The 143530-nt window shown below is 45.5% G+C and overlaps 3 protein-coding genes across 5 annotated transcripts; 2 read left to right on the forward strand and 1 right to left on the reverse strand.

Moving 5' to 3' along the window:
- Nucleotides 1-41962: 41962 nt before the first annotated feature.
- HEPH (hephaestin) lies at nucleotides 41963-81038 on the reverse strand. The gene is made up of 21 exons (XM_019487872.2): nucleotides 78776-81038; nucleotides 75641-75850; nucleotides 72116-72360; nucleotides 70752-70964; nucleotides 69670-69849; nucleotides 68999-69253; nucleotides 68216-68384; nucleotides 66588-66727; nucleotides 65275-65406; nucleotides 64447-64658; nucleotides 62920-63070; nucleotides 62363-62575; nucleotides 59499-59712; nucleotides 58694-58833; nucleotides 53827-53958; nucleotides 52762-52868; nucleotides 50980-51199; nucleotides 47208-47347; nucleotides 45426-45588; nucleotides 44302-44334; nucleotides 41963-43356 (listed from the first exon to the last, which is right to left on the reverse strand). Exons 2-21 carry the CDS (start codon nucleotides 75808-75810, stop codon nucleotides 43115-43117), a joined length of 3471 nt encoding a protein of 1156 aa, XP_019343417.2. The 5' UTR covers nucleotides 75811-75850; nucleotides 78776-81038; the 3' UTR covers nucleotides 41963-43114.
- LOC102576424 (heat shock factor protein 3) lies at nucleotides 81008-103923 on the forward strand. 2 transcript variants are annotated; one of them, XM_006258238.4, is made up of 13 exons: nucleotides 81008-81156; nucleotides 84206-84314; nucleotides 86354-86481; nucleotides 88190-88314; nucleotides 89190-89265; nucleotides 91171-91232; nucleotides 92685-92766; nucleotides 93491-93624; nucleotides 94727-94975; nucleotides 96268-96373; nucleotides 97260-97325; nucleotides 99663-99729; nucleotides 101338-103923. In XM_006258238.4, the coding sequence occupies exons 1-13, from the start codon at nucleotides 81040-81042 to the stop codon at nucleotides 101667-101669; spliced, it is 1653 nt and encodes a 550-aa protein (XP_006258300.1). In that variant the 5' UTR covers nucleotides 81008-81039; the 3' UTR covers nucleotides 101670-103923. The 2 variants fall into 2 exon arrangements, with proteins under 2 accessions (XP_006258300.1, XP_014462741.1); XM_014607255.3 differs by having other exon boundaries at nucleotides 81009-81156; nucleotides 93488-93624.
- Nucleotides 103924-115824: 11901 nt separating this feature from the next.
- On the forward strand, nucleotides 115825-134651 carry LOC102576183 (V-set and immunoglobulin domain-containing protein 4). Of its 2 annotated transcripts, none has more exons than XM_059732774.1 (11): nucleotides 115825-116024; nucleotides 117972-118328; nucleotides 119049-119330; nucleotides 119765-119842; nucleotides 122388-122471; nucleotides 123305-123388; nucleotides 123740-123841; nucleotides 124864-124947; nucleotides 128992-129060; nucleotides 132885-132998; nucleotides 134317-134404. In XM_059732774.1, exons 1-10 carry the CDS (start codon nucleotides 115970-115972, stop codon nucleotides 132995-132997), a joined length of 1308 nt encoding a protein of 435 aa, XP_059588757.1. In that variant the 5' UTR covers nucleotides 115825-115969; the 3' UTR covers nucleotide 132998; nucleotides 134317-134404. The 2 variants fall into 2 exon arrangements, with proteins under 2 accessions (XP_059588757.1, XP_059588755.1); XM_059732772.1 differs by having other exon boundaries at nucleotides 115827-116024; nucleotides 132885-132993; nucleotides 134317-134651.
- The last annotated feature ends 8879 nt before the right edge of the window (nucleotides 134652-143530 follow it).

Below are 143530 nucleotides of genomic sequence, written 5' to 3' on the forward strand. Positions count from 1 at the left end.
AAAATAGTTGTGGCTCTGGAACTGGCTTTTCCTGGCTCTGAGGCAGTAGTGAAACCTGTTTTAGTATTGGCTATTGGATTAACATAATACATCTAACAATAAAGCTTTTCTGTCTCTTACGAAGCAAACATCTGCCATGAAAGAACATTAGAAGCTTGGTCAGTGCTCAAATATGAAGAGCTGTTTAATATTTCCTTCTCCTTTCATTGCTCAATATCTGGCTATGAAGCCTTATTTATGGCATAGTATTGAAATCCTGCTCTGAAGACTTAATCATTTCTTCAGGCTTTTTTTTTAAGGTTCTTATCAGTATTAGACTATAGTGCTTCATGAACAGTAATTAATATACTTTCACAATACCTGTTTGGGGTAGGAATATTGGTGTGGTCCCTATTTTCTTGATGGGACACTGAGGCCCAGAAAAATGAAGGTAAAACGTTTCTGCAAATTTTGGATGCCCAGTCTGAGATAATTAGAACTTAAATTTTCCAAGGGCTTAGTTAGCACTTCCTCTTTTCAAAGCATTGACTTCTTCTTGTATGTAATGTACAAGGAAGCATGTAGAATGCTTCTACAAATCCGATACACAGCTCTTAAAATGGGTCCTAAAAAACCTTGAGCCTATCGCTGCCTATCCTGTCCGCTCCCTGCCTCCTGTCCACTCCTCTTCTCTGTGACCATTAGAAGCAGAACTAGGAACAATCACCTCAACCTTCAGCAAGGACAACTTAGATTGGAGAGTAAGAGGAACTTTCTGACTATGTGGATGTTCAAGCAGTGATACAGGCTACTTAGGGAAATCGTAGCATCTCCATCCTTGGAAGTTTTCAAGAGCAGGTTAAACAGGCACTTGGCTGGGATGATTTAGTCAGGGTTGATCCTGCCATGAGCAGCGGGCTGGACAAGACCAGCCCCTTCCAGCCCTATTTTCCTATGGTCATTCCTGTCAAGTTTCTGTTCCTCAACTCACAGATGGGGTATATTCACTTCTTCTATTGGGGTGGTACATGAGCAGTGTGAGTTGTGAGGAGGCCTAAATATGGTCAGTGAGGATGGAGAATTTTAGCGAAGAACTCTAAATTTCTTCAAAGGCTTGTAACTTGGCCAAATCTGTGTAGATTTTCACAAGGACTGCAAAAAAGCCCATCCCTAACAGTGAGAACCATTTCACCATCAGCAAATTTCTTGTCTTTGTTCTAATGAAGGGGGCCAGTAGAATGTGTTTTTAAAGGTCACATGGGCAAAACAGCGAATTCTTCCCATTCCTCATCCCTCATTTTTGGAAGTGACAGAATCATTTTTCAAAACTTAAAAGAAAGATGTCAGCCCGACGTCTGAGACACTTAACAGGGAAAATGTCATTCCACATGGTTAATTTGGCAAAGTTATTATAAATTGAAAATGCAGCCTAATAATGGGAAGTCTCAGACAACTATGTCTAATATCTTTGATGAAAGGAAGGAAGATAGCAAAAACACTACTTAACTATTACACTATTTAAGACCTTCCTAAGTGGTCTATGAACTGAATTATTTCTTCTTAGGAAAATTTGCAGTTATGGGGTATGTTCTTATTTGCAATTATGGGATATGTTCTTGCTTTCTCAATGTCACAAGAGTCCTTGAGGGAATTACCCTTTCCTACTTACTCTGAGACCCTCTATTATCCAATATATAACTCTGCTTGATAAACATGCTGATCAGGGAGGAGTTCACAGTTTATTAATTCAGAATGGAGTGGAGGTAGTTCGGTCTGCTCTGTACAACACCCTTGATTTCTGCCTGCTTTTCCGTTTATGTAATTGTCAGACTAGCTAAAGGACCCCCACCCCCTTACCCCCAAGCAGAAGCCTGCAAGGCAATGTAATTCCATAATGAACCTGTAGGGAAAATTTATAGCCAGATTCTGACACGCATCCTGTCACTGTGCTGTGCCTTAATTCATGATAAGGCACAACATGAGTTGTCGTCACGACTCATGGAGTCATGAATTACTGCATGGGTTGTCCTAATAAAGTTCATGCAGTGTGACTCAGGGTATCGGCATCCTCCTCCTCTGACTATAATATAGCCACAAGGGGCACATCCACACATGCAGGCACGTGCGCTTGCAGCAGCTCAAATAGAAATGGTGCAAATTTGAGCCGGGGCCTCTTGCCTCAGCACACGTGCCCGGACATGCACTTTGATGTGGGGCAAATTGTGCCGGATGGGGCAAAATAACCCTGCCTGGCTCCTCCTGGATCTGTGTTGGCCCCAGCAGTATAAAAAGCTGCCTTGGCAAGTAGCTCAGGGCTACTCACTCTCAGGAGCTTCTGGGCCCCAGCCAATTGGTACCTGGGAACACTACCCCTTGTACCAGGTGGACTGCTGAAGCAACCATGAGGGTTGCACCCTTTACCCACTGCAGCAGTCTGGCAGTGGGGGCTGCTGCCTGGCTGTGACCTGCTGCCATCTGTGACAGCATGTGGCTCTAAGGCTGCATGCCTGCCAGACCCAGATGGGGACAGCATGGCCTTTAGAGGCATCTGCACCTCTGGGCCAGCTGCCAGTGGGCTGTGGCTGCAAAGTTGGACTTTGTGTGGCACTACTGCTGTGTGTGCCACCACCCAGCCATCTGAGGAGATGTTCCCATGTGGTGGCCTGCTTTGAACTATCAAAGCATGTCCACCTGGCCCCAAGTTTATCAGGAGGTCAGCTACCTTCAGTTGGCTCCTGGGTGCCACCTCTGAGCAGGTTCCTCTGCCTGGGTCCTGCCACTTGCCTCCCTAACAAGAATTCTGGTGTTCCCTATTTAAAAACTGCAAAATCCCTGATTTAAAAAAAAATCCCAAATTCACCCTTTAAAATACCCCCAAATCCATGCTCTTTCACATGTAAAACAAAAGACCGATAGATATACATAGAGAGAAAGATATCAAATCAGTTGGGTGATGTTTTATTGATATATTTATAATTTTAAAGCAATTTGGAAGCCTACCAGTGCCTCTATCATCATAATAAAATTAATTCTAAATATCTATACAGGTTGGCATTGACTTTTGGCTTTTTTTGTCATAGAAAAATCTGAGCTGCCTCTACCACCTTTGCTCACCCGGATGTGCAGCGCTGAGAAACACTAATATGCCAGTGCCCTTCCCCTGCCCTTGCCCCTCACTCTCAACTCACTGCCTGGCCCCCACCCCAGTCCCCTCATTTCTGACCTACAGGGCCAGGTATGTAGGTGAGGGTTTGTGGGGGTGGCTTAGAAGTGTGGGGTTTGTGGGTGGATTGTAGGGAGACTGTAGGTGTGGGGAAGGGCATAAAGGGGGAGCTGCTCAGGGGTGGGCGTATAGGGGGAGCTGCTCATGAGGACAGCTCATGGACTGCCTCCCTCCCCCCCCCAACCACAGGGCTACAGCCTGGTCTCAGCCCCCAACCTCTGCCCTGCCCAGCCCCAGCATCCTGGCACTCAAAAAACCCCCAAAACCCCGCACTCACCAGCTGTAGTAGCAGCCACTGGGGCCACCGGGGCCTCATGGCAGTGCACAGCAGGGGGCAGCAGGGATCAGTCCCAGTCTTCTGGCACCCACGCTGCAGCTACCGCATTGTGTGGGTGCTGCGTGGCTTGGCAGGGCGTTGCATGATGCCACACACTGTCTGGGAGCTCGGGGCCACTGGGGCTGAGTGATACCAGGCTCTGGGTGACAGCTAGAGCTGCCCCAAGCTCCCAGACAGCTTGCAGAGCCGCGCAGCACCTGCATGATGTGACAGCGGCAGCGCAGGGTCCAGGCAGCTGGGGCCGCCCCTGCTGGGGCTGGGTGGGGCAGCGGTCGGGGGCTGGGACCGGGTGAGGGAATGATTGGAAAGGCTGGGGGTACAAGTGGGGAATGGGGCCAGGCGGGGTAGTGATTGGGGGGCTGGGGGAGTGAGCAGGGACTGGGGCTGGGCGTGGGTACCCCCATGGTCCCCTCCCCTCTCCTCAAACCCCCATCCCCTGCTTACCCCACCCAGAGCCCAGGTCCAGGTCCCTGCAGCTGGCACACTGCTTGCCCTGCATGGGCAGAGAGCATGCTTCAGCACTGGGGGAAGGGCCAGCCATAGAGACACTCTGGCTAGTTACCAGAGCATCTCTGTGGAGGACCCTAGCATTGGGTTGCCGCAGGGCATGGTCAGGACTGTGCCTTGCCCCGCTGTTTCATGGCACCCTTTTGTTTTTTTTGTTTTTTTTTTTGACCCCTGGATATCCAGGGATCTAATTTGGCCCCCGAGCTGCAAATTTGCAGCACAGGGAACATTTTTTTTTGTTCCCTCCCATGCATCTTGCAGTGTCTCAAAGGGGTTTGAGATGCTGCAAGAGGCATGTGCATACTTGTGTGGACCTGCCAAAGAAGTGCATGTCAGGAAACCACTGATCTCTTATACTATCCCTTTATGCTATGATCTCTTATGCCCTCCATGCCCCAAGATAGAAGAGCCCCGGGAAGGTGTTTTGGCATAGTATTTTCCTGAATATTTTTGCTGGTAGGATTTTAAGTGATGTTAAACTTCATCCTGTTCTTGAACAGGTGACACTTATTCTCAGACAACTGCAAATTATACCTGTCTGGAAACTGATGGAATGAGCCAATAGAGAAGATAATCAAGGAAATTATTTTCCTTAAGAAATCAGTTTAATAAAGTCTAAGTAATGTATGATCATTTAAGCATGCATACATGACCCCTGAAATCCTTGGCTTTGGAGTCAGCCTTGTCCTGTCAATTTGGATAAGGAGCCTGAACTTTCCAAAGGCATTCATTCCCCATGTGATACTTATACTGTACTCTTTTGTTCCTGACCCAGAAAAAAATCCTTTGCCCTCTTCTTTTATGCATTTTTTGTGCACAACACATAGTCGCACAGAATTGTGTGTCATCAAAAAAGAATGCTAAAAGGCAGGCTATTAGGTAAATATCAATTCCCACATGATGTTGATTTACAGGCATTTGTAGGAGCCTGTGCCAAAATTAAGAATCCTGTGCTTTTTTCTTTTGCGAGTTAGTAAACTTCAGTCTATATAAAACACCAATTTTATTTTGTTGCCCTAAAACCTAAAGATCCAGCTGAATGTGTTGTCCTATTGCCTCTTGTCATAAGCTGTAGCATAGTTTTCCTGGGCACTGTTAAATAATTTTAAAACGGCTGCTACAGTTTCCCACCTGAACAAATCACCCAGTCTTATTTCAAAATAGAATCTTCTGCTCAATTCATTTGGCTATAACATTCCTTCAAATATGCATCCTATGTACTTAAGTGAAAGGTGTATATTCAACTAAAATATGCCCCCATTGGATTTTAGCCCTTGGGTTATTTTATTTTTTTTTGGTTTAATAAAATGGGAAAGGACCACTCTATGGTTGGTTACCCTCTGTATAAGAGAAAAGATTGTATAGTTACAGTTATGTTGACAAGGACCAGGAAAACTAAACAAACTGCAAGCCCTGGGCATCTATGTAATACGTGTTAGGACACATCCTTTGCAATGACAGCCTAATTAAGCAGCAACACTATTAGAGCAACTACAGACAATGTGAGATGAGTAGATGGGACAAGAGTTTGGAAGCAGTTTCCATTTGTCTGAGCTAGTAAGAGATATTTTGACAGAAAAGGCATAACTTGTGACTTGTCACACAATTCTCAGTAGGAAATTATTTGTGACATGGTCATTTGCAAAGTCACATTTGGCTGAGATGACTGAGAAGAAGCTGCAGCCTCCTGGTTTTCTCTGGGTACTTGTAAATCACACTGTTTCCATGGATGATGGAATTCATATAAAGAAAATGACAGATTACATGGGTATGACTGGAGGGCAAGGACAAGATTTCTTAATATGATTAGAAAGCAACAAGCATATTGGTTTCCTGCATGGCAGAACAAGGCATTGAATTGTGGCCTCAGGGTAAATCCTAAGGTTACAACTTGAACTGATTTTTCAATATAAGAGATGCATTCAAATAGGAGATTCTACTGTAGTTATAAATACTGAACTAGCAACTGAGTTTCATTAACTCACAATGAAATGCTATTGTACTTCTCTAGAAATCTGCAGAGTTACATTAGGGACACATTTTTACTCAGAGAGCTGGAATAGATCTATTAACTCCTGTCCATAAATAAAAATATTCCTTATTTCTAGAGAGTATTTGGTGAAGTCCCATCCTAAGAACTTCAAGTTCTGTGGTTGCCACCACTTCCCTTGAGGCATCTGTTCCATAGGCTGATACATCTCACTGTCTGAAACATTTTCCTGACATCCAGCTTCTATTCTTCCTGTGTGCTCTGTTTTTTGTTTAGTTATGATATTCCTCTTCCCCACAAGGACTCATTAGCAAGCTGTAATGCCCAGTCATCCCCGAGTAAAGGAAGAAGGTGGCAGTTGGCAAAGAGAAAGCTAATGTAGTGGGGACTCTGAAAGACAATGAACAGATGTGTGGGGTTAAGCATGCAGGCCATTTGAAGCCTTTCCTATCCAAGGAATTATCAATGTTATATAAAACCTAGAGTATTGTTCCTGTTGTTCTTTATCAAGTAGGGCATTCAATTTCCCCTATTTTGCTCCAACCCCAGGCCCTCTGCCTGCACTTCCAGCATATTTTCAGATTATGCGGATTTAGGGTCTCTTCCATTAGATTATTTCTATCTGCGATAACCGTTTGATTCCCTAAGGGCTTCAGTGGGACTGAACTGTTGCATAGGCTTTGTGCTGGCACTCAGAATGGGGCTGAATTTCATCCATCAGCATTGTTAATATAGACTGGTCTGAACCATTATCTGAAATGTGAATGATGCATGCACCCGAAGGCTGGGGGGGCACAGTGACCTACCACAGGTGATTCATAGATGTTAGGGTCGGAAAGGACCTCAATAGATCATCGAGTCCGACCTCCTGCATAGGCAGGAAAGAGTGCTGGGTTTAGATGACTCCAGCTAGATGCATATCTAACCTCCTCTTGAAGACCCCCAGGGTAGGGGAGAGCACCACCTCCCTTGGGAGCCCGTTCCAGACCTTGGCCACTCGAACTGTGAAGAAGTTCTTCCTAATGTCCAGTCTAAATCTGCTCTCTGCTAGCTTGTGGCCATTATTTCTTGTAACCCCCGGGGGCACCTTGGTGAATAAAACCTCACCAATTCCCTTCTGTGCCCCCGTAATGAACTTATAGGCAGCCACAAGGTCACCTCTCAACCTTCTCTTGTGGAGGCTAAAAAGGTCCAGGTTCTCTAGTCTCTCCTCGTAGGGCTTGGCCTGCAAGCCCTTAACCATATGAGTGGCCCTTCTCTGGACCCTCTCTAGGTTATCCACATCTCTCTTGAAGTGTTGCGCCCAAAATTGCACGCAGTACTCCAACTGCGGTCTGACCAGCGCCCAATAGAGGGGAAGTATCACCTCCTTGGATCTATTCGTCATGCATCTGCTGATGCACGATAAAGTGCCATTGGCTTTTCTGATGGCTTCGTCACACTGCTGACTCATGTTCATCTTGGAGTCCACTAGGACTCCAAAATCCCTTTCCACTTCTGTGCCACCCAGCAGGTCATTTCCTAGGCAGTAGGTGTGCTGGACATTTTTCCTCCCTAGGTGCAGCACTTTGCATTTCTCCTTGTTGAATTGCATTCTGTTGTTTTCTGCCCACTTGTCCAACCTATCCAGGTCTGCTTGCAGTGGTTCCCTGCCCTCCGGCATGTCCACTTCTCCCCACAGTTTTGTATCATCCGCAAACTTGGACAGAGTACACTTCAATCCCTCGTCCAAGTCACTGATGAAGACATTGAAGAGTATCGGTCCAAGGACCGACCCTGCGGGACCCCACTGCCCACACCCTTCCAGGTCGATACCGACCCATCCACTGCAACTCTCTGAGTGCGACCCTCTAGCCAATTCGCCACCCACCGGACTGTGCAGTCATCCAAGTCACAGCCTCTTAACTTGTTCACCAGTATGGGGTGGGATACCGTATCGAAGGCCTTCCTGAAGTTTAAGTATATGACATCCACCCCTACTCCTGCGTCCAGGCGTTTTGTAACCTGGTCATAAAATGAGACTAGATTAGTCAGGCGTGATCTGCCTGCCACGAACCCGTGCTGGTTTCCCCTCAGCATAATTTGTCCTGCCGGGCTCTTGCAAATGTGGGCCTTGATAATTTTTTCAAAGACTTTGCCTAGGATGGAGGTGAGACTGACTGGCCTATAGTTGCCCGGGTCCTCCTTCCTCCCCTTCTTGAAAATGGGGACCACATTGGCCCTTTTCCAGTCCTCCGGGACTTGGCCCTTGCGCCACGAGTGTTCAAATATTCCTGCCAGTGGCTATGCAATGATGTCGGCCAGTGCCTTCAGCACCCTCGGATGGAGCTCATCCGGGCCTGCCGACTTAAAGGCATCCAGTTCTTCCAAGTGACTCTGCACCATCTCAGGGTCTACGCGTGGTAGTCTGGCGCCTTGCTGCTGCCTCTCTACAACCCCAGTGAGAGACTTGTCATGCCCCTCACTTAGGAACACCGAGGCAAAGAACTTGTTGAGGAGTTCAGCCTTGTCCCCCCTGTCTGTCACCAATTGCTTCTGCCCATTTAGTAGGGGTCCTATTCTTCCCTGGGCCTTCCTTTTACTCCCTATATATCTAAAAAACAATTTTTTGTTATCCTAACAATTTGTGGTGGTGGTGGTGGTTGTGGTGGCAGTGGAGGAGGTGGGGGGCAGTGAGCACCAACCAGTGGTTGGCGAGCACCTGCAGACACTGTCAGCAGTGGCAGAAGCAGTCAGAAGCGATCAGGGACCACCCGCAGACGCCGCCGGCAGCGTCAGCCGTTGAGGGGAGAGGGGGTGGCAAGTGGCAACTGATCATAGATGCCACTGGCAGCGCTTTTTACAAGGGGTATGCTGCTAATCTCAGGAGGTGCACATGCACCTGCTTGCACCCCCTACATGTCACCAATGATCTGAAATCTCTAAACTTTGGGTGTTCACATGAAATAGAGTTCAGGTCTAAAACTTTCCTTGTCCTGGTTTGACCAAATTAAACCTGAACAAGTCAAGAACCTTTCCAGATCTCGCCTGTATTTATTCCCTACTGCAAACTGTAGTACAATACTGTTCACTTTCCTCCTCCTCCTCAACTCATTTTCAGCATTGCAATCGTTCCTACATATCCCAGCCAGTTCTTTCTATTCAAATATAATGCCCTATGACATCCCCATTAACCCTTTTATATATGACTACTCTCTATTGCTCTATTTAAATGCCTTTCTGAAACCCTTATTCTTCAAGCCAACAGCTGTTCTATTACCTCTTTCCTTGCACTCCCTACCACAATGTGTCAAACAGGCTGCATCTGCTATGAACCCCTGCTCACTATGGCTAAGGACAGAAGTTACACATAAACTGGTTTAAGTGATCAGAAACTAATTAAAACCTATAACAGAACATAAGTTCAGTGCACATAAATGAGTTTCAAAATTGCCAAAACTGGCTTAAAATAAACCTGGTTGAATGTAGTATCAGACTTAACTGATCTGGGTCAAACAAGTTTATGCAACTTCTGTCCCAGACCCCTTCCTGGTTTAAGTTAAATTAGAGTCCCCCAGTATCCCAGGATGCTTTGTAGCCCTGGGCTGGGCTGTGCTGTCTGCTTCAGAGAGCAGGGCTGGCCCCACCCCTCTGCTCTCTAGCCAGATCAACACCAGGGATGTGGCCAGATGCTGGCTCAGCATGGCCCCCTGAAGAAAAGTGGGCAGGGAGGGGGCTTAGTCCTCCCTTCTTCCCCTTTCCTCCAGGATCCAGCCAGGGTCTGCCTGGCCAGTTCACAGCAGCCCATGTCAAGGCACCCTCCCCCACACTGCACCAGTGGCAGGAGGGGGGCATGGCCAGATGCCAACTGGAATGTGAAGGGGAGGGGGGCTGTTATTTCCCCCCTGCTGGCCCCTACCATTCTTTAACAAATTAATGTAAAACCACTGCCTGTGAAGCAAAGGTAACTAACACCTTGCTAAAATGTTAATCCAAGAGCCATCTAGACTGCAGTATGGGGCTAATAGCTTTGATTGTTTCTCAGATATTGACCCACCTACCTAGGAAATTGTGTTTTCCTAGCCAAAGACTTATTAAAGGAAGGGACAAGATAGGACCCTTCTTAAGAAGAAGACTCCACCCCCTCCCACCTCTGGCAGACTAAAGTATGCAGCTGATAAGGAGAGGGGGAGGGGGTGTGATTCCACTTGGGTCCCCCAGGCCATGGGGGAGGGGGAAGAGGCTGGGGAACTGGGGCTGGAGGGACTTGTCCCCTGCCACCTGTGAGCACAGACCCAAGCCCTGCAGGACCAGACTGAGCGGTGGGAAGTGTTGACAAAGACCTGGCACAATCATCACGTGTATGTGCTAGAGATGGAGCTAAGGGAACAGAATAGGGTCCCAGACTGCTTGAGCTAGTGTGACAAAAGAAAGCAGAAAACTACACTTATATTATAAAGCAGAAGCTGTAAAAGGCAGGAGACTGGAAGGCCTAAGCAAAGACTTGTCTTTTTGATTTATTACAGTCCAGTTAAATTAGATTAAGTTGTGTGCACTCTCACTGTGTTTTACTGGGCTGTATTTTAGCTTAGATGATGGGATTTGATTGTTCTGTTTTGTGCTTGAGGTTGCAAAGTGCTGTGGTCAATACACGCTCACTTCAGAGAACGGACTATTCTTGTTCAAGCTCTTATAAATTCAATGCCACTACCTTTCCCCAGTCCCCTTCAGTCTGGCAGCGGCTGCTCCCCCCACTTTTCCTCGAGTGGTAGGGGGGATGGGCAGAAGCCTGGCAGGCACTGCCCTCCCCCTTCCCTGCCGCAGACCTGGGCTGGAGTCCCAGGTGAGCCAAAGAGAGGATTTAAACTCTCACCCATCAGTATGGAAGCCCCAGGCTAGAGCCTGGCCATGCCCTCTCCGCTCCAGCAGGGATGGGGAAAAAGTCTCCCTTCCCTACCCTTTGGCAGTGGCTGGCAGGGGTGCTCTAGCGCCTGCCTCCTCCCACCCCAGCTTCTGGCTTGAGCCAGTACAGACATGTGGCTGCATTTCCTGCATCAAAATGAATGTCAGCCCATTTATTAATCAGTTCAAGCTATACAGCTTAGACTAACCTTCAAAGACTGCATCTATTCAGCCTTGGGCTTTTGGGCTGTCTTTACCTAGCTTATATGATCTGATCCCATTTGTGTTTAGATAATTTATGGTCTCAAAGTTAACTGACTCATTTTTACCTAGGTCACTGAAAATTATAGTATGCTTGTTTTAAAAAGGAATTGCTTTGACAAGAACCACATTACAGTGGACTATTGAATAAATAATGGTACCAGAGGAAAATATGGCTCAACCCAATTATTTATGAGATGCCTATTCTAAACTGGCTTTCTTCAGCCAATATCTAACAGAAAGAGCTTAAAGTAATCAGAATCAGGTGATAAAACATCAATGAGGTGGGTAACTGTTGTCTGCTCCCATTAGCCATGATAGACATTATACTTCAAAACCCGATATTGTATTACAACCTGTAACATGATACACAGGTTAAATTTCATTTAGGGGCCCAATCATTGAGGGTTAAATTTCATTTAGGGGCCCAATCATTGAGCAACAGCTAAAGCTCGATGGACATAGTGTAGTTGAAAAAGGTTCTGCAACTGGGTTTGTAATGTCCATCATGCAAATGTGATTTAGGGTCTGTCTGCATGAAGTGTTATGTAGTTTTACCACCAGATATAGCTTCACAGCCTGTAATTTCATAGTTTCATAGTTGGTAGGGTTGGAAGGGACCTGAGCAGATCATCAAGTCTGACCCCCTGCCATGGCAGGAAAGAGTACTGGGGTCAAACGACTCCGGCAAGGTGTTCATCCAGCCTCCTTTTAAAGACCCCCAATAATTTCTTATCTTCATGCTTCCTTGTGGGTGGGTATGAGTGAGGTTAAATACATAAAGCAAGTTTTGTTGCTGGAAGTGCAAGGTACTCAATTATCACTTTGGTATATACCAACTTGAAAATGCAAGTAGTTGCTTGAGCAGGGAGGTTTTAGCACTGGGATCCTGGACTGTCCTGCAGTTATAATGGCTCAAATATTGATGTGAGAGGGCACTGAGACCCGGTATGCTTGGTGCAGGGCACAGACATGGGTGTGAGACAAAGCTGAGACTGGGCACGCTTGGTGCAGGGTTCAGACTCGGGTATGAGATGGAGCTGAGACCAGGTACACACAGTGCAGGGCACAGACATGGGCGTGAGAAGGCTCTGAGACTGGGCATGCTTGGTGCAGGGCACAGACATGGGTGTGAGATGAAGCTGGTATTTGCCAACACTGAAAGTAGCCACCTGACATACACAATAGTGAGTTGGGCAATACATTGTTCTAGGAGCTTTCCTTATTCTCCCAGCAATTACCCTTGGGGTGGGGCTGGGGGTTGGTATGCTTAAAGGCCAAGCTTAAGCTGGAGTGTGACATGTCCCAAAACTGCTAGTTCTCTGCCAGGAATCATGGCAAGTTCTGCAAACTCGGATCCTTCAAACAAAGATGTTTCTGTTGCTACTGACTGTGCAGCACTGAAAATTCAAGTATGAGTACAGATATAATTCAAAACTGTCATGGTCTCAGCAAGCGGAGGGGTAAAACTTCCATTTATAATACAAATAAAAAAGTCAGACTCCACGTTAGGTGCAGTGAAGGAAGCGTTAAGGTAAGAAAAAGAAAAAGCTCTTGGAATTAATATTTTGAAAGGAAGAAAAGTATGCAGACTGTCTGTATAATTTATCTCTATTTCTTTCTAGTCCAACTCAATGAATACAGGAGATCAGTGACATGCACTCCAGGGGCGTGTCCAGATGAGTCTACACATGCCTCTTGCCACATCTCAAAGCAGTTTTAGATTGGCAAGAAGTACACTGGGAACAAAAAAACCCAATATCCAGGTATCCCCAAAAAAAAGCCCCCAGAAAAAAACCGGGGCAGGGCACTGTGCCCTGAGGTAACCAGAGGTTCAGGTCCTGCAAAGAGATGCTCCGGTAGCCTGCCAGAGCGTCTCTATGGCTGCCCTTCACCGTGGTGCTGAAGTATGCTGCCTCCACGTGCAGGGCAGCCTAGAGTGGAGTAGCCTGCATGGATCCCAGCTCCATCCGAGGTAAGTAAGGGACTCGGGGTGGGGGAGGACTGGAGCAGAGGGGCAGTGGGGGTGCAGGGAATTGGGGGGGGGCTTCTTGGGAGGGGTGGGTCCCCTGCCTGCTTCCCACACTGCCAACAGCCTCCCCTCCCCGCCCCCCAGCAGCAGCCCATTGGGGCACTTGGGGCCCTTCTTGCAAAACCCACCCACAACGCAGAGCAGCATGGCTTGGCCCTGGCTGCCTGGCACCTTGTGCTGCCTGTGCCAAACCACATGGGTCCAGCCCGGCTCAGAGCAGGGCTGTGTACCTTTGAGCAGCTCCAGCCCACTTGGGCTGTTACCCAGGGTCCCATGCTGCTCGTGGTGACTGCATGTCATGCCAGGCTAGGTCCTGTGTGCATGGAACTGGCCCAGCCTGATGGTGTGCAGGACCTGGCCCAGCATGACATGCAGTCCCTGCAAGCAGCATGGGGCCCTGTGTGAGAGCCCAAGTGGCCCTTAGCTGCCTGAAGGCACACAGCCCTATGCCGAGTTGGGCCAGGCCCATGCAATTTGGCACAAGCAGTGCTGTGTGCTAGGAGGCCAGGGCTGAGCTGTGCTGCCCCATGCCATGGGAGGGCCTTAAGCACTTTGATGGGCTGCTGCTGCGGGGAGGGGGGCATATGGGCCCTGTGGGGGACTATGAGGACTGTGCGAAAGTGCATGTGGGCCCTGCGGGGACACAGTCCATGTGCTGTGTGGGTGGGCTGAGCCCTGTTGGGGGGAAGCAACCCACCCCTACTGAACAGCTTCCCCACCCACATTCCCCCTACACCTACAGTCTTCCCACAATCCACCCACACCCCGCCACACATCCCCACATACACACTCACCCAAATCCCCCTGCACTCCTTCCCACCTCCCTCCTACAAACCCCACATCCCCCCCCCATCAGACACACAGTATGCCCAGCTTCCAGACAGATTGAGACCTGCTGGCAGGAGCTGTGGTTGCAGGGGCAACTGTCCCCACATCCTAGTTAGTGAAAGGGTCGGGGGAGTTCTAATTGTTTTATGATAAGGAAACCAAAAGCAAACATCAAAACATACAGATTTTTAGAATGTATTTTATTATGATAATAAACACTGGTAGGCGTCGAAATTGCTTTAAAATTGTAAATATATCAATAAAACATTGCCCAACAGATCTCTCTCTTGCACATTATATATATTTTAGTGGTCTTTTGTTTTAATTGTGGAAGAACATGGATTTTGAATTATTTTAAAGAGTTAATTTGGGCTTTTTTTATCAGAGATGTTGCAATTTAATAGGGAACACCATCATTCCTGCTAGTGAGGCAAGTGACAGGACCCAGGAAGAGAAGCCTGCTCAGGGTTGGCATCTAGGACCCAGCTGGAGGTGGCTGATTTCCTAGTAAACTTGGGGCCAGAAGGACATGCTTTGACAGTTCAAAGCAGGCAACCACACTAAGAACATCTTCAAATGGTAGGGTGGTGGCACACGTGGCAGTAGTGCTGCACAAAGGCCAACTATGCAGCCAGAGCCCACTGGCAGTTTACCCAGAGGTAGAGGTGCCTCTGCTGCTGCTGTACAGTCCTCATCTGGGTCTGGCAGGTATGCAGCATTGGAGCCACATGCTGTCACAGTTGGCAGCAGGTAATAGCCAGGCAGCACCCCTCACTGCAAGACTGCTGCAGTGGGTAGAGGTTGCAGGTAACTCTCAGTTACAGCTGCTTCAACAGTCCAGCTGGCACAAGGGGTAGTATCCCCAGATACCAGTTGGCTGGGCCCTAGAAGCTCCTGTCTATTCACTTAACATGGGCTCTAAGGCCCACCCAGCAAACTAGTAGCCCCTTTACATGGGGACTAATGGATGAATAGGACAGCCTAAATTCTTGGGACAATGAAGGTAAAAACAGGATACGAGTTTTCTGTGGGTCAAAGGTTCAAAACATGAAAGTAAGTGTGCCAGAGGAAGACACCGAGCAGAGCTCGGTGCTCTGCCTAGAAAACGTGTATGGACGAGTGAGGGGAAAGCGGCCCCGCAGTCTCTGGGCACCTTCCTGGCAAGAGCCTCCTTCCTGGTCATGTACAGGGCCAGGCCCAGGAGGAGGTTGACCAGGAGGTCCCAGGACTTGATGGGGCCATGGATGGGGTGCCCAAAATAAAAAGGTAGGGGAGTGAAGTTCAGGTAGATGGTATGGCGGGGGCCTCATGTGCCTCAGCACCTGGTGTGGGGCCCGCCAGCCCAAGCAGTGCCCTCCCATAAGTGTAGAGAGTGTCTACAAAGCTGCAGGCCCACCTATAAATCCAGGCATTACAGCTCCTGGGCCCCTTACCTTCCCCAGCCAGTGCCCACACAGTGACAAGGGCGCTGTTAAAATCTCTGCAGTGGTCTAAGGTGAGCTGCTTCTTGCTGGCAGACTGCCAGGTGTACTCACAGTCAAGAAAAGCAAGTAGCCCCTGGGGACCGCTGGGACTGAGAAGTCTACAGGCTCCATGGAGCCTGCTGGATCTTGGGCATTTGCCTCCTGGTCTTGGGGTTCAGTGGACTCCTTTGGCAGTGGCACTCAACAATCAGGGGACCCCACCTTGACCTTGTCTGGAGTGGGATGATGGGGCAGGCTGGTAGTGAGGTCTTTCTGGGAGGGACAGGAACCCATCAGGCACTGGGGTGGCATTGGTGTTTGCCTCGGGGTCCGGGGAGAGGAGATCTCCCTCCTCAGGGCTCACTGGGGTAAGTCCCAGGGACCTTGTCTCCCCCAGATGGTCAGAGCGGGAGGGTGCCACTGCTGGACCTTTCATTGGGTGAGCTGAGGCCTAAGTCTAAGCCTCAGCATCCGTGGTCTCAGGGGCTAGGCCCTGGCCAGCAGATTGAGGGGCTTCTCCCATGGGCTCCTGTTTGGGACTGTCTGGCAGCCCTGAAGCCTCCTCCACTGGAATTGCCCATTTGCAACATTAAAAAACCATGGTCCCCCAGAGGAGGTTGGTGGGACTTTGCCTCTGGGGTGCGGGCTGCAGAGACATGCATCCTTTCGGGGGCTTGGCTGGGATCTGCCCCCATAGTAGGGGTTGCAGGAAGTTCTGTTGGGACATCTGCCCCCCCCTCCCCAAAGGTTCCTGCCCTGCCATTGCTTCACATGAGGGAGGGGAAAACAATAAGGAAAACCAAAATATACAATGTGTCCAGTGAACCTAATAGGGGCAGGGAGTTGAAGCTCACTGAGCTACAGCCCCCCAGGAAAAAAAAAATGGGAGGGCTATGCTTGGGGAATGTGGGGGAGGGGGAAAACACAAACACAAGGGCTGGGAAGACTGGAGCTGGCTTACTCAGCCACACAATAAACACCAGAGCAGGGGGAGTAGACCACAGGACTTACTACACAAGGGCAAAAAAAACCACACAGGGAAGGCTGCCAAGGCAGATGTAAAAGATGGCTGGAGCAGTGGAGGGGCTTTGTTTGCTTGCAGATCAGTCCAGAAGCCCCTCAGGCCTCCAGCCAGGCACTCAGCAGCAGAGCAGTAGGCAGGAAAACAAAACAGGATCAGATGCAGTGAGGCAGCTGTGGGAGAGGGCAGGAGCAATCAATCAGTTAGGGAGTAATCCAGTGCAGATGTGGTGTTGAGTGGTGCAAGGTGGTGCAGCAGGGAACCTCCCTCTCTCCTGAGAAGGGGCAGCAGCAGAACAGACAACAGCAGCAGTGTTGGTAGCAGCTATCCAGTTCAGCCACTCAGGGTGTGCCTCAGATGAAAGTATTGGCAAAGGCGGGGGGTGGCCTGCCAAGGCAGCTGGGGCAGCCAAGGACCTTTAGGCTCCAGCAGTGATGGTGGGGGAGGAGCCCACAGGCAGTCCAGGCTCCCTCCCCCGGCTGTCCCCCGACTGCTGTTTAGCAGCAGGCTGGAACAGGGGTGTAGAAGCTGGGGTGCATTGGTAGGGTGTGGTGGCCCCCACCCAAAGGGAGGGCAGTGGTGTGCAACAGAGGACCACCCATGGGGGGGAGGCAGCAACAGCAGCAGTCCAAGGCAGGAAGGGGTGCAGCCAACTTGCCCCCAAAAGCTCTGAGAATAAGCTAGCAATAGCCAGAGGCAGGAAGTGTCTGGCCATTTTTTCCCCTGAAGCTCCTGAGACCAAACTTGCAGTAGTCTGGGACAGGAAGGGGTGTGGCTAACTTCCTCCCAGGGGCTCCTTCCCCAGAAGCTCCTGAGAGTAAGTAGCCCTGAGCTGCTTGCCAGAGCAGCTTTTTATACTGCTGGGGCCAGCGTAGGTTCTTGTTCCCCCTGACTGCAGATCCAGGAGGAGCTGGGCAGGGTTATTTTACCCCAAGTGGCACAACTTGCCCCATACCAAAGTGCATGTCCGGGCACATGTGCTGAAGCAAAAATCCCTGGCTGAAATTTGGGCCCAGCTATTTGAGCTGCTGCTAGTGCACACGCCTGCATATGTGGATGTGCCCCAGAACTGCAAGATACAAGGGATTTCAAAGCATTTTGTAGATAGAATTAAGCCTCAAAATGAGCTTCTGAGTAACATTGAGCTTTACTCAGCACAGCTATATTTGAGGAATGTGATGGCTGAGGTGTGTGACTAACAGCCAGGGCACGAGCCGGACACCAAGTTGCCGTGGACCTGTGAGGCAGTGTGGGTGTTGGAGCCTGGGAGGGCAGCTGTGGGCTGGGAGCTCACACTGGAACCCTGGGAGCCCCCAGCCTTGCTTGGGCCCTTCAGTCCTCGCCCCCTCCCTGCAACCTTCAGTGCAACCCCCTGAGACTCTGAAGTAGTTTTCAGCTAAGCTACAGTGAGGAGGTGGCTGGGATTGTATAGTCCTATGCATTATGCCATGTTAAATTTCCCCTGCAAGAATTTTACCCTTATAATAACTAGAAATACAGGCTTCTGTAGCCAAAATAAGAATGCCCACACAGCATTTAAGTTTCATAAGCAAATGGATAGAAACCAGAAGGCTAGCAAGTAGGAGCAATTAGCAAGCAATCAACTTGAGAATTGCTATCATTGTGAAGTCAAGTAGTCCTTTGATCCCAACCAATGGTGGGATGGCCATCTTTCCCCTCCCCCTACCCAAAGAAGAAACCAAGCTCAGAATAGCAAGTGAATAAATTTTATTCTTTACAGAGAAAAAAGCTTTAATTTACTTTTATATACACTTATACATACATAATGTACATAATTAATTACAGCTAAATTAAAGCTAAGTTATTAAAGCTAATTTTTAAAATCTTAAATATTTAAACATTTAACATTCATTTATTTATTTAAGGTTAAATATTTGAGCTTTCGGATTATTTAAATTAAATCTAAGAAATTAAAGCTAAATTAAAATCAGATAGATATATTTTCTGTCTAGAACAGCGCGACCCAAGGCATAAGTTGAAGCGTATGAATCTACTCTGTAAAAAAAAAACACGTCATGGCATGTAAGCACTATCCAGTGGTGGTATGAGATACATCACTTAAAACACATGATCGAATGAACCTATATCACCCTCATCTATGTCAGCATGCATCTAAATTGGATGCAGTGTAATCCACATGTAGGTAAATTACTTGGATGTGTATCAAGATCTATTATGTTTAGCATTCATCTGCCTGATAAGCCATCAACATATATGCAGGCATTCCCAAAATGCAGGGAGGTCTGTTATATGCCATGAGTGCTTTTTAGGCCATGAAGGACTAAAAGAGATGTGAATGAATACACAGGCCACTCATTCAGGCCTCTGTTTGCACAGACTACTGTGGCTTTCAGGTTGCCAACTGGAATCTCTTGGATGCTATTACCTTGATCAGCTGTACATCATATAGTCACCTCAGCTATCTGCTTTGCCCCTCAGCAGTGGGCTGGGTTTGGCTTCTGGCTCCAAGGGACAGCTCTAATGTACTTATCACAGGTGGACATTAGCCCCATTTGCTTTGAAGCACCTGCAGCCACTTGCAGTGAGCCATTTGTTCTGATGCTAAGCACTGAAATAAAAGCTTCTCAAGTGGATGGATGAGTCTTTTCCTTGATCATCAAATCCCCATTATGGTTCCTGTACTTTCTGTTATCATTTCAAAGCTCTTGAGATGATGTACATAGTGTCAGTAAAAGATACTTCATTACTTTTCTTGACATGCATTTTCTTCCTTCCTTTCCTCCCCCCAGGTACCAGACCTGGGTCCCTTAGCAAAATAAACAAAATCAAGTGTGAGTTTAATGAAATATTCTGTGTTGTTTCCTTCCCTATCTAAATACCACTAGCCCAATGAGGCAAGATGTGTACTAAGTGACTGAGAAGTTAACAGGGCTGGGAGATAGGGAAGTCAACATTTACTTCTGGTTTTTATAGACCAAGTAGAAATTGAGGCCTGGAGGTTAACTGACCCAAAGTTAAAACAGTAAGTCAGACCTTATGTGATGAGACCTTCCTGGCTTCCTTTCTCTCACTTGTTTTCCAGTGAAATATTAGGGCCTGGAGAGAACTAGGTACCCAAGCCCCATTAGATGTCTAATGATTTTAAATTGCTTGTCCTAGTTTTAGAGGTTGACACCACTTAAAATGCCTAAGTGAAAGCAAATTCTGTAGACTATTATTATACATTTAATGGCAAGGAATTGAAAACACCTAACAATTCACACAAGTACTAATGGATATTTCAGAGCATACAAGAAAGATTAACCAATGTCATATTTACAAAATAATTTGCTTTTATGACAGCTGAATAATAAATTAAGGGTTTGGGCCTGAATGGATTTTCTATCCCCTTCTATTCAGATTTGCACATAGTTGAGGTGATAGAGAGAAGCTACATAAAGATGTGCAAACACAAAAACCAATCAGTCAAATTGTATCAGTCAGGGATGTGCTATATTTATGTAGCATTAGATCCTGTTCTATTGATAAATATTTACATTTATCCAGTCTGAAAGTTGTAAACAGCATGCAAACACAGGGTAAAATTGGGAAACTTTCTTAAGGGCCAATCATCAGCAACATTTTTCTTAGGGCTGCATCTTATTCACTTGATTGTTACATCTCTTGGTTCTATCTCATTCCAGTCATCTGCAATAAACTGAATAATTGTGGTATATACCTGGAATATATATGATATACCTGTAATAACTCCATTAAATTCAGGAGAATTGCTCTGTATTCACACTGATACAAGAGTGGAAAGAATCTGGTCCATAATCAAGGAAGCAGGGACATCTAATAAGCCAAGTGAAGATATTCTTGCTGTGAGAATAAATCAGACTTCAAAGTCAATGTAAATCCCTTGACATGACTTAATAACTGCTAAAGACTTAATTCACAACTTACTGGAATGATGCTTATAAACAATTTTCACTTTGAATAACAGAATTTCACCAAGAAAGACAGACAGACCTCAATGATAGGTTTTATATTCTTAATTTGAGTGTGTGATATACGAAGATACATGTTAGATCATCTTCCAAGTCATCATTATACAGACTACTGGGTACAGCTTATTCATATAAGATCTGCCAGAATCTATAGACCAATGTGAAGATGAACATGTTGCGTGGTGTATTTCCAAAGGTCTTATGATATACACATTTATCTCATTGGCTAGAGCTCCATCCCTGGTCTCTACTCATTCTCCAATGTGATTCTGAAATCAGATGGGCTTTTGAGACCCTAATACTTTACAATATAGGGCAATAATGAAATGATGTCCACCAATGGTTTCTAAAACACAAAACGTGTGTGGTTCCTTCACAGCCCAGATACAGCAAAGTCAGCAATGAAAGAGATCTATGTTGATGAGATCTATGACAATGAGGAACATCTATGATTATGAGGATGTAAGGAAGGAAACAAATGTTGGGCCCATACTTGCTATGTCACATGAGATCTCACAAAACCAAAAGCAAATACAGTCACTGCGGTTATTGTGCTGGTTTCTATAAGTTGCAGTTCTGAAGCTTGCAAAGCTATTTGTACAAAGCATGTCCTGGGGTTATTCTTTTTAATGTAACCTGCCTTCTGAAGGTAGATACTTTATCAACTACTACAGCTATAAAAGAGAGGTTAACTTTCTATAGCTCCTTGTACTATAGAGACATCTGTGTTCTTCACAAAATGATGAGTTAAATCCCAAAATGCACTTGCCTGTGTAGGCAAATGAAAGTGCTATCTTGTTCTCAAAAATGACTCACAAACAGTTTTGGGGTCCAGGAATAGTTTTTCTGAGAGAAAAACATTGGGCTAGGACAGTAGATATTTTCCCAGAAACTTTTTGCCCTGAATGTTAGGAATGTTTAACAGAGAGACCAATTGAATCCTCGTTGAATGGCTCCATGGTCCACATTTGTTTTATAAAGATCAGGTTATTTTGTAGGCTCCAATCAGCTCTTCCCTCCTGCTCCAGCGGGATTTTTGCTAATGAAAAAACATGAGGACTGCCAAAGAACTTCCTTTTCAAGTCCACACAGTGAACCACGGCCCAACCACCTGCTGAGTTTTGAAAGGAGCTCACACTGTTCTTTCATCATCATATCTTTAGATGACAATATTCCAAAGTAGCAATTATGACTACTGATCTTGCAGTCAACAGATTATTTAATTGTCCGTCCTCCTGGGTCTATTAAAGAGCTTCTCTTGTATGCTCAATACTGTGTATTGTGGGCATTGAAAACTGCTTGAATCTCATTTGGAGTGTTTTCAAATGGAATATCTTCAAAACAGAACTTCAAACAACTCTGTGGCAGGGCACTGTTGGTGCCTGTCACTTTAAGGGCTGGGACAAGCAGCCAGCAGGTGTTTGATTGCAGCGGCCATTTTAGATCTCTGGCCACCTATATAAACAGCGCAGTTTGCTACTGGCAGGTCAGGTAGAGACATTGTTTAGTTGCAAGGCTGAATGTAACATACTGGCGGTAAAGGCAGGAGCTGTAGAGGATGGATAGGAGGCTCCTGGTCCTGGGCAGGACCTAAAACTGCATCCTGCTGGGAGTGGGTGGCCTGGTGGGGCTCCCAGTGGTGCAGGACCCCCAGGAAATACCAGGCCAGTTACCACCCTGGTGAAAGGTAGGCTGGGGCAACTTAGCCCCTAGCCCCCACAACACTGGGTACAAGGGGGCCAGGCATGGCTATGGCCACCTGAGCCCAACTGTGGAGGGAAGCCCTGTGGCCTCAGTGAGGGGGCAGAGATGAGGAGCCCCAGTGAGGGGATGGGTGTGGAGCCCCCAGTGAAGAGGAGAAGCCAGAGGACTGGGAGGTATGCATGTGTGTGCGTGTGCCTGGTGTGGGGTGTGGGGTGGAATTAGCCCAGGGTTTGGCACGAGGCTGAACCACACAGCATAGAGGAACTTATGGGAACTGAAGGGACTGCGTGGCAAGGCTGGTATGTGGGTAGCAAAGCCTGATGTCCCAGAGGGGTTGCTCAAGGAGGAGCAGGGTGGTGGAGTGTGGCCTGGTAATGGGTAGTGTGCTGGAGGTCCTGGTGAGAGAGGGTGGAGTGGAAGAGGCCTCCTGTGAGAGGAGGTGGTATGAATGTGCATGTGCGTGGAGCCCAACCTTGGACTTGGTTTGTTCCAGTCTCAGGCCGGGAGTAATATTAACCTAAATGCCATCTGCGAGGCTTGGGCTGAGGTGTAGGGAAGGAATGGAGCTGCAGATAGCACCCCCTTGCATCAGGGCAAGCATGGACAGCCTCCTGCCTAATTAACACCATAATTATGTATCATCAAGGCCTGGCAGGTGAGGAGGCAGGCAGGTGGGCAGGCCAATGACAGACCGGCCCAGAGAGAGCCCCCTGTTCTAAACTCCCTACAGTAGCTACCGATCAAAGTTCAGCAGATGAAACACAATCCTGACCTGTTTCCTATTCATCTGAAATAGTTGAACAAAATCTATTTGTCCCGTACAGTGAGATGTAGGGAAAAGAGAGAACATGCTTGGTATTTAAGTGGTTAGACATGACATAACTGATCTTAATAAAACAAAAAAATCTGTACTTGCACCTTCAAAGACCACTGTCCCCTTAGTTCCTTTACCCCATCCCTAAAATGTCTTTAACAAATGTGGAAGTAGGTTCCACAATAAAAGAGAGGTTTGGGGGAGGAACAGTGCCCACAGACAGAGAGAGAAAGTGTATGCATGCATGCTTAAATTCCCAAGTGACTGATTTCACTAACTGACCTACTCTGCAGAGGAGTGCTCAGAGGATGAGTTCTCTCTACCTCCTGCTTAAAAGAAGCCTGTGTGCACACACGACACCACATTTGGTGAATTTTTGCTTTAATATTTTATCTCCAGTTTACAAAATGTATTTGAACACTGCATTTCAGAATATAGCAGTAACGGTGGCTAATGATGGTTTCGTTCTTCCAAGTCGTATTAATCCTTTCTCCTAATGTATTAGGAGTTCCGCACTATGCACATTCTGATTGCAGGCACAATTTTTTTAGCATTCAAGTGATCCACAAAACTCTATTTCTAAAACTATTTAGTGGTATCTGCTCATGCAAATTGGAATGGATTCATTTCTAAACCAAGAACCTTGTTTTGCAATCTTTCTCAGAAAAAAAGCTAATGTAGGATGTAGAAGCAATGCTAGACTGGGGTATTACTGAAGAACTTGACTTATTAACAGTGATAACAGCACTGGACACTCACACATTTATGTATATAAAAAAAAAAAAAATCCATCAAAACCCCAGAAACCTGTGATTATTGCTCCTTAATTGTGTTACGGTTACATATACTGTTTTGAGATTATAAGTACCTCCAACCATATTATATCCAGATAGATACCTACTTTATCTGTAGTTGCACACAATGACACACAGCTTCTGTTTCAACAAACTAGTTACATAGGTCCCAGCTTATTAATTAGAATCCAGAAATGTCATGGGGGGGGGGGGGTCACACTGCAAAGCAAGCCCTCAAAAAGAGTGTCTCTCAGAGGTATCATTCAGTTAAAGCTAGCTTGGAACTGAGAAAAATGGGGGAGAAAGTTCTTACAGATATAGTAGAAAATTGCCCCTGTTCTTAGCCCTTAGAAGAAATGGGTAGAAATGCACTCCTAATATATTCATTTCATTAGTTTGCAGCAGTGACTTAACCTAACAGGTTGGAACTGGCAGGCCACCTTCTACCTCTCACTGGAACCCTGATAGCTATTCAGAGAAGACCCTTGAGGGAAGGAACATATTTTTTGGTGGAGAGGGGGCAGCTTTTCTGTGCTGGTATTTTAAAGGCTGATCAGGAGTGATGGGACAAGGAATAAACAATGAAAATTGAGAACAGTCCAAACATCTGCAACTCAAATTCAGTTGCATCAGATAAAACACCTTCAAGGAAATCAGCTTGTTAAATACAACTCTCAACATGGGGGGGACTCAGACACTACAAGTGAGGAGGATTTCTCTGGTATCTTAAATGGAAAGATTATTTCAATTTTAGTTTGTAAATCATTCACTTTTTCTTAAATCACTGTAAGGCAGTGAGTCCTGAGAAGCCCAGACACTCTGCTCTGTAGGAGGCAACTCTTCTGAATAGTTGGTCAGAACTGATAGTAACACCAGACATACAGGAACTGCTTTACCCCTAAGTATAATGTAATTTTATCACCTAAGAGCTGGTCTCTATGGAAAACTTCAGAATCCAGTTACTTACTCTTTCTTTCAGCTGGAAAATATATACAGTCTTTTATGTACATAATGAAAGACACATAAGGATTGTAATATATTGTGGTAATTATTGTTTTTTTGTTTGTTTTTAATCTCACTAGGATCATTAGCACATGAACTAGTGAGACCTGGTAGTATATTATGGCCCATTATTATACCCATGACCTTGTATACATACCTCTCCTGGAAATCGCAAGTTACTCATTTGCTGCTTTAACTTCCATTCATACCTGAGCACCAGCACTTTGTTTTACCTAAACCAGCTTCCCTGGACATTTCTAGCACCTTATCTTATTGAGGGTAGAGACCTTGCCCCTTGTAAAAGCATTTGTTTCCTCTGGAAGACGAGGTTCTTTGAGTAAATCCAATATCTTTTATTAGACAAACTAAAATAGTTTTAAAAAATCTTCTTTGCAAGCTTTTGGGTATAAACACCCTTCTTCACCTCTGTTTTTTCTGAACCTTGTAGCCAATTTCCATCCTTTCAAGAGGACTGAATTATCTTGGAGCCATGTTTTGTCTTCACTTTGAGTTCTTTAGGTTTCTCTGTGGGGTGGCACTGTAGAGACTAACTGGTTCAAAGAGGCATAAGTTTTCATAGGCAACAGCCTACTTTGTAAGATGCTATGACAAAGCATCTGACAAAATAAGCTGTTGCCTATGAAAACTTACGCCTCTTTGAACCAGTTAGTCTCTACAGTGTCACCATGCCCCGCCTTCTACCTAACTTCAGAGATTAACAAAGCTAACTACCTCTTTTTAGGTTTCTTAAGGGGTTGAAAGATGTGGGGCCCCATGACCTGCATCAATGGTGACTAAGATCAATGCTGTGATGAATGATGAGCCTTCTGGGGCTGACTAACTAATGAAGCACTGTGCTCAGTTTTATTAGAACTCTTTCATGAAATGCAACACAAAGCAGTTCTCATAGCTCAGCTCTGAAACCAGGAGGACATTTTGCAGCGGGATCCAAACAAACGGGCAACAAAAACTATTTTTTTCCCCCACATTTTTTTCAAATTCTACCTCTGATCACCACTGGGTGATTCTGGCTTGATCTGAGAAAAGGATACAGTTTTATTACCCGCAGAGAAGCCGTTGCTGAACTGATGAAATGAGGCAGTATTATTAAAACGCAGACAGCAGGCATATAAATACTGCAGATAGCACAGTTTACATAGCAAATACAGAACAAAAGACTTAACCTTGCCAATGGGATCTGGCTGTGTTTCTCAGATCTGCTTCATGGAAACTAGAATGGAAAACATCCTTGGATATGTTCTTATCTAGGTTATATAGTTTAACTTCATTAATATTGTTCCTTCCTTTATTTTCAACTGTGCTTTGTCCACTTTAGTCATAATTAGCTTGGGACAGAGAATTTCTATTACTGCTTCTGCAGCCCACCAGACCACTAGAATTTTTTCCTGTGTAATAAATTTTCCATTGCTTAGGCTTTGGCCATGTTTTTTCTTTGAGTTCATACGTTCTTGGTCCTAAATGCTTTTTCTCCCTTCAAATACTTAGAGGTGTTTCTCCCGTTTTCAATCATTTGTCCAAAGTGTGTATATTCAACCAATCCAATTTTTTTCAATAAATCAGTACCTCTGGCTGCTTCATCATTTGCACTGCTTTTCTCTGAATTCCCAGAAGTCTCTGAGGGCGCTGACAGAAGTGCCATTTGTCATGCAATCAGCTCCTTGAAAGCAATCTACAGCCATGCCCTGACATAAGTGTATGGCTGCAAAGCACTTTAAAAGTGCTCCGTCACATTACAAATTAACCCTCATTACATGAGGGCTCAGATGAAGGTGCTCCAAAGTGGAACACCTTCATTAACTTCTGTCTGATTGGGGCTGGGCTACATCTCTGCATGATGGGAGGGGGAGAAGGGAAAGGGGAGGGAGCTCTAGTCTGGAGTTTGCCCAGTCTGTGCTGGGGGTGGACTGTAGTGGGTAGATTGGAGAGGGGTGTGGATTGAATTCTGGTGTGTGCCTGCAACAAAAGAATCAAACTAAAGACTTACTGAAAACAGTGAGCTGTGACTGATGAGCTAAAGTACCCAGGACCCTAGAAGAAGCTCCTCCTCAGTGCTGGTAAAATATCAGTAGTGATCCTTTCCTTACTGGTAACCCAGAAGGAGAAAGATTGAGGAGGAATTCAAGCACATGATGGGAAAGACAAAGTGTAAGCTATACAGCCTGAAAAAAGGAAACCGGAAAATACTCAGACAGATGCTTTTCCACTCCCTGAAGTACAGAATAGTAAACAGACTATAGCCTTGAAAACAAATGATGTTTCAGTGCACTGCTTGAACCAAACTGGAAAAATCAGGATGTTTCAACTGAGGTCAGCTCACAAATCTGTTTCATGTTCAGTGCTTTGTTTTAGCGAGAGCTTCTCATTTTGGGTTAAACAGAATCTCTCAGGGATTTTCAGGCTTCTTGTATTTTTTGGTAGATGTTGAAATAGAATGTAATTTTAAAGGGAAAAATCAGGCCCATTTTGTTCAGAAAATGTCAAAACAAAATATTTTGACTTTTTTTAGTTGAAAATGTTATTTGCTAAGAAAAAAATGCAGATTCAGACTTGCTTGAAACATTCATGGATTCCTTTTAAGCTCTTCCACTTGTTTCAGCTGGAAAATTTCTCCCAGCTCAAACCCAGATAGCAGATTCAGCCAAGAAGCCTAGGCAACAGGGGTGCCTATATATGTGCAGCAAGGCTGCTTGACATACTGTAAGTATAGCACATTGGAGCAGACTCAATTAATTGTTTGATGCTGATACGCATGACATTCAAGGCACTTGAATTAGCGTGGCTCTCAGAGTCATTCTAATTAACATGCCCCCAACCACTCCTGGAGCATGTGTATAAATGCCCCAGATATTTTAGCACCTTCGTTCTTCTAAGCTCATTAAAGATGTGCAACTACTATTTGTGTATTATTTACACAATGCCCAATTATATGTCCTTGAAGCTTGCACAGAGCAAAGGGAGGGATGCCAGGTGGTCCTTTTTACAACCTCAGAGTAGACAAAATGTAGCTGCTGCAGGTAACAATGGAGGGTTGGACTGAGAATGAATAAGGGTGAGTTATCTTGCTAAAATCACAGTGTTCCTTGGTTTCAACTCTGAAGCATCCTAATGCTTCAGTGGATGTGTCTACACATGCATTAAGGTACTTTTCCTAATGTGCATTCAATTTAGTACCTCCAGGCACTTACACACATGCAGGGAGGCTGCTCCAACATGCTGTAAATCCAGCACATCAGAGCCAACTTGATTAATCAAGTTTGCTGGAGCACAGAAATGAACATGCTCCAGCAGCCTCCATCATCACAGGTATCAGTGTCCCTGTGCTGAAAAAAGGTGGCGAGGCACTTTGAACTCAAGCTCATTCATAGATTCATAAACATTAGAGTCAGAAGGGACCTCAGTAGGTCATCGAGTCCAACCCCTGCCCTGGGCAGGAAAGAGCACTGGGGTCAGATGAACTCAGCTAGGTATTTGTCCAGTATCCTCTTGAAGGCCTCCGAGGTAGGGGAGAGCACCACCTCCCTTGGAAACCCATTCCAGATTCTGGCAACACTTACTGTGAAGAAGTTATTTCTAATGTCTAACCTAAACCTGCTCTCTGTCACTTTGTGGCCATTGTTCCTAGTTACTCCAGAGGGTACCCTAGTAATTAGAACATCTCCTATTTCCTGCTGCTCTCCCCTGATGAATTTATGGGCAGCCACAAAATCACCTCTCAGCCTGCTCTTGAGAAGGCTGAAGAGATCTAGGTCCCTCAGTCTCTCCTCACAGGGCCTTGCCTGCAGGCCTCTGACCGTACAAGTGGCCCTCCTCTGGACCCCATCAAGATTCTCTGCATCCCTCCTGAAGAGCGGTGCACAAAACTGGACGTAGTACTCCAACTGTGGCCTGACCAGTACCACATTGAAGGGAAGCATCACCTCCCTGGACCTGTTGATCATGCATTTGCTAATGTGCAGTTAGCCTTGTTGATCACTTTGTCACATTGATGACTCATGTTCATCTTGGAGTCAATTATGACTCCAAGATCTCTTTCTACTGCTGTGCTACTGAGCAGGTCCTCCCCCAGCCTGTAATTGTGCTGGTGGTTTTTTTTGCTCAGGTGCAGCACTTTGCACTTGTCTTTGTTGAACTGCATCCTATTTTGTTCTGCCTATTTTTCCAACCTATCCAGATCCGCCTGGATCTGTTCCCTACCTTCTGGTGTGTTAACACTGCTTCACAATTTTGTATCATCTGCAATGTTGAACAGAGTGCTCTCCACGCCCTCATCCAAGTCACCGATGAAGACATTGAATAGCACCAGTCCAAGGACCGAGCCTTGTGGGACTCCACTGCCCACATCTTTCCAGGTCGATATCGACCCATCCACCACCACTCTCTGGGTGAGGCCCTCAGGCCAATTTGCCACCCACCTGACCGTGTAATCATCTACATCACAGCCTGTCAGTTTATTTACAAGAACAGAATGAGATACTGCATCGAAGCCCTTCTTAAAATCTAGGTAGATAACATCTACCTCAACTCCTGCATCTAAGCATGTTGTGACCTGGTCATGAAAAGAAACAAGGTTAGTCAGGCAAGATCTCCCTGTTATGAATCCATGCTGATTTCCTTTCAGCATTATTTCCCCTGCTGGGCTCACACAAATGTGATCCTTAATGATTTTTTCCAGAGTTTTCCCAAGGATAGAAGTGAGACTAACTGGCCTATAGTTTCCTGGTTCCTCTCTCCTCCCTTTCTTGAAAATAGGGACCATATTGGCACTTTTCCACTCCTCCGAGACCTGACTGGAGCACCGTGAATGCTCAAACAGCCGTGCCAGTGGGTCTGCTATGACACTGGCCAATTCCTTCAGCACCCTTGGATGAAGTTCATCCTGCCCCGCTGATTTGAACATATCCAGCCCCTCCAAGTGCCCCTTCACTAAGTCTGCACTAACAGTTGGTGGGCTGGTGTCCCTCCTGTGTCTATCTATGATCCTATTGAGTGAGCTTTAGTTCAAAGTGCCCGGCCTCCATTTTTTTTCAGTGCAGGGACACTGATACATGTGACACTTGGGCACTTTTAAGTAGTGTGGCTTCCTAATTAAATCACACCCCTTGCCCCTCCCCCCACCTCCCGGAGCATGTCTATAAATGTCTTCCAATGTGAGGTACTAAACAAATGTGCATTAGGCTGCCTTAATGCACAGTAATGAATGCACACGGTTTTTAAGTGATGCTTAATGCGCAGTTGCCTATTTTACTGCGCATTAGAGTAATGGCATGGTTTTTACGTGTCACTTTAATGTGCAGTTAAATAGGCTACTGTGCATTAAAGCTCACATGTAGATAAGCCCATTAAAATCTATCTTGCCTTTTACAAGCTGGATAATTCACTACTTATATGCAATCCAATAGAAGTAGGATTGGAGGAGAGATGTCAGAGTGGATGGCCCTTTGGTGAATGGGGATCAGAAAATCATTCTGTAGCCAGGCAGAATGGAAAAAGACATAAGGGCAGATTTGTTTTCAGGGAGATTTTGATGTGTGCGAGTAATAGCACCTGTTACTGTGACAGGTAATAGAAATAATGTGTTTCTCTTTATGCTGCAGTCTAAAGACGTGCGGCTGTCAGTAAAACAATATTGATGCCAGAGGCTCATTTAGGCTGTCTAGATTTCAGCCTTGCTGTGTGGGGGCTCTGAGAGGGAAGCTGAAGTGTGGGTGGAAAACACTTTGCACCTTTGTTCTGAGGATGATGGTTTATTACTACTGTATTCCTGGCATTCGCTACAACTATAGTCTTGCAATTGTAACTGCTATTATTTGTATAATTTACAGAGAGTTCACAGGGTTTGAAGTTTCACAGCTCTGGAAGTGGGAATCCTAATATGCTCTTCTGACTTTTCATATCTTTCTTTAATGTTTTGAATCACTAGTTTTTTAATTCCTAGCTGGACAGTAATGTTTCAGGGACAAAGATAGGTTTCTGGTTAAAAGCCACAGCTCAAAATGTTCTCCGTGTTAAAATAATGAAGGCTGGGTACAGACATTACACTTTTACTGGTGTAAGTGATTGAAAACTGGTCTGTCCCCATAACAGAACAGAAGTTTGGCATACAAAACTGGCCTATACCTGTAACAGCACAGAAGTTTGGCATGCATAGACTGGTTTAAAAATGGCAGAACCCGGTCTAAGATTGGCCGTATCCCACCAAAGGGCAGATATGTGTTCTGTTCATTATTGATCTAAACAACGCTGCTTACAGAAAACCATGCAACTTACATCGAGGCTGTATCAGGCTTTTTGAATGTCTGCACCTAGCCCTAGTTAAGACTAATTCTTGGCTCCCTGAAAAGCCATCTGTGGCTTTTCTGACCCATCAGGTCCAGAGAGAAAATATGGTCTTGAGGTTCAGGTGCTGGACTGAGTTACAATATGTTTCATTCACTTTCTCCCTGTGACCCTGGACTAGTCACACGATGGCTCTGTGTTCTAGTTTCCAACTTGAAAACAGAACGGTGGCACTAGTTCCTTTGCTGCATTGTCTGTTAGAACTGCAAGTTTTTGCAAGGACCAGGACTACTTTTACTCTGTATTTGTATAGCTCACAGGAGGATTTTCTCAGGGGATCTGCTGGGGCTACAACAAATTGGAGCTGCCCAGAAATTTAGCACTGAAACATTTTTTGATCAAATAGGTTGTTTTCATCAACATTAAATCTATTTTGAAAAACATTCTGAGTGTAATGACATTTTGTAGAAAAATTAAATGAACTATTCTCATATTCATTTTGAAATGAAGTGTTTTGCTTTTACATGGAAAATGATGGATTTTAGAATATCAAAACAAAATGTTATAACTGACTCAGAAGAAATGCAAAAATCTAGACCCCTTGGTTCCAAAATGATACCTTTTATTAGATCAACTGAGAAATTGCAAAAAATATATATATATATTTTTCTGCAAGCTTTCAGGTTCATGCACCCTTCATCAGGCTCAGGGTAAGTTCAATATGGTAAAAAGTCCTCATATGTAGGAAATAAACTTCATTTTTGCACTGAGGAAGCAGAAGCTGGAAAACTGTCCCTCTGGGTCCATAAGAGTCTCTGTGTGAGCTTGCTCTTTGTTGTGTAGATCAAGCAGAATTTCTTCTCTGGTGGTGTCAGATGGCAGGCAGGAAGGATCTTTCTTGTTGTTCAGCAATGAAGTTTATGATCCAGAATCAGCTAAAATTCGATCATTAAAATAAAACGTATCATTTCAGAACCAAGAGTTCTAGATTTTTGCATTTCTTTTTGTCTCAGACCAATACGGCTAACAAATACATCCCAGATAAATGACTGAGGAAACGTTGAGGTTGTTGGAAAAGACCTTGAGTCTTACTTAGCCTTGTCTCCTGGAGCCATGCAGGATTCAGTGTTTCTAAACCATTCTAGACAAACATATATCCAGCCTCTTCTTGAAAGCCTCCAATGAAGGAGAATCCATTGCTTATGTGGGCAGCTTGTTTCCTTGCCCCATAGCCATAATTGGCTTTTCTGATCTAATCTAAATCTGTTTAAATGCATTAGTTCATCTCTTGGGTTTTGCTCTGTTTTGGAACACAAACAATTCCCAAATCATGGAATTTCTAGACAAATGCAAATCCAGACCCCACCTAGCTCTCCAAATAACAATACTAGTAACAGCCTGGCATGGCAGAGCTCAGGTATTCTGTACTACCTTCATGCAGTAGAGTTCTGTATGAGAAGGTCTTCTCTGATTTAGTTGGATGAAGGACTGAAGACCAGGATGTCCACAACTGGGTGCATGTTCTGATCAGATGGAGTGTATATGTGACCTAGGCTGGTGCAAAATGTGTGCCAAAAGCAAGAGCAAACTACCTTCTTCCTCCCCTCTCTTTCTCCCCCTCCAGAAAGAAGCAACACTGCTCGTGAAGTTGGGTTTTTTTTGCCTTCTCTTCGCTATGACTAGCTGGATAAATAATGAAGGCAGAAGAGAGAGAACAATAGTTTAATAAGCTACTAATGGGTCCTAAAACAGCCAGAATATTGCAGTAGTTTCAGTTATGTTTAATCCAATTAGCAATTGAATTCTTCACAAAGGTCATATTTTCATCACAATCATATTCTATTTGCTTTTTAACAAGTAGAGATCAGCAGCTGGATCGGACACAATTTCTTTTAGCTTCATTCAACACAATCTCTTTAGTTTTCCAACAACAAAGCTACAGTTTTAATCTAAATGTCATTCATTCAGCTATCTCCAGTGCATGGCAAAGGAAACACTCCCCAAAATATCCTACTTCCAAGCACTAGGGCTTGGAGTGAGTCACAGCTCAGACATTAGCAGCACTTCTCTGATGGCCTCATCAGTGTAGGGCATTTAAGATGTATTTATATGACTTTGCTGTGTACTGCACTTTTAAAAGCAGAAGAAACCCATACCTGCCACAGTGACAACTGCCATTTTCTGTTCCACTATAGATATTTGCAGAATAGAAGCACATATGCTGTGTTTGCATTTGGCATCCTGGCTTTGATTTATAAAAGTAAAACCAAGTAAGCAGAAAGTAAATGGTCAATCTGAACAACAGTTTATGGCTGCTTTTGATTTACTGGAAAACCATAGCACTAGAATTTAAGCTTTCATTTAAAGAAAAATTAAAAATTGTACATACAGTTAATTGAAATAGGGAGTTCTTAGAGGCAAGAACCAGGTCTCTCAATATGTCTTGAGACTGTTTTCAAATCTCCAAACTGTAATCACTACATCCTTCTGCTCAGAAAGGCTGGATACATTTCCATGTACAGTTTATCATGGGTATATGTTATGCCACTAGTGGAGAAGATGCTAATAAGCAACACAGCACTTCTCTACCACCCTCTTATTTTTGTGGCTGATTACATTAAACACTCTGTGCTCTCTCCCTCCATTTCACTTTTGTTTAACTGTGCTTTACATGATACTCTCGGTACTAGTATTAATGCAGTATACGTTCTCCCAATAAATACCTGCTTTCTTTACTCATCATCAGTTGTTTCTTGGGGTATAGGTGGCCATTTCCTTTTTCTCTAATTGGTGTCAATGAACATAGGATTTGTCTTTCTGTAGCTTAGCACTTAAAGCAGGGGGCCTAAGATTTATAAAGGACACCTGTTGACTAATAGATTTGCGTATCCAAAAATAGAGGGAAAAATAGCAGCCAAATTGATTTCCGAGGCATGCAGTTATTGAATGTGAACAGCATAAATGCTAATTTCCGGTAAAAGCTGCTTTGTCGATCACCTATGCAGTCTTGCTGTTCTCATACTGCCAGAATAGTCTGTAACTAAGCTAATCAATTATTGTTGAGACTAATGTTTATGAAGGTTTGCTGTGTCATTACATGTATATATTACTCTACTCTCTCCTGCGTAGCCTTTATATAGTAATAAAATTGCCCAGGTGCTTTTGTGACCATAACTGAGCTAACAACGAAACAAACTTGGCTTCCATGCTTTTCTGTGCAATCTGTGTCTATATTTATGAGCCCCCACTGAATTCCTTCAAAGGTAGTTTCTCTGCTACTGCAGAGATATGAATGAAAAGCTGACAGGATTTATTCAGACAATGAGCAATTTGGCAATAGTAACCTAGGCCCAAGTCAATCTTGTAGACTAAAGCAATGGCTCGGGTTACAAATCTAAGAATAGCAGAAGTGGGCAGGAGCTGGGGAATGTTCCTAAGGGAATCAAAAACTCTTGGAATGAACTTTTTGTTGGAACCCCAGAACCACATGCCTAGTGCACTGTACCATGTTTGGCACAGAGGTGTAGCAAACCTGGCTTTCAGTTCCTATTTCTGGCCTTCACCTTCAAACTCACAAATCATGGTCTGAAACGTGCTGATGTGAATAGAAAGGTTGACTTCTTTTGACTTCAGTGAGCTCTAGATCAGGCTCATAGCAAGTTTTGGTTCTTTGGTGCCAGTATGCATTGCTATGCTTTGCATTCTTGGCACTTTTCCAATCCCATGCATTAACAGCCTCATATAGCTTTGGTATCATCCTCTCCTGATAGTGCCCTCCATGCTGAAATGTAATATCCTTCTCATACAGTATTGGTGTCATCAGTTTGGTACAGTCTTGATGCCACCAAAATAGCATTGTTATATTTGTGCTCCCTTGAGAAATGATCCCAGTATGCTTTACTTTGTTTACATGGCCTTGCTTCATACCAAGTGGCAAGGATTAAACTTCTTTGAACAGAGGCCATGAAAAATGTGAACTATTTCCACTAAATACAGCACAAAGCTTTGGACACAAATGGGCAGGCTTCTATTTGTCCAGCAAATACACTGCTACTGCTGCTTTCATTCAGTGAAAACATACTTGCCTGGCAGTATGGATGGACAGATCAATCATGACCTGAGATCATACTGGTTGCAGTGGAGTGTCACCAGAACACAATATGAGAGCAATTGCAGAGAGCAGGAATGGAAAATTAGCAGTGAAAAAGTTAATTTTAAAAGACTGTTCAGCACTGCAACTTAACAAAAAAGAATTGGCTTTTGTAAAAGCAAACTCATCTTACATATTAACACTGATGTAGCATAGTCATTTTCCTTTAGTTTGAAAAGCTGTAATTATAAAAACCCATTTAGACCTGGGGTTTTATTTCTTAGCCAGTGAGTCTTAAAATACTTTCAGAGAAGGTGTTTGCATAAGAAAGGAGACAAAAAACATATTGACAAAATATATGTGCATCCTTTCATACACAAAACTCAAATGTCTCCCACAACCTCATACAGGCACAATTCTCATACTTCTTATGCACTGAAAATGCTTTTTTCCAAGGAATTCCAAGCACTTAACAAAATATGCCACCTATTTTCAAGAAGAAACAGCAAGAAGACAGACCTGTGTATTTTAGAGCATCTCCATGTTACGAGTCTCCTGTCAACAGAAATTGTGCTGCAGACAGCTGTTGCCACAAAGAAGACATCAGAGTGTGTCCACAGCTGCATGGTTTCCCTACAGCAGCTGTGTTGCCAGGGAATGTAGTGCACCTGAGAGGTACCAACAGTTAAGGGGCTGCTACTTCCAGCAGAAAGACCCACTGCATATACACAGGCTTCTTGGGATCTCCTCTATGATATTAGAAGCTTTTTGTCACTCACAGAGCTGGCAATGCTCTGCTAGCAGAAAGAGGGGGCTTAGTCACCACAGGACTGCTGTGAGTGCGGACACAGTCACAGTTTTGCCAGCAGAACTTGAATTCTGCTTGTAAAACTATGTAGTATAGACCGGGCTTTAGAGGCTGAAACCAAGGCTGTATCCTGGAGAGCTCTATGGATATTTCAATGAAGAATATCAGTATTCTCTGCAAAGGTTTGCTGGAGACTCTTTATATTTGTCGGTATTTCCTGAGTCCGTGCTGAACTGGGCCTCCAGAATGACGTCCTCCTTTGGAATTGTAAGGGCTGGTCGTTATGATCTTCTTTCCTTGAGACCCTCTCCAGGGAGCAGGAGTAGAGCTCCAAAGCAGCTCTTAAATTGAGTACAGCAATGAAAGCCACCATAAATCATCAACTAGATAGAGTGTTCAGGAGGATTTTGTTAAGATTTTGGCCTTCTAGTGAATGGAGGCTAAGCTTAAACTTTTGGAGCTAAGGAAACCCAGTTCCTGAGTGATTTCCTGTTAATTCCAATCTTTCAGCTCCTCTCAGTGTTCAGTCCAATGTGCTAAAATTCCCTTTCCGATGCAAATTATACACGTTATTTTCAACAGCAGTTATGTTGTGCTGTGCCAGAGAAATTACAACCACTGTAAACAGTACGCCATGATTATACTTTACAAAGCAAGCTTCAAACTAAGCTGTATACAATAGCATTAAGGAATTCAGCACCAAAGAGTAAATTACACATCAAGTGCTTACAAAGCCCTTTCTTCAGTAGAAGACACTATTACAGGGATATTTTTATCCTGTGTCTCAAGTTAATTTGACTTTAGCTTTTATATCGCAGAGGCAAAATAATCAAGAGAAAGAATAATGTTAAATGGACAGCACAAAACCAAAATGTGCTCTCCTTTTGGCTGGCTATCCTTTGAATGTGTACCATTCAGTATGACTATAATAGAACAAACATTTACAAATGCTTATTGGTAACACTGAGTATAGCTAATCAAATGGAAAGTGGATGTAAATGTCAGCCTAGTTGGAGCAACGCAATGGTTGATTATGCATATTAGCCAGCAGTTTGACAAAGCACTAATAAAGAAAAGAGATTTTCATTTTTGCCCTGCTGCCAATGCCCAGCTGCTGCTCCTTGGACAAAATAATTTAATTTTCTGTATGGATCATGGCCCTGACCCAGGAAAGCACTTAAGTACATACATATCTTTCCACAGGTGAATAGTCCTATTAACTGACATAAAGTTAGGCATGTCCTTAAGCATTTAGCTGATTCAGGGCCTGAGAAGGGCTATACTTAAAGTTAAAAACAGCATGCTACAGAAGTGTAACATATAAACTATTAGAATCCACTTATGTTTGGGCTTTAAGATTGAAGAACGTATCAAAAGAAGTTCAGGGTGGTGTAAAAGGGTGCCATCTTTGGCTGCATTTTTTTTTGTAGGCTGGTGTGTGGGCACCCATCAAGTCTTGCTGTATTTTCCTCCTCTGGCTATCAGCTTCCCCACCTATACTTTCCCCCTGCAACTTGATGTTACCTGGTTATTAAAAAGAGGGAGGCTGACCCAAGACAGGATCTAGGACAGGGGTGGGCAAAATGCAGCCCAGGGGCTGGATGCAGCCCACCAGGTCATTCTATCTGGCCCGCAGGACCCCTAAAAAATTTGGAAAATTAATATTTATACGCCCTGGGCTGCCTGTCGTGTGGCCCTCGATGGCTTGCCAAAACTCAGTAAGCGGCCCTCTGCCCAAAATAATTGTCCGTCCCTGCTCTAGGATCACCACCTGTAGGATAATGAGCTGTTGCTTTAAGGGCAAAATGCCTGCTCCTACCTCCCCTTGATGTGCCCCATGCCTTGCAGATGTTTTATAAGAATTTTCTCTTTATGTTGGGGTCTCAGCTGAGGGCTTACCCCCCTCTCTCTAGCTAGGCCTGTCAATCAAAACCAACTAAGCAGGGCAGGACTTCAAGGCTCTAGCTCTCTAACCTGCTTGGGCTCAAGGCCCTCTGTTTCATACTCTATATGACACCAGGCCTACTGGCCCTTCTACACTGCACCCCTGTTGGGGGCTCAGCCTCCTCCAGCTTTACCCCTCTTTCTGTAGTTAGGGCGGTTCACTTAAATCCACCCACTAGGACCTGGCTTCAAGGCTCCTATCTTCCCTTCAAGTGACTCTGGGCGCATGGCCCTAGTGCTGCACCCCCAGTGCAATAGGACTTCTTAAGCCCTCTATCACAGCGCCCCTTGGCGTTAATGAGGCCCCCTCCTCCCTTACAGCCTCAACCATAAACCAGCGGCTTTAACATTAAACGTAAACCATAAGCCCCTATGGACATATAACAAAAATAAAAATGAGAAGCAAACTGCCCACTTAAATGTGATTGTGCTTCTGTCTCACAGCGTGGCACATTCTTCCCAAGGAGACTGCCGCAGCTGCTCCATAGTCATCAGGAGTTTCCCTCTCTGCTGCCTCCCTGAACTTCTCCGCTTAAGTTTTATATGGTTCTGGTCTTTCCCTTCCTGTCACCTGACCAGCTGGCAAGGCTCAGTCCTTACCCATTGCTCGGCTAGATGGCTGTGCCAGGAAGATTCTGGATTTAAAGGTGCTGCTCTGCTTCCTGATAACAGGGCTAGGGTTCCCTGTTACAGGTGGCAAGTCCTCCCCTCAGTCCAGGGGATTGTGTTTACTTCAGCAAGAATAAGGCTAGTAGTGTGGCTCAGAGTTGTACCTCTTTTTGACAAGTATCTGATTGCTAATACTAACTACACATCTATCAAAGAGGACTGGAGAGTTTTCCCACCCCTGCAGAGGAGCTGACCAGTCTCTCTTTCTCCCTGAGCAAGCTCCCACCAGTATCTTTAGCAAATATAGCTCTCAATACCTATATGAGCACCAGGAATGGTAAGATGCATGAGACCTAAGTCATTACTGTCTCTACAGTACCTGAAGATCCTGAGCTAGAAGGTTCACTACCAAAGCAACGCATCATCCATTGGCTGCAGCTCACAGCTAATCGAAGTGTGAGTCAAACCCTTCTCCCACCCTAAATGCCAGTTTTTAAGTGAAGCTGGATGAGAATTATTTTGAAATCCTGTTGCGTAGTAAATTTTCAACAAGTTCAAACTGAGACTTTTTGCAGAAACCTCAGTTTCAGTAACACTTCTGTCACAAATGTGTCTCAGCTGTAGGATGGAATTTTTGGTCACCAATAGAGACCCACCTGCTGTAGTCAGTTTTTTACGATACTCAATTGGCTTGTAGGACATCCAGGGCCACATCTCTGCTCAGGATGAGGCACAGAAGAGACTTGCATATGAGTCTCCCATATCTAGGATGATCATACGTCCCCTATTGGCTGGGAGAATCCTGGATTTTGCAGGTGGTCCCAGCTAGTTGGTGTAAATTAAAGCAAAAGTCCCAGATCTAGCTGCAGCAGCCTCTGCCTCTAGCTACCTGTAGTGCCCAGGCTGGCTTCTGCTGAGCAACAACTGGAGGTGGGGTGCAGGCTGGCCTGGGCACTGCTCCTCCTGCCTGGCGGGGATTGGCTGGCGCAGGGTGGGACGGGCCAAGGCACGGGACCAGGAACTGGGCTCAGGCATCTGCGTAGAGTAAGCTGGGGTGGCTGCTTGCCACCAGCAGTCTTGTGCCTTGCTGCTGTGGCTGGTGCCAAGACTCAGGCTACCCGTGGCAGCTCCGGGCAACTGGTGGAGGCAAAGAGAAGGAGCTGGACCCGATTCTGCATGTGGGGATGCATCTCAGCTGCTGGCCTCCATGCTGTCCTCCCCTGCCTCACCATCAGGGCTCCTGGGAGCTGTATGGTTGGGGAGGGAGTGTGTGCATGTGCATGGTTGGGGGTATATGTATGTGCATGCGTGTGTGTGTGTGTGTGTGTGTGTGTGTGTGCAGGATTTAGGGTGTGTGCATGCATGTGCCCATATGCTGGTATCCCCCATCCTAGATTCCCTTAATAATATGGTCACCCTACCCTTATCTCACATGAATGTAACTACAGTACCAAGCTTGTCAGCCTCTCCTGTTGGAGCAATTCCACTTTGAACGCATTAAGAAATGCTGTTTGAGTCAGAGAGGGAGACTGACTGTTTGGGCACTCGGGGGAGAGGGGGGGCGGGGAGGGGGTGTAGGAGACCAAAATTTAAATTTCTGCTCCACTTGATTCCAAAAAGGGACTTGACCCTCCACATCCCAGGTGAGTGTTCTGGCTATTGGGTATTCCAGGCTGGGTGGTCTCTCTCTCTTTCTCTTTGTTTTGCAAACATTTTCATTGGTTCTTGATTTGTCCTGGTGCAATTTGGGACCATTTCTGAAGTTAATTTTCAAAGCAAAAGGGACAGGATTCTTGCCCCACTCTGAAGTTTGATGTTGAAATGGTCAAAACTCTCTGGCCATGCTCTGCGCTAGGGAGTGAGAGTCACAGCAGCTGGACTGGGAACCATGTGGACAAGGAGTGAAGAGCACAAGTCATTTCTAAGATCAGGATGTCTGACAGCCTTCCAGGCTTAATGAAATATAATGAAAGAAAGCTAATGAGCTTTCTTCAGGAGGCCCAAGGAAAAGACAGTTAGAGGAATGCAGGGATCTGGCAGGAGTTGAACATGATTAAGTATATTATAACTATTGCTCAGAATAAAACAGAATGGATATTTTTAAATGGTCTACAGCAGCGGTTCCCAATCTACCTAACACCAGTGGTACACAGACAACCTGTCATGTACAGATGTTACCTGTCAGTAACATCTGTACATGTTAACAGATTTATTATAATTACTTTATATGACAAAGTTTGCTGGTGGTACTTAAGGTTGTATCATTTTGAACTGGTGCACAATCTGCCAGAGTTTGCGAACAACTGGTCAAAAGCAATTTCCTGTCATTAGATCCATTTAGTTGACTGTGCCTTAATTGCCTCAAACAGCCACTCATGAGAGAATATTTCTTTTCCCCTGTTTAGTCAAAGGCAGAAATATGAAAATAGGAGCATGTCCACAGTTGGCCAATGGGATTCTGTATGGCTGTCATTTCCATACCAGGAAAATGTATGTGCTAATAGGGGATACCTGGGGTCTGAGTGCTCAGAGCAGTGGTAATGGAAGAAAGAAGTTGGTAGGTTATTTATACAACTGGCCCAGTATGGAATGAAAGCTTTTAATACTAATAACTGTTTAGTGCCCTGTATGAAATGGCTGTGGTGCCTGCATTTAGTTGTGAGTAACCCAAGGCCACACTGAAGCCAGCCTTTGGATCCTGGTGGACAGTCTCAGAAGAAACACTGAAGTGCCATGAGGTTGTCTTTTCACCCCAAAGGCACCCCCTGAGGGGTAGAACTGAGGCACAGTTGAGAGCAGCAGGATGTGGGGCACAACTGCTTTGCTTATAACCGTACTATACTTCTCCAAGGATCAGACACTCCCCAGGCTGTCACTTAGTGCTTCCTCCATCATTTAGTTCTCCCTTACCCTCTCAGACACCACACAGCTGTGATCACCACAGATGCCCTATGAAGAATAACTTTCCATTAGCCAAGGAAAGGAGGCACTGACTTAAAGAGGCATTTCCATCTATAATACCTATTCTGCACTTTTATCAGGAAGCGCTCCAGAAGACAGGGCAGCTGCTTTTCACCTTCCCTACTTAACTGCTAAATAGACTTGCAAGTGCCATTTTCAACATTTAAGGAAATCCCTTAATCTTAGGCCCACCCTGTCTCAAGCCTCACTTACCACAGGAAGCATCCATGATAAATGAGGTTGTTCTTAATAAACTCAGTTGGTGCTTGAAAACTTGTACCTTTCTTCATAGTCTTCAGGCTTTATTTGTGATACAGTCAGACTGGTCTGAGTGTTTCTCTGGCAACCTGTTAGGATTAGGGCAAACACCCCACTTCATTGCATATGCTTGACTCAAAGGTCAAGAGATCCCTCACAGCAGAACTCTGATACAGTCAAGCTTCAGGTTAGCTTAAATAAAATAATATATATTTGACACAAAGTGGAGAAAGAGAATCAAATCACACAGTTTTACAGCATATCAGCTCACCATTGTCCTGGGAACTGTACAAACACTTATATATTGCACTTTAATTTCCACTTACAGATTGGGAATTGTCAAGGCATTTGACAGCACTTGTAAAAGCTTTATTTCCCCACAATCACATATACTGAAGCTCTGGAAGCATTAGCTGAAACATTTTCCCTGAGGTATGTATATGCACAGTGATATGTCAGCAGTGCTGATGGCTGAGGCACAGCCATTGTTATGCTCCTAAATGGAGTCATTCAGACACTATGCCATTGAATACATCTCCACCATGTCTCCACCACTGCCAGGGTCTCCCACTCTTGCTTCCAAGTGCCAAACCCAGAAACATGGCAGTGAAGCACTTTGAGAGGTATCCTTCTGTGGCTAATTCTAAGATTCAGTCACTGATGTATCTGACAGCAGCAATGGAAGGATACCCAGGAGTGCCCCCATCACCACTTGTCCAGGTTTGGCACACATAAATAGGTGGATTAGTTGGCTGGAAGCTTGGGCAGGAACCTAGTATAGATGTACTCATTATGCATAATATGTGCATTTGCCTCACTGCTCATAAAAATAGAGAAATCAAATCTAATGAAAATACCTTCTCCCCTGCATTTTTATCTTACTTTCAGATACCAGCAATTCTTGTTTAGTTTGGGCTATTTGGGTTCAGTTCAGTCAGGCTTGTGGTCCTTAAGAAGACAGTGGCCAACCCAGCTCTAGCAGTGGAGTGAACGTGGAATTCTGTGGAAGAGTTCTTCTTCAGTTGGGAAAGACAATTAGATCAAGTGAACCTGGCTCATCATTGTGTCGTCTTCTTCAGGAACAGAAATGCACTACAGAAACCTTTGTGCCTTTGCTACTTCTCCTCCACTAGCTGAATGGGTTCAAAGATCTTCCGTGGGAACATTTTCTGTTAGCAAGGCACTGAGGAGTGTAGGGGAGAAATTAGGGCTGCAGAGCTCCTTGTTTGGCTTTCCAAGGTGGGTCACTTGCTAATGTTTGAAATGATACCCCACAGTCCTTGCTGGCAAAGATGTTCTAAACTATGCTCCAGGTATGGGATTAAGGCTTTTCATAGCTGCTAAATCACTTGATTCTTTTGAGACATGAGTTTGAAGCCATCATCCAGTATGGATCTCCTGTTGCGTCTTAATTTTTTTTGCCTTTCAAGACGGATGATCACTCCCAGCAGGAAGCTGGCAGTGAGGAACAGTACAATTCCTGCAACGGTCAGAATGATGATTGTGGTCTGCACTTGCCCTGGATCCAGTTTATATCCAAACATACTGAAATACTTTGACTCATCATCCGGAGGAGTTGTCACTGCGAGCAAACAAATGGAAAAGGTGACAGTTGGGGGAGGGGGCAGAAATAAGACAATTTAAGGGGTCAGAGAAATGTAGAAAGAGGGGAGTTGGTGGAGAGAGAGACCCAGCTCTATGGGAAGTCAAACCAATCACTGTCCAGTCCTACAGCTCTTTTATTGGCTGGGTCTTGTAGAGATTCTCCAGGGGGAGCAATAATTTAACCTTCCATTCAAGAACCCCAATGTCCTTTGCCAACCCCCATTCACTGAATCATGCACAAGCCTTTGGGCAAGTAACACAGGGATAACTGAAGCACAGACACACATCAGGGCAGATGTTTTGAAAACCCAGAAGGTGACAATAGACCCCACCTGGTTCTCTGCCGTGCTGGCAAGGGAGGCATAAAACAGCAGGGAAGCACAGAAAGGCTTTTATGATGAGAGGTAAAGTAACTTGCTCAGTAGATTAGTGGCAGAGCCAGGAATAAAACCCAGCTTTGATTCCTGCTCACTGCTACGTAGTAAGCATGCAAAAGCACTTCACAGCTTCACCTGCTGCCAGTGTCCTCATCCTGCTTCTAGAACTGATATCTTTATGGTAAATCCTAACATCCCAGGCTCACTCCTCACTTCAGTTCTGCTCTTCCAAACCATTGTGTCCTTGCAGTGACTTGATCAAACATGACCACGATGAACCATTAAAGATCTTTAGCTCCCTACCATTGTGAGTTCTCTTTTGTGTTTTGCAAGGATGTGGAAACCTTTTCTAGAAGCAAAGATATTTGTGTGAATGACTACCACAGACTAGAGCTTTTGTGCAAGTTAATGTTATGAGTGTTTGAGACTGGTATAAAATTAACTGCTTATTCCTATTAATCCTGCTTCAGTGAATGTTATATCTCCTCTCTTGTATTCTGATCTCAAGGAAGTTGTTGAGGTTGTATTATAATAATAAAGCATACCTCCTCCAGCCTGTTTGACTTTTGCCACTGGCTCTGAAAAGAAATGGAAAATGAGTGAGGGATTGTTATGTTGTGCAGGAAAGAAAAGTACAAAAAAGTGGAGTTTGTGACAGGTGATTGTTATCTAGCCCAGTTACATGGTTTTAGAAGGGCATTGCTGGTCAGCATGCATGGCATTCAACAGGCATGCATAGGACATAATGTCCAGCCTCCTCACACAAAGGGCTAATGGAAGGTGCTAGAAGCCAGCTTTCATCCAGCCCCAGCACCTGCTTAGAAAATAACTTAAGACAGCAAGGACAATTTCTAAGACCCAATTTTGAACAGTGACTAGCATTAGAGGACATAGAGTTAGGTCCATGCTATGTCCTCAGTTCAGTGCAGGAGTTGTGCCTGCAGAAAAGAAGCCAGCTTGATGGGGCTTCAAAATTTACCCCTAAAGCTCTGTTCTCTAATCTTTGCTGATGGTGACAGTCATGTGTTGCTTTAGGCTGCTTCCCAGCTTCCAGATTGGGCCCTAACACTTAAATCCCAGCAAACTCTTTTCTTTTCAGAGTTTGCTAGCTGCTTTGTCATGGAGGCTCCCACCCACCCTGCTGATCTCCCTTCCATCCAAGAGCACCCTTACACTCCCACGTGAGCACAAGCCTACCCAAGAGTACAACTCAGGCTTAACTGATGTACACAATCTCTTGATAACCTTTTGAAGAGCAGGGCACGAAAGTGCCATGAAGTATCACTCATCACAGAGTGGCTTCTAATGCTTTGTGATGAGATCTAGAGCCTCAAAATGCTTGTTTGTGCTACAGCTAGTATTCTCTGTAGTAAGCAAAATGAGACAATCACAGGGTAATGTTTCCAAGATAGGAAATAATACAAACCTGATAGTAATATCCTGGGCTCTATAAACTCTGACACCAACTTGTTTCTTAGCTTATATACAATGATTACAATGTAAGCAGGCAGAACCCAAGTTAATACTTTATTTAACTACTTAATGATTGATTAGTTGATAGATGCTGACCCATTGGAAGGGCTACATAAATGCTGGTATTAATATCTGGAAGTTTCTCATGGTATTTAGGATGATGATGACTGCTGAGAAACAGATGTTTCTCTCTTACCTGGTTTGTGTAAGACGTGGAAAAGTATTTCCATACCAGCGTGGATATGATCTGAAACATGGCAATGAAGCAGCCAAGTCCCAGGGTTCCCAACCAGCATCTCCACCATCACAAAAGTCCCAGGAAACAGATCCACAACATCCGCTCTGTACATCTTGCCATACTGCCAGAAGGGAATGGAGGGATGTTAGCAATGTTCCATGTGCCTTTGGAGAACTTTAACTAAAAGCAGTTATGTTCAGCCTCTGACCTGCGTGCCAAATTTGGTAGTGGGGAGCAGTGATTGCACTAATTGCTGCAGCTTCTGAAACCCAGAATTAATGCTGCCACTGCTCCCCTGCTGCAAAATTTCCAGACCCCTGGAGGGTCCCCCAGGCTGCATGATACAACCCTGTGTGCCAATGCAGGGAGTCATTCTGCAGCTGGATCCAGCGCATGGGGCCAGGCTGGCCCACTGGATCACCCACAGGCCAGCTGCATGTACCAAACCTACATAAGATTAGTCCTGCAGACCAAGACCACCCATGAGATCTGAACTGCAGACTGGCCCCGTGCCACTTATTCAGTGGAGTTTGAGCACTAGGGCTGTGCAAGGCTTCAGACCATGATTCGGATCCGGAGAGGCTTTGGGTGCTTCGGCATCTGAAGCAGCATATCTGGATCAAAGTGCTGACTTCGTTAGGCTTTCCAAAGTGGTTCGGAGCTTCCAAACTGCTTCGGAAAATCTTCAGAGCCACCTTGGAGATTCGGCCATAGGGTATAACGGGGAATCAGTGATATATCTATAACTTGGTTGTTTTTTGTCTGATTTAGATGAAACTTGCAGGAGTGGTAGCCTCTGTTGAGAGCATGACACCTACCAAGTTTCAAGAAGATCAGTGTAGGGGTTTGGGGGGAACTGCACCCCAAAATCTTGAAAGTAAAACTCATGTCACGTGTATGTTATACTACAGGGGGATGAAAACTGAGGCCATGCTGCGGCCATGAAGCCTGCCAAGTTTCAAGAAGATTAGTGCAGGGGTTTGCTGCTGACAGGCAAAACTCATAACATAGATGACCCTGTGTGTGTTAAGGCACAGAGGGTTGAAAACTTCAGGAGTGGTGGCCCCTGCTGAGGCCACAAAGCCTGGCAAGTTTCAGGGAGATAGGTGCAGGGGTTTGGGGGAAACTGTACCTCAAGCTGCGGACAAGCAAAACCCATGACATGGGTGACACTGCATATGTTAAAGTGCAGCAGGGTGAAAGCTGCAGGCCTGCTAGCCCCTGCTGTGGCCAGGAAGCCTGCCACCTGTCAAGGAGGTAGGTGCAGAGGGATTCTGAGTTCTGGGGGTGGATCGAAGCGGGAACCCGGTCCGGAGCTCCGGATCGAATCGCTGGTATCCCAAGTGGCCGGATCCGAAGTCGGATCAAATAGCTGCCTACTCGCACAGGCCTATTAAGCACCACTGGCTTAGAGTAACAAGGAACACTGTAGAGTCAGTAGGATCTGTCTGATCCTAGATGACTTTGGAGCTAACCACAGTGTATGTGTTAGAAAGAGCAACTCCAGAGTTCTAAAAGGAGAGTAACCTGTCAATAGCAGATCTTGAGATGGGTGAGCTAGGGATATCAGCACTGTGGGATCCACTTTGACTGCTTTGGGCACGTAAAATCTTCTCTACTGCTGATTATGTGAAATGGCTGTAATCATACCCAGCTGGCTGACATTAATCAGGATCAAATGCATGCAGTGATGCCCACCCAGCATGATCCTTCCCTCTGAAAGCATCAGAAGATTCTCACCCTCTGTGTGAAGCTTTCGGCATGAAAATGGACTGTGTGCACATCAATCTCTTGGCCCATTCCCAGTAGGTACCAGCTCACCCAGTCTCCTTGGTACATAGTCAGCCCAGGCAGGTTTGCATAGACCCTACCGTTTATGGCTGCAGTGCAAAAAATAGGTTGGAAGAACAGACAGGTTAGGTAGTCATATAATAAGTACTCTGTGCTATAGCATCAGTGACCAACTTTTTGGCTCTGCAAGCCAGATGAGTGAGTTCAGACCATGAGCTGGATTCCACACAGGGTTGGTGCATGGGATCAGTCTCTGAGCCCAATCCCACACCATCCCAATCCAGCTGCATGCCAGCCTGACTCAGCCATGTGCTAGCACCATCTGGTGCACAAAGCCACATTATCCAGCCCACAGGGGTGAATAATGTGTCCATAAATTTGGCAGCAGGGAAGCAGCAATCAGTAGTGCCAGCACTCCCCTACTACAAAATTTAGGAAACCTTGGGGAGCCCTGCAGGCCAGATGACTTGGCTCCACAGACGAGATCTGGCCTGTGGGCCAGGGGCTGAGTACCCTGTGCTATAGCAGGAAAGGAGCAGGCAAGACTGATTCAATACTTCAGAATTCAACTAGAGATATATGCATCAGCCATTTGTCTTTTCAAGTATGAGATTCTTACAATGGTTTTATCACTTCCCTGCCCTCCTCAACTCAGTTACTGTATCCGGTTCTTGGATGGCTTAACTGAGGCCTAAGGAAGTCAAAAGGGGTGTCTCCATGTTCACATAGTGGGGCAATAGCTCATTTTAGATCATCTCAGAATCCTCTTAAGAACAAACCACTTCCAGGAGTTGAAGTCAACAAGCACAGCCCAATGCTTTTTAAGATGAGGGCCTGTAAATACAGTCCTTATACAGCCTAATTGCTGTCATATACTATTTAAATAGTTGGCTTGTATTCCTATTGAACATTGTAAAAAACACAGGTCCCCATCAATGGGTTAATTCTATCATTCTGCATGTCTCACACATTACTCTTAGGTGCTAATCAGGTGCTAATTAGGGTTGTGCAAAGCTTCGGTCCCTGATTTGATTCAGCAGAGATTCAGTCCGATTCGGTGGCCAAATCTCCGAATCCAAACTGAATCAGAAAGACCCTTTAATCTCTCTGAATCGAATCGGAACCCTCTGAATCAATTTGGAGAGATTCAGAAAGATTCAAAGATTCAGACATAGAGACAGCTTTAAATGTATTTTCTCCATACCTCTAGGTAGCAGGCGGCTTATGAATGCTGTGATGCTGGGGCAGATGTTGCATCCCACAGGAGCACAGGGAGCTCCCCAGTGCATTCAGCAGCAGACCTGGAAGTGGGCCAGAAGTACTTCCAGTCCACTTCTGGGTCTGCCAGGTAGTATGCAGGGCCCCACCACCACCTACTGACTTGGCAACTGGTGCCTCCTAGGTCTGGGGGGCACCCATGGTCCCCCCCACAGCCAGTCACCAAGCCAGAGGGACCCAGAAGTGCTTCCTGGCAGACCCAGAAGTGGACTGGAAGTATTTCCAGTCCACTTCTATGTTTCCTGCTGAGCATGTGGGGGGCCCCCCTGTGCTCCTGTAGAGTGAAATTAATCTCCATCCACCCCAGCATCACAGCATTCACGAGCTGTGCCTAGTACCTTGAGGTATGTAGAAAAAACATTTAAAGCTGTGTCTATGGCTGAATTCCTGATTCTCCGAATCAGCATCGAATCTTCAGATTCGGATTCAGCCAAATCAAATCGGGGACGGTGATCTGAATCAACAAATCAAATCACCGTCCCCAATTCAGGCCGAATCCAAATCGAAATCGAATATGACCCGTTTTGTACACCCCTAGTGCTAATGACTTGTAAATTGCTACACAATGGGATTTTATTTCAAAATTAACACAGCACCAATGAAAACCGTATCCTGTCTGCAAATCAAGTAAAAAGCCAAAGCACTCACTATGCAGGAACGACAGACAATGCAGTACAAATGTAAGGTGATGAGAAAGGGTGCATGATGGAGGAAACCTGTTATGTGAAATTCAAGACTCAGCTTCTGTGGGTCAGTTTCCCTATTCATAAAATGGGAATTATAATGATCTGCTGAAACTGGGAGTGTCAGGGCCCTAACTGTGTCCTGCTATGTAATGGGATGATTCGTTTAGAGGGGGATGATCCTGCCTCAGTCAGAAGGTTGGACTAAATGACATCTGGAGGTCTCTTCTAGCTATACTTCTCTATTATTTTATGTTTCTAATGCTATTATTATGTGCTGTTTATTTTTACTATTGCCAACTGACTTGTTCTACAGGAGGGAGCCATTGGGCTATAGACATTGTGAATATCTTCAGGTTTAAAATTTGCAGGGAGATAGGGTTACCATAAATCCAGGTTTTCCCAGACATGTCCTCTTTTTGGGTCCTCCCATCTCTATCTGGGCAGTTTTTAAAATATCAAGAAGTGTCTGAGATTTTGCTCTGCCTGTGCTCAGCGTCAAACTTTTTTCCCAGCACTGGGCAAAGTTTTTTCCATGGCAGTGGGGGACTTTGGGTCGGGAGTGGGGGGCACAGGCACTGCCAGGGGGCTGTGAGTCAGGAGTGAGGGATATCAGCTAGGATGGGGAGAGAGGGCTGTGGGTTGTGGGCGAGGGACACCAGTATGGTCTGGGGGCAGGGTACACTGGGTTGGGAGTGAGGGGCAGGGACAGGGCACAGGCATATCACTGCCCCTTCCACAATCATATTACTCACTCCACTGTGCCTACCCCCACCTCCCACCCTCCAGGACAGGTTTCTTCTTTTTTCAGACTGGAAATATGGTAAGTCTAGGGGGAAGGAAGGACTGCTGTAAAATGACATTATTATGGAAAATCTTCATGCTACTGATGCAAATGCATCATTCCTGTAATCAGCTAAAAGGACTGATCACATGGCTCAGGTCAATTAGTTTGAAATGTAATATACACTAACAGTGCTGAGATGGGTAGAGTGAAATTAATCTGACATGTTAATTCCATGTTCTACTGTATTTCCAGCAATGAGTGGCACAGATGTATCAACAATTAACCTCACCGGCATGCATATTTCCGTTGCCTCTCTTTTACAGAGACAACCATAATCAGCTGTTTCCTAGGCAGCACAGTGATCAATAAATACCCTAATAATAACAAATGCCATATATAGGGCTTGATTCTGAAGTGCTCAGCATCTGTAATGCCAAAGGAAGTTTGAAGGTTCTCAGCAGGAATCAAGAATCAGTTTTAAGGTGTCTGTCTATCCATCTGAAGCAATTAACAGTCTAAAGTTACACACATCAACAATACAGATGTACAAAAGTACATATTTTAACTTAATACATTTCCTGCCACTGCAAGGTCTGAGGTATTGGAGTGCCCTTGTTTGGTCTGCTCCTCACCTCTGATGCATTCAGCGTTATTAATAGAGTGCTCTGTGACTGGGGCGAGTGAGAGAAAATAGGGCAGATGTTCTTGTAAACAATTCTGGAAAAAGAGATACCTGCAAATGCAAGGGACTAGACTTGATGGCCTGGGATGCCCCTCCCAGTCTCATGTTCCTAAATGTAAATGCAAATTTCTCCCACCTGGATCCCTCACTCTGGTATGGATCCCCAGAGGAAGATGTAACTCATGGACAGGTTTCTTCCAGTCCTTTCCTCTTTGCAGTTTGAGGGTGTACAAGTTGCAAGGACTGCTCTACATGGGACCTTCTAATGCCTCCAAGAAAAATATCACCCACCGTGCAATTTATTGCTCTCTATAAATCGTTCATCTTCCAGGTTGATCTTGCTCTGATCCCCATGAGTTTCCACATTTTCCTCCAGATACCAGGACTGATTTTCATCAAAAACCAGGAAAAGGAGAGCAAACTCCTTGTTCATGTCCTTCCTTTTCCCATTAGGGTGCAGTATCCCTTTTCGGCAGACCTTTAGGGGGCCAATCAGGCCACTGTACATATCCTAATAAGAACGAGAAAGAAATCTGAGGTATATTTCTCTGACCCTTGGTTCTGCTCCGCTATGCTGCAGCAGCCTGCTAACTGCTCCCAACCCCCTGCACAAAATGTTTAATCAAAATCAATACTACTCATAAAACAAAAATACTTGGACAGCCTGGGCCCAGCAGTTAGTCACCACCTTAAAATGGGTGCAATGAGTAACCAATGAGAGTGCAAAGGGGTCTTTGAACCACACTTTGAACAGGCACGTGTTCCATACCTAGCCATGTCTGTCTGGAAAACCAGAGTAGGCTTATCTTCTCTGCCTCTCTTTTGAGGTGCTTTTGACCTTGGGGGCACTAATACAAACCAAAACTGTGGCTGACCTTTCACAATCTGCAGGAGGTTGTGGGAGGGTTCCTAGGACTCTCAGCAGAGCTAAAGATACTTCCCTTTATGTAGGCAAATCAAAAGACATAATGCCATTAATGAAGAAGTATTTTTTTCCATTCAGTACCCTGGCTGAACAAGAATTTGGGTCTGAGGATGATAATCAAATGGTCTCATCTCTGTGTCTAAATGAAATTTTCTACAGGCAGGATTTGCTAAGTAGTTTGAAGGTTAGGGGCTTTGTATGTTCTCTTTTAGATAAATCTTTATGCAGTAAATGAAAAGTGTTCAGAACTTCCTGAATTATCTAGGTTGCATGAATGATTTCTGCCTATTCCAATTTAGCCTTGGTTATTTAGCCAGGCAAAGCCATTATTAAGTGGGACATGTGATACCACTCTGGAAATATGTGAAGAGTATGAACACTAAGCAGGAGGAGAAATTCTTTTCTGACATATAAAGTTAAGAAAGAGAAAATTTAGGCTTAACATCAGGATCAGCCTGTGGGATTCCCTCCCTAGGAGCTCTATCACATGGGGCATTCTATTCTGAATTAAAATCTATCTGTGATGGAACAAGTCTGCATTGTTTCTGAATGCTCTAGACCAGTGGTTCTCAATCTTTTCCCTACTGGGACCCATTTGTAAAGATCCACAGCCTGTCCCAACCCACGCCCCTGGCCATGCTGGTGCCTGACCCCGAGTCTCCTGCCTCCCTGGGCCATGCTCTCAATCTGCACTCCCAATCCATAGCCCCCTGCTGGCAGCCCCCCCATCTGCCCCTGTGCCACTTGGGCCAGAGTGTGGTAGTTGCAGCAGCTGTGGCTCATGTAGGTGGTAGCAGAGTGAGTCCAGCCCTGGCATGGGCTGGAAGAAGGAGGAGGAGAGGTCTGTGGTGTCCCGCCTGCCCTGGGCTGAGGCTGCCACACTGCACCAGGCAGCCTGGTCATGGTTCCCACCCCCCAAGCAGCTGCTAGCATGGGCACTGGCCCTGATGCCACCAGCCTGACCATCCAGCTCTCCCCCACTGGAAGGGGCAGGCACCTCTGCCCTACTGCAGCCCACAACTCTTTGAAATATTCTGGTGACCCACTTTTAGGTTGCGACCCATGGTTTGAGAAATGCTGTTCTAGACAGTATTACAGGCCTTTACCATCCCTAGCTTATTTATTCTAAAGCTCCAACATTATTTTACCTTTACTGGGTCTACCATGGAGTAGTAGACCCACGAAACACAGGCAGAATCATTGGATCCTGGGCCAGACCTTTCCGGGATGTCCCACCGGTATGTTACAATTTCACCTGGGAGCCAAAGAAGTAGCATTATTATCCCCATTGTGGTAGCACCTAGCAGTTCCAATCATGGGACAGGATTAGCTGCTGTCAGGGCATACTCTGGCTACTTTCATTTCAGGTGAGACATGGGTCACCTTTGGAAGCCATAGAGTACAGTTAAGGAGGTATTTGACACTTACTCAAGTTCAAGTTTTTTATTATTTATTTTAGAAATAGGGGCTCTGATTGAGAGGCTGTTGTTTCAAGGGAGCAAAGTAGTCAGGACACAAATCACCAAAGCAGATTAAAGCCAAATTGGTAGCAGCCTAAAGTTATGTTCCCTGATCAGAGGTATAATAGGACAGTTCTGTGCCCAGGGAACCCACAATGTATAGTGCCAGGCTGTCATGGCGTAGATCAGGGTGGCACAATCAGCTGTCAATGCAATGGTGGCAATTTTGATGCCCCCCCCCCCCCCACATCCATATCAGCCCCCTCAGTTACACTACTGTCTCTGATAGCTATGCATGGAAATGTGTTATTGATCTCAGCCCATTTTCTAGCAAACAGCAATCCACAGTATGCAGGATAATGTCCCAGCTAACTGGCGCTCACGGGTCCCTTTGTGACGCAGGGTGGCAAGGGACTGACTGGATGATGAGCACTGAATACCCTTCTTACACCAACAAACACACCCTTAGGGTTTGGGGACGTAAAAGGGGTGGGGAGCTGTGAAGAAACTTGCGCTACACTTATTCGATGGGTAAAAAGAGAATGTTACTCTCCAAAGCTGCCAATCCAGCACATTTGATGAAAAGAAAAAACAACCTGAAAGTGAATATTTGACCCTAAATGTTATCACATTAAAGAAAAAAGAAACACACATGAACCTACCGAAAAAAAAACCATCCAGGAGAGGAGAAGGCATCATTATCAGCATGTACATAAGTTAGCCCAGGCAACTAAGAGCTGGCCACAGACTCACCAGGCATTGCAGCTTCCAGCTGTCCATCATTCTTTTCCAGTACCCCATGTGCATGAATGGAGTAGGGGCGGGTAGCACTGTTCTTAAACACAATATTGAGGACATCTCCAACTTCTGCCCAGATAAAAGGACCTTGAGACAGGAAGAAAATATTTTGAGGCCTGACAAGATGACATTTGCGAGGCTGCCCAGGATGGCCAAATGACTGCCCTTCTCTTTATCAGCTACTGATATCACTTTAATTTGGAGATAGGAGGGGAATTCTTCATCATCATATCTTCCCCCAACAAATTATATGTAAACACAGATTTAAGATGAACTTAAAAACTTAGGCTGACTCCTGGCCAAGGAATGCATTTCTGTATTGGTTCAGAAATCAAATGGAGCCTGATCTCTAAGCACTACTGTAATGCAAAGGAAAAGACATCTTCATCACCCACATACAGCCCCTCCTCTCCCTCTTGCCTCCACTCCTCCCATTGGCTTAAGAAGAACTCAGTATAAGTTGGCTGGCATCTGTGACTGTACCTGAATCAGAGTGATATGTTATTTTATATAGCTCATCATTTCACATTGCTTGTGCTATACTGGATGGAGGTAGGGGAACTGATCCCTCTCTGGACCCGGATTGGCCATCAGTGTTTGTTCTACTGCTTTATAGTGCTTGGTGCCCTCTTCAATAATGCTGAACTGAGAAGTTTCTTTAAGACTTAGAGATTTCCATGTGCAGTTTTCAGAAAACTTTGAAACAGTTGAATTTGCTCCCATTTTATACATGGGGAAGAACAGTTGTGAGTACCGACTTGCCCACAGACATAAAAAGGGCAGACCAAGAGTAGAGTGAAGGGACAGGACAATTACTCAAATTCAAGTGAATTAACAGGGGAACAGGAATTATTGAAAAATAACTGATGCTTGGAAACTGTTACCTGCACAGTTACTATGTGACAAGCAAAAAACAACATAGACAACATAGCCCTATTGCAGTCAATGTAGTTTTCACTTACCATGAACATTATGAACATACAGTTACCTTACATCAGCCATTCAGCAATACATCCTTCTCCCTATTAATTCACTTGAATTTGATCATATGTCCATCCCTCCAGTGATCTTAGTCTTATCTGCTCTTAGACAGTAAGACTAGGGACAGACATTACACATAAACCGGTTTAAGTGATCAGAAACCAATTTAAACCTGTAACAGAACATAAGTTCAGTGCACATAAACCAGTTTCAAAATGGCTGAAACTGGTTTAAGATGAACCTGGTTGAATGTAGCATCAGACTTAACTGATTTAATGAGACCATAAAAGCTTAACAAGACCATAAAAGCTAAGGAGGCGGTAGTCATGGGGGACCTAAACTACCCAGACATCTGCTGGGAGACGCAGACAGCAAAGTCCCACCGTTCACGCAGGTTTCTAACCTGTGTACAGGACCTCCACCTGACACAGGAGGTACACGGTCCCACTAGGGGAAATGCCTTACTGGATCTGGTATTGGCAACGGGGGATGACATGGTAGGGGACCTACAGATCGGTGGCCATCTGGGGGACAGTGATCACCAAATAATAGAATTCTTCATAAGATGTCGAGTGGGTAAAGTAACTAGTAGGGTGAAAGTGCTAGACTTTAGGAAAGCTGATCTCATTGCACTCAGGCGATTAGTCAAGGACGCACTGCAGAGTAGGAGTTTTGAAGTGATGGGAGCCCAAGAAGGGTGGCTGTGCCTTAAGGAAATGATCCTTCAGGCACAGAGGGAGACAATCCCAATGCGAGGAAAAAGAGGGAAAGGGGCCAGGAGGCTTCCTTGGCTAACCAGAGAAATCCAGGGCAGCCTACGGGCCAAAAGGGGAGCATATAAAAAGTAGAAACAGGGAGAGATCACCAAAGAGGAGTATACCTCCTCTGCTCGTGCTTGTAGGGAGGCAGTTAGACGGGCCAAAGCTACCATGGAGCTGAGGATGGCAACCCAAGTAAAAGACAACAAGAAATTGTTTTTTAGATATATTGGGAGTAAAAGGAAGGCCCAGGGAGGAATAGGACCCCTGCTAAATGGGCAGAAGCAATTGGTGACGGACAGGGGGGACAAGGCTGAACTCCTCAACGAGTTCTTTGCCTCAATGTTCCTAAGAGAGGGGCACAACAAGTTTCTCACTGGGGTTGTAGAGAGGCAGCAGCAAGGCGCCAGACTTCCATTCGTAGACCCTGAGATGGTGCAGAGTCACTTGGAAGAACTGGATGCCTTTAAGTCGGCAGGCCCAGATAAGCTCCATCCGAGGGTACTGAAGGCACTGGCTGACATCATTGCAGAGCCACTGGCGGGAATATTTGAACACTCATGGCGCACGGGCCAAGTCCCGGAGGACTAGAAAAGGGCCAATGTGGTCCCCATTTTCAAGAAGGGGAGGAAGGAGGACCCGGGCAACTATAGGCCAGTCAGTCTCACCTCCATCCTTGGCAGTCTTTGAAAAAATTATCAAGGCTCACATTTGCGAGAGCCCGGCAGGTCAAATTATGCTGAGGGGAAACCAGCACGGGTTCGTAGCAGGCAGATCATGCCTGACTAATCTAGTCTCTTTTTATGACCAGGTTATGAAACGCCTGGACACAGGAGTAGGGGTGGATGTCATATACTTAGACTTCAGGAAGGCCTTCGATACGGTATCCCACCCCATACTGGTGAACAAGTTAAGAGGCTGTGACTTGGATGACTACACAGTCCGGTGGGTGGCGAATTGGCTGGAGGGTCGCACCCAGAGAGTCGTGGTAGATGGGTCGGTTTTGATCTGGAAGGGTGTGGGCAGTGGGCTTCCGCAGGGCTCGGTCCTTGGACCGATACTCTTTAATGTCTTCATCAGCGACTTGGACGAGGGAATGAAGTGTACTCTGTCCAAGTTTGCGGATGACACAAAGCTATGGGCAGAAGTGGACACGCCGGAGGGCAGGGAACAGCTGCAAGCAGACCTGGACAGGTTGGACAAGTGGGCAGAAAACAACAGAATGCAATTCAACAAGGAGAAATGCAAAGTGCTGCACCTAGGGAGGAAAAATATCCAGCACACCTACAGCCTAGGGAATGACCTGCTGGGTGGCACGGAAGTAGAAAGGGATCTTGGAGTCCTAGTGGACTCCAAGATGAACATGAGTCGGCAATGTGTGACGAAGCCATCAGAAAAGCCAATGGCACTTTATCGTGCATCAGCAGATGCATGACAAATAGGTCCAAGGAGGTGATACTTCCCCTCTATCGGGCGCTGGTCAAACCGCAGTTAGAATACTGCGTGCAATTCTGGGCACCGCACTTCAAGAGGGAGGTGGATAACCTGGAAAGGGTCCAGAGAAGGGCCACTCATATGGTTAAGGGCTTGCAGACCAAGCCCTACGAGGAGAGACTAGAGAACCTGGACCTTTTCAGCCTCCACAAGAAAAGGTTGAGGGGCAACCTTGTGGCTGCCTATAAGTTCATCACGGGGGCACAAAAGGGAATTGGTGAGGTTTTATTCACCAAGGCACCCCCAGGGGTTGTAAGAAATAATGGCCACAAGCTAGCAGAGAGCAGATTTAGATTGGACATCAGGAAGAACTTCTTCACAGTTAGAGTGGCCAAAGTCTGGAACGGGCTCCCAAGGGAGGTGGTGCTCTCCCCTACCCTGGGGGTCTTCAAGAGGAGGTTGGATATGCATCTAGCTGGGGTCATCTAGACCCAGCACTCTTTCCTGCCTATGCAGGGGGTCGGACTTGATGATCTATTGAGGTCCCTTCCGACCCTAACATCTATGAATCTATGAATCTATGATTTGGATCAAACTGGTTTATGCAATGTCTGTTCCAGACCCCTTCCTAGTTTAAGTTAAACTAGAGTCCCCAAGCACCCCAGATGCTTTGCAGCCCTGGGCTGGGCTGGGCTGTCTGCTTCAAAGAACAGGGCTGGCCCTGCCCTTCTGCTCCCTAGCCAGAGCTCCAGCGGAGACTGTAGGCACAGCAGGGTCTGCCTGAGTCCCCCCTGGCCTTCCCGCCTCGCCACTCGCTGCTCAAGCAGAGATTCCCGTCCCCCCTTCCCACCTCCCACAGCACAGACCCCAGCCACATGAACCGTAGGCATGTGGTATGTTAGCTAATGCTGAGAGGTATCTGTGTGTGTGTGTCTGCAATTTCACTGGGACAGGACAAAGGCAGACAAAACAAAGGCAGACAGGACACTGTCTGCTTAGGGCCTTTTGGAGCTAAACAACAGGCCAGTTGGTAATACCCCTCGTTCTGTCCTTAGAAAAAGCTGTTTAAGAACAGCTTGAACTAATGAGAGAGGCTTTTGTTTTCTTGATGGGCTGCTAAACACTGTCTTATCATCTCCCTGCTGGCTCCCTTGCCTGTCAGGTTTGCTGCAGACAGTGTGAAGAAGCAGGGAGAAGGAGACTGAAAAGCTCAGTATCATCAACAGATGCGTGCACACCATACCTGTCTTTTCCCTCAGAGTATTAGCTGGGGGCTGGCAACAGTCCTGCCCCTTGAGCCATGAGCAGGAAAAAGCCTGGGACTGTGCAGGCCAGGGTGAGGGTTTATATCCCTCCCTAATCAGAGCATCCTGCTGAGGACTGGCCATGCCCCCCTTCAGCTCAGAACTGTGAAGGGAATGGATGGCTGTTCTAGTGCCCCCTGGCTTCTCGCTTGAGCCACTGAAGGCATGTGCCTGAATTTCCTCCATTCAGAGGGAATGTCTGTATACTTGCAAACCGGTTCAACCTAGGCAGGTTAGACTAACTTGCAAAAATTGAATCAATTCAGGCTCAGGCTTTCTGAATGTCTGTCCCTAGCTTAAGACCCCACTGTGCCTGAAAGATGTACCACTTGCACATTTTCTTACCCAAGATCCCTAAGTGCTCATCATCACTGCTCCTGTTCTTGAGTATCTTGAATGTCCCATCAGTGTACTCCCTGTAAACTGCTTTCTTGTACTTGGAGCCAAGGAGTCCATTCTCATTGCTCAGAAATATGTTGCCATAGCTGCAAAATGTAGAATACTGTTACTTTAATGCTACTTTAAATGCACGAATGAAGGAGCATTTACTGTGAAAGCTCCATTAACTGAATAGGTTTCACCTTTAAATATCTTGCTTTCATTTCTGAGGCCATGGGAGAGAGCAGAATGGCTCTGAGGGTTGGTAGGAAGATACAGAACGTTTTTGCCTCTAGGACTATCAGTTGGAAACTGCTTTTGGTTGATGATGATCTAAAGTTACTTTGGTACCTCATGACTGAGTAGCTGCTCCCTGGCTGACATGAAGTGAGTTTGGCGGACGTCATTCTACTCTACAGTGTAGATGGATATCTGCATTATAGAAGCACTAATCTCAGCTGGCTGCAGTGGGCAGCCTCCGTGGGGCACCCATTATGGCACTGATTGAGGATACAGGATTCCCCTCTCAGATATAAGTATGCAAGGAGATGCTATAAACAGGGAGGAAAAACAAGACCAAAAATTTAGACACCGAAACCACAAATTCAGGGATTTAGCTCAGAGATGCAAAGGATCAGGAGGTCCCTTGCTCCAACACAAGCATCCAGCCAGGTTTGGAAATGCTAGTCTCCCTTTTGAAGTGTCTGTATAAAGCTTTACCAGGAAGCACTGCCTGAAGAACATGCAGCCTCTCCCTAAGTCCCAGCTCTACCTTTCCTTCCCAGAATTGTTGTATCGTTTCAGCTCCCAGCTACGATCTGGTGCATAATCCCACTCCACCTCCTCTGCCGTGATGTAGTATGTCCTCACTCCTTCATAGCGCTGGGCAAGAGCAGGAATCTTTTTGCCGCATTCAGAAACAAAGTACTGCTCCCTCATCCCAGACAGATAGTGGTTGGTTGTTTGGCAATAGATCTCAAAATTCCCTAGAGGGCAGCACGGACAAAGAGATCAGCTTAAAGAATCTCAGCTAGCATTTCTCGCACTCTGTCAGAAAACTGGACCACATCCATGTTATTTGTATGAGAACTGTGCATACCTCTGTCTATTTGTTTAGTTGCAATGCATTCATTGCTATGGGATGAGATCACAAGGTTTTATGAGGAACCAAGCAGGAAGGGCAAAATAGGATGCGTCTACATGAAACACTTACTGCACAGTAGCGTGCTGGTCAAAAACCATGCTAATATGCTACTGCACAGTATTGTTAGACTACTGTGCAGTAAGCATCACAAAAAAACTGTGGAGCTACTGCACAATAACTGTAGTTACTGCACATTTTGCTAGTGCTTCATTAAGCAACTACTGAACTAAATGCGCAGTAACTACTGGCAATCAGGACTCATAGTAGAGATAATGTCTTTTATTAGACTGTAAGGGGGCTTCCCTCACCACCTAGAGTCACCTCGCCTCTCAGCTGCAACAGTAGTATCCTGTTTTTGTAGATTGCCTGCCACACCTTCAATGTCCTGAGAGATGAGTCTGGACACTACTGGGAGGCAACTGAGATCAGTTATGGACTCAAAGTTTCTGCAGCTCTTTGCAGGGCTCCACCATCCCCATCCCCTGCCCTCACCACACCAGATGTTCCAGGCAATGTTGACTGCCACTACGATTCTTTACTGTCTTAACCCGAAGGATTTTAACTGAGGTCTCTGTCTACGTGGCTGCTTATCCCATTCTTCCCTGAATGGCTCCCAAGGCAGCTATCTCTGTCTCTGGTTCTCTCTTTGTCACTCTCTCATGGCCGGGGCCATCTCTCTCTTTTCCTCTCTCTTCTGAGAGAATAAAGTCATCCCTGCCTTCCTTTTCTTGTAGGTCCCTGGAATGGTTTCCTTCACCCCCTGGGATCAGACTCACTGGCTGCTCAAGCCTCCTCACCATCTCCAATTCTCAGTTGGAACTTGCCGGGTAAGTCACGGGGCCAGTGCTTACCCTCTGGCCCACTATACATTCTCCTTTCTTCACTGGGCTTCTTCCTTTCTCTCCTTCTCTGCTCGGATTTCTTCCTCCTTCCTTCGTTGCCCGAGCTACCTCCTTGGCATCCCTTAAATCTCCTGCTCTCCAGCTGGGTCCATCGTGGCCATTCCCTATTGGCTGCCTGCCTGAGCCAGTTGTTCCCGCTTTACTGCCCAGTGTGTTACTTTCCCGGGTTTTTTTTGTTCTCCTTCTGCGCCACTTTTCTTTTCCAGAGTTTGTATTTAGGCATCAGGGTCTTCCGTGGCAGCCTTTGATCTGCCACGGCCCCAACCAGCTCCCCAGCTCATCCCGATCACGGCGGGGTTCACCCTGGCTCCTCCAGCTCCATGAGGTAAGTTTTTCTTTTTTTTTCACTCTGCTCATGGCAGGGTGCTCCAGGCACCCTGTCACATAGACCAACTAGATTTCTGCAAAAAAATATCTTTAATTGTAAGCGTCCAGGCACAAACAAACTTCATTGGGCGTTGGAGAAAAGATTGTAAAAGTTCTTCTGGGTAGAAATGAAAGTTCATATTTCATAGGATTGCACAGAGAAGTCAATAGAGGGAAAACTCCTCTGGACAGTCAGTTCACAGGTGGTTATGAGCTTGCAATTAAAAAAAAAATTGCAAAAGTCTTGGTGGTCTAATAAAAGATATCATCTCTACTATGAGTCCTGATTGCCTTTTCCTCTAGACCAATATGGCTACAACTTGGATACCAGTAACTACTGTGCATTAATGAACATGTAGATGCGCCCACAGTCGCCTAGATTAGAAGTATCTTAGCAAAGTCTTGGACACAATAAGCAATTTATAAGCTATAATGAAGGCACCTGCCCACTGCCAGCAGTTACAAAGCTGTTTTAGTAAGACACTGGAAAGTGAAATGATTCACCATTCAAAAAGGGGTGGAAGACAGACTGACTGCGAGAGAGAGTCAGGGTCCAAGGTGATGGAAACTACCCATCAGACTTATAAAAGGGCATCTTGAAAAAGCTGGAGCAACCTAAGCTAAGGGCAGCTTGGTTATATTTTGCTAGGACAAGATGCGTGTAGGACTCTTATGGCCATATCCTATTCCACTTACTAGATGCCAAAGTAGACATAGACACCTAAGTGTGATCCTTTTTCACCCTGCATGATTCCCTGAAAAAAAATTAATGCAAAAGGTAGAGGGGTTCTTGCCACTTTTTGTGATGTAGTGTTAAGGTGAAAATGAGAGAATGTTACAAAAGTAAGCGTTAATGGTTTTTCAGGTACTCCAGCTGGGTGAAGTAAGATTCCCCTCCTGTCTTCAGCCCCTGACCCCATATCAGTAAATACCACTCCATTTTGAACAAGGTGTTTCTGTGTCACTGCCCACCTATTCTATCCTGGGCTCCTGGAAGAAAAAGGTCTTACAGGTAACAAAACCTGTTAAGTCAGTTGGGTTTATACATTTATAAAGCAGTAGGACTGTGGCTCGGAGTGAGCAGAGGAAATCAGGCCTGTCACCTGAGAAGTTTACTTCAGAAGGACTCAAAAGGGTCTGCAGCATAGCTTGCCCTGTAACCATACCACATCTAGCCAAATCAGGGCAGGAGAACAAATACTTCTCAGTTGTATAGATATTTACCTTTGTTATCAGGCTGCATGAAGGCAGTGGCAAATGTGTGAGGGAAGAGATTGACTGTATCTCTTCTCATCCCATTAATTTGAAAGGTATTTCCCTGGAACACAGCTCCATGCACATCTGCCTCAGTTCCCAGGCCCATCAGGTGCCAGGCTACAGTGTCTCCTTTACATACCTCCAGCTTGGGCATGTTAGAGAACATAAATCCATTAATGGCTGCAAGAGAAAAAATAATACCCAGATAGTTACAATTGGCCATAAGAGCATCTTCGTTCACATGCTCCCAAAGAGCAGGAGAATGTGGGAATTGAAGATGGCAGTGCATTCCCAATAAGAGCTCATCTGCCATCCACTCCATATCAGCTTGAGACATGCTTTCTGGGCAAAATCCCCTTATCTATGTCCTCAAATCCCCTTATCTATGCTCTGCCTCTACTCACAGCATATTTTTGGTGCCCAGCTGTTGCATATCTAGGTGTCAGTGCAGCATTTGGCAATTCTATTTTGCAGCAATAAGGTTTAGATAGTGGCAGACCCTGTATAAGAGAGCAGTGCCATACCATGCATTCTGTTGGACTCCTCGAAAGCTTCATTCTTTTCTACAGAGGCCTCTTCCACTTTCAAATGGTACTTTATGTTTGCACTTAAATACCAGCTGAGATTCTCATCAAACACACTGAAGAGAAGGTAAAACTCCTTGTCGATCCCTTTCTGTTATAATAATAATAATCATCATCATTACTTTTTAAAACAGTTGGGTCAACCATTAGCTTGTAAAACACAGATTACTTTGCATACGGCAAGTTCTGTGTTTTTCATTTCTTAACATGGCCACTTGATTTCATCCCCTGCAGGGCCAAAGGGTGATCCCCTTACTCCTACATGGAACCTTCATGGAATCTTATCTACCCATAAATTATCTCAGAATAGTTATTGTGACCATTTGACTGCCTTCCTAGCTCTATGCCAATGTGATGTATATTTGCTTTGTGAAATTCCAAGAGAAAATGCTCATCCTCCATAGGATTTCACCTATTTTCATGTTCCAAGCCTCCAGAAGGTCACCTGTTTTTATATATATTTTTTGCTTAAAAATGGGCTGAGTTTTAAGTAGACACTATGTCCACTTGAAACACAAAATGTTCTCCCATTTAAGCAAAACATGCACCCATTTCAGCAAAAATGGGACTATTTAAAATACTGTAACAAAAATGTGTGTGTGTAACTTGCAATCATTGTTAATATAATTGTTGGAATAAAGTTTAACCATGCAATTGGTCCAACAAAAGTACCACCGTAAGAATTCCTTGCCTCTCACATAATTCCTGGACCATCATGACTACAACATCACTCTGACACTACCATCTTATAATAAGAAGAATTTGTAGAGGATTATGCCCACAAGTATCAAGACAAATATATCCTCAGTGTAACCCTGTAATTGTCAGCAGAATCAAACCAAAGATAAATCTAGCCCATTACTTTGACAAAATGGTAAAGATTTCCTTTAAAGCCCAGAGTCAAGCTGGTTCAAGTGCTCTAGCTTCTCCCAGAAGACATCTTGATGCATGAAGCTGTTCTGGCATGACTGAACAAGCACACCTCTCTGCCCTTGCTGCTTTGTTTCCTGCTGTTGGCCTCGTTCCTGCAGCACATGTTTATTCATGTGTCACTTGGCCTAAGGCACTGATTTACAGTCAGTGTGCCACAGCACTTTGGGGTGCCTTCAGATCCTTTCAAGGGTGCTGTGGGGTGGCACACAATGTTAGCGCTGTTAGGTACGCAAACATGAGTCGCAAGATAAACCCAGAGACTTCAAATAGTAATTCACAGTGGTAAAAACATTCTGACCTGTTGTGGTCTTTCTGAGTTCTTTGCAACTGAAAAATTACTCTAGTATTTTTCTGTAGTCAAAAAACAAGTGAAAACTAAGACCTAGCATTTTCTGAGAGGTGCATCGAGTCTAATGGGGAGTGTCTTGATTCTAAAAAGGCTGCAAACCACTGGACTAAGGCATCATTTCTCCGGTTATTTCTTCTTAAGAAGACAAAGATCCTGAACTACTGCAGCAGGGAAGTAGACAATACCTGTTTGTTGTTCTCACTCAGAGTTCCAGGTTTGCAGATCAATAGGGGGCCAACTAAGCCTGAGTTAGTGTCTCTGTAAGGATTCACAGCAGAGGAGTACATCCAGGTTAAACAGGGAGGGTCACTGGCTGTGGGTCCAACATGCTGTGGTACTGTCCAGCGATACGTGAAATTATGGAGAGGTTTAACAGAGACTCCATTCCATGACAGGCCTATAAAACACAAGAAAAGATGGTACATAAGCTTTGTAACACTTTATCAGCTGTATTCAGACTGAGATTTGCTTTACTTACTATGAAAGCAGCTGGGGTAGAATGTGGCAGCTGTTATAAGAGTGTCAAAAGTACAGCAGAGACAGAGGCATGCATTATTGTACATACAACTGTGGACAAATTTATGGAAAGTGTCATGGCAGAGGTGGGCCAAGTGGCACAAAATAAAGAAATAAATCCAGTTAAATCCTCAGGAGAATGTAGATAGTAGAACTATGACTATTCAAGTTGGAGCATACTAGATACTCTCCTGTGCTTGTGGTTAGAAATAGGTAGATCCTTGCTTTTATCTCATCCAAAAAATACAACCTCTGGTATTCCTCTGCTTCTGGCACCACGCTGAAGCTCTGGTTCAGTGATAAGTCAACAGGAAAATCATCCCTTATTGAAACACTAGTACTGCCTCCTGCAGCAGCCCCTAGTTCCCGAGCATGCCCAGCCCTGCTCAGCTGGTGAATTCTGAGAGCGCACGCATCTGACACAGAGCAGCTGCACTGTGAAACCACAATGCTGGAGCTGCTATTGCATTAATTTAGATGGTATGGGAGTAACAAACCATTGTGATAGATAGCTCCTTCCCATTCCTTCCCATAAAGTACTCCATGGGGCTGAATGCTGAAGGGCCAGGAGGCTTTGTTAGCAAACATCACCAAGATGGTGTCTCCCACTTCAGCTTTTATCACTGGACCTGCAGAGAGAAACAGAGTGAGTGAGTGGATGGGATGACAGAGGGGCAACAATAATGGGCAAAGCAGGAAATCAGTGGCTGTTTCTATACAGAGTTTACAGGGACAGAAAGCTCAGAATGTAGGGCTTGACAGAACTGCTCCTGTTTTCACCTGAGCCAGGTAGGCTTGTTCGCTTGTTGGCATCAAGGTGGAGATGGCAAGGGGTGGGTAGAAGCTATTTAAAAGGTAAAAGTTTGTCTGAGAGGCTTCAGCTAAGGATTTTCCAGGTCCTAACATCTGGGACTAAAGTAAAGGATAGGGAGTAGAGACTACCATCCTGTGGTAGTCCCTACTCTTCCTCTCTGCTACGACTCACTACTTCCTGACCCTACTTTAAATCAATGGCCAAAAGTCCATTTGCTTCAATGGGATGGGATAAGGCCTTTAGTCTCCTTTGACCAATGCCTAAAAAGCTTCCATCAGCACTAACCCCAGGAAAGCTATCAATCTAATCTATGATTGTCTATTTGTCATATTCCTCATATATCCCTCACCACCACCAATAATATTGATCCCTCAAATTTAAAAAAACCTCTTACCCTATTACCCTACTCTCTTATGCTTAAATGGCTATAGTTGATATTATGAAGGGAACACTTTCTTTTCAGAAGTTACTGCTTCTACAAATTACAGGACAATGCCAGCCAATTGGCATTGTTGATAGATTGCTCTAGCTCAGGGGCATCAGACTCACCTTGTGCCCTGGGCTGGATCAGAATTGCAGTGCTCCTTGCAGGCTGAAGCCAGGCCAGGCATAGTGGTACCAGCTTGGGGCACACAGCAGTAGCAGCAGCAGTTCTGGCTCTGGCAAAGCGTGGTTCAAGCTCCTGCTGCTTGCTCCAAGCTACAGTGGTAGGGCCATCAGCCAAGGAGGTAGGGTCATGGCAGTGGTGAAACAGCCAAAGGGTGACTGGGTCTGCATCATCCCTTGATTTCCCTCCTGCTACTGACAGTTTTATCCCAAGGGCCCCAGATTCTGCAGTAGGCCACATCTCTCATCATACACCCTAACTTCTGGTGCCCCGCAATCAGACCAGACAAAGTGGCTCCATGAGCTGATTCTGGCCCGCAGCATATCTGTTTGACACCCCTGCTCTACCTGGTGCTGAAAAAGGGGTTATTTTTTCCAGGCAGGTCCTACCAAGTATCCCAAGATGCTTCTCTTCTTTCAATCGCTCTTTTTCCACCCGGAAAGTTGCATCAGTGTATTCCGTGTATCTGGCCTTCCAGTAAGTTCCCCCAATCCGACCGGGGCCCCGCTTGAAGAACTGCTCAGCAGAGCTGAACACAGAGAAGAAATTTCACATGATTTTACAATGAAGTTCCCTGGGCCCCACATAATGGTAGTGACAGAGAAAGCCTGCACTCTTAGCTTGTGGAAGTTTCAAGGCCAGTAACATCTTATATTTGGTCGCATTTGTCATCCTGAAGTGTGGAAAAGCCCTTTACAAATTGACGCTTTGACTATGTATAAGGATCACCCAACCCTCCCCTGGAATTCAGCCAACTTTGGGTTAGAACAGCTGTTTAACAAATTTACAACAACTGTACACAAAAGTTCAGGGACAGGAAGTGCAGAATACCATACATAGCCATACATAATATCAGTAGTCACACACAGGGAAAAGGGCTCCTGGGTGAGTCTACACATTCATTAATTCACTGTAATTACTGCACATTAAGTTTAGTATTGGTTAACCAAGTAATAAATCAATGTGTAGTAACACACGCTACTGCACAGTACTGTCAACACACGGCTATTTAGTGATGATTACTGAGCAGTAGCCTAATACTACTGTACAGTAGCATATTTGCACAGTTTTTGCTTGGCACACTACTGTGAAGTGTTATTAGGGTACTGCATGTTTAGCATCTCATGCAGACACTCCCCCTGAGTCCTCAAAGTTTCCCTGGAGGCCTTGAGAAAGAGCTCTGAGAAATAAGATGTTTGAGGTAGTGACATTTCTATCTGAATCATTTTTCCTGCAGGAAAAGAAGAAAAAAGACCTTGTAGTCCTCCAAGTCCAAAATATTCCCTTCAGAAAAGGGAGACAAACTCAAGACTGGGGAACCATGAGGAAATCTAACTATAGCTGTGCCACTGACTCCCTGCATAGTCTTGGGTATGTCACTCAACTGCTTTATAGTTTACTTTCTCCTCCACTGTAAAATGGGTTTTTTGAATTTATGGACTTCCTAGGTGTGGGTGTGAGAATGTATTGATTTCTGTTTGCACATGCTCTGAAAGCAGAAAGCACCATTCAGATGCCAGCTGTCAAGATATTCATTTGGTGTGAAAGATGTCAGATGCAGGAGAGCTAGAGCTGGGTGCTTGCTGCGAGATTTCACATAGTATGGCTTCATGAAAGCTGAATAGAAATCTACAGTCCAGCTCTGCCACCCTGTGTCTTTTATGAAACTTGCTTTCCTACTGAGAAATGCATCATTTTAGCAGAATAGTAGGCTTCCTGCTACTTAAGGGAGAGGGAAAAAAGAGGGAAGCAGGAACCAACAGAAGCCTCTTCCATAAGAAGCAGGGTGAAATGGCCCACACACAGCTCCATGATGCTCCTCGTTCCTGAACTAGCCCGGGTCTCTCTGAAGTACACTGTGGTGTGCAGTGCATATCTGCCCTATAGGAATGCATGTCAGGGAAACAGTGGGTTTAACCATTATGTTGAATAAGATGTTCCAAATTCCTGTCAACACAGTGGGCACATCTCAGACACAGACTTCAGTAGAGAGCCCCTGCATGTGAAAACCTCTTACCTCCCTGGCTCCTGCAAGCTCTCCTCAGTGCTCAGGTCAAGTCCTGAGGGTCCATAATTCCACTGTTCTTCCTTTGCAGCTATGTAGTATGTCCGGACTTTCCCTGTAAGGGCTGACTCCGGAGTTTTCTGAGAACAATGTCTGACTTCATAGAGTGCCTCCATTCCAGCTGCCCAAGACATGGTGAAGAAGCAAATGCACACTTAAACTTCTGTCTTCCAAGCTGCCAGAGGGCAGAGGGGGACCCCTCTGCTGGCAGTGCCCTGTCCAGTCCATAGGAGCCCACAGGGTGTAGAATGGATTAAAGAGAGTGACTTCTGCACTAAGCACTGAGTCCTGTTATCTCAACTTGGGCATTGCTGAAAAGGGGTGCTGAAGTGTCACATGAGATGGGAGAGTTTTCTCAGTTAATGGATAAGTGTTCCTACCATAAATACTAGACCCTACATCAGGGAGGTCCAGTGGGAAAATGTAGCTTCAGCAATTCTCATGTGTATTATATAGGCGCTGCCTGGGGAGGTAAAAGCCTAAACTGCAGGGCACCTCCTGCAGCACCACTACCTAGTCTGACCCTGAGATGTCCAAAGCTGGGCAAGCTGGAGCATCACCTGCCAGAATCTGTAATGCCTGCAAGTCAAACAATTCCACTAACCCCACACTACAAGAAAAGCCCTTTCAGCAAGGGGTATGTCTGGAGGGCTGTTCTGCACAATGTGAAGTGGTCACTATGGCAGAGAGAAGGGTGTCCACAGGTTGTAGAATGGATTCCAAAGCGTGACCTACCTTTGAAGTGATCATTGACCGGACAGCTCAGAAGCCATTTCCCAGGGTTAATGGCAATCATGTGGGCTGTCACAAAAGTAGCTGGGAAAAGGCTAGCCACATCAGTCTTGTGGTCTCTGATGGTAAGCATCTGTCCATGGAAGAAGGCTGTGTGGATGTCAATCTCATTGCCCATCCCAAAGAGGTGCCATGCTACCTGATCCCCAGCACACATTGTCAGATCTGGCAGGTTGCCAAACAAGTAACCATTAATAGCTGCAAACCAAGGGATTTAAAAGCACAAATCAGGAAAGGAGATTTCTGAGCCCCAGCCTGCAAGTCATTTTACAGAGATAGAGGGCATACAAAGGAAGGATGCGACCAGAATGCCTTTCCCCTCCACTGACTGATCCCGGACCACCCATCTTCACTGATCATTATCTATCATGGGTCATAATCTGCAGCTGAGATTAACTGACCAATGTTCAGTGAAAGAACACCAAATACATAATGGTTTTGTTGGGACCGAGGTGGCGCCTTTCTGATAGGGCTGCTTTCAGCACAGGTCTTGTATATTTCTAAAACCATCCCTGTACACATCTGGGGAAGCTGCATTTCCAGGTATCATGGAACTGTCACCCATGCACAGAATAAATAAGAAAAGCCAGGTGGTTGTGATGGGTGACACTCACCATGCATTCTGTTGCTCTCTTGAAACTCCTCATCTTCCTTGTTGACAGAGCCTGGGTCAGTGCAGAAAGAAGCAATATTCTCATCCAAGTACCAGCTCAGGTTCTCATCTATGACACTGAACATCAAAAAGAAATCAAGGTCCATGTCATGCCTCCTTTGGGAGGTGCCAGTTAGCACTCCTGGGGTAAAGAAAATGACAAGAAAATGAGGGAAGAGCAGAGATCTGTCAAAGAGAATAGCACCAATAGCTTGAAGGAAATCTCTTCCCAAACAGATTGTAGACTTCTGTTCTTCCTGTTCATACCTTCACTGAACTCTGCCAATGTCATCCTTAACCTGCAGTACTCTACATTGATCCATTCTTAAATCCCACCCAGCTTGGCAATGCATCTCATTTCTTACTGGCAAAACTCCCTGCTGGTCCAATCCTGGACCTTTCATTATTGTTGTTACGGACAATACATAGCATGTACAGATCAGGTCTTGACCAATACAGTTATGTATTTCATCTTATGTCCCAAGGTGTTTCAAGCTAATGCACTAACCCTCTAAGCCAGGGGTGTTCAACCTGATCTGGCCCTCTGGCACCAAGTAATCTGGCCTGCAGGACTACCCGCTGGTCTGTGAGGAGCTCTGCAGGCCATGGCCCTGCATGCTAGATCAGGCACACAGGGTGACGTGGGGCCCAACCCTGGTCCGTGAGGCTTGGCAGGATCAACACAGGGCCTGGGCCTGATCCCAGGAGGTGGGGCTGGAGGGAAGCAGCACAGAGCCCTGGAGCCCAAGTCTGGCATGCGAAAGTGGCTTGGGTTCCAATCTGGCCTACAGATGGGCCCTATGCCACTCATCTGGCCCACAGTGCTGAAAAGCTGAGCACCACTGCTATAAGCCATTATGAATAAATACAAGGTAATGATCAGAATCAGTCCAGAATACAATGCTTATCTCAGACCAAAGTTCCACATGAGCAGTGGAGCTGACTGGGTAGCTACTACTGCTTGTCCTAACCTATTTGAAATCATTATAAAGTCTCTGATGTGTGAAACTGCAACTCTAAGTTCCCCTCTCCCTACAGTGTTACCTTCTTTGCATGTGAGTAATGGCCCAATTAACCCAGAAGCAACATCCTTTGGTGCATCAATATGAGAGTGGTAGATCCAGGTCAAGCAGTTTGTGTCATCAGCTGTTGGGCTATGACCTTCAGGTATAGTCCAAGTATATGTATGATTCCCTCCTGGTGGAATGGAATCATCCTTCTTATGCTCCGGTGAGGACACATCGGGGTACTGGGACCCTGGAATAATCAAGCAATCAGAGCATCTGTTCAAGGTCAGCAGAGCAGATGATGTATAAACCCATACTTCAAGTTTCACCCTTGGCAGAACATAAAAGCCCTGAGTTTGTAATATCTTTCAGTCTAGGACTTGAGCTCTATATGGGCATGTTAACTAATGCAGTGATGATTTTTCAGTGGAGAAATTAAGGCATAAAAACTTCCCCAGTAAATTAACATTAGAGCCAGTATCAGTCCCATGTTGTACCCCAGTGGATCTCAATCTTCTTAGGTGCTAGGCTCCTCTAGGTAAACTCAAAGAACTCTTTGCCAGGCTCAGGGCACCCCTCAAAATGCCAGCTCTTACTTTTCACTCATTTTTTGACTACAGAACAATAATAGAGAATTTTTTTCTGTTGCAAAGAACTCAGAAAGACCACAACAAGTAAGAAAGTTTTTAACACTATGGATTCCTATTTGAAATATCTGGCTTTATCTTGTTAATCATGTTTGCACATCTAACCATACTAGCATTGTGTATCACTTTGTGGCAGTCTTGAAAGGATCCTCAAGGCATCCCAGGGTGCTGCAGCACCCTGACTGAGAATCAATGGTCTACCCATTGCTTCTTTATCTTCTCATTGCAAAGCAGAACATCATTAAGGTTTCAGTCTGCCTCTACAGTCCTCTAGAATTAGTTCTTTCTAAAGTCTCTGGGACTGTTTCAAGTCAGGAATTTCTATTCTGAAATGTCATTCAATCCTTTGGTGTCTACAGTATTCATCACATGGCAGACATTTAAATGCATATTCTGACATAACACTATAATAGTCAATAGTCATAAACTGCTTCCCTGCTAGTCCTATGGTCCCATATTCTGGGTATGGTAGTGTTACTATCATACTATTTTTTAAGGAAGAATCTGGACATTCTATTAAGGAGCCCACAGCTGGAAATTAGGTTCTGAGTATTCACCTCAGATCCACCAATCCAGTAGCTTGTGGCATTTCCATAAAGCTTATCCAACGATACTTGCTTTCCAAGTGATATTGCTTCAGGTCAATCCAACCACCGCTTCTTCACAGAGGCCCTTCCTTTCCTGCATTACTGCATCTTCCCTGTGTCTGTTGTAGAAAACCTATGATTCTGCTATAGTGCTGTGATTTATTTACCTTCTGAGTCCTTTTCATAGAACACGCCATGAGGATGGATCGTGTATGGCCGACTGGCAAAATTTTTTAGGTGTACAAGAATGGTATCGCTCACTTCAGCTCGGATGATGGGCCCAAGAAACCCCAGCCAGGCAGGTTTGCTGATCTCAGTTGTGTACGTGGAGTCTGAGTATTGCTTATAGACAGATTTTTTGTATATGCTTCCTACCCTGTCCTTGCCAGGCTGGAGGAATGCAGAGGCTTCCCTGTTAAATTGAGAAAACAAAATGGATCATGAATAATATGCTATCTACTACAACTACATAACATGGTGGGGACAGTGCTAACAAAGATATCTAAGGTTGTCCTCTCAGCTGACTCAGGGAGCCTCTGTTGTACCAGCACACATCCCATGCCCTCCTCCCACCCTAGTTCAACATTGTGTTTCCTCTGGGGCTCCTGCTGCAGCAAACAAGGTCATCCCAAATAACTTCCATAACGCTCCACAATGTTATACAGTGGGCCAGTTTTGCAGCTGATGTGACATAACCACCTTGATTTCAGTATGATCACAGCAGAGCCTTGGAAGTGCAATCCAGTTAGGTAATAACACTAGATCCTTCACTATTGTCTACCATTTGAGAGCATGAAATATAAAAGGGGACACAAAGCCCCACTGCACCCTAGCAGATTGGCAGTTCCTTTAGTTTGAGATAGGTCTCTGGCTACAATCCAGGGACCCATCTCAGGAAAGTCTGTCCCATAGGCTAGGGTCAGACATTCAAAAAGCCTGAGCCTGAATTGATTCAATCTTTGCAGATTAGTCTGACCTGGCTAGGCTAAATCACTTTGTAACCACACAGACGTCCCTCTGGACTGAAAAAATACCAGCACATGCCTGCAGTGGCTCAGGCTAGAAGCCAGGGGTTGCTTTAGCATCCCTCGCTTCCCTTCCACAGGGCTGATCTGAGGGGGACATGACCAGGCCCCAGCAGGATGCTCTGATTAAGGAGGGGTCTCCTCCTCTTTGATTATGATTACAGAACATTTTTCAGCATTTAGCACCCCCTTAGAAAACAAAGCCTCGCTCATTAGTTCAATAGCTAGTTCACTGTTGAAGCCTCGCTCATTAGTTCTTAAACAGCTTTTTTCCAAAGGAAGGAATGCAGGGACATTACCAGCTGAGCTGTTGATTAGCTCCAAAAAGCCCTAAATGGACACTGTCCTATCTGCCTTACACAGCATTAGCTAGCATACCACATGCTGGCTACAGTCAGTGCTGTGGGAGAGAGGTGGAAGGAATCTCTGCTTAAGCAGTGAGTGGTGAGAGGGGGATGGAGGGGGCATGGGGAAGCCAGAAGACCCTGCTGTGCCTGCAAGTCTCTGCTGGAGCTCCAGTGAGGGAGCAGAGGGGAGGGGCCAGCTCTGGTGTGGAGCAGAGAGCCCCACCCAGCCCAGAGAGCATGCCAGGATGCTGGGGGAATCTGATTTAACTTAAACCAGCAAGGGGTCTGGGACAGACATTACATAAACTGGTTTGACCCAAATCAGTTAAGTCTGATACTACTTTTAACCAGATTTATTTCAAACCGGTTTCAGACATTTTCAAACTGGTTTATGTGCACTGAATGTCTGTTCAGAAACCAGTTTCTGATAATTTAAACTAGTTTATGTGTAATGTCTGTCCTTAGCTTTAGAGGGAAGTCAGGAAATACTTTCCTAACTGCAGCTGGCTGTGCTATGACACACGGCAGAGACACAAGAGATTTCTTCCTTTCTTATCCTGTGGTCATTTTATGCCACCAAATATTAGATTTGAGAGTTCTTATTTGTTTTTTTATTCCTTTAACTCCACTTCTGCATCCTAGTGATGTTTGCAAGCATGCCACATGAATCATAAGGGGAATAATCTCTTGAGCCTGGTGACAAAGACAATAAAAGAAGGTGGGTTTACAGTTGGTATGTAGCATTTGCAGAAAAGTAGTGAGCTCAGGAACTTGTGTCATGTCCAAAGGTCAATACAAATATGAAATTGATTTTTACTATTACTATTCATCAGATACTACTAGTAGGTCAGGTCTTAATTGGATTCCAAATGTTTTTTTTCTTAGCAACCATCACTACTACAGCAAAGAAACACTCCTTACCCATAGCAAGCCCTGGTAAAGAAATTTGTTCTTTACAAGCTCATTGCTGCAACCATGAAATTAAATGCAAATTTTGGTGTTTAATGCACAGAAGGGTGGAGTTGTACAGAGGCAGCTCCGCTCTTTTCACACCTGCAGTTGCTGTGGCAGCTAGTGTTAGCTGCCACATTATAGGGAAAAGGAATTTACTGCTGTTAAACTTCTATTTAATTATGGAAAATAAATGGGAAAGCTACAAAGTTTCATTTTCAGACACAAGCCATTTTGTTCACTAAAAACTTTTTCCTTCAAAAAAATCTCAGCTGGCTGCACAGCTCATCCCAATGCTGAATCTTTTTTTCATTGTTACTAAGCCATTGGTTTCAATAACATTTGTGCAAATAAGATCCACATGCTAATTCCTTGTTGTGCTAGAAAAGCTTTTTAAAATAAGTTTTAAGTGTAAATTTAATCTCAGATTGTCTATATATCCTTGAAACATTAGAGAGGATAAATCAAATCACCTGATTTACTCTCACTTTCATGTTATTTCACATGTACCAGCCATGCCTCTACTTCTTTGTCATCTTCATAAATTAAATTGTTCCAGTCTGTTCAATACCTCCCTTTCTGGGAATCTGGCCAGGCAGGTGATAGTTTTTATTACTTTTCTCTGGAACTTTTCTGTTTCTACTACAAACTTTTTTTTTAAAGGGATAACTCAAATTTCTTGCAGTATTTACGATGTGGGTGCAGGAAATATATTTTAAATTCATGAAGGATTTCAACACAAAATATAAAATTTTCACTTCAGAGATTTTTTCACAAGGTTTCACCGAAAAAAATAGTTTTGGTTCTGGAAAAACAAAAACGAAAGCTGCTTTTGTTTTCAGTGGCGAACAACCATTTATTTTCAGTGTTCATATTTTGGGGAATTTTCAATCTGTGACTTTGGGAATCTGTGACTGAAACAGAAGTTTTCTTGCATAAAATTCATTAAAAAAGGTATTTTATGTAAAAAAAAAAATGTTGACCAGCCTTAAGCACTAATGCATATATAAAGGCATAAAGTCTTCAAACTTCAGGGCAGATAAGCAGATCATCTGTTGGGGGTCAAGAAGAAATAATCTCCATGATATAACATTGTGCAATTAGTTGAATCATGAAGGGTTGGTACTTTCCTTTAAAGTATCTGGAACTGACCTTTTGATACTGGACTAAATTGACCATTGGTCTGTCCCAATATGGCAGTTTCTATGATCCTGTGATAAAGCAAGTTAACTATTAAGCCTATAAAGATGAGCTATCTGACCATGTCACCTGCTTGTTTAAGAGCCCCAGAATATCCTGCATGAAACAGCTGAGCCAGTTGTGACTTTAGGCCAGCATAGGCTGAAATATGTATAGGAGTTAAACATACAAGTCAGCTGTAATGTTTAGGTCGCTGATTATGTTCTTCCCTGTTGGAGCATAGTTCCATTTCACCTCGTGGATTCCCAGGTAATAGACTCTGGTGACACCTTCAGCAAAGAGTGGCAGCAGCACATGGATGTAAAGCAAGGACTGTAGCAGTTGCCACCAGGAACCCATCCTAGTTCCAGGTTTTTGAAGGTTTTTCAGGAAGAGATCGCTGTATTTGGAAAAGAATGGAGTAATGGATTAGTCAATAGGCTTTGACCCACATAGCTCAGTTTTAAGTGACGTGGCAGAAGGTTCTGAAAAAGCAGACAGGAACCAACAGTCAAAAAACTTCTATTTAATTATGGAAAATAAATGGGAAAGCTACAAGAAATCCTAAATTTCATGCCTGATCAGCTCTTGTATAAGAAGGGGATCCCCTCTGCCAAGGCATTACTGCACAGAAAGCATTATGGGGAGAAGAGGCAGCAGCATGGATGCAGCTCCTACCTGCGCAGCTCTGGCGCAGCTCCCCATCAATTGGAAGTTGTGCCCATGCCACAGCCAGGGGGAGGCTTGGGGCAAGAAGTAGCAGATAGCTGGAGGTTGCCTAGCCCCAGCCCAGGTTCTTGCTGTTTAGCCCTGGTGTGGGGACAGACAGAGACACAGGTAAAGCCCTCAGGCTCTGCGGGACAGATTTATTGGCTGATGGACAGATTTATTCATGGACCATATCTGGCCTGCAGGCTGTATGTTGCCAACCCCTGACCGAGCCTGTTTCTCATGTGTTCCATTGGTTTTCGCCAAACTTCTTGTGCCATAATGTTTTGTACCACTGTTGAGCATTGCAAAACAGCTGCTGTCCTCCACTGCAGGGGGTCCCAAAGCAGTGGTAGTTAAACTAATAGCAGTTTTCTAATATCTTAAAGTTTATTGTTAGTGGGACAATGGTCAGTTGTTCTCCGTTGCCATTGGGTAATGAACAAAAGAAACCATCTTAATTAGAAGCACAGAAGATCCTGAATATATATATTAAGGAAAGCTTTCTAGGGTGGTGAAACACTGGAACAGAATCTCTACAAGGGTTGTAGGATCTCCTTCACTCAAGGTTTTTAAGAGTATATTAAATGAATATCTGTCAAGGATGATCCCATTTTAGTGCAGAAGGCTGAAGTAAATGATTTCTTGAGATCCTATTCTTCCTATGCTTTTATGAACCTATGATTTCTGAAGAATCTTTGCTTTTCTCAGAAATTAATGGTAACTGGGAGAAGACAGTCATTATATTGAGCAGGTTAATTTTTTGCTGCTATGCTTCAGCTTGGAAAACCCCTGTTTATGGCTTTGTACAATATATAAACTGTTCTTTAGCTTCCTCTGCTAAAAAAATAATGACCTCTGAATCTGGGAGATGTTTCTGCTCTGTGATCCAGTAATAATACACCTCACTTACATAATGCTGTTCCTCAGTAAATCTCAAATGACTTTGCAAAAGAAGGTCAGCATCATTATTCCTATTCTTATAAAGGGCAGAGCAGTGGAGCCATCTGCCTAAGGTCACCCTGCAGGTCTTTTTGGTCCTAGTCACTTTAGCTTTGACTACTAAAACTAACTTCTCGCCTCATTAGTGACATAGCTGATATTACACACAGAGACATGAAAGACCCCCGTTTACACACACACTTTGTTCTTCAAACCAATTTGTTAACTAAGCCCTACATGTACCATTCCTGCTCTCTCACACACATGCATGCACAATAGAGAGACACAAAAGTGACAGCCACAAGGAAAAGTATAGATTGTATAAGAGGACTGCAGCATTAGCTTGAAACCTCTGGCCACATTAGAATAGATTCTGTTGCAAAAGGGCAAAGTAGATTTTGTTGACTGAACCCAATTAGTGGCTCATTAGCCAACTACATTATAGAGACATAGGAGTGGCTGTCTGGGAGAAAGAGCATGTAGGGCATGTATAAGCAGTCCTGGAACTGCCTAGAAGTTGCCAAGCGTGGGCAGATGTGAGCTAATCCTTATGTCATCCTAATATCATGTGCTTGTTCAGCCCCTAGAAAAGGGCTGAGCTTGGGCTTGAAATCAAGTGTGAATATTGCTTATTAAAACAGGTTTGGAGAAGTGCCTAATTACAGATGGTTGTAGGTACCACCCACCTACCACTTATATGTTTCTGAGGTCCTTCTTACCATGCTTACACTCAGCCTGCAGCATTAGCAAGTTTGCTGGTTGCACCTGACTTGCCTGGGAATCACCTGCCCCCAGCAAACTGCCTGGGCCTCAGGCAGAAAACAGAAAGAAAATCCTCTTCTGTCAAAGACTGATTCAGAACGGAAGCAGGAGTTTGATTAGGATGTGAGGGCACCTATACACATGCAGCAAGGCTACTTCGATGCACAGTGTGTCAGAGCAGACTCAATTAATTGGTTCTGCTGGATTTTTATAAAGTTAAAGCGTCCCCACCTCCATTTTTCAGCATGGGGATGCTGATACAAGAGATGCTCTTGGCGCTTTAATTAAAGTGCCTCCCCACCCTCCCCCATCCCAGAGCATATGTATAAATGCCCTGAGAGTTTGACTAGGATGTGAGAGTGAGAGCACTTTCTTACTTTATGAAATGGCAATGCAACATCTCCCAATTACGATTCACAGGGCTTGATTCTTCTCTTACATCCATTGTACAGTGGTGCAGTTCTATAAACTTATAGGGACTTGCTCCTAATTTTGTACTGGTGTAAGTGGAATCAGCTTAATGAATTTTAAGCCCCCTGCCCAACACTTTTTGCCCCTTAACATGCTTCTTCCTTTTTAAAATGCACTTCAGCCCTTTTAAAAGTTTTACTTGTATCTGAAAATGATAGATCTGTTTACTTGTTTAAGCATCAAAACATGCTATAACATTTCAAAGCTAAATAGTTTTCCCACAAATGTTATATTTCTGACTTCCTGATAACACAGGAAATAAAGGGGAAAAACCTGCAAGATGTTCATCCTTTTTACAGTTCTCCTCCACCAGGCTAATAAAACTCCACATTAACAAGAAAAATGAACTGGTCCCAGTTTTGCTTACGGCTAAGAAAACTCTACCCAAGGAAAAGGGGAAAGTATCAAATGAATGTAATCTTTAATGAATGTAAACCCTTACTTTTTGCTGGTTTAGAAGTAGGCAGTGTTGAGAAGGTCAGAGAGTCAGTCTGGAGACATTTTTGTTTAAAGTCCTAGAGCGCTGAAGAAATAATGAAGCTACAAAGATTCACAAATGCCAGAGGGGGCAAAGTCCAGGTTGTAAAAAAGGGAGACACCTGACCTCCACTGGGTAGGTCCAACATGTGAGTTGTATCAGTAATGTACTAAACACGAATTAGTCTGGATGTGAGCAGCCTGGCTGACTAATTTCAGGGCCTTGATATTATAGACCACTATCACTTTCATCCTTCAGCACCATATGGCACCTTCTTTGGAGATTAGTTACAAAGTAGAGAACCACGCCTTTCTTTTTATGAGAGAGAAGAAATTGATGGTATTATTATTGTTTCATTATGTGATAGAAGAGAAATAAGGCATATAACCGATACCACACAGCAGAGACTCCTTGTCCTGTCTCATACCTTTATTCAGATGCCAGCAGGGTTGAAGGGTCTGCTGCACTCTTTTACCCCAGTTTATCTTTTCTGCTTCTTCCCCAAGAGCCCTCTGTAACAATGTCATCCTCTCTACCCAAGCATTGAATGCTGCTCCTTACCGACCTGCCAAACCTGCTTTGTGCCAGGGCAGAGGCAGGGAGTTCAGAGGAGCAATATGAACACTCCCTTCTCCAGCTGTCTCACTTCAGCTGAGAGCAGCAGACCAGCCAGCAATTCCTACTCTGATCCTGGGAGAAGCCATATACTGTACCTGTCCCCTAGAATCAGCTTAGAGCTGATTTTAATTCAAAGCCACCTTGTGTTTTGTTTTATTTCACTGTGCATGTCAGCGGTTCTCCACCAGGGAAAGATCCAGGGGTTTGCAAAGGGGGTGCAGGAGCAGCCAAGCCAGCTGCAGGGTGGCTGTGGGTGCACCCCTGCTCCCAGCCTCCCACTCCACCCCAACCCACCAGCGCGGGCAGGAGCCACTACAGACTTTTTAAAGTTCCCAAAACAGATGAGCATCCCTGCCTTCCCCTTCATACTCAGAGGTTCCCCTCCCCTCCAGTCCCTGCTGCTTTCCACACTGTCCAGGGGCAGGGCTAACGTCACAGCTGTCCCTGCTCACTCCAGCTGCCCAGGCACTGGGCTAAGGTGGGAACAGCAACAGTGTGGGGGGTTGCTGCTGGGTCCCTCCAGGAGCAGGCATGGGGAGCCACTATTGCTGTCGCTGCCATAGGGAGCCCAGGCCCTGCATGGCCCAGCTGGAGCGGGCAGGAGCGGCTCTGAGAGTCCCTCGCCCCCGGACAGCTGGGAAAGCAGCTGGGGCAGACGGGGGACAGAGGAAGGGGAAACATCTCAGCAGGGAGGGGGAGGGGACGGCGGGTTTTCTTCGCTTTGGAGATTTAAGTCCTCCAAGGCTTCAGTTTGAAAGGGAGGGCACAGCTGCGTCTGCCTCTCTTCTCAGCCCTTCTTTCAGACTCGGGCACCTTCGGAGACAGCCGCAGCCCCTCAGCAAAGGCCAGCTCTCCGCCTGCGTTGTTCTTGGGGCCGCAGGAAATAAAAGGTTGCTGTCTTTGAAATCTCTGCGAGTGGCCTTTGCACGCCCAGCAGGGCTGACACCGCAGCACCCAGGAGGGGGTCTCCAAGCATCCCTGGGTGCCTCGGCCTCCCCGGCGGAGTCGCTTCATGTGGATGTTGCGGCCTGCTCTGGCGGGCTGCTCCAGCCTGAATGGCCCTGATGCCAGCGATAGGGGCAACGGCTGGGCTCGTCCCACACACCTGGGCAGAGCCACCGGCCCTGACAGCACCGGACTTCGCCCAAAGGGTGGTGGCATCATGTGGGCACCCGCCTCGCCTCAGCCACTGACGCAGACCCTGAGGGGTGACAGCAGGGAAGGGCACCCAGACAAAGCACCAAGCAGACATTGCGTGACCCCAACTAATCCGCCTCAAGCAAGAGAAAGGAGAGACTTTTATTTTATTTTTTAACGGCAGGTGACGTTTGTGACGTCAGAGCTGGGGGGCATAAAGCAACCAATGCTCTCTTCAGCCGTGCTGACGTCAGGCATACTAGGAACGCGGCGCTCGCAAGCGGGGCAAGGAGAGGGCTTCCGTGACGTCAGAGAGGCCCCGCCCTCCCGAGGCCACAACAAAACGCCACGCTCGGGGGCGGGGCCAACCGCGTTCAGCCAATGAGGGGGCTTCTCGGCGCAAGCCCCGCCTCACGCACGGCGGCGTCGGCCGCCTCCGGCCCCGCCCCCGCCCCGCCCCTGGCAGCGGGGCGATGATGAAGGAAACGGCGGCGGCGGCGGCGGCCGCGGCCGCGGTGCCCGGCTTCCTAGCCAAGCTCTGGGCCCTGGTGGAGGATCCCGGCAGCGATGACGTCATCTGCTGGAGCCAGGTGAGGCGGGGGTTGTGGGAGAGGGGGAGGAGGCGCGGCCGTGGCGTAGGCGCGTGGGGAGGTGGGTGCGCGCGCAGTTGCAGGCCTCGGTCGGCGCGGGCGGAAGTGAGGCCTCGCGGGCGCCCCTCCCCCCTCATGGAACGTTCTTGTGCCGTATTTTTTTGCATGCAGCACCTCCTCTCTCATGTCATGCGCCCCTGGCTTTTGAGAGTGGGAGGAAGGGCCTGCAGACTTCCTGGGAGGAGCTGAGGAGCAGCAGGCGGGGAGCCAGGCCTCCTCCCCATGCATTGTATGGACCCCATGGACTGCGCTGGGTCCACCCACCGACCACGCCCCAGCCCCGCCCAGTGCAGCGCTGGAGCCCTGTGGTCCAGCTGAGGGGCCCCAATGTAGGAATGTTAATTGCCGCTGCTCAGGCAGTTCATGCTGCTGCTACTCCTCTGCTGCCAAGCTGACAGCTCCCCGGGGTCTGGTCTTCTTATATATAATACACTTGCTTCCCCCCCCAAAATTTTCTGCAGCTGGTGTTGGTGGAAAAGGTGCAGGCTATACATGGGGAAATACAGTGCTCTCTGAAGGTGCTTGCATGGGCTTGCAAGCGTCTAGGTCCTGGTGGGCTAAATAGGGGCTGCAGCCAGATCTGGCCCATCAAGGGATTCTGTCTGGCCTGAGGCAGGTCCCTTGCCCCTACCCAGCCCCTGCCTCATGCTGCCACTGGCCTCAGTTCCAGCCCCGGTCCCTGCCCAAGGAGTTGGTGCCCGTCACAGGGACTTGTTGGGAGTATATGGCAGCTCTGCCCTGGGCCCTAGCTCTGCGTTGTCTCCAGCCCTGCTGGTCCATCCCGCTCCTGGATGCTGATCTTCACTCGCCCGCCCATGGCCCCATCCCACCTGTCCAGCCAAGCGTGCCTTGTTTGCAGGGGTCTTGGACTGGTCTTCATGGAGACCTTGCCTGCTCCACCTGGCATTCCCAGATAGGATGTATTGTACCCCCCTGCCATGTGGGCCTAGCACCCCTCCCCTCTGCCCCGGCCCGCAGCAGCTCACCAAAACTCCTTCTCCAGCCCAAATAATTGCCCACCCCCTGATCCAGGTAGAGAGGAAGGCTGTGCAGGCACACAGCAGTGTTTGTATTGATTTGATTTGATTGTGATACCTCACCACTACTAAACTCACAGGCTCCTTGCAGGCCAGATCCAGCCTTGGCAGCAGTGTGGAAGGCCGGGTAGCTACACACCATTATAGACTAGCAAAATAAGATATATTTGAAGCACAAGCTTTCATGAACCCGAGCAAGGCAAGCACTGTGCTGGCCTCGCCTTCACTTGCACACCTGCTGTCAATGGCCATATCCAACAGGGCCTTGTAGCCTCCCATTCTGCAGCTGGCTGCTAGCTGTGACTGAATTCCTGGTCTTCAGAAGCCCTCTGGGCTCCAGGGAATGGCTCTGTGGTCTGCAACTTGCTAAACCATGTCTAACATCTCTGATTTAGATGTTGCATAGCATAGTGTGCTCAGCACTTGGGTGCAGAGTTAAAACATGTGTAACAATGATTTTCACAAATAATACTCACTTTTATAGGATGGAAATGAAATGAGTGAGCACTTGTTTCCCTCTTCAGTATTGGGCTTTGTAATATTCTTTTTAATCTTCACCTTGGCTCCCTGACAACAGGGAGGTAGGACTGCCTTTTGAATCTGCATGTGGATAACATGCAAATGCAAACTCCTAAAACTGAGGTTAGCGCAGATAATATTTAAATCCTATGTCATTTGGACCCCTATTGAGTGCAATGATTTGGTGGCTCTTTTTGGCCTTTTGCAGGAAAAAAAGACATGGATGAGAAGATGCTTCACCATTCCAGTGTGCCTGCACAAGCAGCAGCAGAATGGTTAAAGACCAGCTCACCTCCAGCAAATTTAAATTTGGGAATAGAACAAACCTGAAGCTATTTAGCTCACCATTAGAAAGCTATTTTTATTGCTGTGTTGTGCCCTCTGTACTTTCAGCCTCTCTCTCTGAGGTTATCTAGTTATTTATAATGGTGTTTTATCCACAAGGAATGTTATCAGGAGGAGAGCTGTCCTGGGCTGAGTGAGAGAGCCCTCTTGTGGCACAAATTCCAAGCTGTACAAGTTTCCCTCAATTTATGTGGGTTCTTGATGTGCAAATTTGCTCTTATGCGATGAGCATATTTAGAGCCATAATTCGTTATATGTGAGGTAAATTCACTCTTTTATGCGATCAGCACAGATGCCACCCCCCCCCCCCCCAAGCAGGTAAGTCTGTGGAGGGAGGGGAAAGGACCATGGCCCCATTCACCCCATCCCCGGCTGCAGTGGTCCCAGGAGCGGTCAGCACCAGCTGCCTGCACCAGTGCACGGTTCACCCCAGTGGCTGCAGGGAGCTGGCATCGGCCACTCCCAAGGCAGTACAGCAGCAGATGAGGTGAGTGGGGACAGCCGAGCCCTGAGGGGTTCTGGGCATGGTGCAGCCAAGTGGCTGCAGGTAGCTGGTGCCGGCAGTTCCTGGGGCTCCTGCAGCTAGGGCTGGGTTGAGCGCTGTGCCCCACACCACCCGGGGCTCCGCTTGTCCGCACTCATCCCAGCCGGTGCTGGAGCGGCCCCAGGAGCAGCCGACACAGGAACCTATCCCTATTTCTTACGTTATAAAGTAGGTTTGCTTTATGCAAATTTGATTCATGCAGCGTTTTCCAGGAACATATGTATCACATAAATCAAGGAAAATGTGTACAAACAAAGGTTTTGTTTTCTTGAAGATGTGAGAGGAGTTGAGATCTGTCATCAGAATGACTTTGAGAGATGTTTTCAAATGGCTAGGCCAAACTTAGTTGTAAGGTGTTTACAGACCTCCCTGTCAACTGAAATATTCTTTGTGTATCTCCTCAAGTGTTATACTTTTTGCTATTGCACTAGGGAATTAAATTGACACCAAGCTGTAAAAAACATTTCAGTGATTTATCAGCCTGGAAGAGGTTCATATGTAAGTAACATGGAAATGTTCCATTTGGTCTTTAATCTGTTTCTAGAACGGCCAGAACTTCTGCATTCTAGATGAGCAGAGATTTGCGAAGGAGCTCCTTCCTAAATACTTCAAACACAACAACCTCTCAAGCTTCATACGTCAACTCAACATGTGTAAGTATCCATTTTTCTCATATGTTAACTGCTAAGCTCCCTACTACTGGGGATCAGTTGGAATGTATATAAAGAAGGGAGTAATTGGCTGAAGTTGAGAGCACACTGGGCTTTCGTCTCTGAGATCTATATATGACCTAGCTCACAACTGGTGTCTAGCAGAGAAATTCATCCTAGCCCTAACAGTGTTAATAATTCCCTCATTTTCTAGCATACTGAATTTATGAATGATTTTAAAGGAACAAAGGCCACATGTATACTCCTTCACTTGTTATTTGGAAGATAAAATATTTGTCCATGCTGTTATCTCCATGATTATGTTGAAATGAGATTAGCCACACTGGTAGATCTGGTTGGCTTATGTTCCTTGCTAAACTCTTCTTAGTCCTCCTGGTAAATACGGTGCAGTGTTCATTACATAACAGCACCACAAATAATACAGCTTGTACATTCAGCCAAGCAAGCATATCTGTGTGATGTTATGACACAGGCCAAATACTGTATGTCCTGTTACATTTGTTTCTGTAGTCTTTTTTTATTCAGATACTTCAAAGGACAAGTGGAGAAGAAAACCACACAGAAATATGTCATAGTGAAACTGCTAATATTCATCACTTGGCATTTCTGATTAGAGTGTAGAATATTTGCAACTCGGCAAGTACTTCCTAGGAAAGAACTTGAGGGAAGCCCCTGACTTACCCCCAATTTGAGCTAAATCCTAATATATCTAGTTCGTTACAAATACAGGATCCTCCTCTTTCTTTAACCAAAGGAAACTATTTCTGTTTTGAGCCCTTTTGAAGGAAAAGAAGGATATAGAGTACATTCACAGTATATTAAACCAGTAACTTAAATGAATTTGGGTTGGATTGATAGTGATACTCTCACTTAATCACTGGGGAATGTTGTGAAGTTACTGAGGAACAATGTGTCCTTGGCTGAGTAGACTTGTAGACTCAACCCCAGCAGAGTTGATTTACTTCTCATATTAGACACAAGGGATAAGAGGCTCAGTTAACCGCTTGGCATTTGTTTGTTTCTCTTAGTGTCTAGTGGTTGAGATTCCAACTCTGAGTGTCAAAGGATTAAAGGAATGAACACGTGGTTAAAAATCTTTTGGTGAAATTGGACTTCAACATTTAAAGCTCCTCTATCTCCCTGTGGAAGCACAGTGTGATGCCTTGTATCCAGTCGGGTCTGAGCAGGCTGAGTTCAGTTTTCAGACGCTAATGGTGTCAGGATGCAGTGCTCTAAAGTTTCCAACATAATTAACATCTTAGTTGGGAGAATTAAGGATTCACATTACCACTTAGAAATGGGTCTTGTAACTTTCTCAGAGTATTTAAAACACTGATGGAAATAGAACATAGTCTCACCAGGCTTTTTTTAGATGAGACATGCTGTTTAATGCCACCTGTCTGCTGAATGATGTGGGAAGAAGGATATGTGTTTCTGTGAATGCAGTTTGAGTTCTACTCATTGGTCCTTAAATTTCAATTTCTGGTCCCTGGTGATACAGGACAAATAAGTATTCTGGCATCTAGTTGCTTGAGAGGGCTGGAGCAAGAGATCAGAGACCTCAAAATCTTATAGACTTTAGTGCAGCCAGGAATTTACCCATGTTCTTTAATAAGGCTTACATTTTATTTAACTTCTCTGATTTCTTAGAAATCACTCACATGTAGCCCTTAACCTTCTTTGTTATGCATGCTGCACAACTAGCCTTCACTTGAGTTTCCTGGGAGTAAGAACTGTGCTAACACTTTCTAGTAGTGCTGGCAATACCACAAGTGTTCAGCAGCAGGCAAAGAACTCTTTACAGCTAAGTGGTTGAAAGCTGGGGAAAAGCCCTTGAGGTCCCTTTAAATTCCCATTCTCTAACACTATTCTTGTGTGCTGTAGATATTTTAGTCTACTTGATTTTGTTGGTGTTTTTTGTTTTGTTTTTTTTTTTTTTTACTGAAGTGCCTGTTGTAAGAGTGAGCGTTAACTTGAGTTTATCTATTAGGAGAAATAAGTGCACTATTCTTTCACCTCAGATGGATTCAGGAAGGTGATTGCATTGGAGAATGGCATGATTATGGCAGAGAAGAGCTCAGTCATTGAGTTCCAGCATCCTTACTTCAAACAAGGGAAAGCACACTTACTAGAAAACATCAAACGCAAGGTATAGTGCACAGAGTGTGTGTGTTGTACAAGCATGCATGTCTGCATGTTCATGAAAGGAAGTTGTATATAGAATGAATACTTTGCTGGCTGGGTTCAAGGAGTCGTGATTTGCTTTAAACTAACCCTTGGAACTTTGAGGGCAGGCAGCTCAATGGACCAACCTCATCTAATGGCTGGTGTCTTGCCTTTTTGATGTCCAGGCCCTGTGCTTATTATCTTGTTTTGTCTGCAAGTCTCGTTTTCTGCTTCTACAGAGCACACATGTTGGAAAAGTTCATTTATATTGTTGTGTACAGTAATATGGTTCCTAAGAATGTTCCATCAGGTGGAGTCTTCTGCCTTGATTGCTGAAGGTCCACTATCTAGTTAATGCCAGGAACACTTAAACTGAACCATGGATCAGGCTGGTAAACCTATTTTCTACTGTATTGCAAATATGAGCAATTCTTGCAGTGAATAAAATGGCTATCAGCCTTTCCCACTGTTTTACTAGCTGGAGGAGAATCAGCATTGTAGTGCCTGCTATAAACTTGGTTTCAGGCTCCCATCAGTAATGCAGGCTGGAATTCAGGGCCTTTCTGAGCCAAGGATGTTAGGAAGCATTTTGCTTTCACTTCCCAGGGTCCCTTTCTGGAAGTTGGTTACTGGCATCCTCAACCACACTAGCACAAGATCGTAGAGTAGGGCTAGGCAAGAATTACTGAGTTATTAATCCATCCTTTGTATTTTAAGGTTATTTCAGGAATTATGTCCATGTGGTTTGCCATAGTGTATCGGTGCTACTCTCCAAACAGTTGGTTTCTGATTTATATCTTTGTTTTCAGTAAGCAATATAAAGTGCCTGAATTTATCTTCAGACTGTATTCTAAAGAAGAGATCTCGGCCCCTCCAGTTGAGAGAGAACATCTTGTGTATATTCTGGTGAGACTCTTCTTCAGCTCATTACCAGCTGCAAGAACAGTGCTAGTGGATTGTAAGGGGACCTGTAGTAAGGCCAGATGTCTGCACTGTTGGAATATTGTTGGGAGGAAATCTGAATGAAGGAGGAAGAAGGGCTTCAGCAACGTAAAATGTATGCAACTAGACCCTTAAGTCTATTGGCTGTTTTGCAATGACTTAATGGTGATACCACAGTGGCTGGGTCTTTGTAAATGCTACAGAGGACTAAAACAAATCTCTGTGCTGAAAAGTAACCGATGATGTTGCTTTTATTGCTGTTGAGCAACAAGCAGCGCTTTGCTTGTGCTGTTGGGTTAAGGCAGACTTTGCTTCAAGCTCTAGGGAGCAGGCTTTCGTTTCATCAGTAATGTGGAGAACACTTGAGGACAGAGTATTCTGAATCCATGCTGCATTTTCAGTATAAAACCTTGTATAATAGTAGCCCTGCCATGATAGCCACTGCTTATCTTTCTGCGTAGTTTTGGTATGTGTGGGTGAGTGTGTGCGCATGCATGTAGTACTGATAAGGTCCTAATGAAAATCATGATCAATCTTTAAGTGCCTTCACAAACTATTGGGAGTCAAACCAAAGGTGGCCTCTTACAGCACACTAGGCTGTAGCTTTATATTTTCAATCCTTTCTAATCCCATGATGCAGTTGCATAGTGTTCATCTGTAGGCTCAATCTAATTATGTTTTTCCTTATTCAAGCAAAATGTGCAATTGAGTAAGATCCCTAATGCACCTGTGACCTGATCTCATTTTAGGCATCTTCAATGAAAACAGAGGATCTCAAAGTCTGTTTGGAAGATTTGCATAAGGTGCTTTCTGAAGTTCAAGAAATGAGAGAGCAACAGAATAGCATGGATGTCAGACTGGCTAATATGAAGAGGTGGATGTGTCCGTTTTTCAGCTTCATCTGTGTATTGGTCTTAGATTCCTTTAAAAAAAAAAAAAAAAGAGCCAGACCTTAGTTTCACAGCTTGTGTAGGTTTTATTAGTAAGACTCTCATGAGTCTACATGGTATCATTTTTCCATGAATAATTCCTACTGCAGTATTTTGTCTTATTTGTTTATGTGGCTCAGTTAACATCTCTGAGACCACAGTTACCAATCTGGAACCTCTGGACCGTCAGATTCATAATCAGTATCAAAAGCTATGCCAGCCTTTCTACTATACAGCAAGAGGGATGTTAGCCTTCTTAACACAAAAGTGGGTCAATTGGAATTGAGAGAAGGTCTGCAAGTTTCTGTTTAAGTGGGCATTGCATGTCCAAGTCTGTCCTTGCAGACCTGTTTATCTGGATGCTGGGTTATTACACTTTGACCTCTGTCAAGACAGCAGCATCAACCAAGGCTCTTTAGGTATTTTTACCCACTCCTAGTCATTTTCTGTGTTTCTCTGAAATTTTCATTTGGACTACATATGGAGATGGTCTATGCTATACCAAGTCTATTTCTGGACATAAGTTCTCAGCTTTCTTCTGAGGACTTAAGTGACTCTTGAGGCTGTGGATGGACACCTCAGATCAAGCTGAGCAGCAGAGAGTATTAAAATTCTCAGTACAGTTGGTTGAGCCTGGTAGGAGATGGAGTGAGTTTAAGCCAAAATCTGAACTGGTGGGCTTGAGTCACTGATTTCACTTTCCTGAGGAAGTAATGTTTGGTTCTTCAGGCTGATATTAGACTCTGAAAATTGTGGAACTAGAGTGTGTCAAATAAACTCTCTGTTCATCTGCTGTCTTCTGATTTATTCTGCATTGCAGAGAAAATAAGGCCTTGTGGAAGGAAGTGGCAGTTCTAAGGCAGAAGCACAGTCAACAACAGAAGCTGCTGTCTAAGGTACCATTGCAGCATCTTCAGTGCTACCATCCTTATTCCTGCCTCTGTGATACTTCAGGGCATTCTTTGCTTATGTAGAATGACAAATGACAGAGTTGAACAGGCTCTATTAGTACAGTCTTGAAAGTGCATTCACAATTCTTATTCATCTAAAAGTACTGTAACAGAAAATTTTGAGAGGAGTGCTAAGAAGGAGTTACAGGAAAAAAATGACTAAGCAATTTAGGGGTGTGTGAAACAGGCTGTATTTGATTCGGATTCAGCCCGATTCAGGGGACAGTGATTCAGTTAGTTGATTTGGATCACTGTCCCAATTCAGTTCGGCCAAATCTGAAGATTCAATGCTGATTTGGAGAAACAGCAATTTGGCCATAGACACAGCTTTTAAATGTTTTTCCTACGTACCTCAAGGTACCAGGCATGGCCATGAACGCTGTGATGGTGGGGCGGATAGAGCATCTCACAGGAGCGCTGGGACATTTCTTCCCCCCTGGTTTGGTGATCGGCTGTGGGGGGGGGGACCCCAGCTGACCCCCCCAGACCCAGGAGGTACCAGTTGCTGGGGGGGGGGGGTCCCCTGTGTGGTCTGCAGTGGACCGGAAGTACTTTTGGTCCACTCCTGGGTCCACCACTGAGCACGCTAGGGAGCCCCTCCATGCTCCCGTGGGACAGTTCATCCACCCCAGCATCATAGCATTCATGAGCCGCCTGGTATCTTGAGATATGTAGAAAAAACTTTTAAAGCTGTGTCTATGTCCAAATCATCAAATCTCTCCAAATTGATTCGAAGGGTTCTGATTCAATTCAGAGAAATTAAAGGGTTTCCTGATTCGATTTCAATTTGGAGATTCAGCCACCGATCGGGCTGAATCGAATCAGCAAACAAAGCTTCACGCAGCCCTACTAAGCGTGTCTTTTAAAAAAAAAAAAAAAAAGGGTGAAAAAGACGGAGGCTGAATCTCTTGAAGCAAAGACCATCAGACAGCAGGGTGAATCTCTGGTTAATAGATAATCTGTTTCTTACTGTGAGGCCTCGTAGACCCTGTGTGAGATGGCAATTTGGGTATGGCAGGGTTCTGGGTGGTGAGCAGAAAGATGAAATTGTGGGGAAGTAGAATTAGATCTTGGAGATTCAGAGCATACTTAACTTTGAAATTCACAATTTCTCACTGGCTTTGTTAAGCTTCAAATATAGGAATCATTTCTGTAAAGCAGCTCCCTTGTCTGCTGTCCTGTCCATGATGATAGTTAATGTTGGATATTGGTAGATCAGAGAGGATAGTAGGTCTGGAACAGACCAGCTTGGTCACTGGTGGTGCTGGCAGACATAAAAAAACACCCAAAATGGCACTTTACTTTAAACTTGGCGTATTCCCATGCATGGCCAAAAGAGGCCTGTTCAACCTGTCTCACCTCATGTCTGTAAAAATCAGGTGCTTTAGTGGGGCTTTTTGTTGCTGTTATCTAATAGTTGATTGAATCAGCTTCAGCTAAAAGCTCCAAAAAGCCCTGCCAAACTGCTCAATCTTTACAGATGCTGCAGGGCCAGGTTGAAGTAACTCAGGAGCTTCTGGAAAAGCAAATTTTTTTTTTTTTAACATTTGCAAGCAGCCTGAGTCCAGTATTCCACAAACCTTATAAATCTTAAGCTCAGAAGAGAGGGTTAAAAATACTCCTAACTGGGATAATTTAATTTGGGGGGCAAATTCAGGTGGGTTTTTTCTTAATATGAAGACCAGTATGAGTAGGTATTGGCTGCATTAAATTTACCTACAATTAATCCATCAGTAATTCTGTAGCTATGCTTTGTATATCATAGTATTTATCTATGCTTGTACAGAGTTGTACTGAGTCAAGTCTGGATATTAGTCTGTGTGCTAATTATATTTTCATCTGTTTCCTCAGATCCTACAATTTATCCTAAGTTTGATGAGAGGAAATTATATTGTGGGAGTGAAGAGGAAAAGGTAACTGTCAGTTGTTTAACAAGTTAATTTAAAAAAGGATTTTCGTAAGTTCAGGCATTTGCGCAAATGTTTCTGTTGAAATACTATTAAAGCAGTACATATTTGTAGAGTTCAAGGAAGTCAAGCCAGTAAGCTGGTGAAAGTTGCTGATGAAGCACCTGACTTTATTTAATGGAAGTACAGAGAGAATGCTTACTTTTTTTAGTTTAGAGCAATGACTAGAATGTTCAAATTTGAGAGACCTTGTTCTCTTTAAAATTATGAATAATAATTAGATGTGGGAATGAGACCAACTCCTAACATTTTGAAAGACATTGGTCAGAAACAATTAGTTCAATTTCCTCTAAACCCAGTGGGTATTTTTACACGTGCAAGAGCTGGGTGCTTTGAAAACAGGCCGGTGTTGCAACACTTGCAGTTGTACATAAGCAGCAAAATGTGCATCAATGCTAAGAAAATGGCAGCAGCACACTTTTGAACTAAAACACATTGGAGGTGCTTTGGTTCAGAAGCACACTGCTGGCATTTTCTGTGCGCTAACACATGTTTTGCCACTTACACAAATGCGTGCAGTGCAGTTCACTTCAGCTTACATATGGAGCAAACTCAATTCCGAAGCGACAGATCTCTCATGTGGTTTGAGACAGAAAAGTATGTGTATAAATGTCCAATAGTTTATTTTAATAAATCAGTCTTAAATACAAAACACAGTACTTTTAAAAAAATACATTCATATGTAAAGAAAAAGTGTAATAAAACAATTTAAAAACTCATTTTCTGAATATTGAACAGTCTTGGCTCTCGTCGAAATAGAGGTAAGTACAAACCAGAAGTATAGAAAAAGCCATCTAGTTTAAAAATAAAAATCATTAACTATTTTAGACATAGTAAAAAAAAAAAATCTTAAACTATTTTCTTAAATAAACATGTACAGCTAAAAAAATGCTCCAAATTCAGAATGAAAGCTGTATTTATCAACCAATGGAAGCCTGCTTTTTTAAAGATAACTAAAAATGCAAGTACATACCAAAATTTATATCCAGAATTTCCTGTTTGCTGATTTATTATTTTTTTAAATGGACTGTGAAAAGATGGGGGAGGGAAAATCTAGAGTTGTACAATTTAAGTAGAAATGGTATAAAATCACCAAGTTTAAACAAATCCTCACTCCTTCCCAGACATAGATTTGAAAGTCTTCAAAATCTTAAGATCACTTCTCTCTACCACCTGCGCATGACAGGGTGAACAGAGTATGCACTGAAAGTTTTTTCCACATTCTAGGAGGTTCTGGAAAAGTACCTACTTGATTGTTCTGCATCACTTAAATAGCATCCCTGTCTTCACAAAACTAGGTAGTTTCAGCAAGAGCTGCTATTTGTTTGTTGTTTGAAATCAGACATTGCTAAAAATTATATTTTAATCGTGCATTAAAAGTGTATTGTCGTTTCTCAGGTCTTTGACAGATGCTTCAGGTGCTTCACCTTCCAAATACAGCTGTCAGTATGTTCGCATACCTGTGGAGAATGGTGAAACAGTAAGTTTTGATAGGGACAGGAGCACTGGGCTAGATGTGCTCATGGGTACAGTGTCTAATAACTGAACTTATAAACATAAATATTCTCAGCTGTAGTTAAATACTTTAAAATCTGATTTGCAAAGGGTTAAACCAGGGGTGTCAAACGCACAGCCTGCACAGTCCCACCATCCAACCCCTGTCACTGCCCTTGGGTTTGAGCAGACCCATATGGGACGCAGGGCCAGTCTGTGGGCTGGATCTAGCCAACACACTACTCACAGGCACCATGTGTAGTGTGGGTCTTAGACTAGCTGGAACAGGCATCATGTGACATTATCTGGCCTGGGCAGCCACCGTATGCGCACAGCTGCTGCTCTGGCCAGACTGTGCTGTAAGCGGCACCACTTCCAGCTGCTCCAAGCACATGCAGCTCAGATTTCAGACTAGCTGCAGCAGCTACTGGACAGGTATGCTGGGGGAGGGTGAGCAGGAGAGGGAGAGGAAAAAGGGAGGAAGTGGGAGTCAGTGGCCTGATCAGGCCTGTGGACTAACCCCATACCACTCATCTGGTCCAGGAGCTGGATAAGTTTAACACCCCTGAGTTAAACCATTTATATGTCTCTCAAACTATGGAAATAGAAAAATCTGAATGGGAAAATAGACATTGCAGTAAGAATGGAGAGCTGGCACTGAATAGGCCAGATCACTGACTTTGGTTTTTATTGTTTCCTCTACCAAGCAGGTAGCTGTTTCTGGACATACCTCAGACAGTGAGGATGAGAATGGTATGGGCATCATCATTCGAGATGTCACCAACACTCTGGACAGTGCCACAGAAGGGTTGCTTGCTGTCATGCATACGAGTGGAAATGATGGGTATGAATGAAGACATAAAATGGCTTGCACCTAAATCCTGTTTAACACTTGTCTTTATTTCTTGAATATAAAAATGGAATAGCCCATCTCAGTTTTCAAATACATGTATGCACTCCCAGGTTAAGGTGTTAGAATCAGCTTTCTGGTGTGTCACAGAAGCCCTTTTTTAGCAACAGCCTTAGAGCTTTTTCTTTCTTTTATGAATGCGGATAGCTTCATTTTGAATCAAAGTCCAAACTTTGAATTTAATTCAGTCCAATCATTTGCTCACTTAATAATTAAGAACATGCCGAAGCATCTGGCAAAATAGGGAGATATGGCACATTAGTACTGTGCTAATAGCAGTTAGCTGATCATGTTATGCAGAACAAAATGTTTAAAGGGAAGAAGCTCTTGTGCATTCAGCCTCAGACCCTTGTAGAATGTCTGGGAGGAGCAATAAAAGAAACGAGCACAGGAGTGTCGTACTACAATGAAAGAAAGGCTTCAGAGCCTGCATCACATTAGCCCAAATGAACTAAAAACTCTAGCCTGACAAATATTTACAAAATGCAGCAAAGCTTAATCTATTGGAAACTAAGAAAGAAGGAAACCGGCATTTGTTCACTTTAGTTAGTGTCAGGAAAAGGATGTTGGTCCCTGGTGAAAACAGTTTGTGACTAAACTAAGTGTTATGTAAAGCCTGGATTCTGCAAACTTGCCTGTGTGTCCTATCCTGGATAGCTGCTGTTAATATCCAATGCCAAATTTATCACCCTGCTTCAGGTCTTGGGAATTCCAAGGGTCTAACTAACATGTTCCCCAATTTTTTTTATTTTTTCTTTTTTTTGGAGGAGGACATGTGGGGCACTACTGTTTCTCCACCTTCAAACGCTTCCATTTTGGCAAAGTAGAATTTTCTGCTGAATTGATTCTTTGTCTATGATGAAAGCATGTTTTGTTTTGTAGTCTCTTACAAAGAAACCAGATTATTTGTGAATTCACAGGACTTGGTTTTAAATAAGACAAGGCATTGACATTTGAAATATTAAACCTACAGTAAGACGTGCTGCAGAAGCCAAGCTATTCTAAGTTTCACTTCATTATGCACTGTATTTCCCAGAGAGACCCAAGCAGTTCAACAGTCAGACTCAACTGTCCAGGAAGCATCACCGCCTGTTGAGTTGGATCCTGTGGAACCACATTATCCAGTTCAGGTCATTGACAATGGCTGCAAATCTTGTGAAATAGAAAAGGATGTGGTAGAGTTGTATGCTCCACAGACTAATTCTCCAGAAGACCCTGCATCCATGATAGACTCTATCTTGAATGAGAGTAGCTCTGCAACCCAAAACGATAGTCTGTTGGACAGGTATGGAATACAGTGTTAACAATTTCGATACATGCTTGTATTCTTATAATTTGTGTTGATTTTATAAAGGCATCTATTACAGAGTCCTAGAGGTTTGTAGATAATGGGGTATGATAATAGTTCCTTCGTTTCTTCCCTTAAACATAACTTTCTACTCCAAAAATTTCAAAATTTTTTTGGAAAAGGGCTGAATCTTGTACCATGTGCTCAAGCCCAACAAACTGTGCCTGCTGAGCAGATAGAGCAGATGTTTAGCTGAGGGTCATTCTGTGAGGATGTTGAAATAGAGAGATTCCTTCTGCTGCTGGGGGGGGAGTTTCTGACTGTCAGGACTCATACTGTATATAATAAGGCTTTAAAAAAGAAATCGGCACCTTGATGTGCACCCAACAGGAAATGGGAAGCCAATGAAGGTGATAAAAAAAAATCATGTAATACTGCCAGCTGCTGGACCTACTTACACAAGTGCTGGTTCTTAGGGTCCTTTACCAGTTGTTCCCTGTAGAGCTTGATGCAAGCGAAATAACTAATTAGAGAGTCATGAGCAGCATTGATCAGTTCTGGATCAGCAAGTTGGCTATGAATGCTTTAGCACCGGTGGCTGAAAACAAGCCTCTGCTTTATCTTTAGTAGGCAGTGAAACAAGTGCCCTTACATTGTGACTTTTGCTTCAAGTCTTAAGTATAGGAGTCCTACATACCTGGTCATACATACATTCCCTTTCAAGCCCCCAGCATCCACTCCATCTTGCTGTGTTTCAGTTTCAGCCCAAACTCTTCTAAGCCCATTGTCAGCCAAGTTTTACATGGCAAGAATGTATTTTACCTCTACTTTTAATGGAAAATTAGCCATGCTTATGCCATTGAGGTCCTGACAGTATCTTATTCTCGCTCCCACTTTCCTTCTCTCATACGTACTGGAATAGAAATCTAGTATGAAAGAGACATCTGAAGGAAAAAGTAATTTCCAAAATACCAGTGTCAAATCTAAGTTCCCACCTGTTCCAGGGTACCTGTTAAGTCTCACTGCCCTGTTCGGTGTGTGTGTTTGGTCAGATAGGACTGTATAGTGCAGGACACTGAAGTGTGGCGTGGGAGACCAGGAGACTTTTGTGTAGCTAACAAGAACCTGTTCTAGGTCCTGACTGTCCCTTATTGTATGGAGTTGTGGTTTTTTTTTTTCCCCCCACAGCTGTAATGAATACTTGGCAATTAGCTCATTTCCTAGAATTCTTCGTACCTAGCTCTGTAGTTGGCATATGGCTGCATTTTGTATTAATTTTTTTTTTTCAGGGAAGAGATTCAGGATTTCCTGAATTGTATTGATGCCAGCCTTGAGGAGCTCCAAGCAATGCTGTCTGGGAAGAAATTTAATTTTGACTCTGAATCATATAGTGACGTAAGTGTCCATTTCCATATGTGGCCTTTTTTGACTTAATTAGACTTAAGGCTTCCCTCAGGAAATAATACAGACTCTTAGGTTTCATTTGTTTCTTGGCTGTAGAAAAATAATAGAACAGCTCTTCTCCAAAGACCACAACAAGTCAAAATGTCTTTGACACTGGAAATCTCTGGTTTTATCTTATGAATCTATGTGTAGGTATTTCCTAATGTGTGATTCACTTCAGCACCCCCGAAAGGATCTCATGGCACTCCAGAGAAACACAGCACCCTTAAGTATCACTGATATACTGGGCGCATCTATGCATCGCTATACAGCGCACTACGGCACTGTAGCAATCATGCAGGTCTACACAAAATCACCAGCTACGTCACTATAGAGGTGTGCTCCCTGGATATAGCACACTGCTATGGCAGCATACTGACAAAATCTATTCACGTGCATGGTCCAGTAACTGCCTGTACTGCGCCATGCTTTAGTACTTCCAAAAGGAAGTACTAAACTGTTGTACCATATGGTAACTTGTAAACGCACCTATTATGTATAGTATTTTTCTCTGCTTTCCATATATTGGGAAGGGTAGTGTTTGTTTATAATGAGTGTATTTAAGATTAGGGGGTTGATAGGAGATTAGTGCTGCTGATAAAAGTGAAAAAAACTTCCTACCTTCTAGGCTTATGAAGAGAAACTTCTAAATGCTTCTAGATTTTTAAGCCAGAAGGCTCTACAATAAAGTAAATAGAATTGTGTGACACACAGGAGACTGTCCTGTTATTGCCAAGGATGACCTTTGCAGTATGGACTCTCCCTTCTCTCTTCTGTGATCCTACATAGTCTTATGATTTTCTGTGAAGACATCTCACATCCTGTCCCTTTTCTTCAGACCCCCAATGCAGAGCTTCCAGACTTGGATGTGAATTTGATGGATGCTTCCTCCAGTGCAGAGAATGTAAGTGGTGGGAAAGATTGATGAGGTGATGAACACAAGGGATGAATCTTATCTGACTGGCAATTAATAAGGCAGTTTATACATTTGTTTTTTCCTTTGGTGGAAAGGCACAAATAAAATTACTTGAGGCACAAAATGAATACATTGCTCTAATTGGTTTCACTATGCCGAGCGAGTAACGATTAGAAATGATGAAAACCATGAACTTGAAATCAAACCAGATCTGTTTTTTAAATTCTCAGGTGTTTGTACTCTACATAAACACTTTGTAATGCCTGTTATATGTCTTGTTAATGTAGTGTATTTGAAAAATGTTGAGCTTCTATTTATTAGGCCTGTGTGAAGTGGCTAGTATTCACTTCGGATTTGGATTCAGCCAATTCGGGGGACAGTGATTCAATTCGGTAGTTTGAATCACTGTCCTGCATTGATTCGGCTGAATCGGATTCGGAGATACAGCATCACACAGGCCCCATCCCCTGCCCAGCCCTAGCTTCTGGGTCTTTGGGGGGGGGAAAAGAAAAAGCCCCCACTCACTGGCTGCTGCCAGGCAAGGGGGCGATCCCTGCTATCCCCCTACTGTCCCGTAATACAGGATGGGCTCTGCCACGAGCCCCCTGGCCCCAGCCCGTTCTCCCAGCCCCGCTCCCCATGGCTGCCCCGCCTGCCCCAGCTCCCAGCCCTTCAAAAAAGCCCGTATTCACTGACTCTTGCCAGGCAGGGGGCAATCCCCACTGCCCCACACTGCGCAGAGGGGAGGCTTTGTCGCAAGCCCCCAGAAGACCCGAGACCATTGTAGCAGCTGCTGAGTTTGGGGGGGATTTGTTTTGTTTTTTTTAAAGGGCTGGGAGCTGGGGCGGGCAGGGCAACCAATGGGGGGCTGGGAGAGCGGGCAGAGGTTGGGGGGCTCGTGACAGCCCCCCACACAGCAGGGGGCTGCAGGGATCACCCCCCGACTGGCAGCAGCCAGCGAGTGGGGACTTTTTTTTTAAACAACTGGGAGCTGGGGCTAAGCAGGACAGCCATGGCAGGGCTGGGGGAGCGCGTGGGGGTCAGGGGGTGCTAAGGGGGCTTGGAGGAGCAGGGATGGGGCCTGGCAGGAGTCCCCACCATGGTCCCCCTCCCTGCTCCTCCAGCCTCCCCGCCCCCTGCTTACCAGCATGGAGTCCAGGTCCAGCTCCCTGCTGCAGCAGACCAGAGACTGCCCAAATCACTAAAGCCCTTTGAATCTTTTCTAAATTGATTTGGAGATTAGTCCCCGATTCGATTCGGATTTGGAGGTTCAGGCGCTGAATCGGGCCAGATCTCCTCCAGATCAGCACCCAAAGCTTTGCACAGCCCTACTATTTATGCCCTCATTTTGCCATGGGTCACATTTATTTTCTGAATGCAGCTGGGGAAATATTGGAGTAGGGAAACCTATTTACAAATATGTTACTGGGGAATAGAAAGGAATTCCAAAAATCAGTCAGTCATCTCTGGCAGACAAGGTTCTTTTGAAAAAGATCGCTGTTTTTTTTTTTTTAAACATCTGGTTAGCACAGGTGTGAACAAACTGAGGGGAATAAAGAAGACAAATATTTGCTGAAAAGCTTTGCTGTGTCTTCACAGTGACCAGAAAACCCCAATAAAGTGGGGGGTTTTTGTTTTGTTTTTTGGGTTTTTTTGTTTGGTGTTTTGTTTTTTTATCAGATCCATCTTCCCAGCATATTTCTGAGGGGAGAGACCTGCCATGTGTGGATAGTTTTTAGACTAGTTCTTAAATTCTTTTTCTGCTGTGACAGCTTGTGTGAATATGGATTCTCATTATGCAAACTTTTAAAAAGAACCCTTTCGTTTTTCAAACAAACTTCTTCACCAGTTTGTTTTGGATCAAATAAATTGGAGTAAAATGTTGGCAGCTTTTATCAGCTGAATTTAACTTTTAAATATTACCTAAAACATTTCTATCATGGGCTATCATGCTGAATAATAGAGCTTCCTGTTTTAGGATGAAATGAATCTGAATGGGGGAATGTTTTTTCTCTAGAAAGCAAATTCTTCCAAAATTTGGATGGGGAACATTTTTCATCCATATAGCACCAAGCCTATCTGATTTCCACCCCCCCAATGCCCTCATTGGCAGCAAATAGATTTCTTGTGGGGTATGAAAACCTGCTTTCATTTTATTTGGATTGATGAGAGCTTACAGGGAAAGAAAGTATATATGGGTTTTGATTAATATCGTGAGTGCTTGTCCTCTCCTTTATGTCCTCCTCATTTAACTTGTTAATAAAAAAGTTAGAAACTCCCTTCTACTATACATGATGCTTTACTCTGTATTTTCTTCCCTTTTAGCTTGAGAAATTGCCTGACAGCACTGAAGAGCTAGCAGCAACTGAGGGGGAAACATCAGGAAACAAAGGTGGGCAGGGAACTTGCCTACAATTTTTTGTTGCAAACAAATCAGCGTATAGCTTTCTCTGTGCATCACATCTATATTTGTGAGCCCAATCTGTTCCATAGTTAAGGCTTTTGGTGGGGAGGGGGCTGATGGCTTGTGGGAATTTATAGACTAAACTGAATCTTGGTCAAGTTCTTGAGGGTTTAAGGTAGCACCATTGTCTTGGATTCTAGATTTAATTGTTGCCTTTTCCCATCTGCCCTGGTCACATGCTAATCCACCTTGATGTTATTGGAGAGGAGACCAGCTGCCATTCCTAATGGATGTGGGGCTCAGATTACAGCTCTGAAGAATACATTGCTCCATCCATGCCTGTAATGCAGCGTGGTTAGTGCACTTGACACTTAGAGTACATGCTCCCAGCCTAAGGAACTGCCTTGATCTCTGCCTTGGAACTTAATAGAAAAGGCAGGGGAACTTCAAATACACAATGAGAGAGAAAAAGAAAGCCTTACAAAAGGAGGAATGTTGGGGAGAAGGATGAACCTTGATTAAATGAAAAATGGGAGTAGCTCCGTGCAAAGGGTGCAACCTGACAGCAGGTATAAAGTTGAAAGGAGTGCAGCAGGGGTAGTTGGTGGGAAGGTGACTAGATTCAGAGTAAGAGAAAACAGAGGAAGAGAAAAATGCCTTTAATTCACTGCCTTGAAGGCCTAGCATGTCTTCAGATTTGAAGATCTGAGGACAGACAGCCACTTACAAGGTTGAAGAAACAGAAAGTAACATATTGTGTTTGAACCAATGAGTTTTAAAATTTAACAGCAACTGTGGAGGATAGCAAGGGAGACCATCTAAATAAAGTAACAATAGCCAGCAGGTAGGCTAGACTCCAATGCATGCATTATGCTCAGTGGTTGCAGCTACACGTACTTTACTGCACAGTAGGCTAATATGCTGCAAAGTAAAGTGTCACAGTCTAGATATATGACACTATTAGACTGTGGGAAACTAACGCCACTGTAAGATAGCACTGTCAGGGGCAGTATAATACTGGTGGAAAGTGTGGTGGAATAATTAACTGTGCCTAAACACACGTGTGGATGCTGACTGGGCATAAATTTCACCCAGTCAGCCCAAGCAGCAGGTAGTCAGACTCCTGCCTGCTGCCCAGCCACATAGTTCTGTACTTTGGGCACCCTTGTGCCCCAGCCAGACCTGATACCAGAGCCCAGAGTTGGCCCCATGTCTCCCCTGCCAGCCTAACCCTGCTCTGCCCCAGCTTCAATTGCTGCTACCCTGGGCGTACATGTACATTGCTCCCAGGCATGGTGTCTACTCTGGCGCAAACTGTGCCAGAGTTTATTCCTTCGTCTTAATCACATGTGCTGATGCACCCAGTGATTATCATCAGGCTGAAGACAGTCTGCCACATCCTACTTATTTCATGCAAGCTTTAATTGCAGTCCTTGGATCCTCTTGGTTGTGGCCCAAAATTTGGTCATGCTGGTTTGTTTGTTTTTCAAATAAAGAATTTAGGAAGTAATTCCTTTCGTTCCTTTTGGATAAGACCTTACTCTTGCACCTCTTATCAGTCTGACTGGTTTGGTTTGTTGTCTTACTTTTCAACAGACATGCAGGTGATACAGTACAGGGGAAATCCTTTGCTTTCATTTCTCGAAGAATTGCCTTCAATTGAAAGTTCAGGGAAGATGGAGGATCCTAAAGATCTCCTCCTGACCCCGTTGGAGGAGAAACCTGTGATCTCTCTTTCCTCAAGTAGTGAAATAGCCTCCTCAGTGGCAGCTCCAGTGAACCAAGCCGAGCCTCCAGATATACTGGGAATGGATGACCAGCCCTTGCTCTCAGAAGATGCGAATGGGGAGTATAAACTGTTCCCACTCTTACTCCTCAGTCCTGTTGCTAACTTTATAGAAGAGGCCTCAGAGATAGAAACTACTTGAACTTGGAAAAACCTTCCTAAACTCAGCTTCCTGCTATAAAATGTGCAGAAATGATACAAGAATCAGTGAGAAGCTTTGTCACCCTCTTCTACTCCCCCCTCCCACCATTCTCCTGGGCCTAGTAGTCTACAATAACATTGGAAGGACTTTATTCCTGCAATCCAGGAAGAAAGATAAAAGCAAGTTTAAGACAAGAGCTGCACAGCACTGAAGGTACCAGAGGGAGATGATCAAACTCCATATAAATACAACTTTTTTATACAATGATTTAATTGCAAGAGAGGATCTGTTTGTATTCCATTGTAAAGATTAGCAGTTTTTAGCTGGCCAGTAACAGTATGGAGTATTGTAACCTGGCCTGTACTATTCTGAGAGCCTATTTCATTAGGGGACTTGTCTACTAAGCCGGGAGATGCTTCTTTTATTAAGTCTGTGGGTTGGATTATTTGCATCTGTGTAGGGCACTTTTTCCTACTCCTGGGCTTTTTAATATAGACAACACTTTTTTTTCCTATGGAAAATAGTATTTTTTAACATGGTGTATTACTTTAGGGCATGCTGGTGGCTCTTCATTGCTACAGTTACAAGTGTTTTGTTGGTTCTGCACTTTACCTAAAGCTTATTTCTCATGCACATTGCATGAAGAGTTTTCTGGCATAACTTGCATATAAGTGACCTGCATGTATGTTCTCCTTAAGCAAGGATTTTACCAGTCTGGGAGACACTGGGCAAAGTCCAGCAGCTGTCCTTGCTTTGCAAAAAGCACGCTTTTTGCAAGACACATGTTTTTTATGCCCCTCGCAGCTCACTTGGACAAACCAGGAAAGGCTGCACGATGTTGATCTTTGTAATCATAGAACATCTCCTCAATGCTCCTCTCTTCTACTCACAGTATCCTCTTGTTCACATGGTGCTCTGAAACATTGGGCCCAATTTTGCCTTAGCCAAAGAACTCCCTGTGGTGAAACTGGCAAATTCTTAGAACCACTTCCTGCTCCATTATTTAAAAAAGAAAAAAAAGCTTATCCTATAAAATTGCTTCCATCTGAGCACAAAAACAGCATTTCTGTACTACGTGCCAAGTTATTGTCCCTAAACAACTCTGGAAAGTTAGTGTTTGTTAATGCCATAACATGTTAGGACTGGATTTGATGCACAGTCCTGTAGCTAGGCTTGTAATATCCTGCACTTGGAGCTTGTGATGCAGAGTAATGGTGAATTCATTGCAGGAGCTGAGCAAAGACTTACTTCTGTAATATTACAGAATTACCAATTTCACCCACAGGATTGCTATGAAATATTCTTATTTCTTCTTAAACTGTCAAGAACCCAGGTCACCCTAATTCAAACATGGAATGGCTAGCAAGACTAACTTGACTAGTTGCAAAATGAATCTATCTGGAACAATGCAAGTTACATGTTGGGTGTGTGGGAACCTTGTTTATGTTGGTTTTGTTGCTGAGTCTTTGAGTTAACAAGAGCAGTGTTCCTAGTGTGTGTTGTGCATGTGCATACCCTCAGTTGCTGAGTTAATTATTTCAGTACTTTTGTTACTTGTCCTTTACTTATATTCTTTTTCATGTTTTATATTTTTAATTGCCGTCTCTTTAAATATGTAGTGTCCCAGGCAGGTTTGTTGTTTAAGGGAGAGTGAAATGGTCTACAGCCTTGAACTTTAGAAGCAGGTGGGTGGGCGTCGGAGTATGTGCATGTTGTAGCTTCATGCTTTTTTTTTTTTTTTTTTGCAATACGTTAATTTGGTCTGCAGGAGCAATGCAGCATAAACCAGATTCTTCTGGTGCTGTTTCAAACCAATTCCAAATGACATAGATCAGGAAGTGTCTGGTCTTGTATCATTTCTGCTCTAAGCAAGGTTGATTTAAATATCTGCACTTTCTGCTACTGTCTTTATTTTTTATTTTTTCCCCTTTTTTGGTGAGGTGCTGTTTTCTTTCACTTTTTTTCTGGACTCATTAGCTGAACCTAGCCTCTTTCCACATCACTGCAAACAATTTTTTTTGTCTTGTGTAGATTTCTTCCACACACACCCCCCCTTTTTAAGAACATGCTTAACAAACTAGAACACCTATGTTAAAAAGGAAATGGAAACTGCTGATGATGTTTTGTTCATGATCATGTTTTGGAAATGTATATGCTTATGCAAGCTTCCTGACAACAGCATATTCTGGATGGGAGGTTGGGTAATGAAGAGGAACATACAGTGAAGTAATTAAATTCCAGGATTGTAAAATCAGCACTGCTTGTCTCATCTTTTATTGTGTATGTCATCATGCATCTGTTGCAGGATTTCTCAAGGGGGTGCATCAAGCCCATCAGTAGCAGGAGAAGGCTCCCTCTACAATATTGCTGAAGTGCCAAGACTTCCGTAGCGTGTGCTACTGAAAGAGCTGTCAGCAACACATAACATAAAAGGAGATGGTGCATTAGATGGTTCTTGTCCTGAATGAGTATGCCAAATAGTCAAAACACTGGGGAAAAGATGCTGCATCTTTGTGTAATGGGGACAAGTTTGGAGTGAGTGCAATTGGCAAGTGTTACGCACATAAGGAAGGGGAAAGATTTTATTGGCTTCTGCAGGACATTAGCCTTTGAATTTTAAGAAGTTATGTTAATAGTTGGAAGGGAAGGGAATGATACGACCAAAATAACACATTGAAGCCTTATTGCAAAACATACATCTGATAAGTTTTCCTAAGAATTAATCTACAGTGTATTGCGCAGTAATAAGTTTCAAGTGACAGCTCCAAAATGTTTTTTCATAGATGTTAGGGTCGGAAGGGACCTCAATAGATCATCAAGTCCGACCCCCTGCATAGGCAGGAAAGAGTGCTGGGTCTAGATGACCCCAGCTAGATGCCTATCTAACCTCTTCTTGAAGACCCCCAGGGTAGGGGAGAGCACCACCTCCCTTGGGAGCCCATTCCAGACCTTGGCTACTCGAACTGTGAAGAAGTTCTTCCTAATGTCCAATCTAAATCTGCTCTCTGCTAGCTTGTGACCATTATTTCTTGTAACCCCCGGGGGCACCTTGGTGAATAAAACCTCACCAATTCCCTTCTGTGCCCCCGTGATGAACTTATAGGCAGCCACAAGGTCGCCTCTCAACCTTCTCTTGCGGAGGCTGAAAAGGTCCAGGTTCTCTAGTCTCTCCTCGTAGGGCTTGGTCTGCAAGCCCTTAACCATGCGAGTGGCCCTTCTCTGGACTCTCTCCAGGTTATCCGCACCCCTCTTGAAGTGCAGCGCCCAGAATTGCACACAGTACTCCAACTGTGGTCTGACCAGCGCCCGATAGAGGGGAAATATCACCTCCTTGTTGAAAAATTATGGGGACATTTGAATCATCTTCCTATGTTTGTGACCCTCATTTGACTCCAGTTTCATCTTGGGACACAAGTCAGACCAGTTTCATAATGTAAAGCAAAATTAGACTGGTTTCTTTCCCGTAGCAGTACCGACTGTCCATGATGGGGGGGGCCCCTATGCAAAATGACAAAATGTCATGCCTTTTGGAGATGGAGAGTTAGTTCGTGGAAATGAACAAAATCTATGGAACCCATGAAAATGGGGCATGACACCAGAAGTAAAAATAAAAGGATGTTGGAAGGAATACTGGTGAGAGCACCTGCTGTACTGAGCACAGATTACCTGCTACTTGGTAAGTTCGGGAAAGAGGTAGTCTGCTCGATGACTGACTGATTGGGACTCATGGGCACAACCCACCAGCAAAATGGTCTGCACTTTTAGGTGAGACCAAAGTCACCACCCCTAGAGATCTAAATGTTAATATGTAGGTAGGTAGAAGAGATGCAAACCAGTGGCATGGGAACATCTGGTATTTTTGTTACTGTTGAATTTGAGATCCAATGGGGAAACAACAACAAAAAATATGGAGTCTGTCAGATGGGTTTTCTTTGCCCTTAAAACAATGTTCTCTCTATTGTATTAATTTTAACCATCTGGGGCTTCTCTATTCTTTTTCCCAAGGTGATTGTCCCAAATGGTGACACCCTATAGGAGAAGTGAGGAAGGGAGAGACACTGATTTGTTACATGGGCATTTTTCCTCTCAGCCTATGCAGTAATTCAGCAATACTTATTGCCTAGTAAGGAAGGGTGGTAACATTTACCAAATTCACTTTCACAATGTGTGGACCAGGGTTAAATTGTTAGTGTCAACCCAGTACACACAGATCATCTTCATGGAAGGAGAGACATTTTGAAATTGTGAATGAGTAAAAAAAACTTGAGAAAAATTTCGTCAGAGTGGAATTAGGTTTCCTGTTTTGGGGGGGGGGGGGGGAGGTGTTTTTTGCTTTTTCTGTTTGATAATCACAATTTTTTTTTTATTCTACTTTTTGTTTTAGTTAAAGTTTGAAAAGGTCTGTTCTGATGGAAAGGAACCATTTGTTTATCCTTTGAAATGGTTTGCTTTTTATTTCACTTTTTTTTTTTTTTTAAATTAAATTTGCTAAAATTTTCACTCCTTGCAGAAAGGCTTGGGTCTTGTTTCTGACTGGAAAACACTTTCAGCATTCTCGAGGGACCTTCTTGATGCATTCATTGCAGCGGTGTTGCCTGCTTGGTCCCTTCTGTAATGTATCTATGATCAGATGATAGAAAATTAGGGTAGGGAAGGACCTCCGGAGGTCATCTAGTCCACCCCCAAATCAAAGCAAGACCACCCCTGCTACATCATCCCAGCCAAGCCTTTGTCTAGCTGGATCTTAAAAACCTCTTAAGAATGGAGATTCTGCAACTTCTCTGGGTAGGTAGCCTGTTTGAATGCTTTACTGCCCTCCTAGCAAGCATTTTTTTTCCTAATACCTAATTTAAATTCCCTTGCTGCAACTGGAGACCATTGCTCCTTGTTCTGTCATCTGCTACTACTGAGAACAATCCAGCTCCACCCTCTTTCAAACTCCCTTTCAGGTATTTGAAGGCTGCTATTAAATCCCCTCAGTCTTCTCTTCTCCAGACTAAATAAGCCCAGCTCAAGCAGCCTCTCCTCATAAGTCGTGTTCCCTAGCCCTCTAACAATTTTCATTGCCCTCCCCTGGACTTTCTAATTTGTCCACATCCTTTCTGTAGTGGGGAGCCCAGAACTGAACACAGTACTCCAGATGTGGCCTCACCAGTACCAAAGGGAGAGAAATCACTTCCTTTGATCTGCTGGCAACATTCCTACTAACGCAGCCCGGTGTGCCTTTGGCCTTCTTCAGGAGAGATGCCACAATCAACAAAGTGGGGAGACACTACGATCAACTAGATTGCTTTCCCAGGGTGAGGCCTGTCCCTCGCACTCTGGGCATGCTGACCCCTGTGATCTTCCCCAAGGTGGTTTTCCCAGGGTGAGACCTGTCCATGGCACTCTAGGCAGGCTGACTCCTGCAAGTTTCCCTAAATGTGGGAAACCCAACTACACAATTTTGTGGCAATGGGAAACTGCTTGTTTTTATTCCTGGCTTGCTCCCCAGCCTTTTGGCTAAGAGAAAGTGAGACATGGGGACATACGAACGCCAGGGTCTCTGGGCTTGCATGTAGAATACCTGCCACAGATTTGGGGAGCATCTGAAGCCCCAGACTGATCCCTGTGGGAAGGTTACTTGCCTAGTAGTAGAGCCACACAGACTTGAACGATTGACCTCTGCTCAATTGAAATTTGGAACTAGACAATTGGGCTTTGCCCAGTAGAATTCAGAACTAATTTTGCTCTTGAAACTAAATTTAAAAAAAGGGGGTACACTGTTGGCTAATATTCAGCTTATTTCCAATGTAACCCCCAGGTCCTTTTCTGCAGAACTGCTTAGCCAGTCAGTCCCCAGCCTGTACTGGAGCATGGGATTGCTCTATCCTAAGAGCAGGACTTTGCACTTATCCTTATTGAACTTCATGATATTTCTTCCCCCAGCTGAAATAGGTGATCACTAGATAAGTTGCTTGATTCTACCTGAATATGCATATTTCCATGTCTTATATGACATTACCTTCTCTATGGCAATTTCAAGAATATTCACAGGTTATTAAAAAAATTAATAATCCTGTAGTGAAATTTGTGCTAGGATGGCAGAAGGTTATGTGTGGATGTCCCTTTGCACTGAAGTTTTCTTCCCACAACTAATGCCCTTTTCATGTAACAAGCAGTTATCTCCAACAGCTCCAGCAATGTACTGCAGTAGTAAAGTTTCCATTCTAAGCCTCTCAATAATCCAGAATCTCCCCTGCTCCCCTCCCCACAAGTCCCTCCTTGTGCATGAAGAGCAGAACTGGCTGTGAATCTTCTTAACCAAATGCTATGATGACAAAAAATGCTGTCTGACAAATGGATATTTGGATGGATCTTCCCATCAATCCACCCTTGCTTCCCTCCCACCTCCCCTCCCCACACACAATAATGCCACCCCAAAAGGGTGACTCTGTCTCTAAGGTGCTATAGTGTTTCAAGAAATTGTGTTTCAGGTGCCTCACGGCACTGTGCTCCCCTCTGGGCTCAGTTTCTTGCATAAATGTTTGCTCTCCTAACGGATTTCAAACATTTCCCTTTGGTTGAAATGCTGCAGGACATCATGGGAGGTGTCATCACTCAGGTTGCCTGGCCTGTAGAAAAGAATGCATCTGAATTCAAGCTCCTATGAGGCAATGTGGCAACTCAGTTAGACACATATTTTGGTGTCTCACTAGTGGCTGGCATCCTGTAATGATCCTGTGAATGTCTCCTTGGATTTTGGTTCTCTTCTGAAGCCTGGTTGTTACTTGTAATAAAGTCCATTTAGTCTCATTGCAAAACTAATATTTAGATATCAAATTTATTTTCATAATAGTATAGAAAGGGCTGTTTGAGTTGTGTGTGGTGATAAATGTTGTTCAAAGGGCTTTAAGAATATACACCACCTACTGCTCTGGTGTTCTAGATCCACTTGTTGAGCAAGGCTTTGGGAGCAACACTGTTCAATATTCAAACATGAAAGGGGAGAGATCAGAGACAGGGCAACCTTCAGGCTTCATTCCTCCACATTCTCTCTACAAGCACTTCCTAAAAAGTATCTTCTCATACTACTAGGCCTGCTATTGGGCAGCAGTGTATTGTATCTTCTAAAGGTAGATGGAAAATGATAGTTCTATTTAGCAATGACTTAAGGATTCAAAAATGGCTTCTGCTCTTCATTTGAATAATTTAGCTTTTGTTGCAAAGGGTTTTGCTGTGAAATCTAATTTTTATTCAAACATGTTTTGAAGCAAAAAGCTTAACTTTTTTTTTTTAAGCTTCGTGCTCTGGACGACCACCGTGCCCATGGTGCATTTGTCCGCTTGCGCATCTAGCTCCTTTGGGAGATGGACCGTGGCTCCCGCTTCTTCAATGCCCTGGAGAGGAGATAGGGGGGCCAAAGAATACATCACCTGTCTTCTGGTGGATGATGGCACCCCCCTTACGGATCCAGGTGAGATGCACCAGCCCGTGAGGGCCTTCTACAAAGAGCTCTTATCCCTGGATTTGACTGATGCCGAAGCCAGTCGGACCCTGTGGGAGGGACTCCTGCAGGTCAGCGTGGGTGACCAGGATTGGCTGGAAGCTCCTCTTACTCTGGCTGAGTATTCGGGCGCCCTCCACCTGATGCCTGGCAACAAGGCGCTGGGCATTGACGGGCTGACCTCGGAGCTCTACGGGGCTTTCTGGGACATCCCTGGCCCAGACCTTGCTGCAGTCTGGGCTGAATCTGAGGGAAGTGGGGAGCTCCCCCTATCATGCCAGAGGGCTGTGCTGATCATCCTGCCAAAGAAGGAAGATCCCCGTGACCTAAGAAATTGGTGTCCTGTGTCCCTTCTCTGCATGGACTACGAGGTGGGAACAAAGGCCATCTCGCTGTGCCAGCAGTCTGTGCTGACGGACGTAATCCATCCTGACCAGACGTACACGGTGCCCGGACCTTCGATCTTTGACAACCTGTACCTGGTTCGGGACCTCCTGGAGCTAGCACGCTGGGAAGGCCTGTCTTTCGCTCTTCTATCCCTGCACCAGGAGAAGGCATTTGACAGAGTGGATCATGGGTAACTCACAGGCACGCTGCAGGCCTTTGGCTTTGGGCCCCGCTTCGTGCAGCCTTTCCAGGTGCTGTACGCTGCTGCAGAGTGTTTGGTCAAGTTCAACTGGACCCTGACAGAGCCCATCCCGTTCTGCAGAAGGGTGTGTCAAGGCTGCCAACTATCAGGCCAGCTGTACGCCTTGGCCCTGGAGCCCTTCCTCATTCGACTGAGGAAGTGGGTGGAGGGGTTGAGGCTCTGGGAGCCGGCGGTGCAGCTGGTCCTGTCAGCATATGCTGACAATGTACTCCTCGTGGTCCAGGACTCAGGCAACCTGGCACAGATGGAGGCCTGCCAGGCATTGTACTTGGCGGCCTCCTCTGCCCGGGTCAACTGGGTCAAGAGCTTTGGCCTGGCGGTGGGTGACAGGCAGCAGGTGGGCTCACTCCCACCCACACTCCATGGAATCTGCTGGAGCATGGGCGTGCTGCTCTACTTGGGGGGTCTACCTGTCCCCCACAGACCCCTCCCCACCAGAGAACCGGCACCAGCTGGAGGCAAGGGTGGTGGAGCAGCTCCAGGCATGGGTAGGACTCCTGAGATGTCTCTCCCTGCGTGGGAGAGTGCTGGTGCTGAATTAGCTGGTCCTGTCCATGCTTTGGCACCGCTTACACACCCTGCCTGTGCCCCCTGAGGTCCTGGCGGGACTCCAGAGAACGGGGCTGGAGTTTTTCTGGCCGGGACAGCACTGGGTCACTGCAGAGGTCCTGAGCCTCCCCTTGTGGGAGGGGAGCCTGGTTTGCCTGCGCAGCCACGTCTTGGCATTCCACTTTCAGGCATGCAGCATCTGCTATACAGTGTCTGCAGCCACGTGGCATGGGACCACCTGGGGTGCGCTTTGCACCACCACTTCTAGGGGCTCCGATATGACTGGCAGCTCCTCAGCCTGCAGGGCTTCTCCCTGTAGGACCTGAGAGGGCTGCCAGATTTCTACCAGGACCTCCTCTGGGCCTGGAGGCTGGTCTCTGCCTCCAGGTCCCCTACAACAGTCGCCCAGGGTGCCAACCTGCTCGTCGAGCCCCTCCTATGGAACGCCCAGCTGGAGGTGCCAACGGCAGAGGGGCCCTGGTTGCGACAGAGGTTGATCCTGGATGGTGTCACACACATTGGAGACGTCCTGGACTATGATAAGCAAGAGTGGGTGGACCCCGCTGCACTGGCCCAGCACATGGGTCTACCCACGACACACGCAACCTGCCATCTGGTCCAGGAGGTGAAATCTGCCCTACTTCCTGACCAGGTCCTGGGACAAGTACTGGCAGCATACCTTGTGACTTTGCTACTTGTTCCCGGAGAATGCCCATGCCACGCGTGCTTTCTCACGCGGCAAGTTGCCTTGGGTAACATAAGGGAGGCCTGGGCCAACACTGGGCTAGCTCCAGTAGCCTTACCTGAGGGCTTCCTGGGCCTGCAGCCATGGCAATTCTGCCGTGGGGAGCCTGGCTGGCAGCAGAGCATGGCTCCGGGCAGCCCATCTCCTTTTCAGCAGCACACGCTGGTCGAGCGTGCATTGCTCCGGGGTTTTTTCCACAGTTTTGTTTGTTTGTTTGTTTGTTTGTTTGTTTTTGTTGACCTCTGGATATCCAGGGATCAAAAAAAATATGGAAAAAAACCTGGTGCAGCACACACTCAGGTAGCACACCCTTGCAGCATGGAGAACACCTGACTGTATGTGGCACTGGAAATGTGTTTGCAGCACCACCTACTGCATGACCGTGCTCATCTGCATGTGGCCATAGTTTCTATGAGAGCTTTGGGAGTGTACTAGATAAGGTACATCACATTCTCTGATAGAAGTGCTACAATCTATGGAACCTGATGCTTGTGTTTATAGATGTGTTGATTGTAGTAACAATGGAAAGTGTTGGCAGGTTTCGCATTTGTTGTTTAGACTGGGAGGTGGGGGATCAATGAGGAGCTTACTTGAAAAGAATGGCATCTTGAGAGAGATTTTCACACCCCCCACCCGACCACCTGGCTTTCAAACAACCCCAAACCTTGCCTAACTCTTCATCAGAAGCAAACTCCTCTAAACTACAATTTAAGTTACTATGGGCGCCTGTACATGAGTTGGATGGCTGCAGGAGTATGGTAATTACATTAATAATGTAACATAAATTACATAATAATGTGATGAGACAGTCTGGGATTCTGTAAGATTGAACAACGGGTGCTAAATATCCTGTTATTATGGAGGCCATTTAGGATATTGAGTTCAAATGACTTTGTAAATTGTGAGAATAACTTCTGCACACCTTTCTCTCTATAGATGTTAGCAGACTACCAAGCGAGGGGCATGGAAACCCTTATGTTCTGTAATGATACAAGATGTGATGCACACGTTTCAATTTTCGCATGGCACTTCCTCATTTTTAGTAAATAGCAAGACGCCCAGTTTGTGGTGGGGCAGCTTGGTTTTACTGGAACTCACAACTGCCTCATTAAAAGCGTAAAGCTTGTTACTTCCCCAGCAACTATTATCTGGGACCAACTATCTTCTACTTCCCTTTTCAGGACATTTTTATCACATAGGAAAGGAAGAGACGGATATTCCCTGGGCCATAAGATACAATGTACTAGTGCAAGGAGAACACACCCATCCATGAGCAAGCACTATGGCACCAAACTAGATGCACAATGTAAATTCCTCACATCAGCTTTTTTAGGATTTTGTTTTTCAGATCATGACCCCATGTTCATCCATTTGCACTGATTTTTCCATTCTGCTTACGAGACTGTCCTGTGTATGCTCACATGGAGCTCTTCCCTTCCCACTCTGTGAAACAAGTCTGGATTTGAAAAACAGAACCTGAATAATCACAATTCCCTTAAGCAGAAGTAAGAGAAGTGATTTTTTTAACATGCCCCAGACCAAAGAATCCATATTCTATTTGCCTTATGAAAAGGAAGAGTACAGGCTTCTTAGGCCCAATTTAAACTGTTCCCCATGATTATAAATGCCACAGCACATGATAATGCTTCTTCTTCTTAGGAAGGAGTTTTAATTCTTACCACAGGTACTTGCAAGGTTACATTTGGCAATATGGTACTACACACATTGTTAGTGGATCCTTTTTTAGATTAACATTACATCAGCTCAGCATAAGCATTTTTCTGTTGGTTTTTTCTTTTTTTATCCTCACCAAATGAAAACATTTTAAATTCAAAAATGTTTTGTTTGACCCCACAAATCAAAGTTTTGGCAATATTGAAACAACTCACTGTTGAAATATTACAATGAATTGTTGCAACATTCGTGAAGTACTGTCGCTTTTTCAACTGGAACTTTGGAACATTTACTCCAAAGGCACCAATACTCTTGACAACCTAGACACTGCAGTTTTCTGAATAATAATAAATGCTTTTCTGGAAAAAAAAAACATAATTCACCCAGCTTTGTGTGCCCTTCACCACCTCCCCTCCCCCCCGACCAAAAAAGGGCTTTCACTGCATGCTCAGCTAACGAAGTCTTAGATTAAGCAGGTTTGCCAAGCTTAATTAAAAATTATCTTCCTTTTAACTCTCTTGACTGACTTGAAAACAAGATCACTAAAATCGGTGTGCCCGTCATCTCTTTCTATACAACTGCCACTAATTGTACTCATATTCTAATTAAATCAGGCAAACCCACTCTGATATTGAAGAATAAGTGCCTCTAGACCACAATAACCTACAAAAGGCTCTTCAGAGCAGACTGGCAAACTCAATAAAGCAAAAAAAATATACCTGACTTCAGTCTAACACATAAAGCCATCAAAGGGACAGTGCCGGAGTGGTTGGCTTTGATCAGGGGCAGGCAATTATTTTGCCTGGAGGGCTGCTTAATGAGTTTTGGTGAGCTCTTGAGGGCTGCAAGGGTGGTTCTGCTCCACACCCCACCCCCTGATGACACTCTCGGGACTGGAAATCCCACCCCTAACCTCTAACCTTTGCCACTGGAAGTCCCTCCCCTGGAAGTACTCCTTTTGGGAAGGGGGTTTGCCACCTTTTTAACTGAAAAACCCCCCAAATCATATACTAAAAGTGAAACAACTGTAATAATATATTTTATTTTAAAAAAATATTTTGTCCTAATTTGTGAGCATTTGTGCTGTATATATACAAGTGATTGCATAATAGCTCAAAATGAAGTCTTACTCTTGTATATTGTGGGGGCTGTAAGGGGGTACAGGTGGGTGGGTATGGGGTTTGTGGGTGTGTGTATGTGGCTGCATGCATGCGTGGGGTTGGTTATATGTGGATGTGTGTGGGTGGGTATGGGGGGTTTGTAGGGATGTGTGTGGGTATGGGGTTTGTGGGGGGTTGTGGGGTGCATGGAGGGGGGAAGGTAGCTGGGGTTGTGTAGGTGCATGTGTGGTGTGTGCATGCAGCAATGAGCAGAGCTCCCTCCAGAGGTGTGTGGCTGTTACTGTGGTGGGGCTGCAGTGTTTGTGGGGTGTGTGGTTGTGTGTGAGGGAGGGTGTGGTTGTGGGGTTTGTGGGTGGGGGAGGGTTTGGGGGTATGTGAGGTGTGCACGGGAACCCAGAGATGGAGCTGCATGGCAGCCTGACGCAGTGCGCACACTCTGGGTGGCTGCACCAAAAACTGGTGGTGACAATGAGGAGGGGCTGCTTTTCCCCCATGCCAAGGACCAGTTTCTGCCTGGCAATGCCACTGCAGCTGCTACTTAGTCCAGAGGGGCAAGCCTGGAGCCAGTGCTGGGACCCAGGCCCAGCAGTGGCAGCATGGGAGAGAAACTGCTGCTCAGCATGGGGTAAAAACAAGTGGGCAAAAGAAGAGATTTAAGGACACCTTGAATCAGAAGGAATCAGAAGAAATGTGATATTAACATCAATACCTGGGAGAGACTAGCACTGAATCCTCCCCGATGGTTTCATGAAGTATGACTCATGTCACCAAGGAGGCAGAGAGAAAAGAGAGACAAAGGGAAAGAGCTCTGAACTGATAACAGCGAGATCCACTCCTTCCTTCTGGAACTGTACTGCTATGTCTGCAGTTGAACATGCAGATTTCTGATGGACCTCTTCACTGATGGCTTCTCTATCTACTGGAAGACTATCATCCTCATACTGAGGCAATGCCAGTGATGATGGGGTACTACTTGTTGCAGGTTCCTGACAAAAAGATCTACAGATACCAATCCCAGTTAGACGTGCAGAGCATAAATGGTTGGTAACTCAAGGTCTGGTCGCAGAATGGGAGAACTTTATGAACCCACCTAGAGAGAGCTGAAGGCACACAGACTGAGAACAAAGGGTGCATGCTCAAAGAAAGCACTAAAGAGGCAAAGGTAGAGTTTGCCCTGAACTATGACCAAAGTTAAATTGGACTTTTTTGTAATGGCCACTACTGGTTACGATGGCCCAACATGGAACCAGACAATTAATTTGCGAGCAAGGAGCCTATCTTTCCTGAGCTAATACTAATTTACCTACTCTCACTCAGAAGACATGGAGAAGGAAACCTTCTCTGATCTGACTGCAAAAAGGCAAGAGCTGGTTTGGTAAGAGGGAATAGAGAAGATCTAGACAAGGAGTCTGAAGAGGCTGAGACTGGATGAGCAGGAAGTAGGTCTTGGACTGCTTGACAGGGTCACTAGTGGCTAGAATAAGTTGTGCAAGAAGACTAACCGAGAGCCAGGGGACCCAAAGTGACTGGAGGCACAATGTTAGTGGGGTTGAATTAGCATTCCACAGGAGATCTGCATTCTAGCTTTTCCTTCATTTTCCATACTAGACTGCACTATCCATCTTTAAAGGAACATTTTTAACATACATATTAATAATAGTGCTTGAGAAAAGATTGCAAAATGTAAAAGGGAAAAAACCAGAAAAGAAATGCCCAGTTATAAAGAGAATCAAAGAATGTAGTTCATTGGACACCCTGAGTAAGTGGTAAACTAAGTAAATAGGCACACAGAGTGGGGAGTGTGAAACAGAACCAGAGGGTTCTTGAAGTCTCTCCTAACTCTGTCCCTCGCTAGAACCTCCCGCTACTACGGCCACGCAGGCAGGCCAGCACCTTCAGCATTCTCATCATATTTGTGTAAGAAGGAAGGAAGAAAGTTCAGCAGTCCTGGATACTAGCTGATAATATAACAAGTAAAGAAGGGGAAGTATTGCTGACTTTCCTGTTGAGCCTGGAAGAGCAGATCTCTTTTACTAGGCTGAGGGCAAGACTGAGGTAGCCACAGTGCTGGAAGGAATGGAAAAGGTAGTGGGTGCGGTAGTGCTGGTGAACTCCTTCCTCCTCTGCAATGGTGAGTAACTTGAGTAGGTGAAGACAAATATAAGTCAGTTTAAGTGTATGGCCATGTTCCTTGTGCAAGGATTTAAACATACGCTGTAGGAAAGGTTGCCTTTTGTATGTTATTGGCATGTAACTGGCTTGGTTACACTTCAGATACAAAGGATGTAGAAAGAAGAGCAGCATTGCATCTCTAGAGGAAAACACAGTTGGTGTTACAGTTCATTCTGATCAACTCAGATAGAGCAAAGAGATGTTTTTGAATCTGTATCAAGTTGGACAGTATTGGGCAGCTGGTCAGAGATAATGTAATCCATTAGAACAAAGTTAGATTATCCAGACTACTTGGGGAATTTCTGCTCTGGCATTTTGGTGTCCAATTCCACGTTTATACCAATGCTGGAATACATTCATTCATTTGGATTTTAGCCATTCTTCAGAAATGTGGGGATGCACAGTTGTAACTGCAGTGCTAGTTACAACCATCCACATAACTTGCAGTGGGCCAGATTCTGATTTCTTTAATTCTAATCGTATTCTATTTATTATGAGCTGTTCTATGAAGATCTATATGATTACAAATAATTTATCTGACACTTTGTTAAATATATTGCCAAATCGCTATTTAAAACTTTTACAGGTGTGATGCCTGTCATGATAAAAAGTTCCCACAGGACAGAGCTCTGTGTAACAGCTGTTTAACAGTACCAAGTAGCAATGTATAGCAGCTTAGAATGAGCAAAAAAGAAGAATTCTGTGTCCTCCTGAAAGTAAACACCAAATGATGTGGCAGCCACACCAAACACTGCAAGTATGTGTCCTACAAAATTTTGCATCCACAGAGTACAAGACATGAAGTATTTTACTGTCGAGTTAAACAGAACAACTAGCTTGATATGCATTTCCTCACCAGCCTCTAAATATTTTCTTTCTTGAGCCTCTTCCTGTAATACAAAGGTTTTGAAAGAAGGCAAAAAAGCAACTTTTAGAACAGCTATGCTGGCCATTTAGAGCATGTAGATAAAAACAAGTAGGGGACTGAAGTAGTGCACATCTGGTCAGAAGCCATTTAATAAATGAGGAAAGTTCTCACATCACAAACCAACCTCTTTTACTCTATCTGGTACTGAATATCCTCCTTGCTCTCCTACTTAAAAGACAGCTGACAGATGGACTAGGACCAGGAGAATATATCCCCCATTTTTGACCAGCGGGATTCTTCTATACTAAAGCTGAGACACACATTCTGGCATCATTGTGTCATACTTTCCCTATTGATAAATGGCATCTACAGGGCTTTCCGTCAGGACGTTCAGCAGAGAGACACATTGAAAAATTGTTTTCATAATTAGTTATTAAATGATGATGGTAATTACCTATCAAGGTTAAACCTGTTTTATGTCATCAGAGGAATCTATTTCCAGAAGAAAGGATGTAAAGGGGCCTTTAAAGGTTGTAGTTAACTTTATGAAAAAGAAGATGGGGGTGGGGAGGTGGGGAACCTATAGGTTCCTTAAAATACAGTCAGGAAGAATAATGCAACATTCACAAAACTTCCCTGCTTCTTGGGTTCAAGAGGCAAAGAGCATGTCATTGTCCATTAGTTCCCAGTGTGACTGATATGTTTTCCTTAGTCTGGTCTTGTTTAACTTGGGCTGGCTGAAGAGGTCACAGTGCCAGTCGTCCTGAACATGCTGCAGAGTTCTTCCATGCAGTGTACGTCCTGTCATATCTCGACTCTTCTGCACTGCTCCAGATGCTTTCCTCCTAGCTTCCTTCAATTATATTTGTCATTTCCTAGTCTATGCCACTAAAAGATGTGGCGTCTTTTAAGCTGCTTGTCTGACAGTGCTGGTGGCTTGGTGGGCTTCACCTGATGGTGCTTTCGGCATCCTTTGGCGTTGATGATATTCTCATCACCGTGATTTTATTTCCACCCCTTGCCTCTTGCTCCCTGCAGCCATCCTGGACCTGACTGGCACCCATGAGATTGAAGGAGTGTGGAAGAGTTCTACTATCTTACCATGCATCTATGTACCCTCAGACGACTTAAATCAGAAAACAGTCATTTGGACCATGGAGCGTGATCAGACCCGCGTCGCTGTCATTCAAAGAGATCTCAATGGTGACCACACTCCGCTAACTCGGTATAGAGGCAGGGTCACCATCCAAAAAGAAATCCCAGGCAATGTCTCCCTCCAGATTAAGAATCTTGAAATCCCAGACAGCGGGCGCTACACTTGCGAAGTCACCTGGAAAGCCCAGGATGACAGCCTGACAACAAAGGAGGTGACAACTACACTTCGAGTTGTTAAAGGTAAATATAGCGGTAAAACTTAAATGCCTTGTGAATGAGATGTGGTATTTAGTAAGAGAGCTGGCTGCACAGAAAAAATAGAGGACTATTTCTTTCACTCTGACTCGCCACATCCACAGGGTTAGGGGCAGCATTTTACAGAGTCTCAGGGCTCTTCCTCACTGTACATCTTCTGTCTTTTCCCAGATAAGGAGGAAATAATTTGGGGGATGCAAATCATGTCTGTTAGAATGCAGGGTCCAGTCCAAGGCTCTGGGGAGATGCCTGTGGCCACCCAACTCTGGGGCTGCCAGTGGCCAGCTTGAACCCAGTGCTACTTAGGACAGCCTTCAGCACTGTCTTATGTGTGTCCAGCAACCTAATGTTCCTATGGGAAGTAGCTGGAGAACAGCTGGGATAATGCATTGCTCCACCTATATTCTCTAGGGGTGCCAGAGCTCCCTTTGTGTGGTTTATGGCTGGACAGAAAGATGGCTCTACATCTGATGGAGAAGGGTTCGCATATTAGGAATGGTTTTTTGAGAGAGATGAGGAGCTGCAACAAGTTAGAAGAGCTAGTGCAAATTGGTTCGTGCCCTTCTCCATCTGAACACCCATGAAGTACAGTGAAGCCTAGTCACACACTGGCTGCTTTTTCCATAATAACCTGCCTCTTGGGTCTAAGTAACCCCTGGACTGTGGGCCTCCTCAGAAGCAAACCTCTAATTCTCTGTCTTTCAGTTGCGGTGTCCAAACCCATCATCACGCCTGGTCATCTGGGACTGACAGTGATGGAAGGGGCTAGGGCAAGCCTGACCTGCTCAGCCAGAGGGTCCCCACCCATCAGCTACCAATGGTTCAAGGGGGAGCCGGGAGGCAGTGCAGTGCACCTCAGCAATCGGGCTGAACTTGTGTTTGATCCCATGCAATCCTCAGATGTGGGAAAATACTACTGTGAAGCAGAGAACAGAGCCAGATCCCGTGTCACTGAGCAGAGTGATGTGGTGCAGCTGACTGTGAAAGGTAAATGCCTAGAATTAGAAGAAGATGGGAATGAGTTTTTCCTTTTAATAGAAAAATTCCTAACCAGCTACACCAAAAACTAGAGCTTAGTATGCTCCATAAAGTCATTGTTGTAGGATATTACTGAGGCTGGCAAATAGCTTATCAGGTTTTAAAAAATGATTATCCATGGATATAGAAAATAACCGCTAACTGCAGCACCATTACTAAAGATAAACCCAGAAGGGCTTTTAGCCTGTCTGCTTCAGAGGTGATTGATAACTGATGGTGGTCAGACAACTGTCCTTCACACTCCAGTGGGACAATATGCCACATTATGGAGCATTATGGGCACTTTACAAATTCCCCCAGCAGACTACACTTACCTGATGTGTAAACTGGTACCTATTTAAAGAAGTAGGAGCTGCTAAAATGCATAGTTCCTTCTCTTCTAGATCTCAAAGAAACCATGACCACATCACCCAGTATTGAGACCACGGCACATGCTGCAACCATACCTGATTATGAACAAGGTGAGGACTGCTAAGGGCTCACAGAGTAGGAATGACAACAGCCTGGTAGACAAGAAGTTGGTTTGTGTCCTGGAGTCACGATCATTGAAGACACTATTAGAAAAGACATCCAAGGGTGTATTAGACTGCTGAGGCTGACTGGGAAGCTGTCTGCAGGCAGGAAGGGAAGTGCTGTTTTCCCCACAGTCGTTGTGAAAGATGCACAGGAGGGAAAGGGGCTGAAAGGGTGACTGTGATAAGTCCCCTTTGACAGCGGGGTATCTGGTTGATCGGGCAGGTAGTCTGTAGGAAGTGATTTTTGCACATGTCTATGGGTCCAACTGCCACCACTCTGCTTAGAGGCAGCTCTTCTGACACCCAGGGGATCCTACCTAGGGAAGTCATGGATTTCTTGAGCTGCATAGAGTTGGCCTAAAATTATGGATTACCATCAGTCCCGCTCCTGCAGCTTCTATGGCTTGGGGCAATCTGTATTTTAAGTAGCCCTGTAATGCTGTTGCTTGAAGTTAAACAACTCAAAGGGGAAGGGAAGGAAGTTTCAGTGGGAGAGGTGAAGTGAGTACAACACCTCTCAAGCTCTGAGTGGCCCTAACTGGGAAGCTTAGGTAGCCTCTAAATGTATATGTAATTTGTGTCCCATCTACAACCTGTCAGCCCCTGCTGCACGGCAGGCAGCATTGTGTCTGTAGTCTTGATGTGTTGGATACTGAATAGTCCTTGCAGTTGGTTTTGGGTGTGTGGTTTGGCTATGGGGTGATCAAAGTACAGCTGGGGCAGGGTCACAACGCGAGTGGAAGGAATGGAACAAGGTGAGGGAGTCACTTTACTTCTTTTTCACCCAAATAGCCCAAAAGAAGCTTTGGATCCTATTCTCACACACACAAAACATATTCCCATTCAAGGAAGTCACGTAACCACAGGGCAAAATTCACAGTGGGACTGTAACAGGTCTGTCAGGGCAGAAAGGCCTATCTGTCCGTCCAGTAAATGGACAGTGCCAACTTTAAGGGATTTATCACACTTCAGCAAAAAATTGGAAGATGTCCTTCAAACCACGAGCTACCTGTGGAGACCAGGTCAGTTTATTCTGATGCTGAATGGAATCATTGGAAACCAGTAGTCTGCTCATTTGACTCTTCCTTGATTTGCAAAGTTGCCCATAACACTGCTGGATTCTTGGCATGAACCGGGGGATTCTGATGATACAGCACGTGAGGGGAGAATAGAGGAAGAGAGAACGGATGTAAACAGATTTGTCTATTGGTTCTGTTCCCAGAACACAATCCCTTGACCTCAGATTTTTCATAATGTTGTTTGTATCTAAAAGGGCAGCTAAATGTGCTCTCTTACCAAATCCCAGCCCGACCTGGTTTTGTCCAATCCCAAGTAACTCGAGCTCAGTGGAAAGACAAGGTAGCATTTCTGGTTCTAGTTTTGGCTCCAGTCTATAAACAGTTCTGTCCATGGAGCCATAACATTTAATAGAATTCACTCTGCATGATCGAAGCTGTAATTTGCATTGCGTGTGCTTGAGAGCTGTGAGGTAGAGAAATGATAGGAGGAATGCAAGACAATGTCAGGAAAAGTGATGGGCTCCATCATTTCCAAAGCAGGTTAAAAGAACTGGTTTCTTTTCACCCAAAGTGCAGAAAAGAAAGCTTTCAACAGCTTCTGCTTTTACAGATTTTACCACATGGCTGGATTCCAAAAGTCACTAGGGAGATTTAGGACGGATCAACTCAAGTACAGATAAAGGGAAAAGACTATGGGGGGTTAACAGGGAGTCCAAAAGTAAAGTTTGGGTTTTCCTGAGCTGCACAGAGTAGGCCTGAAGTTATGGAGGACTGCAAATCCTGCTCCTCTAGCTCCAATGGCTTGGGGCAATTTGTACTGTGGGTAGCCCTGTGGTGCTGCTTCCTGAAGTGAAACCCCCAAAGAGTAGGGGAGGGAGGCCCAGTGGGAGAGGTGAAGCGAGTTCAGTTCCTCTCAAGCTTTGAGCAGCCGTAAGTGGGAAGCTTAGGTGGTCTCCAGCTTCTCTGCTCTTAGAGACATGCGACTGATGCTTGAACTCGCAGAGCTGAGCACGATGTTTGATGATTACGATATGCTGGAAGGGTCGGGGAAAAACAACACGACTGTAGGGAAATGGGCAGGACTGAGGGGCTGACAGTCAACACAGAAGTGGCACGTTGTTGCCTGCTTGTGGGCTCTTGCTGGGAGACACTCTTGCGCCTCCAGTTTTCTGCATCTTCACTCTGTGCCCGTGCACAGCAGGGCCACAGAATGGCAAGCCCCTTCCCACCGCCAGCCCACGTCTTTTAGTGCAACCCTGACTGTGGTCAGTTAAAAGGGAAGCTGACCTGGGCTCTTGCTGTAGAGCTGGATCTAGCCAAGACCCAGCCCTTGACTTTTCTGTGTCTGGGTTCATGATGTTACGGGCCGTTTACAAATTCCCCCAGCAGACTTTTCATTCCCCTGATTTGTAACCTAGTATGCCTTTAAAAAAGTAGGAGCTGCTAAAAATGCATGGTTCCTTCTCTTCTAGATCTCAAAGAACCTAGGACCACATCACCCTGGATTGAAACCATGGCACACAGTACAACCATACCTAATCTTGAAGAAAATGAAGGTAGGGATGGATAGGGATGACGACCGCCTAGGTGGGATGACAAGGTGAGGGTAGGCTCTCAAGCTAGGGATGACAAGCGTCTGGTAAATGAGAAGTTTGGTTTGGATCCTGATGTCACAATCATCGAAGATACTATTTCAAAGATAGCCAAGGGCATACAGGACTGCTGGCAGTCGTGAGTCTGAGGCCTGAAAACCATGGCCGCCACAGCCAGAGGGCCCGCGATTTATACTGTTTGTGCCTGACAGCGTTGTGGTAAGGCATGGATCCTGGGATGCAGGAGTGTCAGGAGAGGATGGGCCCGTTGCTCCCGGATTAACTCCAGGGTTAAGTCCGCTGGTTCCTTTGCAGCCATAAACATGAGCCACAAGAGAGCTGTTGTCAGAACCACCCCAGCAAGCTCTCGGAGCACCTTCAAAGCTACTAGGACAGAAAGGTTTGTAACCCTGTCAGTTAAGTGAACAGCACTGTCTCTCCAGGGTCTGTTCCAGGGGCCTGTCAAGCTTTGAGTGGCCATAAGTGGGAAGCTTAGGTGGCCTCCAGCTTCTCTGCTCTTACAGTCACCTGACTTATGCTTGATCTTGCAGAGCTGACCACGATTTTTTATTATTACAATATGCTGCAAGAGTCGGGAAGAAGCAACACAACTTGGATTCTTGCTGTAGATTTGGATCTAGCCAAGACCCAGCCCTTGACTTTTCTGTGTCTAGGTTCATGATGTTACAGGCCATTTACAAATTCCCCCAGCAGACTTTTCATTTCCCGGATTTGTAACCTGGTATGTCTTTAAAGAAGTAGGAGCTGCTAAAAATGCATGGATCCTTCTCTTCTAGATCTCAAAGACACCATGACTACATCACCCAGGATTGAGAACATGGCACACAGTACAACCACACCTGATCTTGAAGAAGATGAAGGTAAGGATGGGTAGGGATGACAACTGCCTGGGTGGAATGACTAGGTGAGGGTAGGCTTACAAGGTGGGGATGACAAGCATCTGGTAAATAAGCAGTTTGGTTTGGATCCTGATGTCACAATCATCGAAGATGCTATTTCAAAGATATCCAAGGGCGTACAGGACTGCTGGCAGTCCTGATTCTGAAGGCTGAAAACTGTGGCTGGCATAGCCAGAGGACCCTCTATTTGCACTGTTTGTGCCTGAGAGCTATGTGGTAAGGCATGGATCCTGGGATGCAGGAGTGTCAGGAGAGGATGGGCCCATTGGTCCTGGATTAACTCTAGGGTTAAGTCCTCTGGTTCCTTTGCAGCTCTAAACGTGAGTCACAAGAGAGCTGTTGTCACAACCACCCCAGCAAGCACTTGGAGAACCTTGAAAGCTACTAGGGCAGACGGATTGGTAACTCTGTCGGGTAAGTGAAAAGCACTGTCTCTCCAGGGTCTGTTGCAGGGGCCTGTGCAGTAATGGGACAATGTCCTTGAGTCCTAGCACCTCAGACTGAGGCCGGGCCCTGCACCCAACTGCACCTGACTATAAATAGCGCGAGGCCTGCTGCAGGCTGACAGGCTAGGGATGACAACAGCCTAATAGCCGAGAAGTTTGGTTTGGGTCCTGACATCGCAGTTGTGGAAGACACAAGTTTGGAGAGCCCCAAAGGCACGTTGGACTGTGAAGGACTGACTGGGAAGCAGTGTGCAGGCTGGAGAGGAAGCACCTGTTTGTGAATGATGCACAGGAGGGAAAGGAGTTGAAGAAGGGACTGGGATAAGTCCCTGTGACAGCTGGGCATCTGGTCCGTGGGGCAGGTAGTCTGTAGGAAGTGACCTTTGCAGCTGTCTATGACACCACCTGCCACCGCTTTGCTGAGAGAGAGCTCTTCTAACACCCAAGAGGGTCCTACCTAGGGGAGTCATGGTTTTGCTGAGCTGCATAGAGTTGGCCTGAAGTTCTGGAGGCCCGTGAATCCTGCTCCTGTAGCTCCTATGGCTTGGGGCAGTTCGTACTGTGGGTAGCCCTGTAGTGCAGCTTTCTGAAGTGAAACACCCAAGGGGGAGGGGAGGAAGGCCCAGTGGGAGAGGTGAAGCGAATGCAGCTCCTCTCAAGCTTTGAGTGGCCATAAGTGGGAAGCTTAGGTGGCCTCCAGCTTCTCTGCTCTTACAGTCACCTGACTTATGCTTGATCTTGCAGAGCTGACCGTGATTTTTCACTATTACAATATGCTGGAAGAGTCAGGAAGAAACAACAGGACTTGGATTCTTGCTGTAGATTTGGATCTACCCAAGACCCAGCCCTTGACTTTTCTGTGTCTGGGTTCATGATGTTACAGGCCATTTACAAATTCCCCCAGCAGACTTTTCATTTCCCTGATATGTAAACTAGTATGTCTTTAAAGAAGTAGGAGCTGCTAAAAATGCATGGATCCTTCTCTTCTAGACCTCAAAGAAGCCATGACCACATCACCCAGGATTGAGACCATGGCACGCAGTACAGCCATTCGTGATCTTGAAGAAGATGAAGGTAGGGATGGGTAGGGATGACAACCACCTGAGTGGGATGACAAGGTGAGTGTTGGCTCACAAGCTAGGGATGACAAGCGTCTGGTAAATGAGCAGTTTGGTTTGGATCCTGATGTCATGATCATTGAAGATACTATTTCAAAGATAGTCAAGGGCATACAGGCCTGCTGGCAGTCCTGAGCCTGAGGGCTGAGAACCGTGGCTGGCATAGCCAGAGAACCTTCAATTTGCATTGTGTGTGCCTGAGAGTGGTGTGGTAAGGCATGGATCCTGGGATGCAGGAGTGTCAGGAGAGAATGGGCCCGTTGGTCCTGGATTAACTCCAGGGTTATGTCCCCTGGTTCCTTTGCAGCTCTAAACATGAGCCACAAGAGGGCTGTTGTCAGAACCACCCCAGCAAGCATTCGGGGCACCTTCAAGGCTTCGGAGGCTGATGGGTTTGTAACCCTGTCAGTTAAGTGAACAGCACTGTCTCTCCAGGGTCTGTTCCAGGGGCCTGTCCAATAATGGGGCAATGCATTGAGTCCTAGCACCTCAGACTGAGGCCGGGCCATGCACCCAACCACACCTGACTTTAAGTAGTGCGAGGTCTGCTGCAGGCTGACAGGCTAGGGATGACAAGAGCCTGATAGCCGAGAAGTTTGGTTTGGGTCCTGACATCACAGTCATGGAAGACACGAGTTTGGAGAGCCCCAAAGGCATGTTGGACTGCTGAGGGCTAACTGGGAAGCAGTGTGCAGGCTGGAGAGGAAGTGCCTGTTTGTGAGTGATGCACAGGAGGGAAAGGAGTTGAAGCGGGGACTGTGATAAGTCCCCTGTGACAGCTGGGCATCTGGCTCGTGGGGCACGTAGTCTGTAGGAAGTGACCTTTGCAGCTGTCTATGACTCCAGCTACCACTGCTTTGCTCAGAGATAGCTCTTCTAACACCGAAAAGGGTCCTACCTACCAGAGTCATGGTTTTCTTGAGCTTAGGTGGCCTCCAGCTTGGTATGTGCTTTGCGTCCCATCTACAACCTGCTACCCCCTGCTGCATGGCGGGCAGCTTCGTGTCTGTAGGCTCAACATGCCAGACCGCAAAGACCTGGCAGTTGGCCCTGAGGCTTGGCTATGGGGTGATCAAAGTTCAGCTGGGGCAGGGTCAGAATGCCAGTGGAAGGAATGGAACAGGGTAAAGCAGTCATTTTGTTTCTTTTCCACCCATATAGCTCAGGAGAAGCTTCGTATAGTTATTAATTGGGATATACTAAAGGGGCCCTATTCAATTTGGAATCAGCCCAAATCAGGGACAGTGATTCAGTTTGTTGATTTGGATTCTGGTCCACTTCCGGGTCCCCTGGGGTGTGCATGGCCCCCCCTCCGGTATCCCACCAGCTCAGCGATCATCTGCAGAGGGGACCCCAAGTGCCCCCCCCAGACCCAGAAGTCGCCAGTCGCCAAGCCAGAGGGATGCTGTGGGGGGGGGCCCTTTGCACTCCCTGGTGGACCCGGAAGTGGACCGGAAATGCTTCTGATCCACTTCTGGGTCTGCTGCCAAATGCGCTGGGGAGCCCCCTGTGCTTATGTGGGACGCTCCATGTACCCCAGCATCGCAGCATTCATGAGCCGCCTGCTACCTAGAGGTATGTAGAGAAAACATTTAAAGCTCTGTCTTTCCAAATCTATGGATATTTCCAAATCTCTCCAAATCAATTTGAAGTGTTCCGATTCGATTCAAGGAGATTAAAGCGTCCTGAGATTCGACTGGGATTCGGAGATTCGGCCACCAGTTGATTCTCTTCCCAGAACACAATCTCTTGACCTCACATTTTTCAGAATGTTGTTTGTCTCTACAAGGGCCTCCAAGTGCTGTGTCTTTTCCCAACTTTCAGCCCACCTGGTTCTGTCCAACCCTAAGTAGGTTCCAAGTCAATGGGAAAACCAGGTGGGCTCCCTGGTTCTTTACTTCACTCCTGACTCAGGGTGAGTCAGGAGTGAAGTAAAGTTCTGGCTCTCATCTGTAAACACTTGTGTCCTTGGAGCCACAAAAATTGAATAGAATTAAATCTGCAAGATTGACGTTGTAATTTGCCAGCATGAGGGCTGTGGGGTATAGAAATGGCAGGAGGAATGCAGGAGAGTGTCTGGGGAAATGGCATGCTTTCTTATTTCCAGAGCAGGTTAAGTGAAACAGTTTCTTTTCACCCATGAGTGCCAAAAAGAAAGCTTTTGACAGCTACTAAACATTCTTGCCAGAACAATCCAGCCAACCACTTAATAAATGTTCAAATTCACCACAGCAGTCCCCATGAAATCACAAGCGCCCCTTATCCTGATACCTAAATGGAGGGCAATAGGCCTACAGGGTTTGCTTCAGGGCCTTCTCAGCTGATGAGGAAATGCCCTCCAGTTCCTCAGTTCTCTGCAGGCCAGAACTGAGTTTCCTCCTGATGCTGTACTGAGGATGCTGCTCTTGCAGTCATCTGACTTATGCTTGATCTTGCAGATCTGACCACGATGTTTGATTATTGCAGTATTCTGGAAGAGTCAGGAAGAAGCAACATGACTATAGATAAATGGGAAAGACTGAGGAGCTAACAGACGAGACAGAAGTTTAATGTTGTTACCTGTCTGTGGGCTCTTGCTGGGAGACACTCTTGAGCTTCCAAATTTCTACAACTTCACTGTGTCTGTGCAGAGAAGGGTACAAAATGCCACATCCCTTCCCACCTTCAGCTCATGTGGTTTAGTTTAACCCTGAGTTGTGTTCAGTTAAATGAGAAGCTCAGGTGGCCCCTGGTTGTAGATTGGGATCTACCCAAGGCCGATCCATTGACTTTTCTGTGCCTGGGCTCATGACTTGTTTGGCAACCTTGAGTCTGAAGGCTGAAAACCATGGATGGCATAGCCAGAGGACCCTCATTGTGCCTTGTGAATGTGTGAGAGCTGTGGGGTAAGTGTCACATTGTCACAGGCCAGCTAGGCGCTGTGACTGTATCAGCCATTAGGCTGCTGGGTTCAGGATCAAGAAGGCGAGTCAGGAATGAAGTAAAGGCAAATTTACTTATAGCTTAGCATACAACAGTTAACAGAAAGGTTAATGCGACAACCAGATAGTACAGTGATAAAGAGCTAATAGTGAATAATAACAACAGATAGACAGAATGACAAAGAGTTCCCACATGGGGTTGGCAACTTATCAGCAGTCCTCTATGCCAGGTGCACTCCAAGTCATTCCAGCAAAATCAGGTGTCCCCGATCAACGCTGTCCAAGGGGTCACCAGGAAGTTCCGTTGGTCAGCATCTGGTCCTCGCTCACACTGGGAGTCCAGGGTCCAGGCTTGGTACAGCGATGGTCCTTCTGTCCCGTCCTTCAAACTGGTTACTTGACATACGTGTTCCTTTATGCCTTATTTTATGCTAATCTGTTGGTTTTAGAGCCACTCACAATCTTGCCCTATAGCTGTTACCCTATGGGATTAAAAGGTGTTAGAAATTATCATGAAAGGTTATTGCCCTAACCAGGTTCACCCAATAAGCAAATTACACCACATTACTTTGAGGTTTGAAATTAGCATTACTCTGCCCAAGTTCAGCCCCTTGGTTTCTTATTCCTTGGATTCCTTGGAACGTGCTAATTATATTAGGTGGTCAGATCTTGTTATGGATGACCTTTAAAAAACCTGTTAGATCAGTTAATCTTGTAGTTTTTCTTATTTTTGGAGCCCAGTCAGTCCCATGATCAGTGCGAACAGTTAGATTCAACACTTTGGTTAAATTGTGACAGGCAAATTCCACTTGTGGGTTGCAAACTTGCAAGCTTTGCATTAGCTAATCTTAACTGCTAGACAATTGCCTGGATGTCTTCAAGAGCATATATTTAGTGCTCATGATAGTAACCCCTCTGGTTCTGGCCACCACAGGTAAAGCATGGATACTTGGGATGGGGAAATGGGGAATTGTCCCTGAGTCCTATAAGTATTCCACAGAACCAAATCAAGGTTCTTTCTGTTTTGAACTAAGGACTTTGAAGCTGCTTTGTTCATCTAATTTCTTGCTGATTTGCAGATCTGACCACAACAGTACTGGATCCTAACAGTGGCCTTGGAGATTCAGGAAGGAACAGCACAGCTACAGGTAAAGGGGGAAGATTATGAAGGGCTAACAAGCAGGCCAGGAGTCATCATGGAGTTTTAAACCTAGCATCTGGTGGCAGGGGCTTCTGTTGCAGAGAAAAATCTCTTGGCATCATATTTCAGACCTTCAAATCAGAGATTCTGGGGGTATTAATAGGCCAATGAATATGACCATCCCCTTCCCCACAACATCCTGTCCATGTTGTGATGTCTCAAGTGTAATGTTCATTTGGGGTTTCTCATTTAAACTGAGCCAATGAAAGAAAAGTAATTTAATCTTGACCAAACTGCTACTGTTCATGAAGTATTGTACTGAAATAGTAGATTTCACTTGAACAAAGGTTTGTTCAAAATCCTTTTGAATCATAGTGGGTTTCTGCAGGAAAGTGTCTGAACTTAGTTTTCTTGAATTGGACGAGTGTCATGTAGTTCAAGGGTTTGATAGGAACAGTTTGCTTGGCTATGCTCAGCACACAACACACCCTGGGCTTCACTTAGGTGTCTGCGCAACCCACCCTGGGCTTCATTTAGGTATCTGGGCAAAGATGATGCCCGTGAACTACCATATTTACTCAAATATAAGAAGAGGTTTTTTTTTTCCCTCAGTCAGCATAGGGCAAAAGGCTCCTTGTCTTACAATTGCATTCAAGGAAACATCATTAAATAATTGTCTATCGTTAAACTGCTGCCAAAAGCAGCACATGCTCAGCAATGGAACCAACTATGAAGCTAAATAAATGCAGCCAATGCTGAGCATGACTATAGAACATATGACCCACATTGGAAAAACACACTGATGGGCACCTATATTTTGGATGACATCCTATGTGTAAGCCCTGTGCCTGTAAGCCTTGGAGTTCAGATGCTGCCTACTCTTGCTTGCTTCTAGCCAAAAGGCTGAGGAGCAGGTAGGGGAATTGTGCTACAATTTGATCTTAGCCAAATGACTGAGACGCTGATGGGAACCTGTCATTTTTGGGGGGGGTTGAAATTTTGTGTCTAAGGTCAAACCAGCCAAATCAGTACTGCATTCTATTGATTGAGCAGAGCTCAGTCATTCAAGTCTGTGTGGCACTACCACTGGCAAGTATCCCACCACCCAAACTCTTCAGCCTGGGACTTCAGGTACTCTCAAATCCATAGCAAGCATCCTATATGCAAACCCCAGGCCAGGAGGCCTTGGAGTTCAGATGTCCACTAGCCTCACTTTCCCCTAGCCAAAAGGCTAAAGGGGCAAGCTAGATGGAAAGCCTCAGAGTGACTCCCCATCACCATAAATTGTGTAGCCAAGATCCTTGCATTTAGAGGCATTTGTAGACTCTTGCAGGGGTTAGCCTTCCCACAGTGCATGGGACAAGCCTTCACCTTCTAACTACACCACATCATTCAAGGCGAAGAAAAATAATATCTCCCCTGCCAGGTAAATAAAACAGCGTATGCTGAAAACCACCTCATAGCATCTTCTCTGCCTCCAGGTTTTCCCATCTACTTTCCTTATAGGCCCAATGAGGGCATTTCCTTACAGGCCCAATGAAGGCATTGTTGGTACTCTGCTATTCTACCCCCACCCCCCGTTGTAGCAAAGCATTTACAGTTTCCTGTAGGCTGCTTTCAGCCTTGGTTGGATATTTGTATGATTTGGGGGTGAGGGATCAGGTTTGGCAATTAACACCTGGACTTCAATTTTCCTGCATTCCACTTTGTGTTGGGCCCATACCTGTGGGAACTTATTGATTACAGATTAGTGAAGCTCATATGAATACAACATACAGTAGTACCCATTATGCTTAGCCCCCTCAGCACTGACTCTTTTTCAAGTCATGGTGAGCCACTACATTGAATACATTTCAACTTCCTTTTCATTTCAACCTCCTCTTCACTCCCACAGCTGAGCTGTGCCTTTTTCCCATTTCTAATTCCTATTCTTCCTTTATCAGCCTCAAATGTCCAACAAATATCATGAAACAGGGCCCCAAACAATTCACCCAGAATCCCACTGTCAGCCCCTCTCTGTCTGTCGTATCTGATTTGAATGGCTGCACCTTCCCTGAGGTGAAGCTGGACCAGATTGCCCCGTACCTCATCTGTATATGCATTTTTGGGGAATCCCAAAACTCATGACAAGAACACATTGTTCCAGTCCTGAGTGAGGGGCTAATTGAATCCATTGTTGGAGGCATATCTGGAATGCACACACATACTGAGCACTTCTGCGCTATGGGGTCACCATGGCTTGAAATGCTGTTGTTTTTGCTGAGGCCCAGCCTAATGAACTAAATCATGAGACTTTTCGGTTTGGATTAGTATGATGCATAGTCTGTACTCTGTATAAGGAGGTGCAAAAGTGCTTCTTAAAGGTATGTTTGTGGCGTACCTGGGTTTTTTAACTTGCATCAGTTTAAAAAAAAGATAAAATGCATCAGTTCATCTGCATATGACTTCAAATCTGCTCCTCATTTCCATGTGCTCAGAGGGAGCAGGCTCTGACAGTACTGACAGTAGGGGGCAGGGAAGGGGCTTCAGGTAGAAGAAGTTGGGGGTGGCAGAGGGCAATAGGACCACCTGAACCCCCTCCTCCCCGATTGATTTTTTTTTTTCTGCTGTAGCAGTGGAAAGAGAACAAATTCAAGGCAAACCTCCAATTATTAGATTCTGTTCCTGGACAATTATAACACATTTATACATTTTTCCATATCTAGAATTTAATTATTGAGGGGGTCATCTTATATTTGGAGTTGTCTTATATTTGAGTAAGTATGGTACATGGGCCACAGTGTCCCAGGAAGATCCATACCTGGGAACTCCAGCCAGGAGATAGCAAATTGACTGAACCATCACAGTCACTTGGAGTTATTGCCAACTTGGTGGATGACTCTGTGTGAGGAGGAGAGGAGAAGGGACATTAACATGGACCAAATGCCTGTCTTGGTGTTAAAACAAACTGTCCCTAAATGGCTGTGCAAACCTCAGCCTTACCCCAGCCCCCATGGGAAAATGTCCACCATCATGACTAGCTGCTGGTAATCAGTAGGGCTGTGCAAAGCTTTGGGTGCTGATTTGATTCAGAGAAGATTTGGCCTAATTCGATGGCCAAATCTCTTAATCCGAATCAAATCGGGACACCACTAAAAAGGTCCAAATTGATTTGAAGCTCTCCAAATTGATTCGGAAAAGATTCATAGAGCTTTGGAGATATACGGAGACTCGGGCAGTCCCCGCTCGCTGCCTCAGGAAGCTGGACCCAGACTCTGTGCCAGTAAGTGGGGGGGGGGGGGGAAGAGGGGGCAGTGGACCATGAGGGGACCCCCACCAGCCCCATCCCCTGCCCACTCTCCCAGCACTGTCAATAGCTGCCCCGTGTGGCCCCAGTGTCCCGACCCTTTAAAAAAACCCAAAAAAGTCCAATTCTCACCAGCTGTTGCAGTGGCCATTAGGGCTTCTGCAGGCTCATGGCAGAGCCCCCCATGCAGCGTGGGACAGTGTAAGGCAGCAGGGATCACCCCACCCTCTCCCCAGCCTGGCAGGAGCCAGTGTGTGTGGCCCTTTTTAAATTTTTTTTTTTTTAAAGAGCTAGGACACTGGGGTCAGGCAGGGCAGCCATTGACGTAACAGGGCTGGGAGAGCGGAAATGGGTCATGTTTGATTCAGAGATTCATCTGATTCGGCAGTGGTTAAAAATCAGATTCAGCCAAATTGATTCGGGACAGTGATTTGAATCACTGAATCGAATCAATGTCCCCTGAATCGGCCAAATCCAAAGTGAATACTAGTCGCTTCGCACAGGCTTAGTAATAGCTCAAAATAACCTGTGCTTTGTTGATCTAGGTGCCCACAGGACCAGCCTGTCCCTCAGTCTTCTTATTTTGATTGCTGTGCTCTGTGCCTCTGTGGTCTTTCTTGTCATCACCATTGTCTCCTGCAGAATGAAAAACAGGTAAGGTGAGTAGGACATGCTGAGGAGATCTGGGTTACTCTGTGTGAGGCTGGCTTTATACTCCCACACTCCTGGGAAGCAGTGAGCAATCTACAGGATGCAAGTGGTTCATGTGCCAACAGCTCCCCAGCAGCTTGGAGATCTGCTTTAAAAAATTTAAGATGTCCGATCAAAGCACTTTTGTTAAAGTGTGTGTGAATGTCTTGTGGCAAGGTGCCCAATGAAGGATGAAGTATGGGATGAGGGAGAGACAAAGATCCTCTTGGATGCATGTGAGTGCTACAGTGTCTCTCCAATCCTTCCTGAGTGGTGTCCTCCCAGCAGGGCAATAATCACCCTAGAGCTTCTAAAGAGGAAAGAGTTTGAATATTTTATGATGCATTTGATTAACATCATTAGGGTTTAGAGTTTCAACCTTTTTAGACTCCAGGCACCTCTTGTTCAGCTCAAGGCACCCCTCAGGAAATGCTAGGTCTTAGTTTTTACTTGTTTTTTGACTACAGAAAAAAATGCTGCGGCACCCTGGTTGAGAATCGCTGGTGTAGTGGTTAATAACAATAATGTTCTTGAATGATATATTAGAATAACCAAATTGAAGGTGGAAAACATTGCCCTATACTTTGTTTCCAGTGTTTTGTCCAGAATCCAAACAAGGAATTTCCTTCTCTTTCCCTCAGATACAATTCCAGTGAAATGAGTCTTGCATTTTCAGACAATGCTCCAAAACTACCTCTGGCTGAATTGCCTTATTCTGAGTATAACTTCCTAGAATGTCATAAAGCTTCATTTGAATCCAAATTTTCTACCTTTCCTTTTTTTTTTTTTAATTCACCCGTGCATGCAAAATAGAAGTGCAAATTTGAAGGTCCTCAAAGGCAGTTTAGCCAGCCCCTTATTTTAACAGAGTTTATATTACAATGTACTATTTGGCTGAGGAAGTTTGTACATGGTATATTAAAGAAAGGTCAGTCTCTTAGCAATTTCATATTGAGTTGCACTTCTGTTTAAAAGATATAGGCAGCCATTGGCTACTTTGTATGTAAGTGGCAATTGATAACCCAAATGCAGCTCACATATAATTCAATGAGCTGCATTTGGGCTATTGATTTCCATTTAAATGCTTCATTTTCCAAAAGTAATTTTTTTTTTGCCAGCATAATTCAATTGACACTGAAAGCAGAGGACTATACTTTGGTCTCGACTCATATAAAGTCAGAATTATCTCAGGTATGGTTGAGAACAGGATCTGGCCCAGGATTTTGCAGCTGGGCAATGTTGAGTCTCTTTTGGTTCCTTCTCATTAATATCTGATTTTTATTTCAGTCATAAATCCACCATTGCAGGATCTGATGATGGGTTTCAAGGAAACAAAACACCGGATCCAAACAACTGCATGCTGAGTCTTTGAAGTACAATGGCTATGAAATGATGCACATGCACTCAACCCCCTTCCCTCCCAGTGAATATGAGAGCTTTGGAAATGTAAAGGATTTGATTTTGAAATGGAGGATTTTCAATATAGAGCCAATTGTTTTCTGAAGGTATCAGCCTGAAGACTATGCGTCAGAAATTGAAATCTGGCAGGTCCTTCACCAGGGAACCCCATGCTTCCTGCCCAACTTTTCCTCTAATAAACATGGGAACTTCATAAACCTTCATTTGCTTTAGGACAACTGGATCTCCCTCTGGTTCTAGTATAAGTAGTGTAAGGGGTAAACCTCATGTCAAACTATTAAGCCCTGCCTGTTGACAGGTGCCCCGCCCCATGGCTGCCATCTTGGGACCAGAAGTTGTCCTGCCCCCCCGCCTCCCTCCCCTGTAAAGTATTCCTTTTGCAGTGGGTTTCCAGCCTTGAACCAGAACTCCTGGCCCATCTGGTGGTCTGTGACATCAGAAACCCCACCCACTGGCCTTCATATTGACTGCCATGTTGGCCACAACGCTGGCCCCAAAACCTCTTGCTGCACTGTAACATGGTCCATGATATCAGAAACCCCACCCCTGTTGCAGCATCACATGGGCCATGGCATCAGAAACCTCACTCCCTGGCCACAATGTTGGTGACTGTTTTGACTGCCATGCTGTTCCCAGAACCCACTGCTTCAGAGTCATATGGTCTGTGACATTGTAGCAAAATCCTCAGGTTTTTCTTTTAGACTTAAAAATGCATTCCCTCCCCTTCCCCAGCCATTTCTGACTTTCTCTGTACCCTCTCTATCCCTTACATGTGATTACAAGTAGTAGTAGGTAAGCTAAGATGCACTCCAATAAGCAGTATACGAAGGAAGCTGTGCTTCAGAGCTCTGCTTCAGAGACTCAGTTCATAGAAACACCAGAGGGAGGGGGTCCAGGGTGGAGACCTCTAAAAGCACTATCAAAAGACCACAGACCTGCTCAGCCTGATGAACAAAACACCCGGGGATCAGAATGCCAAAAGGACAGAGTAGAAAGACACAGTAAAGAAAACAAAAGACTGCATGGTTCCTCTGCGAAAAACACACCACCAAACCCTGAGAGAGCCAGGCGTGAAAACATAAGGGTTCACATTTCCCAAACAAGTGATTTGGAGAGTGCAAATAAGAAACTCAGGACTGATTGTTCACACACTTTAGAGAAGCCTAAAGGAGAAGGAAGAGATTCTTCACCTTTTTTTGAACCATCATGATTATTGTGAAAAAAGGAGGTCCTTGGGGAGTGCTGGCAGGCATATACATTGCAGAAAGAGCATGCAGAATGCTTTGAAAGATCATGACTATTGTCAGAGCAAAAGGGTAGATTTTGTTCAGAGGGGAGCAGTCTTAATGGTCTGGACAGCAGACATGGCACGAATCATAAGTGGGGAGGAGGTGATACCCTGGGGTAAGAATGGGGGGCTAATCAGCAAGTACCTTACAGGGCAAATAGTAAGGGCTTGGTTAAAGATGAGAGTGGGGAAGGCCTCCTCTTGCAGTCCAGGTCCCCCAGTCTCTCCTCATAGGGCTTGTCCTGTAAGCCCCTAATCATACGAGTGGCCCTCCTCTGGACCCACTTGAGTCTATCAACATCCTTCTTGAAGTACGGTGCCCAACACTGATTTTGTCTATTGATACAAAGTAAGAGATTCCCTAGTGATGGTGATTTAGAAGACCTGTTGGAAGATCCCTGGGATGTTCCCACTCCTCCCAGACCTGCTGAGTCAGAGAGCTGGGGTGGTGAACATGTTTTAAAAGGCACTCTGGAGGGACCCTCAAAAGCTCCCCTTCTTTCAAGCCTGTGGAGTCAGAACAGAGATGGCAAGTGTAATTTAGAAGACCCGTTGGAGGATCCTGCAAATGCTGACCCTCCTGGGGTTGTGAAGGCTGTCTTGCCAGACATACATATGGCATGGGTAAGAAGGTGGGCATGGCCCGTAGCTAGGCTTGGAAACCCAAGGTATGCAGAGGAGTTTCATTTTGTGGATCTGAATCTAGATCCTGTGCCATTACACGTGTTATAGGAAGTCATAAGCAGGGGAGGACAAATTGTACATCAAATTGTAGCATATCATCACCAGAGATTCATGCCTGTTGATTATGACCATACTCAATACATACAGTTATGTATTGAGGCAGACAGCATGAGGAACTGCTTACGTTCTTGAGCTATTAAATTCATAGATTCATAGATACTAGGGTTGGAAGGGACCTCGACAGATCATTGAGTCTGACTCCCTGCCTAGGCAGGAAACAGTGCTGGAGTCAGATGATCCCAGCCAGATGCCTATCCAGCCTTCTCTGAAAGAACCCCAGGGTAGGGGAGAGCACCACCTCCCTTGGAAGCCCATTCCAAATTTTGGCCACCCTTACCATGAAGAAGTTTTTCCTGATATCCAGCCTAAATCTGCTCTCTGTCAGTTTGTGACCATTGTTCCTTGTTACCCCAAGAGGTGCCCTGGTGAACAGAGCATCTGCGATCCCTTGCTGCATCTCCCTAATGGATTTGTAGGCAGCCACAAGATGACTTCCCAGCCTCCTCTTGCATTCCAGGTCCCTCAGTCTCTCCTCATAGGGCTTGTCCTGTAAGCCCCTAATCATACGAGTGGCCCTCCTCTGGACCCACTTGAGTCTATCAACATCCTTCTTGAAGTACGGCGCCCAACACTGAACGCAATACTCCAACTGCGGTCTGACCAAAGCCACATAGTAGCAGGGAATTATCACCTCCTTAGTTTTGTTTGTCATGCATCTGCTGATGCATGAAAAGGTGCGGTTAGCTTTGTTGATGACTTCATCACACTGGCGACTCATGTTCATCTTGGAGTTCACTATGACTCTGAGATTCCTTTCTGCTTCTGTGCTGCTGAGAGGCTCACTTCCCAGCCAGTAGGTGCAATGGATATTTTTACATCCTGGACGCAGCAATCTTTCCCTACCCTCTGGAGTGTGCACTTCACCCCACTATTTAGTATCATGTGCAAACTTCAACAGAGTACGCTTCACACCCACATCCAAGTCACTGATGAAGATATTGAAAAGTACAGGTCCAAGAACTGAGCTCTGTGGGACCCCACTACCCACATCCTTTGAGGTCGATACTGACCCATCTACTACCTCTCTCTGGGTGCGACCGCTAAGCCAATTTGCCACCCTCTGGACTGTGTAGATATCTATGTCACAGCCTCTTAATTTATTGATGAGAATGGGATGAGATACCGTATCAAAGGCCTTGCTAAGAGTCATATGCCTGTCTAAGCATTCTTTGGACCATCAAACCAGTTTACAGCTAGGACACCTCTGTGCCACACCCATGTTGCCTGCATACCCTGGGCTCAGACAGAGGCAGCACCAGAACCTGCACGTGTGGTTATGCCTGGACAATGTCTGACAAAGACCACAATAATTTATCTCACCAAACACCTTTTCCACATCCTGAAGACCATAATGATGTTCGTCATGCAGCAGAAGGAAACAACTAGTGGGGTACCTGGGCATGTCATGTGTTTTAAATAAACCCCAGGCCATTTTCTCCTTATGCTTTACTATATGAATGTTCTGTTAACCTGTACAAGATCCTCAAACAATGCTACTTCATTCAACATGACCTTTTTTTGAGCTGACCACCCCAACTTCTCATGCACCTGGTTTGCACCATCTAACTGTTCTGCATCTGTGGCTCCTGTATGTGTTGTGAGAGCCAACAGACTGCCTGCAAAACACAGGTTATTATCAAAGGTATCCAGGTTGATTAAACACTGCCTCTTTTTAGTGATAAGTTAGGAATAGGGAATAGAACTTACAAGGCTGTACTGGCACCATCGTCCACACCTTTTGCAATGACTACAACCAGCCAGAATATTGAATCCAATAGTAGGGCTGTGTGAAGCTTTGGTCTCTGATTCGATTTGACAGCGATTCGGACTAATTCAGCGGCTGAATCTCCAAATCCAAATTGAACCAGAGGACCCTTTAATCTCTCTGAATCAAATCAGAGCCCTCCAAATTGATTTGGAGAGATTTGGAAAGATTCAGTGATACAGACCTAGACAAAGCTTGAAATGTTTTTTCTACATACGTCTAGGTAGCAGGAGCTCATAAGTGCTGTGATGCTGGGGCGCGTGAGGGGGGGCTCCTCAGTGCACTCAGCAGCAGGCCTGGAAGTGGACTGGAAGTGCTTCTGGTCCGCTCCCGGGTCCGTCGAGGAGCGCACTGGGGCCTGCCCCCGGCTTGGTGACTGGTGCCTCCTGGGTCTGGGGGGGCACCCGGGGTTCCCGGCAGACCCGGAAGTCAGCCAGAAGTACTTCCAGTCCACTTCCGGGTTGCCGCTAAGCACATGGAGGGCCCCCCACAGTCCTGTGGGACACTTCATGAGCCCCAGCATGGCAGTGATCATGAGCCATGCCTGCTACTTCAAGGTATGTAGAAAAAACATTTAAAGCTGTGTCTGTCTAAATCGCTGATTCTCCAAATCAGCATCGATTCTTCAGATTCAGATTTGGCTGAATCAAATCAGGGACAGTGATCTGAATCAATTAATCGAATACTGTCCCTGATTTGGACCCAATCCGAGTCGGACAAATAGGGCCGCTTCATACACCCCTATCTAATGGTATTTCTCTCTGGCTTTGTAACAGGTTATTGATCCACTGTAAAAAGAGGTCAGAGGTGATCTGATTTAATCAGCCTGTGACCAGGGAGCCAGCAAATAGGGACTGCCAACAGGGGAGCAGTTTGCAGGCAGTTCACAGGCCAGTCGTGGGCAGGAGTACACGGGACCTTCTGACAGAGACTTCAGGTAAGTGAATGAGGAGCGGGGCTACTACAGGGGTGGTGACACGGAGCGCAGCCAGGGCTCCTGCCCTGTTGCTGCCTCTGGCTCGGAGCTCCCGTGGGGCCTCCACCCAGACAGGCCCCGTGGAGGGTCAGCAGTGCCCTGGCTCCCTGTCTTCAGGGTTGCCTGGAAGGATCTCTGAGGCTTGGGGGAAGCGTGGGGGCCAGGGGTTCCCTTGCTTGCCCCACATGTACCTGGATTGAGGCCCTAGAGGGGCAGGTGAGGGAACTCCAGGCAGAGGTGAGCAGGCTGCAGGGGATCAAGGCAGTTGAGGAAGAGACTGATGTCTACTTTCATTCTCTGCAAGACAAAACACCTGGCAGATAAGCTGCGAGGGAGTGCCCTGAAGCAGATGCTGGTGAGTGGAGGGCAGTCACCTCAGGGGCCAGACCTCTCGCTGCAGAGACAGCTCCCCTGGTGCAGCTGGGGAACAAATATGAGGCCCTGGCTGCACTGGAGGAGTGTGCAGTGGGGGAAAGTGCGCTGGAGGGGCCTGCCAGCATCACTGAGTGAGCTGAGGGCTGGCTGGGTAAGCAGAAGAAGAGATGCTTTGTCATCATTGTGGACGACTCCTTGCTGAGAGGAACAGAGGGACCCATCTGTCATCCGGATCCCATGGCACGTGAGGTCTGCTGCCTGCCTGGAGCCAGGATCAGGGACATCACGGCGAGAATTCCTGACCTCATCCAGCCCTGCGACAACTATCCCATGGTCCTCATCCATGTGGGCAAAAATGATGTGGCCAGAAGTAATCCAGACACTACCATGAGTGACTACAAGGCTCTGGGGACCAGGCTTAGGAAGACGGGGGCGCAGGTGGTCTTCTCGTCGATCCTCCCAGTCAGCGGTTGCAGTAGGCATCATGTCACCTGTGTCAGAGAAGTCAACCTATGGCTTCAGAGTTGCACTATGCGGGTTTTGGCTTCCTGGACCATGATCCACACTTCCATGCAAGGAGACTTTTACCTTTTGCGGAGTGATAAAGCCCATGCTTTATTGCTCCGCAAAAGGTAAATGTCTCTTTTCTTACAGGTTGGCTGACCTCCTACATTGGGCTTTAAACTATGTACGATGGGGGATGGGAACGCAGGAGATGGAGAGAGTCTAGAACCTACAAACTACAAGATATGCAGCAGTACACCTGAGGTAAGTACCAAGGGGCCCTTGGGGCATCAGAACAGGGGGGCATCAAAGGCACTATTCAGAGGGTTCAAGTGCCTCTACACTAATGCAAGGAGCATAGGGAACAAGCAGGAAGAACTCACACTTCTGTTTGCAAATAGTAACTTCAATTTAGTGGGGCTAACGGAAATCTAGAGGGATCTTACCCATGACTGAGAGGTACACATTGAGGGCTATAGGTTTTACAGAAGGGACAGAGTATGGAGGAAAGGGGGCGGGGTGGCTCTCTATGTAAAGGAGCATTATATATCTACCCTAATCAAAATGGGATCAGAGGAGGAGAAAGCTGAGGCATTGTGGGTTAGGATACATGGAGGTTGTGGGGAAAGGGACTCAGTGGTGGGGTCTGCTACAGACCACCACACCAAGAGAAAAGGCTAGACTTGGAATTCTTGAGGCAGCTCTCAGAGGCTGTACAGTCTAGGGATGTGGTTGTCATGGGGGACCTAAACTACCCTGACATCTGCTGGGAGGAGCAGTCAGCCAAATCCAACTGTTCACATAGGTTCTTAACATGTATGCAGGACCTTCACCTAATGCAGGAAGTATACGGTCCCACTAGGGAGAATGCCTTACTGGACTTGTTGTTGGCTACAGGGGAGGACCTGGTAGGGGAGCTGCAGATTTGTGGTTACCAGTCACTTTGGGGACAGTGACCACCAATTGATCAAATTCACCATATGGCATAGTGTGGGCAAGGTAACTAGTAGGGTGGAAGTGCTTGACTTTAGGAAGGCTAACTTCAGTGTGCTTAGGAGTCTAGTCAATGCAGGATAAGAGGATTGGCGAGATGGGAGTTCAAGAAGGGTGGTCGTTTCTAAAGGAAGTGATCCTTCAGGCACAGAGGGAGACTATTCCAGTACGAGGGAAAAGGGGAAAAAGAGTAAAAAAACTTCCTTGGCCAAACAGGGAAATCCAAGGGAGCCTAAGGGCAAAAAAGAAGGCATATAGGTGGTGGAAGCAGGGGGAAGCTACCAAGGAGGAGTATACCTACTTGGCCTGCACTTGCAGGGAGGCAGTTAGAAAGGCCAAAGCAACTACAGAGCTGCTGCTGGCAACACAAATTAAAGACAACAAAAAGGTTTTTTTTAGGTATGTAGGGAGTAAAAGGAAGGCACAGGGCAGCATAGGACCCCTACTGAACAAGAGGGAGCAATTAGTGACAGAAAGGGGGCACAAGGCTGAGCTATATAATGAGTTTTGCCTTGATGTTCCTAAACAGGGCTCAAGATAAGTCTCCCAATGGGTTCTTAGATGGGCATCAGAGGGACACCAGCCCACCAACTGTCGGTGGTGACTCAGTGCAGTCACTTGGATGGACTGGATGTGTTCAGTTCAGCAGGCCCAGATGAGCTGCATCCAAGAGTACTGAAGGAATTGGCTGGTGTCATAGCAGAACCACTGGCACGGCTTTCTGAGCACTCATGGCACTCAGGTCAGGTCCCGTAGGACTGGAAAAGGGCCAATGCAGTCCCTATTTTCAAGAAAGGAGGAAGGAGGATCTGAGTAATTATAGGCTAGTCAGTCTCACCTCCATCCTTGGAAAGGTCTTGGAGAAGATTATGAAGGATCATATTTGTGGGAGTCCAGCGGGAAAAATAATGCAGCAGGGAAACCAGCATGGGTTTGTAGCAGGTAGATCATGCCTGAACAATCTGGTTTCATTTAATAACAGGGTCACAAAATGCTTAGATGCAGGAGTAGAGGTGGATGTAGTTTTCTTGGATTTTAGCAAGGCCTTCAATACGGTATCTCATCCCATTCTCAAATAAATTAAGAGGCTGTGACATAGATGTTTACACAGTCCGGTGGGTGGCAAATTGACTTAGTGGTCGCACCCAGAGAGTGGTAGCAGATGGGTTGGTATCGACGTGGAAGGATGTGGGTAGTGGGGTCCCGCAGGGCTTGGTTCTTGGACCTGTACTCTTCAATATATTCATCAGTGACTTGGATGTGGGTGTGAGGTGTACTCTGTCCAAGTTTGCAGACGATACTAAATAGTGGGGTGAAGTGCACACTCTGGAGGGTAGGAAATGATTGCTGCATCTAGGGCACAAAAATATCCATCACACCTACTGGCTGGGAACCGACCCTCTCAGCAGCACAGAAGTAGAAAGGGATCTCGGAAGAGCCCATCCACCAATCAGGAGGCAGCAAGAGAAACAACATCACGCCCCTTTCCAGAGGGGAGGGGGAGAAGAGCTCCCCCAGACCTGTTGAAGACTGTAAACTGTCAGGTCCGGAAGACTTCAGGGGTGCAGCCCTGGAGCGTATAAAAGGAGCTGCGTGTCCAGCACAAGGGGCAGATGCGTCGGGGACTGAGAAGAGAGAAGAGTGGGGGCTTAGAAGAGCTGAGGAGAGCTGCTCAGCAGTGTGAAGCAGTAGCCCAGGAAGAGCCCCTCAAAACGTTTATTAGCAGGGAGTGTGGCACGGCTCCAAGGGTTAGGATCTCGGTGCACAGCATCCAGACCCTGGGAGCTGCATGAGGTGGCTCAGGTCTGCAACCTCTGGTGTGCGTCCAGAGACACGGTGCACAGGCTGGTGTATGGAGCAGGATCTTTGGAGCCCCTGGGGCAGCTCAGGTCCTCAAGCCCTGGAATGAGGCTGGTAGCATGGGCAGGACGTGCTGCATGGAAGCTGAGAGACCCTGGGAGCTGCTTGAGGTGGCTCAGATCTACAGCTGCTGACACGGGGCAGCAGCTCAGTGCAGACAACACAGCCCAGAGGGTCCAGGAACAGACTGAGCCCCGGTGCTGCACAAGGCTGTCCAGGCCCCCAACCCTTAGCACAAGGCAAAGCATCCACTACCCACAGTGGTGCCTGTGGCCCTAAGCCAGGACAGCAGCAGCAGAGTCAGGCGGCAGGAAAACCTGGCAGGGACAGAGCTTGACCTGGAGAACAAGAGGCAACCCTCCGGGACCGTGGAGTAGTAATAAGTTACCATGGAGAGAGGGTAACCCCCCCCACCCACCCCAAGGGTTGCAAAGTGGCACCACATGGGCTGCTCCTGGGTGATAGCGGGGGAGCTTAGGAGTCTTCAGGGTCTTCCTCACCTTTGTTCTTTCCCCCC

The sequence above is a fragment of the Alligator mississippiensis genome, chromosome 8 (genome assembly GCF_030867095.1).
Source record: "Alligator mississippiensis isolate rAllMis1 chromosome 8, rAllMis1, whole genome shotgun sequence".
Classification (NCBI taxonomy): domain Eukaryota; kingdom Metazoa; phylum Chordata; order Crocodylia; family Alligatoridae; genus Alligator; species Alligator mississippiensis.

What these genes read in the sequence shown, in the direction of transcription:
- HEPH (XM_019487872.2), bottom strand. Translation starts at nt 75,810, where the DNA reads ATGGGTTCCTGGTGGCAACTGCTACAGTCCTTGCTTTACATCCATGTG. An exon ending in CATGCAGCCTGATAACAAAG is followed by an intron (nt 59,713 to 62,362) that starts GTAAATATCTAT and finishes GCTGCCCTCTAG; the next exon opens with GGAATTTTGAGATCTATTGC. An exon ending in CCATGGTAGACCCAGTAAAG is followed by an intron (nt 51,200 to 52,761) that starts GTAAAATAATGT and finishes CGTTCTTATTAG; the next exon opens with GATATGTACAGTGGCCTGAT.
- LOC102576424 (XM_014607255.3), top strand. Translation starts at nt 81,040, where the DNA reads ATGATGAAGGAAACGGCGGCGGCGGCGGCGGCCGCGGCCGCGGTGCCC. An exon ending in TAGAAAACATCAAACGCAAG is followed by an intron (nt 86,482 to 88,189) that starts GTATAGTGCACA and finishes ATCTCATTTTAG; the next exon opens with GCATCTTCAATGAAAACAGA. An exon ending in GGAAACATCAGGAAACAAAG is followed by an intron (nt 99,730 to 101,337) that starts GTGGGCAGGGAA and finishes ACTTTTCAACAG; the next exon opens with ACATGCAGGTGATACAGTAC.
- LOC102576183 (XM_059732772.1), top strand. Translation starts at nt 115,970, where the DNA reads ATGGAAAAGGTAGTGGGTGCGGTAGTGCTGGTGAACTCCTTCCTCCTC. An exon ending in CTCCTTCCTCCTCTGCAATG is followed by an intron (nt 116,025 to 117,971) that starts GTGAGTAACTTG and finishes TGCTCCCTGCAG; the next exon opens with CCATCCTGGACCTGACTGGC. An exon ending in TCCTGCAGAATGAAAAACAG is followed by an intron (nt 132,994 to 134,316) that starts GTAAGGTGAGTA and finishes TTTTTATTTCAG; the next exon opens with TCATAAATCCACCATTGCAG.